The 144,179-nt window shown below is 36.2% G+C and overlaps 7 protein-coding genes and 1 pseudogene across 8 annotated transcripts; all 8 read right to left on the minus strand.

Moving 5' to 3' along the window:
* Positions 1-2,052: 2,052 nt before the first annotated feature.
* LOC130426463 (T-cell ecto-ADP-ribosyltransferase 2-like) lies at positions 2,053-6,448 on the minus strand. 2 transcript variants are annotated; one of them, XM_056753263.1, is made up of 5 exons: positions 6,266-6,448; positions 5,968-6,091; positions 3,768-3,806; positions 3,470-3,593; positions 2,053-3,395 (listed from the first exon to the last, which is right to left on the minus strand). In XM_056753263.1, the coding sequence occupies exons 4-5, from the start codon at positions 3,524-3,526 to the stop codon at positions 2,484-2,486; spliced, it is 969 nt and encodes a 322-aa protein (XP_056609241.1). In that variant the 5' UTR covers positions 3,527-3,593; positions 3,768-3,806; positions 5,968-6,091; positions 6,266-6,448; the 3' UTR covers positions 2,053-2,483. The 2 variants fall into 2 exon arrangements, 1 of the variants encoding a protein (XP_056609241.1); XR_008907185.1 differs by lacking the exons at positions 2,053-3,395; positions 3,470-3,593; positions 3,768-3,806 and adding an exon at positions 4,749-5,893 and having other exon boundaries at positions 6,266-6,441.
* A 4,592-nt stretch (positions 6,449-11,040) lies between these two features.
* Positions 11,041-13,320, minus strand: LOC130426661 (ecto-ADP-ribosyltransferase 4-like). The gene is made up of 3 exons (XM_056753551.1): positions 13,243-13,320; positions 12,571-12,665; positions 11,041-12,053 (listed from the first exon to the last, which is right to left on the minus strand). Exons 2-3 carry the CDS (start codon positions 12,628-12,630, stop codon positions 11,334-11,336), a joined length of 780 nt encoding a protein of 259 aa, XP_056609529.1. The 5' UTR covers positions 12,631-12,665; positions 13,243-13,320; the 3' UTR covers positions 11,041-11,333.
* A 1,595-nt stretch (positions 13,321-14,915) lies between these two features.
* On the minus strand, positions 14,916-48,636 carry LOC130425787 (uncharacterized). The gene is made up of 43 exons (XM_056752167.1): positions 48,338-48,636; positions 47,921-47,956; positions 45,208-45,450; positions 44,089-44,355; positions 43,351-43,422; positions 43,147-43,266; positions 42,784-43,059; positions 42,233-42,508; positions 42,012-42,149; positions 41,775-41,933; positions 41,409-41,687; positions 41,072-41,323; positions 40,878-40,979; positions 40,520-40,636; positions 40,350-40,403; positions 40,194-40,262; positions 40,032-40,118; positions 39,842-39,886; positions 38,018-38,099; positions 37,552-37,818; positions 30,101-30,498; positions 29,145-29,411; positions 28,675-28,947; positions 27,444-27,704; positions 27,026-27,301; positions 26,670-26,918; positions 24,389-24,655; positions 23,996-24,244; positions 21,903-22,169; positions 20,980-21,270; positions 18,888-19,163; positions 18,331-18,612; positions 18,110-18,247; positions 17,873-18,031; positions 17,507-17,785; positions 17,170-17,421; positions 16,976-17,077; positions 16,620-16,736; positions 16,450-16,506; positions 16,288-16,362; positions 16,126-16,212; positions 15,969-16,028; positions 14,916-15,886 (listed from the first exon to the last, which is right to left on the minus strand). Exons 1-43 carry the CDS (start codon positions 48,366-48,368, stop codon positions 15,792-15,794), a joined length of 7,749 nt encoding a protein of 2,582 aa, XP_056608145.1. The 5' UTR covers positions 48,369-48,636; the 3' UTR covers positions 14,916-15,791.
* A 5,685-nt stretch (positions 48,637-54,321) lies between these two features.
* On the minus strand, positions 54,322-77,618 carry LOC130426851 (immunoglobulin superfamily member 1-like). The gene is made up of 8 exons (XM_056753810.1): positions 77,543-77,618; positions 75,872-75,907; positions 75,160-75,429; positions 73,669-73,917; positions 72,381-72,665; positions 56,747-57,025; positions 56,410-56,661; positions 54,322-56,327 (listed from the first exon to the last, which is right to left on the minus strand). Exons 1-8 carry the CDS (start codon positions 77,571-77,573, stop codon positions 56,182-56,184), a joined length of 1,548 nt encoding a protein of 515 aa, XP_056609788.1. The 5' UTR covers positions 77,574-77,618; the 3' UTR covers positions 54,322-56,181.
* Positions 77,619-79,732: 2,114 nt separating this feature from the next.
* Positions 79,733-80,902, minus strand: LOC130426852 (NAD(P)(+)--arginine ADP-ribosyltransferase 1-like). Its single transcript, XM_056753812.1, has 3 exons — positions 80,836-80,902; positions 80,665-80,736; positions 79,733-80,588 (listed from the first exon to the last, which is right to left on the minus strand). Exons 2-3 carry the CDS (start codon positions 80,719-80,721, stop codon positions 79,788-79,790), a joined length of 858 nt encoding a protein of 285 aa, XP_056609790.1. The 5' UTR covers positions 80,722-80,736; positions 80,836-80,902; the 3' UTR covers positions 79,733-79,787.
* A 2,485-nt stretch (positions 80,903-83,387) lies between these two features.
* LOC130426853 (uncharacterized) lies at positions 83,388-90,104 on the minus strand. The gene is made up of 10 exons (XM_056753813.1): positions 90,085-90,104; positions 87,555-87,590; positions 85,686-85,973; positions 85,314-85,589; positions 84,861-84,968; positions 84,232-84,333; positions 84,084-84,140; positions 83,930-84,004; positions 83,767-83,853; positions 83,388-83,468 (listed from the first exon to the last, which is right to left on the minus strand). Exons 3-10 carry the CDS (start codon positions 85,687-85,689, stop codon positions 83,422-83,424), a joined length of 756 nt encoding a protein of 251 aa, XP_056609791.1. The 5' UTR covers positions 85,690-85,973; positions 87,555-87,590; positions 90,085-90,104; the 3' UTR covers positions 83,388-83,421.
* Positions 90,105-94,194: 4,090 nt separating this feature from the next.
* LOC130425790 (obscurin-like) lies at positions 94,195-114,122 on the minus strand. The gene is made up of 22 exons (XM_056752170.1): positions 114,092-114,122; positions 112,110-112,145; positions 111,738-112,019; positions 110,311-110,601; positions 109,892-110,176; positions 109,466-109,756; positions 109,094-109,369; positions 108,641-108,748; positions 108,134-108,235; positions 107,986-108,042; positions 107,833-107,907; positions 107,670-107,756; positions 107,317-107,361; positions 101,408-101,443; positions 100,718-101,002; positions 96,388-96,663; positions 95,831-96,112; positions 95,610-95,747; positions 95,373-95,531; positions 95,007-95,285; positions 94,662-94,921; positions 94,195-94,365 (listed from the first exon to the last, which is right to left on the minus strand). Exons 1-22 carry the CDS (start codon positions 114,120-114,122, stop codon positions 94,249-94,251), a joined length of 3,798 nt encoding a protein of 1,265 aa, XP_056608148.1. The 3' UTR covers positions 94,195-94,248.
* Positions 114,123-123,146: 9,024 nt separating this feature from the next.
* Positions 123,147-142,707, minus strand: LOC130425791 (obscurin-like; annotated as a pseudogene).
* Between the last annotated feature and the right edge of the window lie 1,472 nt (positions 142,708-144,179).

Here is a 144,179-nt window from a genome sequence, read left to right on the forward strand (position 1 = left end):
GATGTAAATGCAGACGTAAAATAGATGTAGACGTCAATCCACTTCTGTACTTTTTCCTTTTAATAAGCACAGCATATAGAATACATGCAGGTGTGTAAAGTACTTGAGTAATTGTATTTGATTACTATACTATCCAGTGCTCGAATTGAGTCAAGTTTTATGGGGGTCCCCCCATAAGACTTTTATTCATTTAAACATGTTAATCGGTCCTTGTGAATTGATGTTGAATTGACAAGAAATCCCTGCGTTCCATTCCAAAAATCTCATCCCTATGCCCTAAACCCTTCGAAGGCACGTGGTGATGATGAAGAAGGGCGATTCAAGAAACTGTTTTTTGGTCCCCTACACCATTAAAGCCTTTGAAGCTCTCACTCCGTAGGGTTTAGGCACCTTCGGAATGGAAAGCACGGAAAGAGTCTGCGAGTCATGAGGGCGCAAAGTGTAAAACCAGTTGTACCCTTTGAAATCCTTCATTTTGAAGGGCCCTTTGAAGTGGTCAGTTATGAGCTCCAAAGTGCCCTTCACTCAGTGTTCATTCACTTAATTTTTGGAGTTTACTGGAAATGCAAGAAATTGTTACTTTTACTATTTTTAATACTTCTGTACAATTGAACGTAGTATTTTTTTACTTTCACTTAAGTACAATTTTGTGTTAATAGTTTGAATTTAAATTGAGTAAAATTATCCCTCAGTATCTCAGTAGCTGTGACGGTCTGTATACCTGCCTTTGTGTTGTTTGTGCCTTGTTTTGTTATGTAGGTTTGTAACTGTGACACTTCAGTGTTTAGTTTGCTCGAGCCTAGCTATGTAAAATTTAAGCCCTTCCACCAGTTTCTGAGAATTCACACTTAATGCATGTTCGCTTCTCACCACAAGAATGTGAGACTTTAATATACCGCAGGACACAAACCAAAGAGGCCAAAGAGCAGAGACACAAGCTCATGAAACTTGTGTGCTACAGCATGCACCATGGGGCGGTTTCCCGGACAGGGATTAGATGAAACCAGGAGAAGGCTTTAGTTCAACTAGGACATGTTTGTAGTAAAAAAAAGACCAAATCCCACACATACTGTTTTCAGTTTAGACACCTCAAACATATATTGTTCTCTAGTATGGAAAACTACCCCCATGTGTTCAGTAAGGGTAACTGAACGGTTTCCAGTTAAAAAAACGTTTTGTTGTTGTGAGTAATATTAAAATGTGTGTTTGTGGCTCCTCACTGTTACTTTGTTGGAGAAAAGTACAGAAAAAAGACAAAGTCAAAGTAAAACCGAAAGCAAAACAAGCTCATCTTCATATAGTTCAACTATTTGACACACACGACGCCACACCACGTCTGCACTATAAGCAATCTTTTTGCACTTAACATAATGGAGCAATGTCGTTTTGACGCACCTCTTGCTCATGATACATACACCTCTGTGAGATGAGAAAAGGCAGCAGCAATAAAAAGTTTGAAAAGTTTGAAAACTGATCTCTATCTTTCTGTCATTCACAGGTATTCTTTGTTTATGCATATATTCATACTTATTCTTTTGTATCCCTTAGACAACAGTATTTTATTGAAAATCATATGTTAATTTTTTATATCTAATGTAACTAATTGTAACTAATTACAATTAAATGTAATTAAATTGCTATTTAGCATGAACAGGATGGTTCAGTCACAAGGATACTGATTGACAAGTTCTGACTCTCAAACAGCCCTTTAAAGGGGTCTAAGAAAGTGAGGACCTGCCAAAATATTCTCACTTTACTTCCTGTAAAAGAAAGACTTGTTGTTCTTGGGTGGACTACCTCTTCAATGCTGCGGTCCATAACTTTTGCTTGTCTTTGTCGCCATCTATGTTGAAAACAAAACATGGAACCTTATCTATAGTTGTGTCTGACTGAAACCAAAACAAAGTACAGCTGACATCTTCTGTGAAACTGAACCTGACAGTCTTCACTTTTAATCACGGTTATTATAATCACTGTTAGTTGTGAAGACAGTTTTGAACACAACTTTGTTTGCAAAATTGATTTATTATCTTTTTTTACAAACATTTTACAGGTTGCACAAAAATATTAAGATCAATTTTATTTTTGTTTTTGCACAATGAAAGCAACACTATACATTTATACTTAGGCATTTAGCAGAGCTATAGGAAAACACAAATTCAAAATAAAGAAATGAAAAATATTTTTTGAGCACACTTTGATGTTTTTAAAAAATAAAATAAAAAACCCATTTGACTCTTTACCCCACTAGATAGACATACAGATGAAACCACACATAAATTATGGAGCTCTGAAAAATCTAATATTCCAACTTTTGACAAAATAGAAATAATATCTATTCTGAGTCTAATTTACAAGTATCAGATCATCTCAAGGGCTAGACAACTTACGACATATCCATCATTTCGAGAAAATGTGTGTTAAACAAAGAAAGCAGGATGTGTTTTTCATGCATTAATGGTAATTCCTACTTTCTTTTGAAATCAGACATTCTTTTCGCCTTTCATCCGATACTGCTGAAATATTTTGCTGTCCTTTCTTTGTCGAACACGCAACATTTGGAGTCTACTCCCTTTTTTATCGGCATGTTTACTTTTCATTGAAAAACTGTTGTGCGGGTTGGATAAAAGTTTCTGTCGCCCTCCTCTGATATTATGGCGAGAGAGAGAATGACTTTTGTGATATCTCTGGGACTCGGTTGATGCCACAGCACAGTTTAAGTTACTTTGTATTCCAGAGCTGTTCAACATGTACACAGTCTTACACCAGACATCATTTTGATCTCTCTTCTTGATATCAGTGAGGAAAAACTTCTCATACGGGGGAATCAGGACCTCATTCTCATGAGGATACTGGGAGTATTTAGTCACATCAGCACCATGACAAGTATAGATTTCAAAACAAGAAACATTTCCAAAATTCTTCGTTACATTTTGATAAAGAGAGGAGGACGTAAATGAGCCAAAACGAATCTCTTTGTTTGAGGCATTAAACTCAGCGTTTGTACCACGATATGTTTTTTTACATCCCTGTTGTGTTTTCTTTAGAATCTGTAATGCTTCCGTCAACAAAAAGTGAAGCGAGTACCATCCGAATGTCAAGTTTTTGTATTCTTTTCTACCAGCCCTAATAGCACTATTGTATTTGTTATATACATGAATACCAGTGTACACATCTAAGGCAATTAAATGGTTTATTTTCAAGTTGTCTTTTCCTACTGGTTTTTTTTTTGTACCATTTTTCCAAGCTGTCCCAAAGCCAGATATGTTAGCAGAAATTTCTTTGTTTAGATATTGCGTCTCCACTTTACGTGCCATGCTTTTTGAACAACCATCATATCGATCATCGACTGAATCTGGTGCCATATCCAATGAATATTTTCTCACTTTGCAATCCTGTAACATTGAGAAATATTCACTTCACATTGTCAATTTTTTGTCAGTTAAAAAAGCTCATAATTTAAGCTCACCTGTCCTAGAACTTCACAGGTGACAATGAGAAGAAGAGCTGCAGTGGTCAACATCATGATTGTCTTAGTCCTCAGATGTACAACTGATGGAAATCCTGTAATTTAAGAATAGAGAGTGGAACACCTGGAAAGAAATACAACATTGTTTTATAAATTGTACAATCAAAATTGCACTTTAATTTTGAACTTAACAAAGTAAATTTACTAGGATTCTTTGGCTCCAAAACCCCTACTTTTTTCGGAGGGATAACATTCAACATTTTGTCAATTCAACTAAATTTACATTAACAGTACTGACCTTTTCAGATGTTTTCAGACCTTCAGGTGATTTTTGCTCCTGGATTTGAGAAAAGAGTAACAAGTTGCAACGTAGTCTCTTAAGGTTCAAGTTCAATTAGTACAGTAAAAGTAAATGTCATGTTATGATCACATGCATGAACAAAGAGTAGCAATGGGGAACAAACCTTGAGAGTTTTTATACTATTTGAAAGTAAGAGGTGGGTCATAGGCACCCACTTTTTAATACATCATCAGGTTTTAAGAAAGTACACCCTTTCATTCTTACAGTTTTTGACGACAAACCTTTTACAAAACTCCAAATGGGGTAGTTGATGGACTGATATGCAAATGTGTCCTATAGTGTGACGGCAAAAAAATCGAAAAAAACTAACAATATGGATAAATAAATCTCTCTTGTGCTATTTTATATGAAAAATATAAATATTACTAATACAATACAATGTTACATCAACAGTTTCTTTTCTAAATGTTGCAATGTCACAAATGACACAAATACAAGTCGCTATACTGTACATTTCATGCATGATTCAAAACAGCACTTGTGTTCATTTAGGAAAATACTTCAAATTCTACACTTATTGACAGACACCAAGAGTTTGAAGTTTGCTCATTTGTTTCCTTCATTAGATTGAGAACTATAGGAATCAGGACTGCTTTCTTGGACAAACATGGAGTCCAATTTATGTGAGACTTTTAGGAAGAGGAGCGAGAGAACAATGAAGAAGAATTTGGGAAGTGAGAGTAAGAAAAAGGAGAGATTGGGAGACAGGATGAACAATATTTGTTTCTTGGTATTGATTTTCATTTCATTTCATTACTCCCTGGAAAACATGACCTGCTTCTGCTAATTCTCTTGGGCCAAAAACATTAAAGGAAAAGTGAATATTCTGCCATCATTTACTCACCCTCGAGTTGTTCCATATATATATATATTTAGATATATACATGTGTTTGTTCTGCTGAACACAGAGAAAGATATTTGGAAGAATGCTTGTAACCAAACAGTTATTAGCCACCATTGGAGGAAAGATGCTTTATACATTTTATATTTCTGTACAACACAAAAGATGATATATTGAAGAATATATGAAAACAAACAGTTTTGAGGCACTTTTGACATCCTTTTTTCCCACGATTGTATAGTATGTAACACCCTTCTTACAAAAGTTTTCTTTGCATGTTATGCATGTTGCGTAAATGTTTTGTGGTTGCGTGTGAATACTATAGAGAAGTATTTTTCAAAGTTTTTTTGAGAAATCTATTACATTAGATTTTTGTCTGTTTCAGAATGTTTGCGCAACACAAATAGACCCCTTCAAGCTACATCCATTCATGTCCCGTCATTATACCACAGGTGTCAAAGAGAAAAGACACTATAAGTAACTGCCTCATTTCATTCCACATTGATACATTTAAAAAAAAAAAAAAACTTTATCACAAGCACATACATTAAGGTAACACTTGATAATACCCTCCAACTCATGTCTTACTTAGACTATGTGTGACCACCAGACAGAGCAAAGAGGAAGTGGCGCAAGTATAAACAAACCCACTGACCAAGTATCAGTCTCTGGTCTTTATCTGCGAACATCTCTGTAGCTAAAGTATCTTTTAAAACATGCTCAGCAAAAATTTGAAACATAAGCTGATGACTTTGCCTATTTTTAACTGACAAGTTGTCAGCCATCAACGGTCAGGTCATCTGCATCACACCCCGTCCGAGCTCATTGTAATAGAAGGTATTGGTTGCTTGACAAAGGCATTTTAGTTATTGTTCATAAGTAGAATGGTTATGTGTGTATGCATTTACATTTTTCAGAAATGACCACGAGAATACACCAGGTAATTAAATGCTGAGGTGTTTTAGCTAATTCTTAAAATGATCAAAACTACATAATGCAAATATTTCGGTTGAATAAATTTTGGCAACCCATATCCTCCTCCACCCCACCCAGAGGTCCATAAATTAATCCAAGCTGTCCCAAAGCCAGATATGTTAGCAGAAATTTCTTTGTTTAGATATTGCGTCTCCACTTTACGTGCCATGCTTTTTGAACAACCATCATATCGATCATCGACTGAATCTGGTGCCATATCCAATGAATATTTTCTCACTTTGCAATCCTGTAACATTGAGAAATATTCACTTCACATTGTCAATTTTTTGTCAGTTAAAAAAGCTCATAATTTAAGCTCACCTGTCCTAGAACTTCACAGGTGACAATGAGAAGAAGAGCTGCAGTGGTCAACATCATGATTGTCTTAGTCCTCAGATGTACAACTGATGGAAATCCTGTAATTTAAGAATAGAGAGTGGAACACCTGGAAAGAAATACAACATTGTTTTATAAATTGTACAATCAAAATTGCACTTTAATTTTGAACTTAACAAAGTAAATTTACTAGGATTCTTTGGCTCCAAAACCCCCACTTTTTTCGGAGGGATAACATTCAACATTTTGTCAATTCAACTAAATTTACATTAACAGTACTGACCTTTTCAGATGTTTTCAGACCTTCAGGTGATTTTTGCTCCTGGATTTGAGAAAAGAGTAACAAGTTGCAACGTAGTCTCTTAAGGTTCAAGTTCAATTAGTACAGTAAAAGTAAATGTCATGTTATGATCACATGCATGAACAAAGAGTAGCAATGGGGAACAAACCTTGAGAGTTTTTATACTATTTGAAAGTAAGAGGTGGGTCATAGGCACCCACTTTTTAATACATCATCAGGTTTTAAGAAAGTACACCCTTTCATTCTTACAGTTTTTGACGACAAACCTTTTACAAAACTCCAAATGGGGTAGTTGATGGACAATAAGGATAAATAAATCTCTCTTGTGCTATTTTATATGAAAAATATAAATATTACTAATACAATACAATGTTACATCAACAGTTTCTTTTCTAAATGTTGCAATGTCACAAATGACACAAAAAAAGTCGCTATACTGTACATTTCATGCATGATTCAAAACAGCACTTGTGTTCATTTAGGAAAATACTTCAAATTCTACACTTATTGACAGACACCAAGAGTTTGAAGTTCGCTCATTTGTTTCCTTCATTAGATTGAGAACTATAGGCATCAGGACGGCTTTCTTGGACAAACATGGAGTCCAATTTATGTGAGACTTTTAGGAAGAGGAGCGAGAGAACAATGAAGAAGAATTTGGGAAGTGAGAGTAAGAAAAAGGAGAGACTGGAGACAGGATGAACAATATTTGTTTCTTGGTATTGATTTTCATTTCATTTCATTACTCCCTGGAAAACATGACCTGCTTCTGCTAATTCTCTTGGGCCAAAAACATTAAAGGAAAAGTGAATATTCTGCCATCATTTACTCACCCTCGAGTTGTTCCATATATATATATTTAGATATATACATGTGTTTGTTCTGCTGAACACAGAGAAAGATATTTGGAAGAATGCTTGTAACCAAACAGTTATTAGCCACCATTGGAGGAAAGATGCTTTATACATTTTATATTTCTGTACAACACAAAAGATGATATATTGAAGAATATATGAAAACAAACAGTTTTGAGGCACTTCTGACATCCTTTTTTCCCACGATTGTATAGTATGTAACACCCTTCTTACAAAAGTTTTCTTTGCATGTTATGCATGTTGCGTAAATGTTTTGTGGTTGCGTGTGAATACTATAGAGAAGTATTTTTCAAAGTTTTTTCGAGAAATCTATTACATTAGATTTTTGTCTGTTTCAGAATGTTTGCGCAACACAAATAGACCCCTTCAAGCTACATCCATTCATGTCCCGTCATTATACCACAGGTGTCAAAGAGAAAAGACACTATAAGTAACTGCCTCATTTCATTCCACATTGATACATTTAAAAAAAAAAAAACTTTATCACAAGCACATACATTAAGTTAACACTTGATAATACCCTCCAACTCATGTCTTACTTAGACTATGTGTGACCACCAGACAGAGCAAAGAGGAAGTGGCGCAAGTATAAACAAACCCACTGACCAAGTATCAGTCTCTGGTCTTTATCTGCGAACATCTCTGTAGCTAAAGTATCTTTTAAAACATGCTCAGCAAAAATTTGAAACATAAGCTGATGACTTTGCCTATTTTTAACTGACAAGTTGTCAGCCATCAACGCTCAGGTCATCTGCATCACACCCCGTCCGAGCTGATTGTAATAGAAGGTATTGGTTGCTTGACAAAGGCATTTTAGTTATTGTTTATAAGTAGAATGGTTATGTGTGTATGCATTTACATTTTTCAGAAATGACCACGAGAATACACCAGGTAATTAAATGCTGAGGTGTTTTAGCTAATTCTTAAAATGATCAAAACTACAGAATGCAAATATTTCGGTTGAATAAATTTTGGCAACCCATATCCTCCTCCACCCCACCCAGAGGTCCATAAATTAATAACTGCTCATTGTCCATCATGAAATATATCAAATTAACAAACTGTTTCATCTTAACAACATAAACAAACATTACTTCGCACACTTCTGTGACCAAAACTGAACTTCGGTACACGTTCACAAAAAATAGGCCGTTTCTCAATTCCAAGAATGCAAAGGACGGACTTGTGTTCTCGTGGAGACCGGTCTTGGGAGACAGCCTCAGAGGAACCAACTTGGATTTCTGGGACTTCAAGCAGGTTCCGTACTCTCGCAAGGCTGCATTCGATGGATCCTTGACATCGAGAACACATCTGGGTACTTCCATGCCTTCTCTGTTATTTTGTTCTTGAGTATTGGAACAGGACTTGATGGTTATTGATGACGTAGAGCGAGAACACGAGGACCTCAAGACCGCTAAATAACGCATATTGAGAAATGGCCATATGAGTGCTGTAGATTATTTCTGACAACAATCATAAGAAACCGAGAAGACCCGTATTTGGCTAACTTGTCCCTCCAAAATTTTAAATTTAGACTCCGATACCAAGCTCAAGCGCTTGATGTCAATGTAACAACGTTTGTTTACATGCGACTGAACTGCAGGACCTATTAAACAAATTGTTTATTTAATAAAATGAACATACAACAAAATTCAACAAATCATTTATTTAATACAATTATTATACAGTTTAATCATAATATAAATTAATATAAACTTAAATAAAATAAAATATGAATAGTTGAACTATCAGACACAAGCCAAACACAAACTGGAAGTTAACGGGTCATAGAAGGGACCACGTTACAGCTAATGTTACCTCCACTGGGCATGCGCACTTCGATACCGCATCATTTTTGTCACGCTGACAACAGTTATTTTTATTTTTTATTTTTGTAAGGTTAGGTTTAGGGTTGGGTAGGTTTAGGCGTTAGCTAATCTGATTTATTGTAATTTTATGGCGAGACTTTGCATCACTTCCGGTCGTAGATGCAACACAATGAAACGGTCAAGGCTGAGAAAGAACAATGAAAAGATCAGAATGCTGTTTTTTTAATAAAACCAAAGCAAAGACGTCAAACACAGGACTATATAGGGTATACACAGAGGGATGACCAAAAATTAACATGGACAAAATGCGTAATTGTGATAACATAGACCACTTCACAAGACGTACACACTTGTCAAGAAGCACTTCCGGTTTCAGTTTTTATTTATTTTTAATTAGAATTTAATCTTACATAAAATCTTAAATATATGAATTAAACATTTCATTAAATAAACATGTTCCGGATTGTTTCCTCACTCGTTCATTGATGTTACATCTTTACACCTGTAGAGGGCGCTAAGTGAGTATCTTTCTGATCATCAGCACTGATCTCTGGAGGTAAAATACTGCTGTGGCAAAGAATGCTTTCATTTTCACTTGTCTACTTTTGTGGCCTTATTTATTCGTGCAGCAAATGCATATTTGGATAATAAGTTGAAGTTCTTGACAGTAAAAAAATTATACGGTATAAAATATGCAAGTAATTTGTTTATCTGCACTTAATTCTGAAGGGAATTAAATAACTTATGAAATCATTTTCAACCGTGTCTTTAACAAAATATCAGGATTTTTATTCAATCTTAGTATGATGAAAGCAACACTATTGTCTGTAAAGATGAGGATTGGTGTTTAGCCAGAGCTTGACCTCTGTGGTATATCTGGCCGGGGATTCGCCTGCTGCCACCGCACGGTTTCTGAGAATTCACCCTATCGTCTGTTTGCCATAAAATGGTTGCAAGCAACAGAACATGTGGCTTCAATGTACCGCAGGTCATAGACCAAATATGCGAACGAGCAGAGACACAAGCTCTTGAAACTTATACACATACACGCTTGTGAACAACTGCTGTTTCTCTGCTGGTTAATACCACAGAACTGATGAACCAAACGAAACCAGATGCATGTTGTGCCAAATATGACTCATTCAAAATATGATTTATGACTCTTTGCTCTGTGGAACACAACAGAAGATATATACAGAATATCTTTTTTAGAAATGTCTGTGGTTTGTGTTCACACAATGGAAGTCAGGCGGGGTCAAATGTTTTTTGGGTATCAACAATCCTTTGTGTTCTGCAGAAGAAAGTCATTAAGGTATGGAATGAGGGTGAGTACTGTCCAATAAAGGAAAGAATATTTGTTTTTGGGTGAACTAAATGTGATATATCTGGCCTGGGATTCGACTGCTGCCTCGGCCTGCCTGTGGCTTTAATGTACCACAGGTCATAAACCAAAGATGTGAAGGAGCAGAGACACAGGCTCATGAAACTTGTATGTTTTGTACAAGCTTGTGAACAACTGCTGTTTCTCACATGCTGGTTAATACCACAGAACTGAAATTAAAGTGAAACCGAACGAAACCAGATGCATATTAACTTTTCACTTTTAAATCTAACTTTTGCTGCTCTATCACCATTTTTGTGTGATACGAAAAATTGCAGGTTATGTTAATTTATCCATATCTGTGTCCTGAGAAAGTTTACTGGACAGCTCAACTTAATAAATCGTCATCGTAACCATTGTGACTTGTCTAAGATAAGGAGACAGTTGTAAAGGCAGATTTGTTTGCTCAATCAGTTTTTAATCATTTTTATTAAAAAAAGTAAGAGGTTGCACAAAAATATTAGATCAATATCAAAAGCTGGAACAATGAAAGCATCACATTTAAACATTTAGCAGATGCTTTTATGCAAGCAGCCTACAGTACGAGAGTGGAGTAAACAACACTTAAAAAAGAAACGATGGGCTGTAAAAAAAAAAAAAAAAAAAAAATCTAAAATTTGTAGACAGTTATCTTTATCTCTACCCTTGTGCATAATACTAGATTACTTTATCATCGCTATCTAGGATGAAAGCACAAATGTATTATGTCCATTCTGAGTATTTAATAATTTCTAATGCAATGGTACATAACTTTACATATCCATGACTTCAAGAAAATGTGTGTTGATCAGAGGAAAGTGGATTGTGGTCTTATGAAATAAGACATTCTACCTTTCCTCTGATACTGGTCAAATAGTTTGCAGTGTCTTTGTTGAACGCAACATTCAGAGTCATCTCATTTGTTTATCACCATGATTACTTTTAACTAAAAGACTGTTTTTTGCGGATCGGATAAAAGTGTAATATTACTGAGAATCGATTGATGCCACAGCGCAGTTTAAGTTACTTTGTATTCCAGAGCTTTTCAACGTGTACACAGTCTTACACCAGTCACCATTCTGACCTGTCCTGATAGCAGTAACGATAAACTTCTCATACGGGGGAATCAGAACCTCTTTCTCACGACGATGCTCAGAGTATTTAGTCACATCAGCACCATGACAAGTATAGATTTCAAAACAAGAAAGATTTCCAAATCTCTTTGCTTCATTTTTATTAAGAGAGGAGGACGCAAATGAGCCAAAACGAATCTCTTTTTTCAGAAAAGTCCTTTGTTCGAAACTATCCCTGGTACCACGATATGTTACTTTGCATTTCTTTTGTGTTTTCTTTAGACTCTGCATCGCTTCTGTCAAGAAAAAGTGAAGCGAGTACCATTTGAATGTCTGTTTTTTGTACGCTTGTTTACCAATCCTGACAGCATTAATGAATTCATTGTGTACTTTACTACCCGTGTACACAGAAATAGCAATACAATTGTTTCTTGTCAAGTCATCTCGTGGTCCAGGGTTTTTTTCTTCACCATCTCTCCAAGCTTTTCCAAAGCCTGATTTGTTGACAGAGATTTCTTCATGTAGGTATTTTGTCTTCACAAGGTCTGACATGTTTTTCGAACAACCATCATATTGGTCATCAACTGAATTCAGTGCCATATCCAATATCCCTTTGACAGGCACTTCGTGATCCTGTAACATTGACGCATCATTATTGATCGACCTAGTGGAATATACACAGTAAAAATATTGTTACGATCATCAGAAGGAGAGCTCTCGAGCTCCACCAGAGGGCACTACAGACATTATCCAGGCCTTCAGTTTTCACTATAATTCCCATAATCCATTGCCTGGACTCATCAGCCATAGTTGTTTTCACCTGAATCTTGTTGTCCTGTGTTAGTCTGTCTATTTATATCCAGTTCACTCACTCATTGCTCAAGTTTTGTTTGTTGTTACTACCGCATTTCTGAGGATTTAACACTTGTTGGATTACCGTGTTTTGACCCTGAATTGTTCTTTATTTTTTATGAATCTCTGCTGCCTGCCCTGACCATTTGCCTGCCATCTTGCCTGTGTATGCCATCTGCCAGCCCTGATTTCTTTTTGCCTGTTTTGTGGATTATGTTGAAGTTGTGTGTAGATCCTCAACCCCTTCGTGTCTCAGAGAAGTTTGTTACAAATACACAAATACATTATTTAATCTTACCCGTCCTAGAGCAGCGTCACAGGTGATGATGAGAATAAGAGCTGCAGTGATCAACATCATGATTGTCTGAGTCCTCAGATGCACCTGTCGAAATTCTGTATTATGAAAGTATGAGAATAGGACACTGAAAAAGTTAGGAACTGAAAGTATTTCTCCTGTAAACTGTAAAAAAGATATTCCGCCGTCTCTAACTAAAAAAATTTTTATTGACGTCTTGCATCTGAAGTATTATTTGTTCTACAACGTTATACATTTTTCCACCAACATGAGTAAAGAGCCAAACATTTTAATGCATTAAACAATATTTGCATAATGCATTAAAATGTTTGGCTCTTTTCTCATGTTGGTGGCAAAATTTATACAAATAATAACATATAAAATGGAAGCTACCGAACAACTGTTGTTACATCCGTCACTTGTTAACCGCACAGAGCAGAAAAAAAGTGCAGCCAAAACCAGAATGGTCTCCATCTGTCTTATTATAGCAGACTGCTATAATACTATCACACTTACTTTAGAAATTTATATTTAGTCAATAAACAAAAGCCTGCCTTCTATGCTGGTTAAAATTAAGGGAGTTCTCAATAAAAACAAATGAAGGCATTCATTTCATCACTTCAGGTAACCAAGACCTTACAAACTGAAATATTATTAATAAGTGTTAATATTTACCTGTGATGGTAAACCCTTATCGTCAACAGCCTTTATCTTGATCTTTCAATAAAACACCTGCTCCTCTGTAACTCTTCTAATGCAATGACCTGATGACAAGATAAAACCTAATGTGGTGAGGGAAGAGTATATAAACCCAGTGGGCGTGGCCTCAGAGCATATGGAGGTGTTTATTTAAAGAGAAAGATCATTAAAACATACATGTATCGATTGACATTAAAAGAGCACAGTTCCATAAATTATTTCCGGGTTGAGGTGGGAAATACTCTCAATTCAAGGTGTCTTGAACGCAGCATTAAAGGGTGACATTTTTATCTACTTTTACAAAATAAAATAATATAAATCTTAGGCGGCCACAGAATGTGTCTGGGAAGTTTCAGCTCAAAATACACCACAGAGCATTCGTTTAAAATGCATTCTTCCTCTTTCCAGTTTAAAGGGATAGTTCAGCCATAAAGAAAAGGAGATTAACTGTTCAGAATGGTTACATCATTACACCTGTAGGTGGTGCATATTGAGTGTCTTTCAGATGATCAGCGCTGATCTCCTGAGGTATAATGCCCATGTGGTATACTGTATGTCATTAAAAGATACATATTCAATGTGTCCAAAAAAAAAACATGTCATGAAGATTTGTTGCATGTGTGTTATTAGTTTTAAAAAGTTGTTTTCTGGATAACGGACCTGCAAATGTTGCAACTGGCCAATCAGAATCAAGCATTCCAGTGAGCCACGTAATAAATCTCCACTCACTTGATTCAACTAAATTATGCAGACTGAAGTGTTTTTCACAGTTCAGTGAGAATTATAACATCAGTTCTTATTTATGTCAGAATGTTTGCATGACACAGACAGACTAGTTTAAGCTACATGAATACATTTCCTTTCAATGTGCCCCATGTGTCAAAGAGCAAACTCTATGTTACTGCCTATTTCACAAACTCACGCATTCATTCAACACTTGATTATATATCCTCCAGCTCATGGCTTTCTTAGACTCTGCGTGACCAATGGACCAAGTAAAGAGGAAGTTGAACAAGTAAAAAAACACTGAACAAGTATCAGTCTCTCCTCTTTCCATCTTTTCGGCCAAAGTCACTTTTAAATACAAGATCAGCAACACTTCAAACACAGAATGACTTTTTTGCTGATGCCTGAAAAGTTGTCGGCCATCAGCAGTCAGTTCTCCATCAGCACTACACACTCTAATGGCCAATTCTTTGTAATCGGAGATATCGGTTGTTTGCCAAAGACTTTTTAGTAATTGCTTCTAAGTTAAATGCTTTTGTGTGCGCACATATACCTTGGGCATTAGGGTGCAAATATTTTTTCTGTTGAATAAAGTTTCAGACCTTCGGCTCTGCATTCAGGGTGAGTGAGTGGGAACGAATGTCCTCCTTCACCTCGACCGGTCAATGCATTTCCCTCGAGGAACATGGTTTGTATCTCATTTCCATGGATGCAAAGAACGGATATGTGTTCTTGTTCCTAAGAAGTACAAAATTGGATGGACATGCTGCAGTGCCTTCAGGGGCTTGAAGCCATTTTTTTATAATGGCCTTGAACGTGGCTTTTCCAGTCAGAATCAAGGACTGGAATTTAATGTTTTATAATCAAATATAGATTGATATCTACGCAGCTTTTTTTAAATGACTGAGAATGAAGAACGAGAGGATCTTAATACAATTATTTTTAATAAAACCCAAACAGCCAAACAAGGAAAAAAACAGAAGCACTGCAACAGCTTCAAAATTTTAAGACAAAGAACAACAAAGACTTCAAACACAGGTAATAGAAAAATAGCAACAGTGTCAAGGTTATATACATTATTCTCTGTGGGAGTTATTAAAGATGATTTTGAGGACATCGCTAAACACTTCTCAACTTATTAAACAAAATTAACGTTTTTCATCTGAATATATGCATGCATTTATGAATGATAAACAGCTGACACACAGGAACTGTTTCCTCTGCCCAAATGTGTGCCTGAAAAGCATTTGTGTCTTTAAGCTTATCATTATACTCTATATGAGATTAAAATATGAGACATCTTGTGATCATATACAAAAGCAGGACAGCTGTATTAAAACACTCCACACTTAAATATAAAACTGTATTAAAACATAAATGCAATGTACAATCAGCTCAAAAACAATGCACATGTTATAATGTCACACAGGCTTTTGCTTTTAGAGAATTAAAGATTCTCACATGAAGGGCTGCAAATGAAGAGTTTGTTTCCAAAATGAGATATCATGTTTTTATCACGTTATCATGCTTTTATTGTGTTTGATTGTGTTAGTGAGCTGTATGTTTTGAGTTGGGCTTAAATCAAAACTGAACAACTGCAGTTTGATTGATATTAACTGGAATGCAATGAGAAATAAATCTCATTTTGGAAATAAACTTTTCAAATATTAAGTGGTAAATGTATTGCCCTCTCAGGTTAAATGCTGTACTCACAAAAGTGATAAAACTCTTTTCTTTATCACTTAAAACTAAACTGTTAGATTGGGCGGATAATGAAATCTTAAACAAGGTTCTTATTATTATTTATTCCATGTTTGTATCTTTCTTGGTTTTTCTTTTCTGGTTTTATATTTAATCTGAGCATATGTCACATCATTAGATCCACAAACAACATCTGAAAGACAAATTAATGAAAAAACTCAAAATATTTTTCATACATTTGCTTTTCTGCCATTTATCATTTAAATGTTTCTCACCTCGATGTTCATTCATCTTCAGGTTTGAGTACAGCGTGTCTTCACTCTCTTTGTTATTCTCTAAAATTGAACCCAAGATTAGAAACATCCTGACATTCCCAGGTCTCATTGTAAGGGCATTTTAAATACCTCTAATGATCATGAAGTTTTTCTTTACCTTTCTTCTCTTTCTTTTTCTTCACTTCTTTCTTAGGCTTCAGTTCAATCTCAGCATAGGTGAGATCAGCTTCTGCACTTACATTGTCTACAACAAAAGAATAAAGACACGATTAAGATTTATTCTAGCAGTTTGTCATTTTACTCTTCTGGTTCTTTCTACCTTTGCTCTTGCGTTTCTTTTTCTTGATGTTGACCTGTGAATACAGTTCATCACTGGGGCCGCTCACAGTCACTGCTAAAGAAACATGATTTCACCATTAAAACCTTTAAAGCTGTTTCACTGTCATGAGATGAAACACATTAAATGACATCATTATGTTACCTGTGCTTGTGTTTTTATTATCTGCTGCACCAACTGAGTCATAAATATGAGAATCTCCTATTAAAAGAGTATGAAACAATTTGTCAAAGCTTTACATCTTATAAATGTAACTTTTTAAAGTAATAATGTTTATCAATGTTTCAATTGTTTAAAAGATTTGTGTCACTGACCATAAGTTGATGATGACTGACCAGACTGCAGTGGAGTGTCTTCACTTTGTTTCTGATCTGATGTCTGACTGATGTTCTGCTGTGCACTGACACTAGAGGGAGACTCAGACACTTTACCTACACAAACACATTAGAAGAAAAATGTCAAATGTAAAAACACTGTTTGTGTCAAACATATTCAAAATACACAGAACTTCCTCAAATCAAAAGTGAAGTATGTATGTGACTACAAAATGGTGAAGATAGTGCTATAAATATTACAACAGTCCTCATCTGACACTTGTCCTTGTTATATTTGAGCAATATGACACGTCACATACATCACATTGAAGTTTATGTGCGTAGAAGATTTGAACCTTTTTTGTTTCTGTAGCTCCACAGCAGAACCAAGACAATGATCAAAAACATGAAGCTCAATCCAACAGCCACTCCGACTAACAGACCACGAGGTGAGGAGACTGAGAATGGACAGAGATATTCTTATACAACCAGAACATTTGTAAGTTATGCAGAAATATTTTCTTTTTATACTTGTACAGGACAGTATCACCTGTGACTGAGATCCAGCTCTTTGGAGACTCTCCTCTCTCTGGGTGTTTACAGTAGTAGAAACCCTCATGTGACTTTGAGACTGTAGAGATGATCATCATGTCTCCTGTAGTCTGATTCTGCACCACTGATCCATCTTTATAGAATTCAGCTCTGAGGTTTGATGGGATTTTATCTCGATATAAACAGTGAAGAGTCAGAGAATCTCCTTCAGTCACAGGATGAACAGGACTGTCCAGAATCACATCACCATCTACACAACAGAGGAACAAATGTAATGTAGTGTAATATAAGTGATATTTTGTGTTAAGATAATAAATACAGAATTATAAACTCACTGTGTATTGAGATATTAACAGGATGAAGTTTGTGTCCAGATTCAGACTCACACCAGTACACTCCAGTGTCAGATGTGATGAGAGATCTGATTGTACATGTAGATTCTGTTCCTGTAGATGTGACTGATGATGATGAAGAATTTTCCAGTGTGTTTGTGTATCTTCTCACTGTCCATCCAGTAGAGTTCCTGTGATCCTCACAGCTCAGAGAGAGAGATTCAGATGAGAAGTGTTGAGTTCTGTTGGGTCTGATGATCAGAGACACTGAAGAAGAAACACCTGAGAAGAAAAACACAGCTCATAGATGAATGAAGAAATGAATGATATAAGAGCTTGTTGTTGTTTAGTTGTGTGTGTTGAAGTCACCAGTGATCCACAGTGGTTGTGTGCTGCTGTTGTGTGTGTGATAGACTGGATCTCCTCTCTCTGCTCCGCACATATAAACTCCTGTGTGCTTCAGAGCAGCAGAACTCACAGTGTAGTTTCCTTTAGATCCTCCACTGCTGTCTGACACCAGATCATAACCTGTCAAGGGAAATGTGCTATACATTAAGATTTAAAGATGGAATATTAAAAAGAGAAAATAAACTGAGAGTGTATTACCTGAGGAGAGATTGTGTTCAGTGAACCAGCTGAATGTCCAGCCTGTAGAGGATCTGTTAACCTCACACATCAGAGTCACTGAATCTCCTTCAGTCAGCCACTGCTGTGGAGAAACTCTTAAAAGTGTCTTGGGTTTATCTGAAAGTGAGAAATCTCTCATGAATAACATGTTACACTTCAGCTCTTCACACTAATAATGATGAACAAACATATAAACTCACATAATGATACAGTCGGTGTAACAGCTTCACTCTTCTCAGAGTTTTGTCCATTTACACTCGTTCCTCTACATGTGTAGTGACCGCTGTCACTGTGATAAACTCTGATTTTACACTCTTGTGTTTTGCATCGGTTGACTGTATACTGTTGGTTATATTTCTCTACAGTCCAGCTGTATGTCCACTCAGTGTCTTGTTTAGTCTGTATGTCACATCTCAGAGTGACAGTTTCTCCTGAGAACAGCTGTTTGTCAGGCTCAACGCTCAAAACTGCTTTAGGACTCTCTGTACAAACACAACACATAATATCATTTATTTATTTGTATAAATCAGATCAAATGTTCAGATATACAGCATGTGTCTGCATGTGTTTTGTTGAATATTCTAACATCTAACAGAATATTTCTCCTTTTGTGTTACATTGATGACAGAAAGTTTGAAACAGTGTAAGAGGACATCAAATAATGACAGAAAATGTATTCATGGAGTTAAGACAGTACAACCCACAGAACAGATGAAATATCTACCTGACTGAGGTCCATGACATCTCAAAATCTCACCTGTAACATTGATCCACAGAACATCACTGTAGTCTGTGTAATAGACTGGATTCCCTCTTCCAGCTCTACACCAGTACTGACCTCCATCTGAAACTCTAACATTGGACATTGTGTAGGTGTTTGTATCTGTTGTCGTCTTCTCAGTGTTCTGTGTGTGTTGATACCAGTTAAACTTCCATCCAGTGAACTGATTCATGCGACACGTCAGAGTAACTGTGTTTCCCGTCAGTACAGATCCTTCAGTATCTGATGTGAGTTCAGCTTTTGGTTTTGATCCTGCAGGAGAATAAAACACATTCAGATGCTGAAGAGTCTCAGAGTTCATCTGTTTCATTGCCATCCTAAATGCATGTCTTCCCATCTTAAGTTGACCACAAACAAAAATTATATGAAAATGAATAAAAAAAAATGCTCACCCTGAATTTAATTTTATTGGTACAAACACAAAACAATCTAAAAGAATCATAAAATATAAAGAAAATTGTAGGAAGGAATTTACTTGATTTATCTGATTCGGTCTAATTTAGAGAGCCTCTTACTGTATAAACAACACAATGAATAGAAGTTTGACGTAAAATAGAATTTATTAACAAAGCTATACAAGATTAACCTCTTGAGTGCTGTTTACTACAGGGGACTGAAAAATTACAGAAAAAACTTAAATACACTGGCTTAAAACTACAACATTGTAACATAAAATGGTTCATTTCTGTTTAGCTGAAGAAAATAAGTCATCTAGTATCGCATGCTGGTAAGTCAATTATTAAATAAAATTTCATAAATTATTGAGTAAACCACTTTTTTATTTTTATTCATTTTTTAATCAACAGTCTGTAATTCTGGAGGTGTCTGTCATTGTCTGGCACATCACTGATTTTGATCTTACGTTTTGCTTGTATAAAGGGTTTTATATACTGTGATCATCTTATTACTGCAAAAAAAACTACATTCATTCAACACAGATTTCTATTTGAATTAAAAAAGTTACAAACAGTTTTGAAAATATGAAAGATCCAACATTCTTCATCCCAAACACATTTGTCCTTTTCATTATTATTTTTTGTTAGTTGAATTTATTGTGAAGGGGCCGGTGCCGTGGCTTCACCTTACTTCAAATATAAATACTTTTATGTGGTTTTGTCAAATAAAAAACAATTATTTTTCAACATTATCTTTTTTTAAATGTATGATTTAAGCACGATAACATCAATCTTTTCTGATACAGAAAGTAGAGAATAATTCATGGTTTAAGTCTCTAATGAATGCTCAGGCTCTCTCTTCCTGATAGGTCAGTGTGACTGTGAAAAGGGACTTCTCATGTTTAAAAACTCCTTCTGTTAACACAAACTCTACCCTTGAGGAGTCTGTGTGTGTGTGTGTGTGTGATTGTATTGTTTAAGGAAACTGAGAAAGAGTGTAAAATCACGAAACAGACATAACGTCATGTTTTAATTCTTATGATAGTAAATGTCTGTCATCTTTGATAGTCTATAGGACTCTGTGTCCTGTCTCATGACTTCAGAATTTTTTGAAAGCTTTGTGTTCTTGTTTATCTATTGATAACCTTTCATGTGAGTTTGATTTATCACGTAATGACTTAGTTAGTTGACTCTTAAATCTATCTTAAATACTTCTGCACTTTGGATGTAAAGCAGGTCGGACTGTGGAACTACTTGAAAGTGTTGAAGCCAACTTCTGCTGACAAAACAATTTTTCTGCAAACTACAAATACATTTTATTCTATTAATTATATTCTTGACTCCGAGTCTTCTTTCATCATAACTGGTCTACAGGTCTTTTAATGTAAATCCCCTACAATTGTTTTTGACTTCATCTAACTCAAAAAATCTTTAAATCTTAAGAAGCGAATCTGGTCACCTGAATCTATTATATACAAACAAATGAATCTATAAATGCACAATAAATGTTGTTACAGTCACTGTAGCTCTGGGTAAATAAGGATGAAGAACTCTTTTATCATAAACAGCTAATAAATGAAACCATATATTTCTAATCCTCTTTAAACACTGATACAACATGATGACTGACATGATGTTTCTTTAACACACACATGAGATGATATTAAACTCACCGATCACAATGAGATGAACAGCAGAGCTTGTTTGTGAAGTTTGTGGTCGTCCATATATCTCTGTTACACACCTGAACTGACTCTGATCAGATTGAGTAACTGAACTGATAGTGAGAGTGTTTGTATTTACAGTGTAAGGATGAGTATTATAAACTTCAGTTCTGTCTTTATACCACAGATATCTCCAGTGTAATGATCTGTATTGTGCTTCTATCTCACACTTCAGAGTGACTGTCTCTCCAGTGAACACAGATGTGTGTGGTGTTACTGTCAATGTAGCTCTGGGTAAATCTGTAAAGATAATGTAATATTTACTCAAAGGGCTTTAATACACACACAACAATATTATTATGAAATGGAATGTTCCAGTCCCGGATGCTGATTGGTCAAAAGCAATAGTATATTAGTCAATATTTGTGTTTCTTATATTGTAATTATGAGGTAAGAGTTTCATTAAAGCTCCAGTGCTTTATTTGTCCCCCTGTCTGTGAAAAGCCTTTTTTCAATATATAATAATAGAAATGAAAACTAGAGTACTTTGACTTGATTTGCGGTTTTATATTATTTACTTCTATGTTCTTCTTCCCAGTGTGACAGTAATGATTTTAATATATGAATAGAGAACACTACTGTACATTTCATTTTTCTACACAGAATGACGCCTTTCTCTTTTCGATTAAAAAAAATACAAATAGCTGTTGAGATAAATATAAATCCAACACTGTTCATCACCACACGTGTGTTTTTCACAACTGTCTGTTATTTCGTGTTCGGTGAATGTGTTGTGTATGTTTGTTTACGTATTATTTTCTCTCTTAAAAAGATTATAATCTCAAGAAACTAACCTGATAAGCTAAAGTTTATAACGAATAAAATATTTCATAATGAGCAAAATATGACTGTATACAGATAAACACACTCACCTGATACTGTCAGTGTAACTGCATCACTGGTGTCTGAGGGTCCTCTGATCTCTGTTCCTCTACAGGTGTATTGACCTGCGTGAGACTCACTAACAGAACTGATTGTGTATTTCTGTTGATAACTGTGAGTGTAATAGTTTGAATCTTTATACCAGCTGTACTGCCATTTAGTGACTCCTCCTCCACTGATGTCACATGTGAGAGTGACAGTTTCTCCTCTGAATAATCGTCCATCAGGCCAAACAGACACTTGAGGTTTCGGTCTTTCTGTACAAAGACAAACAATTCAAACTGTAAATACTGTCAAATAATGTCCTGCTGTATCTACTGCACATCTGTGGATTTCAGTCTGGTGATGATGGGGGTATGTAACTACTTTTTATTTGAAAGGCTTCATTTAAACAGAGATATTTCAGACAGATACAGAATTATCATGTGTACTTTCAAGTCTAAAAACAACATAATTTAAATCTCAATGATCAATAAATGGTCCAATCAAAGTAAGTGTGAAATACATACAGTTCAAGTATATTGCAGTCACTGAGTGTGGACTTTATGTTCTACATACGTAGATAACTGGAATACATTCTCTGTCACAACCTTATACAATAATCCCAAATCACTGTATTTAATATAAAGGGCTTATTATTAAGAACGGTCAAACTTGATTTCTGGAATTCTGGAGAAGAAAAGTGGATCAATAAAAACTGAACTCTGCACGATATTATAATGATTTAACAAATCATGCTGTAAAAACATTACAAACTTTGTCGACTATGTACCTGTGTGTTAAAATTTGCAAACAAACTTTGCTTAGTTCATATACTGACACTTATTAATTAATAAAAAGTTTAATTAAAATTCGGTAATTTGAGAATTTTGTACAATGTTAAATTTGTGGCACAATTTTGATGTAAACATATTCCATATATTATTGTACAAAATGTGCTTTATAAAAACAGTGGTGTGAAAAAGCATTTGCCCCCTTCTGGATTCTTGTTTTTTTGCATATTTGTCATGCTTAAATGGTTCAGATCATCAGACAAATGTTTATATTACTCAAAGAAAACAAGAGTAAATACAAAATGCAGTTTTTAAATGATGGTTTTATTTATTAAGGGAAAAAACAATCCAAACATGGTGAATCATGAATTAACGGTTATGAATTGAATAACTGAGTTAAATTTCACTAGCCACACTCAAGCCTAATTACTACCAGACCTCATGAATCAATAAATGTATTTTATATTTTAAAAAATCTATATTTTTGGGTAAATATTCTGTGAACTTATGAGACAAAGGTTGAACTTTTTGGAAGGTGTGCTTCCCGTTACATCTGGCGTAAAACTAACACAGTTTTAATATAAAGAACATCATACATTGTGGAGGTGGTGTGATGGTCTGAGGGTGCTTTGCAAGGTTTTGGAGTGGCCTAGTCAAAGTCCAGACTTATATCCAATGGAAATGCTGTGACATGATCTTAAAAAGGCTGTTCATGCTGGAAGACCCTCCAATGTGGCTGAATTAAAACAATTCTGTAAAGAACAGCGGGCCAAAATTCCTCCACAGCGATGTGAAAGACTCATTGGGAGATATCACGAACGCTGGATTGCAGTTGTTGCCGCCAAGGGTGACACAACTAGTTATTAGGTTTAGGGGCAATTACTTTTTCACATATGCTCAGAAATGTTCGGATAGATTTTTCCCTTAATAGATAAAACCATCATTTAATAACTGCATTTTATAAAATTAACATTAACATTTCTTTGATGATCTGGATCATTTAACTTTGACAAATCTGCAAAAAAAAAATCAGGAAGGAGCAAATACTTTTTCACACCACTGTATAGTATGCTGTACAGTATATATTGTGAGTGTTGTGAGTCCAGAGAGAGGATGTTTAGTGTTTAGAGGTGAACGCCATTCATGAACACTTTATGAATGAAACACTATTTAATCTATATTAACAGATTGCTAAACACACATTCTGTATTAAATTACAGGTTTTGACCTCTATGACTGCAATTGTTATTTCAGTGTGAAATATTTCATGTGTTTTCTGAACAGTGTATTATGTGAGTAATAATACTTACTCTCTACTGTCACTGTTATTGGATCACTGTAATATGTGTTATAGTTTCCTCTTCTGGCACTGCACTTATACTCTCCTCCATCAGAGACTTTGATTGTTTTAGTTCCTGAAGCTTCATAGTCTCCATGCTGTGAGGGCGTGTAAAAGATAAACTTCCATCCAGTGGACTGATGCACCTCACAGGTCAGAGTAACTGAGTCTCCAGTGAACACAGACTGTGGCCGAACAGTCAGAGATGGTTTGGGTTTATCTGTCAATATAAAACCACTGAGAATCATTCCATAGTCTAGATGGAATGATTATAGTTATAGTTATAGTAGAAACACCTGATATCCCTGATATATGGAATTTTATTGGATAGTATTTTGCAGATAATAATGTTGAAGACACTCACCTGATACTGTCAGTGTAACTGCATCACTGGTGTCTGAGGGTCCTCTGATCTCTGTTCCTTTACAGGTGTATTGACCTGCGTGAGACTCACTAACAGAACTGATTGTGTATTTCTGTTGAGATCTGTAAGTGTAATAGTTTGAATCTTTATACCAGGTGTATAGCCAGTTAGTGACTCCTCCTTCACTGATGTCACATGTGAGAGTGACAGTTTCTCCTCTGAATAATCGTCTATCAGGCCAAACAGACACTTGAGGTTTCGGTCTTTCTGTACAATGACAAACAATTCAAACTGTAAATACTGTCAAATAATGTCCTGCTGTATCTACTGCACATCTGTGGATTTCATTCTGGTGATATGTAACTACTTTTTATTTGAAAGGCTTCATTTAAACTGAGATATTTCTGACAGATATAGAATTATTGTGTGTACTTTCAAGTCTAAAAACAACATAATACAAGTCTCAATGATCAATAAATGGTCCAATCAAAGTAAGTGTGAAGTACATACAGTTCAAGTATATTGCAGTCACTGAGTGTGGACTTTATGTTCTACATACGTAGATAACTGGAATACATTCTATGTCACAACCTTATACAATAATCCCAAATCACTGCATTTTAAATAAAGGGTTTATTATTAAGAACGGTCGTACTTGATTTCTGGAATTCTGGAGAAGAAAAGTGGATCATTAAAAACTGAACTCTGCACGATATTATGATTTAACAAATCATGCTGTAAAAACATTACTGCCTTTGTCGACTATGTACCTGTGTGTTAAAATTTGCAAACAAACTTTGCTTAGTTCATCTACTGACACTTATAATTAATAAAAAGTTTAATTAAAATTCGATGATTTGAGAATTTTGTACAATGTTAAATAAACAATTTTAATAGAAACATATTCCATATATTATTGTACAAAATGTGCCATATAAAAACAGTGGTGTGAAAAAGCATTTGTCCCCTTCTGGATTCTTGTTTTTTTTGCATATTTGTCATGCTTAAATGGTTCAGATCATCAGACAAATGTTTATATTACTCAAAGAAAACCAGAGTAAATACAAAATGCAGTTTTTAAATGATGGTTTTATTTATTAAGGGAAAAAACAATCCAAACATGGTGAATCATGAATTAATGGTGATGAATTGAATAACTGAGTTAAATTTCACTAGCCACACTCAAGCATAATTACTGCCAGACCTGTTGAATTAAGAAATGTATTTTATATTTTAAAAAATCTATATTTTTGGGCAAATATTCTGTGAACTTATGAGACAAAGGTTGAACTTTTTGGAAGGTGTGCGTCCCGTTACATCTGGCGTAAAACTAACACAGTTTTAATATTAAGAACATCATACATGGTGGAGGTGGTGTGATGGTCTGACGGTGCTTTGCAGCTTCAGGAACTGGACAACTCTCCGTAATTGATGGAACCATGAATTCTGCGCTCTACCAGAAAATTCTAAAAGAGAATGTCTGGCCATCGCTTTGTGACCTCAAGTTTAAATTCACTTGGGTTATGCAGCAGGACAATGATCCAAAACACACCAGCAATTTCTCTTCTGAATGGCTAAAAATATCAAAACAAAGGTTTTGGAGTGGCCTAGTCAAAGTCCAGACTTATATCCAATGGAAATGCTGTGACATGATCTTAAAAAGGCTGTTCATGCTGGAAGACCCTCCAATGTGGCTGAATTAAAACAATTCTGTAAAGAACAGCGGGCCAAAATTCCTCCACAGCGATGTGAAAGACTCATTGTGAGATATCACAAACGCTGGATTGCATTTGTTGCCGCCAAGGGTGACACAACTAGTTATTAGGTTTAGGGGCAATTACTTTTTCATATATGGTCAGAAATGTTCGGATAGATTTTTCCCTTAATAAATAAAACCATCATTTAAAAACTGCATTTTGTTATATTAATATGAAAAATTTCTTTGATGATCTGGATTATTTTAACCATGACAAATCTGCAAAAAAAACTAAAATCAGGAAGGGGGCAAATTCCCCCAAAATTTCACACCACTGTAAAGTATGCTGTACAGTATATATTGTGAGTGTTGTGAGTCCAGAGAGAGGATGTTTAGTGTTTAGAGGTGAACGCCATTCATGAACACTTTATGAATGAAACACTATTTAATCTATATTAACAGATTGTTAAACACACATATTGTATTACTTTACAGGTTTTGAGCTCTATGACTGCAATTGTTATTTCAGTGTGAAATATTTCATGTGTTTTCTGAACAGTGTATTATGTGAGTAATAATACTTACTCTCTACTGTCACTGTTATTGGATCACTGTAATATGTGTTATAGTTTCCTCTTCTGGCTCTGCACTTATACTCTCCTCCATCAGAGACTTTGATTGTTTTAGTTCCTGAAGCTTCATAGTCTCCATGCTGTGATGGTGTGTAAAAGATAAACTTCCATCCAGTGGACTGATGCACCTCACAGGTCAGAGTAACTGAGTCTCCAGTGAACACAGACTGTGGCCGAACAGTCAGAGATGGTTTGGGGATATCTGACAATATAAAACCAATGAGAATCATTTTAGAAACACCTGATATCCCTGATATATGGAATTTTATTGGATAGTATTTTGCAGATAATAATGTTGAACATGCTCACCTGATACTGTCAGTGTAACTGTATCACTGGTGTCTGATGATCGTAATCCTCTGATCTCTTTTCCTCTACAGGTGTATTGACTTGCGTCAGACTCACTAACAGAACTGATTGTGTATTTCTGTTGTTTATTCTGCTGGATGACTAAATCATCTTTATTCCAGATGTACTGCCAGATAGTGACTGATGTTTCCCCATTGATGTCACATGTGAGAGTGACAGTTTGTCCTCCAAATACATGTTCACCAGGCTGTACAGACACTTGAGCTTTTGGTCTTTCTGTACAATGACAAACAATTCACATTAAAATTAAAGTCAAATTATGTCTGGCATATTCTATATGAACACAGATTGACAGATAATAAAACTGAAACAAACAATTTACAATGTAAATACTGTTAAATAATGTAAAAACACTCACCCTCTACTGTCACTCTTTTAGGTTCACTATATGGTGTGAGATACGAGGGGTTTCCTCTTCTGGCTCTGCACTTATATTCTCCTCCATCAGAGACTCGCACAGAACTGATTGTTTTAGTTCCTGAAGCTTCATAGTATTCATGCTGTGAGGGTGTTGTGAAGATAAACTCCCATCCAGTGGACTGATGCACCTCACAGGTCAGAGTAACTGAGTCTCCAGTGAACACAGACTGCGCCCGAACGGTCAGAGATGGTTTTACATCTGTCAATATTAAATCAAAAGGTTATGCAAGTTTTTTTTCAAACTGGCCAAAGTTGAATTCACTCCATACAAAATGTTTCATGAATTAATTCAAAATAAATTCTATAAAGCTATAATAGTGAAATAAATGCTACATGAAACAGTTATTGGAATTTACTTTTCATAGGGGTTGAGCCACTGTGACAAAAGCCTTTATATTGAACTCTTACATTGACAATATTTGATCAAAATATACATACAGTATATATAGATGAACATTTAAATCAAATGTCCATGTGGACAAACACTTCAATGCTTGTGTTTCTTTATTCTTTCAGTAGACAGCTCCAGTAGCTCTTTGTTAGATTGCTGTCTGAGGAACAGAACTTGATGGGTTCAGTGTCTTTACTGCTTTAGTTCAGTCTGTGTCTCTTTCACATCAATCTCGCTCTATTCTGATGGACAATTCTCTTGCATATGACACTTATTTGAACTCTTCTGTTATGTTGTGAGAAATTGGTTTAGTTTTACTGTATGACGTTATATTAAGTTAAGTGTCATTAAGTTGATGAAAATACAAGATTGTAGGGCAGGATTTTACTTCTGTCACTCACAACCCCATTTCCTTGCAGGGATCATTTCCCTTCTTAAGCCTACAGGGATGCTGAAGATCAAATGATTTTATCTAAGGTGTTTCTCCAGTCCAGTGGTTGTTCTGATTGGTCAATTTGTCTCAGGTTGTCACCATTTCTTTTTATACCATCTAAACTTTCTTTAGTCATTTGAGTTTTCCTACAGACTGAACCACTGACACCACCCTTACAGCACAAATTACATTCTATACGAACTCTCAATCATTGATTCTGTATTATAAATATATGTCAATCCAACAAGTAACATTTTCTAAACGCTATTTTATTTCAATTTTATTATAATGTTATTGCCACAATTGTTTACTGCTGTGACTGTGAATGATGGTGAACACACTCACCTGATACTCTCAGTGTAACTGCATCACTGGTGTCTGATGATCGTGATCCATCGGCCTCTGTTCCTCTACAGGTGTATTTACCTCTGTCAGACTCACTAACAGAACTGATTGTGTATTTCTGTTGTTTATTCTGCTGGATGAGTAAATCATCTTTATACCAGCTGTACTGCCAGCTAGTGACTCCTCCTCCATTGATGAAACATGAGAGAGTGACAGTTTCTCCACTGAATACATGATCACCAGGCTCTACAGACACTTCAGCTTTGGGTCTTTCTGTTCAATGACAAACAATTCACTTAAATTAAAGTCAAATTACGTCTGGCATATTTTATATCAACACAAATTGACAGATCACAAAACTTTTTATCAGAACGATGCACTGAACCTATAACTACCATTGAGTGTCTTATGAAGAAATCTGTTTTGTGTTTACAGAAAAGTGTAAGAATTATGTGAGTAAAAATACTTGCCCTTTACAGTCACTGTTTTTGGTTCACTGTCTTGTGTGTAATACTTTGGGACATCTTGTTTTCTGGCTCTGCACATGTATTCTCCTCCATCAGAGACTTGCACAGAACTGATTGTTTTAGTTCCTGAAGCTTCAATGGATTCATGCTGTGATGGTGTAATAAAGATAAACTTCCATCCAGTGGACTGATGCACCTCACAGGTCAGAGTAACTGAGTCTCCAGTGAATACAGAACTCTGAGGCTTCACAGTCAGAGATGGTTTTATATCTGTTAATATAAGATTATTGAGAATCGTGAACATATTACAACAAGTTTGCGTTGGTCTAACTCTAAACGTCATTAATGTATTTGATTTTATATACAAAAATGTTTTAATGATTCTGAAAACTGAATATAAATGATTGCTGTAATCTGCTAAACTTGATTTGTTCGTAAGATTTTAAATAAATAAACTTACATTTTACATTCTTGCTCATATATTGCAATTTCTCCACACAGATATATATCACTATAGTAAAAAAGGGTTTTTACAAACTTTCAAATGGAATCAACAGTGCTTGTAAGTCTTTAATTCCTACTGTACTAAGGCCGTGCAGAGAACAAGCAACAAGCCGTAAGTGAACAAGCAGCTTTGTTTATATATTGCTGTGTGTAACGTTAGATGTAACATCAGCTGCAGCTTACGTCAGTTCAGGGCAGACTAAACACACAAAAGCTGTGCATGCTCTCATCTCTGTGTTCTTGTAAAATACTAATACTTAAATAATACAAATAATAAGTAAAAAAGCCCATCGCTCTGCTGAAAGCCACAGCCGAGAACGATTTGTATCCTGGAAAATGCGCTTAACTAGTGAAGGCGTCTGAACGTGAGGGTTCGTTCCAGATGAGGTAGTCAGGTCAAAGGTCATCACGTGGGTCATTTTATGTAGGGTTACATTTTTATTCATTAATTTTACCAGTAGGGGGGCACGGTGGCTTAGTGGTTAGCACGTTCGCCTCACACCTCCAGGGTTGGGGGTCCGATTCCCGCTTCCGACTTGTGTGTGTGGAGTTTGCATGTTCTCCCCGTGCCTCGGGGGTTTCCTCCGGGTACTCCGGTTTCCTCCCCTGGTCCAAAGACATGCATGGTAGGTTGATTGGCATCTCTGGAAAAATTGTCCGTAGGGTGTGAGTGCGCGAGTGAGTGAATGAGTGAGTGTGTGTGCCCTGCGATGGGTTGGCACTCCATCCAGGGTGTATCCTGCCTTGATGCCCGATGACTCCTGAGATAGGCACAGGCTCCCCGTGACCCGAGGTAGTTCGGATAAGCGGTAGAAAATGGAATGGAATTTTACCAGTAGTAAATTGGGCCGGCCTTCACAAAAGGGCCTCCAATTACAAAAAAGTTTTATTTTTCCTCAAATAACAGGCACTTTCGCCATTAAGACCAAAAAGGCAGGTGCTCAAACACCCTCCGCCCCCCTCTGCGCTTGCCTGTCAGAGTGACTTGTGCACTTTAGATGTGTGTCGCTCACACAAAACTTCTCTAACAGTGTGCATGTACTGAACTGAGATCTCTTTCACGTCACTTGCACTTGAATAATTAAATGTGCAAGGTTTAAATACACATGTAAATGATAAACTTTCATTTGCTGTCCTGTGATCTGTCCTGGGTTGCCAGGTCCAAGAAATATTTCCAGCCCAATCCAATGACCCTCAAAACCCTCGCAAAGGGAATGAAAACTAGCCCAATTTTTGTTTAGCACTGCTCAAACATTATATCCGGAGGGATCAACTGTTGTACACTCACGAGTGATTTCTTTCATTACGCAACATTACATTGGAGGACCAGAAGAGTCGTGTGTAAAGTAATAAAGTATTTCATTGTTTAATAACTAATTCCACAATAAAAATAGGCATTAATCCATTTGTTTATAACTTCATTTTCTTATTCAAATATAAATAGGCGAAATAATAAAGTCATTTATTATTTGATATTTATTGTTTTAATGGGCAATAAAAAGCGTGATTGTAAAAATAATTCATGAATTAAATATTAATCCATCAATAAATACTTTAAATTAAAAAGGGACTTTAAAAAACAACATAAAACACGAAATTAGTAAATAATTTTAAAGTGCATTAATGGAATTTCAAAATGTCTTTGAAAATGCGTTTCAAAAAAGAGGAATAAATAATTGGATTTACAAATTAATCTAGGAAAACCAGTTTAAAACAATCATTTAAAAGATCATTTCTTTTACCATTTGCATTTCCCCGCTGCCTTTCCTTTTCCAATTTGCTATTCGATGAGTTTAGTCATTTAGCTTTTCCTTTTAGCATCTCTATTTAGCATTTCCCTGACACTTTGGCACCTGTCATTGGTAAAACGAGTTAAACAATGCAAACTAGCTATGATGAGAGAGAGATGTTACAAGCTCTCTGATGGACTAGTTCCTTGTACGTCATGTTCAGAGGTATGTCAGATGAGCAATGAAGAAGAGAGGATAGTCTGTTGTTCACTGCACTTGTAACCAGAGTGTTATCAGCGCTGCTTTTTCTCTAACAGAAATCATAGGAAAGGAAACTTATTGTTAGAACCGGTTAGAACATTCACACTGCAAGTGGTCATTTTGGCGCCGAGTCTATTTATGATGCGCTGCTTAAAGTGACAAAAGTTATTGTGCTTAAGGCCCAAATGCTTATGGATTCACGCAGATTCCATTTTTATTGGATTCCACTATTTATAAAGGAATTCATTCATGGACTATGAAATTATGTTATCATTTATTGTTTTATGTTTTTTTAAGTCCCTTTTTAATTTGAAGTATTTATTGATAGATTAATTTTTCATTTATTAGTTATTTTTACAATCACGCATTTTATTGACCAATAAAACAATAAAAAATAAATGACTTTATCATTGCGCCTATTTATATTTGAATAAATAACTGAGGTTATAAACAAATGGATTAATGCCTATTTTTATTGCAGAATTAGTTATTATACAATAAAATGCTTTATTACTTTACACATGACTCTTCTGGTCCTCCATATGTGACATACACCTTATGAAACATTGGTAAAAGCATAATTCGGATGCATTGTCTAATGCCACCGCTATATTTTCCTCTTTGCTTGAGCTGAGCTCCCGCCCTCCTCCACACTTTTGAGGACGGGTCCGGTCCTGGAGTTGCCAAGTATTCATTCAGAGTATGAATACACTAAGAAACTCATGAATTAACATTTATCCTTAGAATATAAATAAATATTTTGGATGCAGCAGTACATTATGAAAGTGGCCGAAAAACCTGCAACCCACGGCTCCATAATTTTTCCTGCATCTGCATTTTCAAAATAGTCAAATTGTGCGGGAACACTGCAACATTGACAACACTGGCTGGAATACATTACACGACTTTTGACATCTGAACAGATTTAAAAAAAACTACAACACACACACTTGCAGACATTTTGAAAGTTTGCAAACAGGGCATCACACTAAATGATAAAATCTTCAGACTAGTGCAGACATTGTGCAACAAGTGCAGACTGAAAATCTGGTCAGAATCTTAGCAAAAGTCTTGTAGTGTATTCCAGTCTTAAATCAGAATAAAATTTACTTTGTTTTTTCTTATTTAAAAATATTGATAAATATGAATAATTGAAGGGAAACATTTCCACTTTCTTTGCAATTTGGCACTCAAAGTATAATTAAAACATTGAAAACTGAGCAGAATACATTTATTTTGTATATTTTTCATGATCGTTCGTCCCCCTTCAATTGAAAGCATTAATGTAGGCTTTATGAGAATGGATTTATGAATGATTTCTCTAATGATGGTCAATCTTGTGCTACATATTAGATCATTTTTATATTTCTCTGTTAAATATCCACTATCTCAGATTATAAATATTCTATGTGATGTGATAAATAAAACAAAGTGACTCACCTTCAGTTTCTTCAGAGTCGATAGCTGATATCAGCACTGTAAAGAAGAAAGAGAAAAACACTTGTGACAGTTAAAACATGGAGCTGATACATAATAAAAAAAGTGATTTTATTTTACACACAGAGCTGAAGATCCTTCCTAAAATCACCATGTTGAGAGACATGAGCAGATAAATAATAGATTGTTGCTACAATGACAAAAATAATCAACAAGTTCTGCTGTTGTGTGACACTGCAGCCGCACAGATAGATGTCAGTATAAAGTCAAACATCATCATCAGCCAGGAAAACAAAAACATAAAACACATCAAAACAACTCATTTTCTTTGCCAGATTGTTGTCTAATCATCTGAATCTGAATGACTGAAAACAGCCATTTAATGGTTTATGAAAAGATTTCAGATTCTTGTGACACAAAAGTGACAGACGAGGTTTGGACCCCAGTGGGCATCTTTCCTTCCGGTCATAATGTCAGAGAATTATGCCCATCAAATCTGGGCTTTTAATAAAAGAAGAATGTGTTATATCATCAACATTAAAGAAAATCTTCTTTAGGCCAAAACATCTCATCACACTGGTATGAAACATCATTATACTAATAAACATGAATATTGTATTGATTCAATACTGTCATCACGTCTCATATTCACGTTGCTTTTTCATAATGTTGTTGGAATAACATTATATATTTACCATTTCAGTCTGTACTTGTCAGTGTATTTATCACTGTGTGTGTCTGTTTGTGCAGATGTGAACAGGAAGTGAAGTATAGATGCCCACACTCACTACACACTCGCTACACACTCACTACACACTCACTTTATCCAACATGGCGACCATATGCAAGCAGTCAATTTTGAGAAAGCAGAAATAATCCATGAAATATGAAGGCAAATAGACTTGTAGAAAAATATAAAAATGTGTGATGATAAAGAGGATTTGGTCATCAAAGGTTTATCTGGTTGTTTGTCTTGTTCCCCATTTTTTCACTCCTGCACATCACTTGCTTGTACTTATACACCAGTTCTATTTGTAGTTTTGACTCCTGTATTTGTCTCTGAGGTCTGGCAGTATTTGTCTTGATTTGTGTCTTTTCACCACTGATCAGTCATAATGTCTATTTGTAGTTGATAGTGTATTTATTTGGTCATACTGTATGCAACAATGACTCCTCATATATATGCACTCTTTCATTACGATGTGTGCAACTACACTTAAACCCCTAAATCCGCCAAACTAGTTATGAGACGTGAATTCTAATTTTGCAAAAGAAAATTATGAAACGCTTGAAACTCTTTTCTTCCTCTTTAGTTGATGTGTGATTTTTCTCATCTCACTTCTTTGAATTGTGCAGCATCTGCTGTTTAAGGATGTTTTACCCATAAAGGACACTGACTGTTTTCTGTCATGTACACTTGTGGTTGTGGATCGCAGACATTCTAAACATTTATAAATCTGACAAATGTTTGATGGACAACATGAATGAAGAAAAATACAAACATCATCAAACTGAAGTAACACACCAGTCTCCCTCATTCACCTACAACACAACAGATACTTTTCTGACGCACACACCATCAGAACTAAGTGCCTGACCTTTACACTAAACTTAATTATAACAGAAACAATATAAAACAAGTTTTGAACCTCAAACAGCACTTTAAAGGGGTCTCAGAAAGTGAGGACCGGCCAAAATGTCCTTTTTTTACTCTCATAGTCCTCACACCACTGGTCTAAAACTTAAATCAGTCCTCATAAAGATAGATGGACACGCACACTCACACACAAAACAGTCTGAACACTTACTGATGTCTTTATCTCATATATTATAGATGCTTTATATAAATGTGACAGTAAGTCATGATCAGTGAAATACACAGAGAGAAGAAAATAATACTCACAGAGCACTAGAAGAAGAGACCTGAACTCCATACTGATCTACTGATGACACACTTCAACAAACACACTGTGTTAAACACTCAAACACTTCCTCTATAACACCATGAACCACATCAATGTGCTAGAAAAAATATAGGCGACAAATGAAACGTCAAACTGACATGAATTTCTACATCAATGTGAGATCGCAGTGACAAATGCAGTAAATCATTCATTTGTCATTAACTGCACATTATAATGGTGATAGAAATAATATTTGTAAAGATTTTGAACAACTGCTCTCTTTCACACACACAGGTTAATACAAAAAGAACCGAAATAAAACAAACCAAAACCTCAAAAACTCATCTCCATTCAGTCAGGTGAAATACACGGATGATGCTGAGTGTCAATGATATACATGAACCTGTGAAGATGAGCTATATCTGAAGATCAGAATAACAGTTTCTTCTAGAGTCAGTAAACAACACATGAGAACATCACAGCAACCAGCTAAACACTTCCAGAAGTTTCATTCATCACACATTCTGTGAATGAGTTCTGATGCTTTGATGCTTTGTGTGGAGATGATGTACTTCTGAAGATTTGTGTGAAATACTTAACAAAAAACAACATTTCAGAAGTCACTGTTATTAGACTTTTAGAAAAATACAAATTTAGGCTGCATTTATACTACAGTTAATACATAACTAAGAGGCAATGACACAGAAAGAGGAAGTAGAAAAAACACACAGATGAACATCTGTAGGAAAATCAAACTGTGAAGAGCTCACAACTAGAAGTTAACACATCTCATCTGCACATCATCCGTGCTTTATGCTAAACGTTTGCATTCTGACAAAAAAACTAAAAATATATCTGATCACTGGCTTAACACCATTTTCATGTTTTAATTTGCATAGCTCTTTACAAGCATTGTTTTCTATTAGCTTTACAGATAAAGAATTTATCTTACAATAAAACTTTCTTAAAAGGGCAAACATCAGTAAAACTATTTCTCATATGAAGAACTTTGAAACTCTATTCTCATGAAAGTAGATTTTGACCTGAAGCTTGTGAGATGATTGACAGCTGAAACCCTGCCGCCTATTGAGGAAAGATGAGCTATATTATCCCAGACAAGAAAAAAGACAAACTCATCTCAGAGAGCTATATTTAAAGAGGAACCAAAACCATATCTAGGACAAAAAAACACTAAAGATTTGACATGGGTTACCAGAAACCATCCACAAAACCATGTCACTGACTTCCCCACAAATGCTTGACAGCGCACAGTATCTGACCACTAGAATTAAAAATAAAGTCTGACAAATGAGCATCTAGTAGTGGAGACCTGTATGGTTGTAACACATTTTGCTTCAGCATCTGTATCTCAGAAAGTTTTCAAGCTGGAGGGCTCAAACTCTTACCTGTCAGTTGTGGCCTAGTGGTGTAACCAGAAGATCACTGGTTTGATTCTCAGGGCCAGTAGCGAATGATGTGCCATTGTATCAAATATACAGTATTTCTTCAAAAGGGTTTAGTGAATTATTCAGTGATACATCATTACACCTGTAGATGGCGCTCAGTGAGTATCTTTCAGAGTATCTTTGGTTAAGTCTGTGGTAAGGATTCCTTTAGTTTTTACCTCGTATACTGTTGTGGTCTTTTCTTGAGCTCAGCACCATGAGACATGAGGATTCACTGACCCCAGGGGCCACTGTCTTTTATGACACTTCAACTTCAATGTGCCCCAGACAACATTACCTCTAAGATTAGATAAATTATTGGTAAAATAATTATAGGAAGCATCTCTTCAGGAGAACATATAGCCTAAAATAACAAACAAAATGGGGTATATAAGGTTTAAGATGCAAAATTGACAAAATAAAATAAGAAACAACATGGACTGCCCTCACTCACTCGCTCTCTAAACAAAACAGGAGGAGACGACTCTTTCTCTCTACTGCTTCTCAAAGAGAATAAAGAAAAGTGAAATAACCATCAGGTTCACAATACCTTTTAATTTCCAAACATTTTAACCAAACAAAAGAAAATTGCACAAAGACTCTCTTTTCTCAAGGAATTGTAAGGAGTAAAGTTCTCTGAATCAGCAGCCACACAGTGAAGGACATCACAGATTAGTTAAAGCACCAGAATTTACAAACACTGTTTCTTGCTCTTAATAGAGAAACTACTCAGTTAGACACAGAACCACCATCACAAAACAAACAATATTTCAATCTGGATCAGAGGAGAAGTGTGTGCGCACAGCCAACTCCAAACTGCTTTAACTGTCACTCAGTCTCAGGCATTCTGTCACCAATGAGCTGCAGCTGTAGATGATAAACCTGTGAGCAGGTAGAGCGAGAGAAGTACAACAGAGAGAATGTGGGAGAAAAACAAGCCCAAAGGCAAACACATCACAATAATACATCATAAGACGTAAAACATGTTAAGTCTGAAGTTCATTCCTGTTTTATTCCATCTCAGGAACATTGATAAAATTAGATCTATGGTTTCAAAAAAGAAATGGAGATGCTTGTACACGCTCTTATTTCTTCATGATTGGACTAATAGTCCACTTCCTCCTCAAACTGAGAAGAGCCAGAGCCCCAGCTCCCATCATCTGCACCTTTTACAGAAGCACCACCGAGAGTCTTCTGACTGGCTGCATCACTGTGTGGTATGTCGACTGTAATGCGTTCTGCCGCAAGACCCTTCAACACATAGTGAGAGCAGCTGAAAAGATCATTGGTGTCTCTCCCCCCCTCCAGGACATTTATGGAACCCGTCTCACCCGCAAAGCCCTCCGTATTGCAGGTGATCCCACCCACCCGACACACAGCTTCTTCAGACTGCTTCCTTTAGGGAGGAGACCAGCAGACTGAAGGAGAGCTTCATCCACCAGGCAGTCAGGAAGCTAAACTCTCTCTCAAGCCTGCTCCCCCTCCTCTCTCTTGCCCTATGAACAACTGAACTCTGACCTCATCTGAAGGTCCTTCCTCTCCCCAACCTGGTTTGCACTGGTCTGCCATTACCTATATTCTCTTTTATTATATACCTGCCCAATTCAGGATCTGGTGCAGGCCCATACACCTGATTGGTTGATTTAAATGTTGTCCCACAGTCAACATGATTTTGCCCTTAAGATATCAATCATATGGCAAAAACAGGAGAGCCATGTAATGAACGGGAATGAACGGAAAAGTGATTTAAGCAGTAAGAATCAAGGATCAGAACTGAACGTTTTATATTCAAATATAGATTGATATCTACGCACCATTTTTAAATGACTGAGAAAGAAGAACGAGAGGATCTAAATGCTAATCTTTTTAATAAAACAAAAACACCCGAACAATGAAAACAGAATCACTGATACAGCTTAACAATATAAAGACAAAGAACAACAACAACAAAGACCTCAAACACAAGTAATACAAAAATAGCAACAGTGTCCAGTTATATACAACATTCTCTGTGGGAGTTACTAAAGATGATTTTTGAGGACGTTGCTAAACGCTTCTCTTACTTTGACCAACATTAAAACAATATTAACTTTATCAACTGAATATATGAGATATTTCTCAACATATGAGATATTCAGCTGATAGACAGTTGAGACACAGGAACTGATTCCTCTGCCCAAATGTGTGCATTGTAAGAATGTAAACTTCTTATGTCCCCTTGTCTAAACAATATTCTACGGTTGAAGAGTCTAGTCGACGGAACACACAGAGTTACTGGATCCAGGAGACAAAGTTTGAAACAGACACACAGGTGCTTGTTCAATCAGAATCCAATGTTTATTTTTTGAGGACTAATATTTATATGCTTGAAACAGGAGGTGTCATATAAAACCACCAGAGTGGAAAATCACCAGACTTTCTGTTTAGTCTTATTCCTCCTGAACAATCAGATATGATCACAAAGTACCTATTCAATATTACAATATCAAAACAATTGTCCCTAAACATCATTAGGAACCTTGAGATGGAGACAACAGATACTTATATCAACATATGACATAATAAGACATGATACAACTTTCAACGAGGTTAAACAACAAGAAAGTAAGGCACATCTTATGTGAATAGAAGCTAATACTAATAGGAATGAATATGAATGAATACATATGATATATGAACTTTGTATTAAACACAGATGCAATATTTGTAGAGGACAGGACAAAATCCAGATTCTCACATGCATGAAAATCATTTGTGTCTTTAAGCTCATCATTAAACTCTATATGAGAATAAAACATGAGACATCTTGTGATCATATACAAAAGCAGGACAGCTGTATTAAAACACTCCACACTTAAATATAAAACTGTATTAAAACATAAATGCAATGTACAATCAGCTCCAAATCAATGCACATGTTATAATGTCACACAGGCTTTTGCTTTTAGAGAATTAAAGATTCTCACATGAAGGGCTGCAAATGAAGAGTTTGTTTCCAAAATGAGATATCATGTTTATATCACGTTATCATGTTTTTATTGTGTTTTATTGTGTTAGTGAGCTGTATGTTTTGAGTTGTTAGGGCTTAAAACAAAACAGAACAACTGCAGTTTGATTGATATTAAATGAAATGCACAATAAAAAACATTAAAAACTGAGTTCAGATTTTGTTAATAAACTTTTCAAATATTAAGTGTTAAATGTATTGCCCTCTCAGGTTAAATGCTGAATTCACAAAAGTGATAAAACTCTTTTCTTTATCACTTAAAACTAAACTCATTCTGACACTTAACATCTAATTTTAAAGCAAAACATTGAAAGATTTGTTAGATTCGGCAGATAATGAAATCTAAAACAAGGGTCTTATTATTATTTATTCCATGTTTGTATCTTTCTTGGTTTTTCTCCTCTGGTGTTTTATTTAATCTGAGCATATGTCACATCATTAGATCCACAAACAACATCTGAAAGACAAATTAATGAAAAAACTCAAATTATGTTTCATACATTTACTGTTGGTAAACCCAAGATTAGAAACATCCTGACATTCCCAGGTCCCATTTTAAGTGCATTTTAAATACCTCTAATGATCATGAAGTTTTTCTTTACCTTTCTTCTCTTTCTTTTTCTTCACTTCTTTCTTAGGCTTCAGTTCAATCTCAGCATAGGTGAGATCAGCTTCTGCACTTACATTGTCTACAACAAAAGAATAAAGAAACTATTAAGATTTATTCTAGCAGTTTGTCATTTTACTCTTCTGGTTCTTTCTACCTTTGCTCTTGTGTTTCTTTCTCTCGACCTGTGAATACAGTTCATCACTGGGGCCGCTCACAGTCACTGCTAAAGAAACATGATTTCACCATTAAAACCTTTAAAGCTGTTTCATTGTCATGAGATGAAACACATTAAATGACATCATTATGTTACCTGTGCTTGTGTTTTTATTATCGGCTGCACCAACTGAGTCATAAATATGAGCATCTTATGTCCAAAGAGTAAGAGACCATTTGTCAAAGCTTTACATCTTATTAATGTAACTTTTTAAAGTAATAATGTTTACCAATGTTTCAATTGTTCAAAAGATTTGTGTCACTGACCATAAGTTGATGATGACTGAACAGACTGCAGTGGAGTGTCTTCACTTTGTTTCTGATCTGATGTCTGACTGATGTTCTGCTGTGCACTGACACTAGAGGGAGACTCAGACACTTTACCTACACAAACACATTAGAAGAAAAATTTCAAATGTAAAAACACTGTTTGTGTCAAACATGTATTCAAAATACACAGAACTTCATCAAATCAAAAGTGAAGTATGTATTTATCAACAAAATGGTGAAGATAGTGCTATAAATATTACAACAGTCCTCATCTGACACTTTTCCTTGGTATGTCTGTGCAATATGACACGTCACATACATCACATTGAAGTTTATGTGCGTAGAAGATTTGAACCTTTTTTGTTTCTGTAGCTCAACACCAGAACCAAGACAATGATCATAAACATGAAGCTCAATCCAACAGCCACTCCGACTAACAGACCACGAGGTGAAGAGACTGAGAATGGACAGAGATATTCTTATACAACCAGAACATTTGTAAGTTATGCAGAAATATTTTCTTTTTATACTTGTACAGGACAGTATCACCTGTGACTGAGATCCAGCTCTTTGGAGACTCTCCTCTCTCTGGGTGTTTACAGTAGTAGAAACCCTCATGTGACTTTGAGACTGTAGAGATGATCATCATGTCTCCTGTAGTCTGATTCTGCACCACTGATCCATCTTTATAGAATTCAGCTCTGAGGTTTGATGGGTTTTTATCTCCATATAAACAGTGAAGAGTCAGAGAATCTCCTTCAGTCACAGGATGAACAGGACTGTCCAGAATCACATCACCATCTACACAACAGAGGAACAAATGTAATGTAGTGTAATATAAGTGATATTTTGTGTTAAGATAATAAATACAGAATTATAAACTCACTGTGTATTGAGATATTAACAGGATGAAGTTTGTGTCCAGATTCAGACTCACACCAGTACACTCCAGTGTCAGATGTGATGAGAGATCTGATTGTACATGTAGATTCTGTTCCTGTAGATCTGACTGATGATGATGAACAAGTTTCCAGTGTGTTTGTGTATCTTCTCACTGTCCATCCAGTAGAGTTCCTGTGATCCTCACAGCTCAGAGAGAGAGATTCAGATGAGAAGTGTTGAGTTCTGTTGGGTCTGATGATCAGAGACACTGAAGAAGAAACACCTGAGAAGAAAAACACAGCTTATAGATGAATGAAGAAATAAATGATATAAGAGCTTGTTGTTGTTTAGTTGTGTGTGTTGAAGTCACCAGTGATCCACAGTGGTTGTGTGCTGCTGTTGTGTGTGTGATAGACTGGATCTCCTCTCTCTGCTCCGCACATATAAACTCCTGTGTGCTTCAGAGCAGCAGAACTCACAGTGTAGTTTCCTTTAGATCCTCCACTGCTGTCTGACACCAGATCATAACCTGTCAAGGGAAATGTGCTATACATTAAGATTTAAAGATGGAATATTAAAAAGAGAAAATAAACTGAGAGTGTATTACCTGAGGAGAGATTGTGTTCAGTGAACCAGCTGAATGTCCAGCCTGTAGAGGATCTGTTAACCTCACACATCAGAGTCACTGAATCTCCTTCAGTCAGCCACTGCTGTGGAGAAACTCTTAAAAGTGTCTTGGGTTTATCTGAAAGTGAGAAATCTCTCATGAATAACATGTTACACTTCAGCTCTTCACACTAATAATGATGAACAAACATATAAACTCACATGATGATACAGTCAGTGTAACAGCTTCACTCTTCTCAGAGTTTTGATCTTTTATCTTTCCCATGCAGCTGTATTCACCGCTGTGGTGATGATTAACTCTGATTTTACACTCTTGAGTCTCACAGTTGAACTTTCTTTTTGTGTTATAAGGCTTTACAGTCCAGCTGTATGTCCACTCAGTGTCTTGTTTAGTCTGTATGTCACATCTCAGAATGACAGTTTCTCCTGAGAACAGCTGTTTGTCAGGCTCAACGCTCAAAACTGCTTTAGGACTCTCTGTACAAACACAACATATAATATCATTTATTTATTTGTATAAATCAGATCATATGTTCAGATATACAGCATGTGTCTGCATGTGTTTTGTTGAATATTCTAACATCTAACAGAATATTTCTCCTTTTGTGTTACATTGATGACAGAAAGTTTGAAACAGTGTAAGAGGACATCAAATAATGACAGAAAATGTTTTCATGGAGTTAAGACAGTACAACCCACAGAACAGATGAAATATCTACCTGACTGAGGTCCATGACATCTCAAAATCTCACCTGTAACATTGATCCACAGAACATCACTGTAGTCTGTGTAATAGACTGGATTCCCTCTTCCAGCTCTACACCAGTACTGACCTCCATCTGAAACTCTAACATTGGACATTGTGTAGGTGTTTGTATCTGTTGTCGACTTCTCAGTGTTCTGTGTGTGTTGATACCAGTTAAACTTCCATCCAGTGAACTGATTCATGAGACACGTCAGAGTCACTGTGTTTCCTGTCAGTACAGATCCTTCAGTATCTGATGTGAGTTCAGCTTTTGGTTTTGATCCTGCAGGAGAATAAAACACATTCAGATGCTGAAGAGTCTCAGAGTTCATCTGCTTCTCTCTGAGTCTTTATTACAGTCATGACTGACCTTTAACAGAGAGAGTCACATGATCACTGTCCTGTGAGGATGAGGGGCGTCCAGCTCTCTCTCCTCTACACCAGAACTCATCCTGATCAGATGCTGAACTGATGGTGAAGATGTTTGAGTCTGAGGAAAACACTGGATTCACAGTTCTGTCTTTATACCACAGAAAACTCAAATCTAATGATCTGTATTGTTCTTCTATCTCACATTTCAGAGTGACTGTCTCTCCAGTGAACACAGATGTGTCTGGTGTTACTCTCACTGTAACTCTGGGTAAATCTGTAAAGATAATGTAATATTTACTCAAAGGGCTTTAATACACACAACAATATTATTATGAAATGAAACATTCCGGTCCTGGATGCTGATTGGTCAAAAGAAACAGTATTTTAATAAATATTTGTGTTTCTTATATTGTAATTATGAGGTAAGAGTTTTATAAAAGCTCCAGTGCTTTATTTGTCCCCCTGTCTGTTAAAAGTCTTTAAAAACATAAAAAATTGCCATGGCGTCAAGATTTTTTTAATTTCAATATATAATAATATAAATGAAAACTAGAGTACTTTGATTTGATTTGGGGTTTTATATTATTAACTTCTATGTTCTTCTTCCCAGTGTGACAGTAATGATTTTAATATATGAATAGAGAACACTACTGTACATTTCATTTTTCTACACAGAATGACGCCTTTCTCTTTTCAATTAAAAAAAATACAAATAGCTGTTGAGATAAATATAAATCCAACACTGTTCATCACCACACGTGTGTTTTTCACAACTGTCTGTTATTTCATGTTTGGTGAATGTATTGTGTATGTTTGTTTACGTATTATTTTCTTAAAAAGATTATAATCTCATGAAACTAACCTGATCAATTAAAGTTCATAATGAATAAAGTATTTCATAATGAGCAAAATATGACTGTATACAGATAAACACACTCACCTGATACTGTCAGTGTAACTGCATCACTGGTGTCTGAGGGTCCTCTGATCTCTGTTCCTTTACAGGTGTATTGACCTGCGTGAGACTCACTAACAGAACTGATTGTGTATTTCTGTTGAGATCTGTGAGTGTAATAGTTTGAATCTTTATACCAGGCGTATAGCCAGTTAGTGATTCCTCCTTCACTGATGTCACATGTGAGATTGACAGTTTCTCCTCTGAATAATCGTCCATCAGGCCAAACAGACACTTGAGGTTTCGGTCTTTCTGTACAAAGACAAACAATTCAAACTGTAAATACTGTCAAATAATGTCCTGCTGTATCTACTGCACATCTGTGGATTTCATTCTGGTGATATGTAACTACTTTTTATTTGAAAGGCTTCATTTAAACAGAGATCTTTCAGACAGATACAGAATTATCATGTGTACTTTCTAGTCTAAAAACAACATAATACAAGTCTCAATGATCAATAAATGGTCCAATCAAAGTAAGTGTGAAATACATACAGTTCAAGTATATTGCAGTCACTGAGTGTGGACTTTATGTTCTACATACGTAGATAACTGGAATACATTCTCTGTCACAACCTTATACAATAATCCCAAATCACTGCATTTTAAATAAAGGGTTTATTATTAAGAACGGTCGTACTTGATTTCTGGAATTTCTGGAGAAAAAAAGTTGATCAATAAAAACTGAACTCTGCACGATATTATAATGATTTAATAAATCATTCTGTAAAAACATTACTGCCTTTGTCGACTATGTACCTGTGTTTTAAAATATGCAAACAAACTTTGCTTAGTTCATCTACTGACACTTATTAATTAATAAAAAATTTAATTATAATAATAATAATAATAAAATTTCTTTGATGATCTGGATCATTTAATTATGGGAAATCTGCAGAAAAAAAATCAGAAAGGGGCAATGAGGTGAACCCCATTCATGAACACTTTATGAATAAAACATTATTCAATCTATATTAACAGATTGCTAAACACACATTCTGTACTAAATTACAGGTTTTGACCTCTATGACTGCAATTGTCATTTCAGTGTGAAATATTTCATGTGTTTTCTGAACAGTTTATTATGTGAGTAATAATACTTACTCTCTACTGTCACTGTTATTGGATCACTGTAATGTGAGTAATAGTTTCCTCTTCTGGCTCTGCACCAGTACTCTCCTCCATAATAGACTTTGATTGTTTTAGTTCCTGAAGCTTCATAGTTTTCATGTGATGGTGTGTAAAAGATAAACTTCCATCCAGTGGACTGATGCACCTCACAGGTCAGAGTAACTGAGTCTCCAGTGAACACAGACTGTGGCCGAACAGTCAGAGATGGTTTCACATCTGTCAATATTAAATCAAAAGGTTATGCACGTTTTTTTCAAACTGGCGAAAGTTGAATTCACTCCATACATTTATGTACAAAATGTTTCATGACACCACCCTTAAAGCACAAATTACATTCCATACAAACTCTCAATTCAGCACCGAATGCCATGATACAGTTTTAAAAAAGAAAAAAACATTTCAATATTTAAAAGTTCAAAAATATTTTATTTGCGAATATTAATACGTCTTGGATAAGAAACTGAAGTGAATGAAACCTTAAAGGGATAGTTCATCCAAAAAGTAAAAAATCACTTACTCACCCTCAGATTATTTCAAACCTGTATAAATGTTTTTGTTCTGTTCAACACATATTTGGAAGAATATCAGTAACCAAACAGATCTCATCCCCCATTTACTGCCATAGTAGGGAAAATAACTGCGGATGAGTAAGCAGCGCATCATAAATAGACTCGGCGCCAAAATGACCGCAGCACTGCTGCTTCCACGTTCAGTGTGAATGTTCTAACCGGTTCTAACAATAAGTTTCCTTTCCTATGATCTCTGTTAGATAAAAAGCAGGCGCTGATAACAAGCTGGTTACACGTGCAGAAGAGACTATCCTCTCTTCTCCATTGCTCATCTGACATACCTCTGAACATGACATACAAGGATCTAGTCAATCAGAGAGCTTGTAACATCTCTCTCTCTTCATAGCTAGTCTGCATTGTTTAACCTCGTTTTACCAATGACAGATGCCAAAGTGTCAGGGAAATGCTAAATAAAGAGGCATAAAGGAAAAGCTACATGACTGAGCTCATCGAATAATAAATCGGAAAAGGAAAGGCAGCAGAGAAATGGAAATGGTAAAAGAAATAGTTTTTAAATGACTGATTAAAACTGGTTTTGCAAGTTTAATTTGTAAATCCAATTATTTATTCCTCTTTTTAAATCACATTTTCAAATACATTTTGAAATTCCACTATTTATAGAGGAATTCATTAATGCACTATGAAATTATGTACTTATTTATTTTTTTATGTTATTTTTAAGTCCCTTTTTAATTTGAAGTATTTATTGATGGATTAATATTTCATTTATTCATTATTTTTACAATCACGCTTTTTATTGCCCTTTAAAACAATAAATAATAAGTGACTTTCTATTAATATTTGAATAAATAAATTAAGTTATAATCAAATGGATTAATGCCTATTTTTATTGCAGAATTAGTTATTATACAATAAAATGCTTTATTACTTTACACATGACTCTTCTGGTCCTCCATATGTGACATACACCTTATGAAACATTGGTAAAAGCATAATTCGGATGCATCGTCTAATACCACAGCTATATTTTCCTCTTTGGTTGAGCTGAGCACCTGCCCTCCTCCACACTTTTGAGGACGGGTCCGGTCCTGGAGTTGTCAAGTATTCATTCAGATTATAAATACACATTAAGAAACTCATCAATTTACATTTATCCTTAGAATATAAATAAATATTAAGGCGGCCGCATTTCTGACTGGCTGCATCACTGTGTGATGGTATGGCGCCTGTAACACGTAAACTCCCTTTTGAGCCTGCCCCCCCCCTCCTCTCTCTTGCCCTATGTACCACTGAACTCTGACCTCATCTGAAGGTCCTTCCTCTGCCCAAGTTGGTTTGCACTGGTCTGCCATTACCTATATTATCTTTTCTTATATCCCTGCTTGTAATAGTTGTATTTGACATATATGTATAATCTGTATTTTTTGTATATTTTTTTTTATTTTGTGTTAGTGTTATTTTTATGCATCATGAGTCTAATAGTAACACAATTTCAATCCTGTATATGTAAGTACTGTACATGTAGCAGAATTGACCGTTAAGCAGACTTTGACTTTGGACTACTGTTATGCTAATGTTATATCTTAATCAGACGAGGTGAACCGCACAAAAAACACACGCACGCACATACACACAACCTTAAACATCTTCCAGAGCCTCTGCATTGGTCTAAAATGTAAAACACAGTGTTGTGTTAAAGGTGTAATGTAGTTAAATTAGGATATTTAAGCGATTTCAAAACATACTTTAAAAAAAACATCTTGAGTAAAAATAAATGCACTGATATATTTTAATATATACTGTATATATCTATATATATATATTAAGAAGGGTTATCTGCTGTTATTCATGCTGGCCTCATGGATGGGCAGGGAGTTTTTGACCAGAATAGATCTATACCGTCAATCTAAACAGTATAATAATTGTCAATCATTTTTTTTAAATGACAGAAGTATATTTAAAACAGTAAAAAACTGAGCACAATACATTTCTATGTGTATAATTTTCATACACAGACATTCACTCAGTGGTACTCAATCTTGTGCTACATAATAATAATATATTGTTGTTTATTTTTACATTTCTCTACTGAATTTCATCCTTTTTCAGATGATAAATATTGTCCTCGATGTAATAAATGAAACAAAGTGACTCACCTGCAGGTTCTGTGGAGTGGATGGTTGAAAACAACACTGTAAAGAACAAATAGTAAGAAAAGTGTAACTGTTTATAAAATAAATCATAACCAAAAACTGGTTTTATTCTACATACAGCGCAAAATATATTTTTCTACAAGAATTTTGAGCAGTGAATACACGTTTATTGTGGTTTTGCTGAAAGAAGACGGTGATATGGGAACACTCGTCTCATACAGACTGGTATGAAACATCATTAAACTAATAAATATGACTATTGTATTGATTCAATAAATCGCGCCTCACATTCATGTTGCTTAATACTAATGTTGTTGGAATAACATTATATATTTATCCTATTACATGAACACCAAATCACTTGATGTGGTACATGTGCAGTGAAACACAAGACAATAGAAGATAATAGATAATACTCACAGAGCACTAGAAGAAGAGAACTGAACTCCATACTGATCTACTGATGACACACTTCAACAAACACACTGTATTAAACACTCAAACACTTCCTCTATTACATCATGAACCACATCAATGTGCTAGAAAAATAACCTACAAATTAAACGTCACACGGGCGTACACAATCTTATGAGTGTGACATTTTCATAAAGATTTTAATAAGGTAAAGCATTTATTTGTCAATAACTGCACATATAACATTGATGTAGTGACAAGATTTGTAAAGATTTGTACACAACAGCTGTTTGTCACACGCTTCACTAAAATAAAATAAAAAAAAACTCAATGAGTCTCATCGTCATTCAGTCAGGTGAAAAACACTGATGGTGCTGAATGTCAATGACATGTACATGTGAAGATCAGAATAACATATGAAGTCTTATACTGACAGGCTCTGTCATGATTCTGCCTCATCATGTCCCGTATTTCTTGGTCTTGAGGCAAAATGAACGAGCTTAATGACTTTTATGCACGCTTTGAGAGAGACAATAAGGAACCCGCCACCAGGCTCACACCTTCCACCGACCACCCAATCATCACAGTAAATTCCACAGATGTTTTCACTGCACTAAGCCGGATAAATGCGCGCAAGGCTGCTGGCCCTGACGGCATCCCTGGTCGCGTACTCCGGGCATGTGCGGACCAGATCGCTGGGGTCTTCACGGACATCTTCAACCTGTCCCTCGCCCAAGCAGTGGTTCCAGCATGTTTCAAATCCACCTCCATTGTGCCCATTCCAAAACATTCCAGCCCGACATGCCTGAACGACTACCGCCCTGTAGCACTCACACCCATTGTTATGAAGTGCTTTGAGCGGCTGGTCCTGTCACACCTAAAAGACTCTTTACCATCCACACTGGACCCATACCAATTTGCCTACCGTAGCAATAGGAGCACAGATGATGCAGTGTCCATGGCGCTGCACTCCGTGCTCACACACCTGGACAATAAGGACACTTATGCACGCATGCTGTTTGTAGACTTCAGCTCTGCATTCAATACCGTAATCCCTTCCAAGCTAATCATCAAACTTGGAAACCTAGGCATTAACAATACAACCTGCAACTGGATTATGGATTTCCTGACGAACAGGCCTCAGCTTGTTAGGCTAGGCAACATCTGCTCCACCACAACCACCCTCAACACTGGTGTACCACAGGGCTGCGTACTGAGCCCCTTTCTCTACTCCCTTTTCACACTCGACTGCAGGCCTGTGAATGGATCTAACTCCCTCATCAAGTTTGCAGACGATACAACAGTGATTGGTCTCATCAGCAACAACGATGAGACTGCTTACAGGGAGGAGGTACGGCACCTGGCCACATGGTGCTCAAACAACAACCTGCTCCTTAACACTTCAAAGACAAAGGAGATCATCGTGGACTTCAGGAAGGCGAAAGGAGGCACACACAACCACATCCACATTAACGGGACGGCTGTTGAACGTGTTTCCAGTTTTAAGTTCCTGGGGACCCACATTTCGGAGGACCTGTCCTGGACCACCAACACCTCATGCCTGGTCAAGAAGGCTCACCAGCGTCTCTTCTTTCTGAGGACACTGAAGAAGAACCAACTGTCTTCAACTATCCTGGTGAACTTCTATCGCTGCACGATAGAGAGCATCCTGACCAACTGTGTCACAGTCTGGTACGGGAACTGTTCTGTTGCTGAGCGCAAGGCACTGCAGCGGGTGGTGAAAACAGCCCAGTGCATCACAGGAACTACACTCCCTTCCATTGAGGACATCCAGAAGAAACGCTGTCTGCGTCGAGCTCGCAGCATTCTCAAGGACTCCTCTCACCCCGCTCATAGACTGTTTACTCTCCTGCCTTCCGGTAGGCGCTTCAGGTGCCTCCGGGCAAGAACCAGCAGACTAGGAAACAGCTTTTTTCCCAGAGCTGTTTCATTATTGAACTCTGCTCCCCACTGATTTCACTACCTCTCATAACTTTAACTTAATGCTGCTATTACAATGTTTACATTGCACTACAGGGCTGCCATGCATGACGGAACTGTACACACCAGTACTTCATGTATCTGCTCTACCGGACTGTTTACACGCATCATTTGCACTCTATACTGCTCACTTGCACACCAGGAACATTACACTGAATGCTCATTTGCACTAATGGACTACTCTCATAACTGCATTAACTCATCTACTGCACTGTAACTTTCATAACTGCATTAACTCATCTACTTCACTGTAACCTTAATAACTGCATTAACTCATCTACTGCACTGTAACTTTAATAACTGCACTAACTCACCTACTGCACTGTAACTCATCTATTGCATTATTGCATCTATCGCATAACTAACTGCATCTACTCATCTATTGCACTATAACTTCAATAACTGCATTAACTCATCTACTGCACTGTGACTGTATATCTGCATCTACTCATGTATTGCACCGTACCTTTAATAACCACATTAACTCATCTACTGCACTGTAACTTTAATAACTGCATTAACTCATCTACTGCACTGTAACTGTATATCTGCATCTACTCATGTATTGCACCGTACCTTTAATAACCACATTAACTCATCTACTGCACTATAACTTCAATAACTGCATTAACTCATCTACTGCACTGTAACTGTATATCTGCATCTACTCATGTATTGCACCGTACCTTTAATAACCACATTAACTCATCTACTGCACTGTAACTTTAATAGCTAATGTCTGTAACTAATGCACACTCAAGTCACTTGCACTATTGTATAGTCTATATTGTTATCTGTTCATGACCTCCTGTACATTAATGTTCACAGTATATAGCCTTCTGTATATATTGTTCATAGAACATACCGATTGTCATATTTTCATAGTACATGCCCAACGTAAATTATTTTCCTAATATTGTATTCTGTATTTATTCACACTGTATATCTGCACTTGCTAATTGCACTTCTGGTTAGACCTAAACTACATTTCGTTACACTGTACCTGTATATGTGTAATGACAATAAAGTTGAATCTAATCTAATCTGAATCTAATCTAAATCAGACAGGATCCCTTGTTTTATGTGGAGAGAGACATTTTGAACCTTTTGGCTTGCCTTATGCTCTCTCCAGGTCTCCATTGTTCCTGTTCTCCTGTTTCCTAGTTAGTGTTAATTCATTAGTTTATCCCCTGCACCTGTCCCCTCTTGATTTAGTTCCCTTTATATTAACCTTGTGTCTCTTGTGTTGTGCTGGTTCACTGTCTCTTGTTTCCTGTGTGTTGAGTTCTTGTGGCTTGTCTTGTTTAGTTATTTGTAGTTTATGTCAATTCTAGTCTTTAGTGAAGTTAGTTTTAGTCTTAGTCCTGTCATGTTATCCTACTCCCATGTTTTGTTAAGTCATCATCTGAGATCTCTGAATCCTCAAGTTTGGATCCTCAAACATTTTCTCTGTAGACTTTCTCTGCTCTTTATTGTTCCTGCCCTGATTCTTTCCAACAATGTTCTTTCTTACTTTTGAAAGATGTGTTACCCCACCCCTGTCAGTCATGGTTTAGCTAGCTGTATTAGCATAATGTTTTGAAATTAGCATGTGAATAATACATTACATTTTGCCTGCTACAATTGAATCTAATATAAGTTAAGCTACTTTGTCAGCAATAGTTTGAGCTTTAAACAAAATATAGTTTGTTTAAAAAAATACATTCTTACCTCAAAATATTGTTTTTTCTCTCTTAAATTGTAAAGTTTTGGTATTTCCAGCCTTGATAACTTTACACTTGGATCTGGGAGGACGCGGCGCGGGTACACACTGAAATCATCACATGACTCCTATCTTATCCCTGATTGGTGGAACTGGTGGTGTTGCAACTCTCCTCATGTTACAAACACATCAGGGGCCTGTACCATGAATGTTGCAGAACAAACTCAGGGTTACAGGATTAGTTTTGGGTTGCCAAAACCAACGTGATCAAGCTTTGCTTTGATTTGGTAAGATGAAGCAGCTCGAGGAGTTTCTTTGTCAACTCAAGCTTTGATCCTGAAGCTATGATTAGTTTGTGCGCGCGTGCACATGAATGAGTGACGTCGGGATCGCTAAACCAATCGCGTTCAACATGGATAGAGGGAGTTCCGTAGGTTTCTTAGGAAATAATTATGCGCAAATATTAGTAACACAAAAATGTATTTCAGCCACGGAGTAAAACTGTATCTGCTGTCTACACAAGATATATCACATATCCTGCTAACATTAGTTATCATTTAGTTTACCTTTATTAATGAAGATGAAGCATATGATGAAGTGAAACGATCTGTGGGTTGACAAAGTTAAAGAGATAAATGTACTGTACTATTCATTATGGCACAAGTGTGAATGTGAGGATTTATATTTTATGTTACTGGTGTCTCTGTTATTGTAGGACATTTCACAACCTTCCCCAGAAACTGAAGTGTTTACCTTCATAGGTTACAGAAGAAATGTGAACAAAATACACTAGAGAAGCTTACTCTTAATAAAGAAGGTTAAATAAAAAATACCAGTATGTGAACTTAGTAGTCAGTTGAAGTGTTCATTTAAAAATCCGATGGTCATCTCAATCCTGACTCTGGTTTGATTGAGGGCCATGTTGAAGTGGTTCTGCGGTCAGGAAAACCTCTGGCATACATAAACCTCTGGCATACATAAACCTCTGGCATACATAGGGAGCCCCGTCTCCCACCAACAGGCTATCAAACAGCCCTGTCATAGAACAAAGAAGAGAAGATTGTAGTGAAGTTTGTATTTAATTCATTTAAAAGGTTTTGTACTGTTCCCCATTTGCTTTACCTTCCTTAAAGCACTGACAAAAACACAGATGCGAATGTTGTAGGCATTATAAGTATAAAAAACGTCTTATACATTTAAAAATGTAGACCTACTGTATGATACATTGTTTAGGTTAATTGTAAATGTAACTTGATAACAAATAGATTAAAATAGTAGTGTTAAAAAATATGTGATGTCACCTGTCAATTTATGGTTTTGTCTATATCTTACTGTAGCTGTTTAATAGAAAGTTTCTTCAGTGGACAAAGAAGATAAATGTTTCACCCAACACAGTGAAACTGGAAGTGTTCCTAGATGTTCTGCACCACAGACAAGAATGTAAAAAATGCAATTCAAAGAAATACATATTGTATGTAGTACAATAAAAGAATGGAAGATTAATACATTTAATTTCATGTTTAAGGGAAAGCCAGCAAATGTCATCTCTAAAATCAGATTTGACCAACATAGTAACCATTAATTGATTTTATATTTGTAATATATATTAACATCTTTTTATGTTAGTATTTTTATTTTATTAAACATTATTAAAAATAACTAGCCATTGTAACAGCACTGTGAGTTTGTTGCCTCATTTACATGTAAATTTGCTCTCCGCTGATTGGTTTATTTTCGGTGCGAGATCTCTAATCTAGATCATAGCCTGCTCCGGAGCAGGTTAGCCGTGCAGCGTAAGTTACCATGGCGATGAACACCGATTAAAGCTGAGTTACTTTCATGGTACCTAAAACCCAGGGTTGGCGCAAAGTAATCCTAAACTTACCTGGCTAGCCACCTAAACCGGCTTCATGGTACAGGTCCCAGGTCTCCCTCTATGTGATTCAGGATGCACACATTGAGTTTAACTTACAGTGAGAGATCTTTAATGTGTTACAGGATACAGAACAATAAAGGCCTCAGTGAACTAATAAACAACACAGAGGATCACAGCGACACCTAGTGTGTAAAAGAATTACAACATCTTCACCACACATTCATTTACTTTCATACAGTCATTGCAATACAAGAAACACAATAAACGTTAATGTGTTGAGATGAAAGAATACAAAAACAGTGAACACAGCAAAGTTGCTCTGGTTACTGTGATGTCATACACTGATCGATCTGCGCAGGTTTCTGCACAGAGAACATTGTTATTAATAGAGACATTTTCACTATGAATGTTTCACCTTTACCATTTATTACAGATATTCAATAGGATTCTGATTTGACACTCATGTACAATTTGAGGTTTTGTGATATCTCTGCATTACTTTTCTGTGTGTAACTAATTTATCTTTGAGTGTTTTATTTATTTCTGAGATGTCCACAATCTTACACAATCAGGCCTGCTTTTCATTTAAAAATACTCTATTGACTATCGTAAATTGTTGTAAATGGCATCATACTGAAGTATTTTATATAAATTACTACACTGTGTTCATTTATTCTTCTACTGTACAGTATTTTATAGTAAATCCAATAACTAATTGTTTCTATTTATGACTGTTTACTACAGTAAATACAAGAGTAGCTTATACTTTTTCAAGTGGGTAAAAATAAAGATCAAAATACTCAAACATTTAACAACTAAATGTTTTTTGTTGATAAATCATTACACCTGTAAATGGCGCTCAGTGAGTATCTTTCAGATTATCTTTGGTACTTTGGTAAAGTCTGTGATAAGGATTCCTTTCACTTTTTGTTGTGGACTTTTCTTGAGCTCAGCACCATGAGACATGAGGATTCACTGACCCCAGGGGCCACTGTCTTTTATGACGCTTCAACTATTTTTACTTTCAAAGAAAAACTACATACCAAATAAAATGTGTGTATCTTATTCATGCAGTTATTGCTTCTGCATTATCTCTACAACTGAACATTTGAAGTTGATAGGTTAAAGGGAAACTACAAATATTGTTGATGTTCAATTTTACATTTATTCTCAGAAAGTTAAATGTGAGAATAAACTCAAGTAATGTGACTATAAGAAACGTTTGAGGCTAGAGCTACAAAAAACAAAACATAATCTTAAAATCTGTGACTTAAGAGTATAGATTTGTACATAAAATATTTGCACAACACAAACAACTTCTAACAGAGTATTTAAAACAACATTGTGTACTTTACAAAACAAAATAGTAAAATTGTGTAAATGATGCTTCTAAACCTATTTTTCTTAACAGAGTCACATAACTATTGCATATAGTCTGCAGTATAACAAAGTTCACTCATATTTAAATCAAATAATCTTCAGTAATAATTAACACCAATGAAATATTTTGTGAATGAAACTAAAAGTGTTAAGATTTTGTCAAATGCACCTTGGGTACAACCTGTTGTTAGATGAAAATAAACACATTTTGTATATCTCTTAGGAATCACACAGATCTTTGGGAATGGGACACAGTAAATTACATTAACACAATGATTTGATTATATATTACCTCTTAACCCAAACCTTTTAAAAGTCCACTGACATATCAGATCTGAAGCAAAACATCTCTCACTTTCTTTCTCTTTCAATGCCACATAAAAAGGTGAATTTAATGATAAGACTTTTTACAGCAGCACATCAATGATATAAAAGTATTTACACAAGACTCATAACACCAGAAAAACACTACATTTATGCTTGCAAATTTTACATTTGATTAAATGTTGCCTTCTGTCCCTGAGCTCATGAATAGTTGAAAACAAAGTATTAAAAGTTCAAACATAAATCACAACAATAAACTCAATAAAATCAATGCAATAGTAATAATGACCCAAAGTCTATTAATAAAAGAAAATGGAGATTAAAAACATTTACTGTCTGTGAGGCCATAAAGCTTTGAGTTGTTAATAGTAAGTATTAGTAAATGAACTGGTGTGTGTTTCTCCTCTGGTCTTTGATTTAATCTGAGATCACATCAGTACATTTATTTATATTTAATCATATGTCACATCATCACATCCAGAAGCAACATCTGAAACACTGAAAAGGTTTTTAAAATATAGAATCATTCATTGTTATTCTTATATATTAAGATGTCGTTTTTATGTGTTACTTTTTCATGTGATCTGATGAATCAGATGTTTCATCTCTCAATCTGTGGCATTTGAACACCAGCACGACTGTCACTATCAGATATGGACAAACTGCCAACAGAAAACTGAGAATCTTGAGACCAGACATCTCCTCCTGAAAACCTGAAAAAGTGTTAACATGTTATCATATAGAATATCTGAACTATAACAAACTCATCTCACATCACATGACAGACTCGCTCACCTGTGACTGAGATCCAGCTCTTTGGAGACTCTCCTCTCTCTGGGTGTTTACAGTAGTAGAAACCCTCATGTGACTTTGAGACTGTAGAGATGATCATCATGTCTCCTGTAGTCTGATTCTGCACCACTGATCCATCTTTATAGAATTCAGCTCTGAGGTTTGATGGGATTTTATCTTGATATAAACAGTGAAGAGTCAGAGAATCTCCTTCAGTCACAGGATGAACAGGACTGTCCAGAATCACATCACCATCTACACAACAGAGGAACAAATGTAATGTAGTGTAATATAAGTGATATTTTATGTTAAGATAATAAATACAGAATTATAAACTCACTGTGTATTGAGATATTAACAGGATGAAGTTTGTGTCCAGATTCAGACTCACACCAGTACACTCCAGTGTCAGATGTGATGAGAGATCTGATTGTACATGTAGATTCTGTTCCTGTAGATCTGACTGATGATGATGAACAAGTTTCCAGTGTGTTTGTGTATCTTCTCACTGTCCATCCAGTAGAGTTCCTGTGATCCTCACAGCTCAGAGAGAGAGATTCAGATGAGAAGTGTTGAGTTCTGTTGGGTCTGATGATCAGAGACACTGAAGAAGAAACACCTGAGAAGAAAAACACAGCTTATAGATGAATGAAGAAATGAATGATATAAGAGCTTGTTGTTGTTTAGTTGTGTGTGTTGAAGTCACCAGTGATCCACAATGGTTGTGTGCTGCTGTTGTGTGTGTGATAGACTGGATCTCCTCTCTCTGCTCCGCACATATAAACTCCTGTGTGCTTCAGAGCAGCAGAACTCACAGTGTAGTTTCCTTTAGATCCTCCACTCCACTTATTGGTGGAGTATTGGGCAGATTGCAGACACCTGTTGCACACCTGATTGCATCGCTGCCGGCGGCTAGTTTGTATCCTCTGACACTTGCTTCACATCACATTTGTTCCTGGTCTAAATATTAGTGTATTTTACTATAGTTACCTATCATTGTCGTTGCCGAATTATTTATAACTTTATTTTCTAAATCTATATTAATTGAAGCGTAACGCCGCTAGCATATTAGCTTGCCTTCTGTTTACAGTGTGGAATATCATCTCCCCCTATTTGTCTTGTGTGCTAACTGTTTCTCTTTTTAAGCGTATATACTAAGACTCATCAAGCAACCTTGGTAAGTTAGGATTGCAATTCATACCCGGTGAGTTATGGCTTCCATTCCTATTGTTGTTACTTGCACCTCATGTCATATGTTTAGTTTAGCCTTCTCCGTCAGCGGCGAGGGTTTTACATGTGATAAATGCAGGGAAGTAGTTAGGCTGACGGAGAAGATTTTAGGATTAGAGTCTGGCATCCAATCTTTATTTGAGGATAGTAAGAGTGTAAGAACCGTAGAAAACACTTCGGATGCGAGCAATGTTAGCGCACACAGCTCGATTCCCCTGCAGCTGGGAAACTTTGTGACTGTGAGACGTCATAGTCGCAGGACAAAACATCACTCAACCGTTCCGATTAAAGTCTCGAACAGGTTTCCCCCATTCAGTGACGCACCGACTGAGAAACCTGCTGAAAGTGCCCTAGTGATCGGTGATTCTATTGTCCGGTGTTATGCTGAAAAATGCACCCCTGCCAGATTATGCACCCCCTCATCCCCACAATGGTTAGGGTGAGGATTAGGTGTTAGGGGAGGGGTTAGGATGAGGTGTGGGGAGGGGAGTGGATATAATTAGCCAATCAGACAGCGTGTGTTTGAAGGGGGTGCTTAATCTGGCAGGGGTGCATTTTTCGGCACAACACGGGAACGTTAACATAGAGACACCAGCCACCATAGTCAAATGTTTACCGGGAGCCAGAGCGCCCTGACATCAAGTCAAATTTAAATGTGCTGGCTAAGGCTAATCGTAAATACAGTAAGATTGTTATTCATGTCGGCACAAATGATGTTAGACTCCGTCAATCGGAGATCACTAAAGATAATATTAAAGAGGTGTGTGAGCTCGCAAAAACGATGTCAGACACTGTAATATTCTCTGGCCCCCTTACTGCTTGCCGTGGTGATGAGATTTATAGCAGATTATCATCACTAAATGGCTGGTTGTCTGAGTGGTGCCTGCAGAATAATATAGATTTTATAAATAACTGGAAGAGTTTTGAGGGCAGACCTGACCTGTTGAAACGAGATGGTCTCCATCCCTCCTGGGATGGGGTTTCCCTCCTCTCTAGAAATTTGGCACACAGTCTTAATAATGCTAAAGTCTGACTACCTAGGGCCCAGGTCAGGAAGGAGACGGAATGGCTTAACCAACTGTCTGCTTGCCGTCTCGCGTTACAGAATACACAAAATATACAACATGTAATAATCCCTTCTTACAAACAACATAAAATAGAGACTGTGTCTGTCCCCCGGATTAGCAAACATAAGATATTGCGTAAACCTCTTGAAAGTAATTTAATAAACGTTAAACAAATCAAACATGAACAAAATACAGATAATCAGCTGTTACGACTCGGATTGCTTAATATTAGATCTCTCTCAAATAAAGCACTTTTTGTTAACGATTTGATAACCGATCATAAAATAGACATGCTTTGTTTGACAGAAACATGGCTAAAGCCAGATGATTTTATTACTCTAAATGAATCCGTTCCCCATGATTATTACTATAAACACGAGCCTCGTCTAAAAGGTAGAGGGGGAGGTGTCGCTGCACTTTACAAGAATTCTTTTATTACCTCTCAGAAGTCTAATTTTAAATACAATTCTTTTGAAGTCATGGTACTTCACGTATCGACACCTAATACTAAGGACAAAACATTTTTAAAATGTATTCTAGCTATTGTATATAGGCCTCCAGGGCACCACACAGATTTTATTAAAGAATTTGGTGGGTTCTTATCAGAACTAGTACTGGCCGCAGATAGAGTCCTTGTCGTCGGTGACTTTAATATCCATGTAGACAATGATACAGATGCCTTGGGACTGGCTTTCAAAGACACTCTTAACTCCATGGGCGTTAGTCAACATGTGTCGGGACCCACTCACCTTCGTAATCATACTTTAGATTTAATACTTTCTTATGGTATAAATGTGGACGATGTTAAAATCGTTCAGCAGAGTGAAGATATTTCGGATCATTATCTGATATTATGTTTGCTTCAATGGCCTACGGCTGCAAATCAAACTCCTTGTTACAAACACCGGCGGCGCCAGGGGGGGTCTTGGGGGGTTTGACCCCCACCCACATAACAATTTTGTGTTGGCCCAGCTCCGGCCCACACCAATACTTTTCCCTCGGCCCACATACAACATTGAATGACGGCCCTAGGGTGGCCCAGATCCAAATTACAGACCATGACCAGATATGGGCCGCAACTGGTCCGAGCCTCAGCCAATTAATAAGCTATAACTGGCCCTGAACTGGCCCAGAGTAGGTTTTAATACTGGGTGCCGTATCGTAGCCAGAAGTAAACCAGATCAATGCTGGCTTTTAAAAAGAGACCCCCAAATTTAGCCATAGAACAGCCTATGATTGCCAAAATCATGTGAAAAAATAACTTCCAATACCTGAATTGTTTTTCAATAAACATTTTTTATTTACAAATAAAAATAAAGTGAACACATTGTGTAGAACATATTTTTATGTAAAACGGAAACCTTTAGACTTTAAATGAACAGTACCTTAACACTTGAAAAAATGAAACCGAATACGGACTAAATGAAAACGTTATAAACCAAAGAAAGACAAAATTAAACTTTATAAACAACATAAGACATAACTGCGTGTGTGCACATGAAAAGGAAATGAATGTATTTCGTATGTGTTCGCACGCATAAGCTATTGAGGCTCTAAATGAGAGGCACAGCTATTTATCATCTCCTTTCTCTTCAGCCGTTCTCTTCTTCCTCCATCCCAATCCGGAGCAAGCTGAAGCCATCTCTGGATATGACCGTTTTTTTTGTTAGGGAATTTTTCTCACCGCAGCTGAAAGACATACATAATTATTAAATATAGTTTTGGTAATTTAAAAAAAAAAAATTCAGTTCATCGTTTAAAAAATGTTTAAGTGTGGAAACTATGGTGTAAATAAAATAACGGATAATGCACATTAAGTAAATGCAATAAAAGGTGTAACAATTTTTTATTCATATTATTTAAATACTTTAAACAATCCCTAATGTACTTTTTTAGATAAAAATTTAAATGAACATAACCTTGTTTTCCTACATTACTCAAAATATCTTCTTTTGTGTTCAACAGAACCAAAAAATGAAATGTTTTTCCTACTACGGTGCTTCAGAACTGTTAGTTGTTAACATTATTCCAAAATATCTCTCTTTGTGTTCAACCGAATAAAGACATTTATACATGTTTGAAACAACTAGAGGGTGAGTAAATCAGACAGAACTTTCATTTTAAATGTCCATTACAATTTGTGACCCTGTCTGTGAAATCTAATTCTGAGAGAATGAGTATCAAAGTGTTATTTCAGTCATTCATTTCAATATGATTTAGATCTTTGACAAGGCCATAGTCAGTCAATATTTAATGCATCAACATTATATTTTCACATAATGTTATGTACATTATGTTATGATTTTAGGTCCAAAACAACTTCAGCTGGGTTTTCAAAGGCAGGGTCACATGTTTTAGAAAAACAATTTAAAAGGATTAATGCAATTTATACACAATTAGTACAGAGCACAGTGCTCTTGATTATTGATGATATTAAGCAGAAGAGCTGCAAATAAGTTTTTTATTGAAAACTTATTAAAATCCATATAAAACCAAGCACACAATCTCATATTTATTAAAGATATTTTTTAGAGATATAAATATACACTTACAAGTGTCAAGAAAAAGTTGAGGATTTAGTGGTCCTTTTGGGTCATGGCCAATGTTCCTCCTCTGAAATGGGTCAGCAGCTTATCTGTAGCTGGACTGGAGGAGTTCGGTCTCGCTGATGGTGGATTGGAGGATTTCTGCCAAATTAATTCAAAAATTAGGTCAAATATTAAGTGAATAATCCCATGTCAAAGATGTATATCATAAAGATGGAAACCAATTTTAAAGCTCATATTATCTAAGAAGTAGATTTTCATTAACAGTTTAGCCATTCCAGAATATAATGTGTTTAAGGATCCCTAATTAGTGATGTCTAAAACAATAAAGGACATTAATGAGTGCCATTCACTTGTATATAACATGCAGACACTTGAGCAGTTACAAATTAAGAGATTTATACATTTATAATCAGATACATTTTGAAATTATTGTATGTGTTATTTCATGTGAATACATTTTTAAATGAATATGTATCATGATTATATTGTATAAATCCTGACAAACAAGTAATACATTTTTAAACTATATAGTAAAACAAAGGTTAAACGTTTTAAATCAATACATTTAGTTGTTCCAAATGCCCCTATGCAGGCTGATTATCTTAATATTTGTAAGCATAAATAATAGAAAAACATTGATCCTGTTGCATATTAAAATATCAGATGCAAAACCCTCTAAGAAATCCTCAGTCAACCTACGTTACTCAAATAATTTTGCTTCAAACCCCACTAAATAACACACTCTGGCTCTGAAAATACATGGAGGATTCAGATAAAATTACTCGTTTAAGAAAATTGTTCCAATTAACAACAACAGCACCGACCACACTTACCTAAAAACAGCCGTTGAAGAAGAGACGAGAAGAATCCTGGGCGGGAATATAGTTTTCGAATCCAAAGTATCCCGTGAACCTGACTCAAATCAACCAATCAGATGACGCGAGAAGCTGTCGTGATCATGTAAATCGCGCCAAAACAATTAACCAGCCAATGGATGAACTGATCCAGATGCAAACTGGTTGAAAACTTGGTGGGAGGAGTCGGAGTTCTGCGCACGCGCATAGACTGCACATTTGATTTAATTGCCAACCGCCACCGATTCGTCTGAGGTAAGCAATGTGTTTTGAGTTTACACAGTTCCTTATACTAAAATATAAAATAAGAACCAACTTGTTGTTCTTATACTGTTGTGGGTTTTGAAACGTTCTTGCATTATAATCTTGTAATTTATTGTCGTGATAGCACACGGTCTGTCTGATGTGGAAAATGTTGAAAGGCCACATGCAGCATCGATAAAGTGTAAAGCATAATTTAAGATAGGCGTTTGGCTATTTCAATGCTCGAGGTAGATGCGATGGTTTATTACAGCAAATAGCAAACAATTACTAAATCTTACTAAAACTTACAACAACACATGAGCTCATATATGTAAATAAAACGTTTATTTGTTAAAAAGCAGCAAAAAGTAAGTAATGAAATAAGAACAAAAAATAATTAGAACAGAGACAAATGATGTAAACAGTATGTTATATCTAGATCTGAAAGTTATTTAAGCGTTCATTAGTTGAACTTTATATTCACTGTAATTAAATGTACAGACTGCTATAAACGGAGGCAGTCACTGTTGTGCTTAACATATGTCTTTTGAGTGTTGTTGAATTCTTATAATTTCTGACTGTGATTGAATGTAAAAAACATTATTGTTCTTATCTAATCTTTAATGGTTTCAGGTTGTGTCTGAACATCCCCTTTATCAGAGTGTTCTGGTGCACTTGCTTTGCATGCCGTGCTTGTCCTGTACCACTGTAGGTGAGGAAGATATTAAAAATCCTTCAAATGCTAATGTTGTTTGGCCAACAACCCTCTGACACGGTTGTGTGTTTCAAAAGTTTTTTTTAGCACATGTGCTGTGTATAAATGTTCTAATCTGTTAACATGGCTGCTGAAAAACAATATGTGACTACAGGAACTATTGGAATTCAAATTATTAGAAGCTTATGTTAACAGATGTCCCAATGTGTGTACCGTGATGTCATAAACAACTAGTTGTTCAGTTTTGTTCCATACACACTGATTGGATATTTTATTCAGGTGGAATATTTTACAAAGAGAATTGTTGTGTTGTTGTACAATAAATTGAATATTATTGCCACATGAGTTTGTGAGTGAATGGATTTGTAATGGGTATGAATTGTTTGATTTTTCCCAGCTGAAGATATCAAGAGCTCAGATGTTGGCCTACAGTTCATTACACTGACTTCTTTGATGTTCCCTGAAAGACTGACTACTACCATTTCATTAAGCTAAACCGAGAACCTGTGACAGTTTGTGGAGTTTGAATTTAAAGTCACACATGTCTATCAATAAATTGAATGTTTTGTCATGAGCTGCTGTTTTCTATTTGTCTTTCACAACATCACTTTTACCTTTTCAAAGTCTTGCAGTTTGTGTTTACATTGTGTTAGCATATTTTTTTATTGGCTCAATGTTTGTTATACAAAGTAAAAAATTTTTTTTGCTATTAAACATATTTTTGTGGGCGTATTATTCATTGTTATGTGTATTTCACAAATATACTTATATATTTGCTATTTATATATTTGCTCCAAAATTAGATTTATTTTCAAGTGTTGGTTTATTTTGATTTAGGCCATAAAACTAAAAAGTACAATAAAATGTGAAAACATAATAAAAACTTTTCTCTTTATTTAAATCGTTAACTCATTTTGAAATTATTTTGATTATGATATTTCACTTCACTGATACCTTATTAACCTATTCTGTAACTGATACCTTAAATATAGCTCAGCACACTGCTATACTGCAAGCTTGTTCCCTGCTGAAAAACAATAGAACCTAAAAAATTCTTAAGGTTTCCATTAAAATACCATCATGAACCAATAGCCTTTTCTATTAAAACCACAATCTATGTAACCTACGAAAATAATTAGTTGTATGACAAAGCATTAAATAGACAAAAATATGTGCAAGTGTTTTTTAAGGCCAGGTTACTTTAAAAAAGAATCAGCCTGAAGTACTTTTAATAGACAGAGTGCTGCTTTACTTGATATTTCAACATTTTAGTAGAACAGGCTGAGCGGAGTTAACCAAATCTGCCTGTAACCTGTTGCCAAAATGTACAAGGTAAAACATGTTTAAATGTATCCGTGCAATAATTGTGAATTACACAATGTCAAATGTGGCCTACAATCGCTAGACTGATCTGGGCCACAGACCTAATATCAACAATTGGTCCAACACCTCCATCCACAATCGGCCCAATTATTGTTTGCCGTCATGGATCCAGTACCATCACTGCCGCACATGGCCCACACTCGGCTGACTTGTTGCATGCCAGTGCCAGCAGTGCGCCAGCAGTGCCATTCTGAGGCCACATTCGGGCCGAGTCTGTCTGCTATGTGGGCACCGCCTCCTTGATTAAAACATATTTAATATATATTAAAATATATATATCCGGGATAAAGATTTAACAATGGCCCTCTTCAAACTACGCAGAACAATAATAATTCATAATTTATTCGACATATAAAAAAATATAAACATAAGAATCACTGCGACGCCCCATGAACGTTGCTGCCGCTGCGCCTTACGTCATTGCGTTCATGGCGCTACCGCGAGCCCGCAAGTGCTGCAACGCACTTTATATCTTTAAGCTAAAAATGGATCGCTTCGTCATACCTAAAAACAAATTGACAGCAGACGAAAATAGGACTGTTAATATACCCGTTGCAGTGGAGGGCGAGCCCTGCTTGATCGTAGAATTAGAAATAGAGGACACCGAGGAATTAGAGCAGTGGTTCTCAACTCTGGCCCGCGAGATCCATTTTCCTGCCGAGTTTAGCCCGAACTCTGATATAAACACCTGAACAAGCTAATCAGCGTCTTTAGGAATAGACGCGTTCAACTTAATGCGGCGCTGCGTAAATCTATCAGCGTATGACATTTGAGTACCGCGAGAGCAATTCAAGTGCAGATTGTTCTGTACGGATTTGTATCGCTCTCGCGGAACTTTAATGCGATATGCCAAACAATCTGTGCAGCCCTACATTAAGTGGCTAAACTCTGCAGGAAAATGGATCTCGCGGGCCAGAGTTATGAACCACTGAATTAGAGGATGAGGAGGTGGGACCGGAGCAACTCGCATATGGAAGCAAAAAATTCTATTTGCAATGTAATATGCAAAATGGCAATGCAGTATGTAAATTGACAATTCAATTGTGTATCTAAATATACATTTCAAATAACGTATGTGCAACATTAAGTGCAAAATGAAAATAAAAATTCAATTATATCAATTAGATTTGGAAGTTCCTACAGGGGTTTTATGATTACAAATGTAATTGATATAATTGAATTTTTATTTTCATTTTGAATTTAATGTTGCACATACGTTATTTGAAATGGAAGGGATTTAACCGGGGATTTAAGCCATGGCCCAGCCGAGAAACCAAGACAGCCTAAATTAAAATCATAACCGTGTCGTTCTTTTGGATTTCAGGGGCAGCTAGCATCCAGGGGTTTTAGTTACTCGTGGTTCAAACAGTACCAGTGGCTTGAATATTCTGTCAAAAGACGCGGCTTTTTGTTTTGCCTGTCGTCATTTTTTTCACAGTGTGCATGGATCTGGTTTTATTTGTTTAGTAGGAGTAATATGCAGTTATTAGCCATGTCCACTGTATTTTTGGGGGGTTTTCATGAGACCCCCCTTGAAATGACCAGGACCCCCCATTGCCCCCCCAATCAAAAGTGTCTGGAGCCGCCACTGGTTACAAATATGGTAGAACGATTACTTCAACTATCAAAGATGCGTTTCTCGATAATCTGCCTGAATTGTCTAAAATATCTAGCATGAGTAATAACGTTGATGATTTTGACACTACTATTGATAATTTTAACTCTACTTTCTCGGAAATATTAGACACAGTTGCTCCTCTGCGTTTAAAGAAAATTAAAAATAGCAGCCCAACACCGTGGTATAATGAACACACTCAGACTCTAAAAAAAGCATCCCGTTAAATGGAGCGCAACTTTAAGAAAACGAATTTAGAGGTATTTCGTATAGCATGGAAGGATAGTACTCGAAATTACAGGAATGCAATAAAAACGTCTAGATCCGCCTACTTTTCAACACTAATAGAGGAAAACCATCACAACCCTAGGTTCTTATTTAACACCGTGGCTAAATTAACAAAAAATAAGTCGTCATCGACGTCAGATTCTGATTATCAGCATAACAGTGATGAATTTATGAACTACTTCACGAGTAAAATCCAAGATATAAGAGAAAAAATTATAACAATGCAACCTGTAGTGAAATCCGCTGAACAAACTAACTACAGCACCCCTAAGGAGAAATTGCAATTATTTTCTACAGTAGATCACGATGAACTGTCTAAAATCATTAGATCATCTAAATCATCAACATGCATGCTAGACCCTATACCTACAAAACTACTGAAAGAAATGCTCCCCGAAATTATAGATCCTCTTCTTAGTATTATTAACTCATCTCTGACATTAGGACATGTGCCTAAAGCATTTAAGGTGGCTGTTATAAGGCCTCTTTTAAAAAAACCCAAACTCGACCCTAAAGAACTAGGGAATTACAGGCCTATATCGAATTTACCTTTTATATCTAAAGTTCTGGGAAAAAGTAGTTTCAACTCAATTATGCTCCTTCCTCCAAAGGAATGACATTAATGATGAATTCCAGTCTGTATTTCGAGCATGTCACAGTACAGAGACTGCTTTGATCAGAGTTACAAATGATCTGCTTTTAGCGTCTGACCGTGGCTGTATTTCGTTATTGGTGCTGCTAGACCTCAGTGCTGCATTTGACACCATTGACCACAGCATACTTCTACATAGACTCGAAAATTACGTCGGCATTAACGGAATAGCATTGAAATGGTTTAAGTCTTATTTATCCGACCGTTTTCAATTTGTAGCAATAAACAATGAGGTGTCCCGCAAATCACAAGTCCAGTACGGTGTACCACAGGGCTCAGTCTTGGGACCCCTGCTCTTCGCATTATACATGCTACCTCTAGGAGATATAATAAAGCGACACGGAATTAGCTTTCACTGTTATGCTGATGATACTCAACTTTATATTTCCTCGATGCCTCATGAAACCCAGCAGTTTCATCGAATAAAGGATTGCATAGTTGACTTAAAAATGTGGATGAGTAACAATTTTTTACTACTAAACTCGGACAAAACAGAAGTGTTACTTACTGGACCGAAAACTGCTATGCGTAACAACCAAGAATACTGCTTAACGATTGACGGATGCTCCATAAAATCCTCGTCATCAGCTAAGAATCTTGGCGTTGTATTCGACAGTACTCTCTCATTTGAAAGCCATGTCGCAAACACCTGTAAAATTGCATTTTTCCATCTTAAGAATATATCTAAATTACGTCATATGCTGTCACTGTCAGATGCAGAGAAATTAATTCATGCATTCATGACATCAAGACTAGATTACTGTAATGCACTTCTAGGTGGTTGCCCTGCGGGCCTATTACAAAAACTGCAACTGGTTCAAAACGCGGCAGCTCGAGTTCTTACACGTACAAAAAAGTATGAGCATATAACCCCGGTTCTGTCAACCTTGCACTGGTTACCTATAAAGCATCGCATTAACTTTAAGATCTTGCTTATTACCTATAAAGCCCTACATGGTCTAGCGCCGCAGTATTTGAATGAACTTCTATTGTATTACAGAATTCCACGTACATTACGCTCTAAGGGGTCCTGTCAGTTGGTAATACCTAGAATTTCAAAATCAAGTGCAGGTGGTAGTTCCTTTTCTTATCTAGCGCCTAAACTTTGGAATATTCTTCCCTGCACGGTCCGGGAGGCAGACACACTCTGTCAGTTTAAATCTAGACTAAAGACGCATCTTTTTAATCTTGCATACACTATACCTCCATAATATTAATCCTCAGAGGATTTAGGCTGCATTATTTAGATCAACCGGAACCAGGAACACATCCAACAACAAATGATGTACTTGTTGCATCAAAGACTGCAGAACAGTACTCTACTCTCAGCCAGTCTTGTCTCTTTGTTCCAAGGTTACCGCAGGATGCAGTTCATGCCCAGACCTGATGGCAGAGCTGAGAATGGGAAGCGGTGACCTGACAAGTGCTAAGAGGATAGAGCTGGATAAAGGACGCGACAACTTTGTTTTTCCTACAACATTTCAAATGCTATTAGATTGTCAATGATAATCTTTAATCCTTAATTTTTATATTTTTATTAAGCCTTGTTGTGCAAGCACTGTTGAGCTTGTGCAGAGGCAGCAGCTTTTGCCAGAGGGGAACTGGAATCCCCTGGTTGGGCCTGGGTTCCCCTGAGGTTTTTTTTCTCGATGGGAGTTTTGGGTTCCTCACCACCGTTTGCATATTATCTGCCTGGCCGGGGGGGCTGCTTTAGAATTCATACTTGTATTAAATGTGTCTCATGTACAGCTGCTTTGTAACAATGAAAATTGTAAAAAGCGCTATATAAATAAAGTTGAGTTGAGTCACTGTGTTTCCCGTCAGTACAGATCCTTCAGTATCTGATGTGAGTTCAGCTTTTGGTTTTGATCCTGCAGGAGAATAAAACACATTCAGATGCTGAAGAGTCTCAGAGTTTATCTGCTTCTCTCTGAGTCTCAGAAGTGACACTCTGATATTCTGTTTACTTCCGGCCTGTTTTTCATCATTCATTTAAAAGGAATTTAACTGATTTAATTGAAATATTTTGTGAGATTTTGACCATTTTATTGATCCTCTTATAATCAACTCAATGACAAACAAAGTTGCCCTAAATTTGAATTATTAACAAATATTTACAAGAATAATGTTTTTTGTGTTGTTTACTACACAGGACTGAAAAATTACAGAAAGAAAAGACTAAAATACAGAGGCTAAGAATTACGGCATTGTCAACTGAGTTTTGATCTGATTTGATCCTGTTTAGCTGAAGAAAGAAGGTCATCTGAGATAGGGTGAGTAAATTATGAGAGAATTTTAAGTCATTTTTGGGTGAACTACTGTAGTTATTTACTCTTTTTTACAGATATCTTTTGTTTAATCTACAGCCAGAGTAACTATGAAGCTGTCTGACATTCTCTAGCACATCACTGACTTTGATCTCATTTATTCCAGGTGAAAACAGTTTTTATAAAACGGTCAGTTCTGGTCCTTGATTCTGATTGGTTGAGCCGTGTTCTTAGCCGTTATAAAATACCCTGATTTATACCTGCTGACCGCATCACAAAGCCTAAGTATCACTGTGTCACTCTTGCCGTGTTGCTTGGTCTTGATGTGCATTTGGAAAAACTGTTTTATAAGAGCAAGAAGCCCTGTGAAGCTGTGGGTTACAGTACATTATATAACATCTGAGGGGGCTTCACTTCAAATCGTGCCTAAGCAGTTATAAAATGAATCGTCACCCACTGCATCTTGGGGCTTTTTGCTTTAGTTTACTATGATCTTCTCACCAGCAAAGAAAGTCATCATTTCAATATAAAAGTACAGGACACCACATTTCATCCTTCAACAAAGGATCATGCATTTCTATTTGAATATAAAAAGTTACAAATAGCTTTAGAAAAATCCAACATCATTCGTCTCAATGTGTGTCAATTTTAAAATTGTCACTTGTTATGTGTTCTGAATTTGACAAGGTCTCTCTCAAGAAGAGATTTTAATCTCAAGAAACTAATCTCTCATCACAAACAGATGAATCTATACAGACACAATAAGTAGTTTTATAATAATTCTGGGAAAAGCTCTGGAAAGTAGAAAATAAGGGTATACAAAATCTTTTAGTGGAGAATGTTAACATTCATAAGACTAAATGAACTAAAACCATATATTTCTGATCCTCCTTAAACACATATACAGCATGATCACAGATGTTTCTCACAATTAATGCACATGTAAGATATTTCTAGTGGTGGGCATAGATATTTTTTTTTAATCTAGATTAATCTAGATTAAAATGGCTCATTTAAATTCTGCCGAAGGCATTCAGAATATGTGTGCTACCCAAATAATGACTAAAAGTAAGTCTTTGAGAACGGGTTTCTCAAGCCAGGTGGCGCATTAGACCAGGGGCTCATCTCCTGTTTCCAAAATGCATCACAAACTGCTTGAGAAAGCTGTTCTACTATGATTATTGGTGATGAAAATTAAATTATGTTCAATAAGATGAACTTGTGTTTACTTCCGCATTAGCTAAGGGATGATTTGCGTTTAGGTGGTACTTGAGACTGGAAGAGCTCCTACAGTACATTTACATTTAGTCATTAAGCAGACGCTTTTATCCAAAGCGACTTACAAAAAGTTAGGGAGCAATAAGCGATATGTCATACAGGAGCCATAATACATTAGATCTCAATACAAAGTTACTGGTTTCAACTAAAGCTAGACCACAACCTGTTGAGAGAAAGTGTTATTTTTTAAACCAACTGTATGTAAAGCAATTCCGTACAGTAAACCAATTCCACATTGCACAAGGTGCAAACAACCTCAGTCTTGTAGAGGTTTTTATTGGGAAGCTTCTTAAAAATACATTTTCCCTGAAGCAAACCCGGCGGCTTCATAGCTGCATCCATGTTAGCACGTCACGTTTGATGTGGTCATTTCACAGTAACGTTATGTTGTGTTCAGACCAAACACTAATGGCGCGTCAAGCGCGAGTGATTTACATGTTAAGTCAATGCAAAGACGCGATAGACCGAATGAAGCCCTGGTTATGAGATGATGAGGCGACTTCTGCTTCCGCGAATGACGTGAATCACGCGAGTTGAAAAATCTTGTTCTCGCCCCGTACAGTGCAGTTAAGCTGGTATACATCCGCGCTAAAATATCAAGGTGAAAGTCATCATAGCTTGCGTAGTATAGACCCAGCTGCCAACCCAACTTTGAGAATGGATTAACGGCGACATTTTTTTTATCGCGCGATAAGAGTCTCACTGCGTTAACGGCGTTAACGGCCCACCACCAGATATTTACTTTACTTTACTTAATTTTCTTTACTTCTTTTCTCATTTTAAACACATTGATATTGAACTTTATCACAGTGAGATGAACACCAGAGCTTAATATTGAGGTTTTCTCTCTCCTCTACACCAGTACTGACCCTGATCAGACGGAGTAACTGTACTGATAGTGTTTAAGTTTACAGTGTGAGGTGTAGAGTTCTGTCTTTATACCACTGATATCTCCAGTTCTTGTGATGTGTTTCTATCTCACACTTCAGAGTGACTGTCTCTCCAGTGAACACAGATGTGTCTGGTGTTACTCTCATCTAGTCTGAGTTAAACTGTAACATTCTGTTCAAATATAATCCTAATATCTTTACCTTCTTTATTCAACAACAGCAACAACAACCCTTTGTCTTTCCTCAGCTGGGTTTCTTACGCTACTGTGTCAACGTCACTTCCTATTTAACACAACTCTTAAGTGACTGATGTTCATTCTGTTTATAACATAACAACCAAATAACTTTACTCAAACATCTGATTATTAGTCATGCAACTGACAGGTTTTCTCACATCAATCTTTAGCTGTGACTTTACTCACATCACAGCATTTAGCACAACTTTAAAGACACAATAAAGAACAGGGTTGTTACATCACATGTTTTATGTGTTAAATGCTTTGGTCATGAACATTTAATTCAGACTGTCAGACTGAGCGACTGGAGACAGATATTTTCTCAAGTATCAAAGTCAGACTCTATCTGATATGAGGCTGTCTGACATTTTTTTATTTAATGTAAAAACTGATTTTATTTTATTTACAATGTTTCTTTTCCACGGCGTGAGTTAAGTATTTATTTAATTGAAGGAAACTTTTTCTACATTTTTCCACACTTACACTAAAAAGTCACAATTATCTGTGTAAATATTATAAATCTAACACCGCTCATCACAATGCATTTGTCTGCTTTTCATGTTTGGTGAATGTGTTGTGTATTTTTTTACGTATTATTTTCTTTTTTAATCTCAGAAAACTACTCTAGGAAACTAAATTGTTTTATAAATTGTTCAAAATGTTTCATGATGATCAAAATATGTCTGTATATTGAAGAACACACTCACCTGATACTGTCAGTGTAACTGCATCACTGGTGTCTGATGATCGTGATCCTCTGATCTCTGTTCCTCTACAGGTGTATTGACCTGCGTCAGACTCACTAACAGAACTGATTGTGTAATACTGTAGATTACTGTTATCGTATTGTGTGAGCTGACTATGTCTTGTCTTATTCCAGCTGTACTGCCAGTTAGTGACTCCTCCTCCACTGATGTCACATGTGAGAGTGACAGTTTCTCCTCTGAATAAATGTCCATCAGGCCAAACAGACACTTGAGGTTTCGGTCTTTCTGTACAATGACAAACAATTCAAACTGTAACCACTGAACTGTCAAATAAACTCTTGCTTTTTTCCACATCAGTGGTTTCCAAACTCTGTAAACAAGATGATTATAGGGATGCACAAACTTTCTATTATTAAAGATTCAGATAACACTTAATGGTGTAGTCAGTAAAATCCAGCCGCAACATTGCAAATTGCAACCAACCGCTCAATCCACCCCTCCCGTTCCAAACACTAAGACTCACAGAACATGATGAGTTAGGGGGGACCCGCAGTGTATAGAAAAAGATCATTCTAAGGTAATACAAACATAACGCTTCATTGTGAAGCTCTTTATATACCTCTATGCATATTTTATTGCATTTCTGTCAATAGATCCTCCAATAAAGGACACACTGGACCTTTAAATTGAGTTCATGTGATTTTTACAAGCACAAAATGATTGTGTGAAACATCTGGTGTACAAGCAGAATAATACTGTCAATGTAAAATAAATAGTCAATATTTGGCAGTCAATAGTGATGTTGCGTTTGCTTTATATTCTGTCTATATTCAGCATATATATTCTGGAGCAAGAGTCGATAATCTTCGATAATATTGACAGTTATCCAGATTCTAATGTCTTGACAAATTTATACAACTTTGTATTCACAAATACAACTAAATTTAGCAAAGTCAAACAGAACAAGCAGCTACAAAATATAATGATTTTCTTAACAAGATGTTAAAATTAAATGTGTTGCATGATTCTAACAGTAATATTCTATAAATATTGTACAATATTAGCTATAATAATGTAATATTTGTTGAGGTATTCTTTTGTGTCTATGTGTGTGAGATTAGAGAGAGGGTGTTTAGTGTTTGGAGGTGTAGGCCTACATCACTGTCACAAACACTTCATTTAATATCCTTACTTGATCACAAAGTGTACACACTGCCTCAGAAGTGTCTAATGAAATAATGTTCATTGTGTTCTCAGAACAGTGAATAATGTGAGTAAATATACTTACTCTCTACTGTCACTGTTATGGGGTCACTGTTATATGTGTAATAGTTTCTTCTCCTGGCAATGCACCAGTATTGTACTCCATCAGAGACTCTGATTGTTTTAGTTCCTGAAGCTTCATAGTTTCCGTGCTGTGAGGGTGTGTAAAAGAGAAACTCCCATCCAGTGGACTGATGCACCTCACAGGTCAGAGTAACTGAGTCTCCAGTGAACACAGACTGTGGCTGCACATTAAAAGTTGGTTTGGGAATATCTGTCAATATAAAATCATTAACACTTGTGAACGATTTTTCAACAAGATCGTGTTGCTGTGACCAGCAAATGCGTTGAATTAACAGCATACATAACATAAAAGTTATGGCTGTATTATACAGTAGGTCAAGTGTCTTTTAAAACATTTCAAAAGAGATTTTGTAGTTCCTGTTTGAAGAGATTAAACAAATTGCAGTGAAAACTGACAGCAGTCTGACAGCTTCCATCATTATACAACATATAAAAGGCAACTAACAACACAGAAGAGTAGACTGTGTAAAAAAGAAAAAAGTAGATGTTTACTAGATAAAACAATAGGAATGGGTGCACGTATCAAAGGCACACTAACCAGCAAGATACTGCAAAATATCAGCAATGGTCTGACGCAGGACAAGGGAGAGAGCAATGACAAAAAAAACAGGTGAGGAGAGTGAAACAATAATGAGATCATTATCAGGGTTACGAGAGGGCGGGATCACAACACAATGACATGAAAACACATGGCAGACTGTCAAACAGGCCATGTGCTCACAAATAAAGAAAACATCAAAGACACGCTAGACAGGAACTCTGACAGAAATCATCACAGATACAAGTCAAATCTTATAGGCACAACACTTCATTGCTTGTGTGTCTTTATCCTCTCAGTAGACAGATAAAGCTCACTGTCAGATTGCTGTGGGAGGAACAAAACTTGATCTGTGCAAAATCTTTGCTGCTTTAGATCAGTCTGTTTCTCTTTTACATCAATCTCACTCTATTCTGAGGTTAATTCTCTGTATGACACTGATTCAAACTCATCTGATATGTTGTGTGACACTGGTTTTGTTTTTTTAAAAACCTTGTTGAGCTCTTGTTTGTGAAGATTATGTATTAAACACAATTTCCTTATAGGGATCATAGCTTCTTAAGCCCACATAGATGCTGATAGTGATGAAAAGCTTTCAGCTGAGATGTTTGCTCAGTAGAGTCAAAGAGGGTTAAATGTGATGTTCTGATTGGTCAGTTTGTCTCAAGTTGTCGTCATTTCAACTATTTTTTATAATATCTAAACTTTCTATAGCCATTCTGACTTACTACTGTAGTGTAACCACCCTTAGAGAACAAATCCAATTTCATATTAGTTACAAAACATGAACTCATGGAAGTAACAAAACATGTGACATTTCTAAGCTGTATTATTTTAATGTTAATGACACGGTTGTTTACTGCTGTGACTGTAAATGATGAAGAACACACTCACCTGATACTGTCAGTGTAACTGCATCACTGGTGTCTGATGATCGTGATCCTCTGATCTCTTTTCCTCCACAGGTGTATAGACCTGCGTGAGACTCACTAACAGAACTGATTGTGTATTTCTCTTGATAACTGACAGTGTTATAGTTTGAATCTTTATACCAGCTGTACAGCCAGTTGACTCCTCCTCCATTGATGTCACATGTGAGAGTGACAGTTTCTTCTCTGAATAATCGTCCATCAGGCCAAACAGACACTCGAGCTTTCAGTCTTTCTGTAAAATGGCAAACAAAGCACAATAGAATATAAGTCAGTTTATGTCTGGCACATTTCATCACACAATTCAGAGTAACTGTGTCTCCAGTGAACACAGAATCATGATGCACAGTTGGTTTTATATCTGTCAATATAAACTCATTGAGAGATGTGAACATTTTCAAGTTTGTGTTGCACTAACTGGCAAATGATAATGTATTTAATATAACAGACAGTTACTAAAGGAATTCTGAAAACTCATTTGAATGATAAATGTGATCTGCAAGCTGGTATTTGATGTTTGTGTGTAAGTTTAAATATACAAACTTTTATTGTGCTTTCTTGCTCGAATATACATTAAGGAACTAAATGAGTACAAACTTTTTTTCTGTAAATCATAATCATAAAACCTCACATTATGATACTGTGTGTGATGTTATAAATGAAAGATATTGAATCACCTGCAGCTTGTTCAGAGTGGATCTGTAAAATCATCACTGTAAAGAACAAAGAGAAAAACTTTATCACACAGAGCTGATAAATCTTAAACCAATCATAATCATCTCGATGATTCTATGGTCCCTGCTCAGCGGTTAAACAATATATATATCTATACAATTCATTTATATATAATGAAATCGTTTTGGAAGAGAAACGGGGGGAGTGTAACAGACTGATATAAACATCATGACTTTTTGATTCAAAGGGATAGTTCAGCTAAAAATGAAAAATCTGTTATCGTTTACTCTCCCTCATGTAATGTCATACTTGCAGAAATTAATTGATAGAATGTTAGCAATTTTTTATTCCGTGACATCATTGACTACCAGGAGGAACAATTTAACGGTAGTCAGAAGTGAACCTGAACTGTTTGTTTTCCTAAATTATTCAAAATATTTTATTTTGATTTCAACAGAACAAAAAATATACAATGTTTTTTTATAGTAGTGGATGTCCCATGACTGAAAATTGCCAACGTTCAACCAAACATCATTCATTGTGTTCAACAGAACAAAGACATATTTACAGGTTTGAAACAACCTAAGGGTGAGTAAATGAAGACAGAATTGACATTTTTGGGTGAACTTTCCCTTTAATATTGTCATCGCGTCACACATTCACGTCACTTTATCCTGATGTTGTTGGAAAAACATTACATTCACCCTTTTTGTGTGTGGTTGTCAGTATTGTATATGTTATCACTTTGTGAGTCTGTGTGTGCAGAAGTGAACAGGAATTATAGATTCCCACACTCGCTTAATCCAATATGGCGAAATGATGCAAGAAATATGAAGGCAAATAGACTTCTTCAGTAAATATTCACTGTTGGGATCTTATGTACACAGTCAGTCACAGACAGACACATACACAGGGGGTGTCAGAGGGTCAAGCATCCTTTTGACTCTGAGGTCTGACTGTATCTCCATATGTGTCTTTTCACCACTGATCAGCCATAATGTTTATTTTTAGTTCATAGTGTATTTATTTGGCAAAACTGTATGCAATGACCCCTCTGTATCTGCACTTTTTGATCACGATGTGTGCAACTACCTTTCAATTAAAAGAGAGATTTCTCAGTTAATAAATGAAAATTATGTCAAAACATTAAATCAGATTAACCGCTTAAACCAGCAAATCCACCACAAGATGTGATTTATTATATTGCATAAGAAAAAATAACTCTTCTTCCTCTTTAGTCAATGTGGGATTTTTCTCATCTCACTTCTTTGAATTGTGCAGCATCTGCAGTTTAAGGATGTTTTACTTCCTTTAAAGGACACTGACTGTTTTCTGTCATGTACACTTGTGGTTGTGCATCACAGACTTTAATAATGTGTTATATCTTAAGTATATGTTGTCTACAGGAAAGATTTAATGGAAGAATACAAACTGAAGTAACACACTGATCTCCCTCATTCACCTACAACACAACAGATGCATTTCTGTTTCGCACACACAAAACTATCTGTACACTTACTGTACTGTCTCACACAAACATCATTCACTTATATTCTGCATCACGAGATAAAGAGATTCAAACTCAGCATGAAAAATACATGAACACCAAATCGCTTGATGTCATACATGTACAGTGAAACACAAGACAATAGAAGATAAAAGATAATACTCACAGAGCACTAGAAGAAGAGACCTGAACTCCATACTGATCTACTGATGACACACTTCAACAAACACACTGTGTTAAACACTCAAACACTTCCTGTATTACACCATGAACCACATCAATGTGCTAGAAATAATGTAGGCTAAAAATGAAACGTCAAACTGACATGAATTTCTACATCAATGTGAGATCGCAGTTTCAAATGGAGTAAATCATTCATTTGTCATTAACTGCACATAATAATGGTGATAGTAATAATATTTGTAAAGATTTTGTAAAACAACTGCTCTCTTTGACACACACAGGTTAATACAACAGAACTGAAATAAAACAAACCAAAACCTCAAAAACTCATCACCATTCAGTCAGGTGAAATACACGGATGATGCTGAGTGTCAATGATATACATGAACCTGTGAAGATGAGCTATATCTGAAGATCAGAATAACAGTTTCTTCTAGAGTCAGTAAACAACAGATGAGAACATCACAGCAACCAGCTAAACACTTCCAGAAGTTTCTTCATCACACATTCTGTGAATGAGTTCTGATGCTTTGATGCTTTGTGTGGAGATGATGTCCTTCTGCAGATTTGTGTGAAATACTTAACAAAAAACACATTAGATTTTAAGAAAAATACAAATCTAAGTTGCATTTACACTACAGTTAATACATAAGTGGCAATGATACAGAAAGAGGAAGTAGAAAAAACACACAGATGAACTTGTGTATAAATATCAAACTTCTGCTGCATGTTCAGTGTGAAGAGACACTCACACCTAGAAGTTAACACATCTCATCTGCACATCATCTGTGTTTTATGCTAAACTTTTGTGTTCTGTCGAGAAACCTAAAAATACATCAGATCACAGACTTAACACCAATTTCAAGGGTTGGTTTAACATTCCATTTAGCAAAGATCTTTACAAGCATTGTTTACCATCAGCTTTACAGAAAAATAATCACATATTTCTTTCAATTTAACTTATTTAAAAGGGCAAACATCAGTTAAACTATTTCTCATATGAAGAATTCTGAAACTCTAACCTCATGAATGTAGATTTTAGCCTGCAGCTTGTGAGATGATTGACAGCTGAAACCCTGCGGCCTGTTAAGGAGAGATGAACCCATCTCATAGAGCCATATATAAAAGAAAAGGCTACTAAAGACTTGACATGGGTAACCAGAAACCATCTTCAAAACCATATAACTGTCTTTTCCACAAATGCTTGATGTGCAAATTATCTGACAACCAGAATTTCAAAAAATGTCTAGTAGGGGTAGAGTGGGTATGGTTGTAACACTTTTTTCTTCAGCATCTGTGTCTCAAAGAGTTTTCAAGCTGGAGAGCTCAAAGGTTTTATGGGGACAGTTGTGGTCTAGTGGTTAAAGAGTCGTAACCAGAAGATCACCGGTTTGATTCTCAGGGTCGACAGGTAGTGACTGACGTGTCCTTGAGCAAGTCAACTAATCCTCCAGGTGTGTGTGTTCACGATACTCACAGAATGGGTTATATTTAGATGATGCATTTTGGTTATGGGTCACCATATCTGACAAAATCAGTCACTTTCACTTAATACAAATTGCTCTCCTACTTGTAAATCGCTTTGGATAAAAGCGTTTGCCAAATGAATAAATGTAATGTGATGTAAATGTAAAGAAATGCAAATGTCATGCCAGAAGTTTAAATTTTTCAGCTGCAGTACAAAAAATGACCCAAAAACACTTCAGTATTTGTCAAAAATTGTTTTGAGATTTTTTGAGTGATGTTCTTTGCACCTGTAGATGGCGTTCAGTGAGCATCTTTCAAATTATCTTTGGCACTTTGGTCTGTGGTAAAGATTCCTTTCATTTCTACTTAATCTAATTTCGTGGTCTTTTCTTGAGCACAGAACAGCTTGATGTGTTATCATCATAAAAAGATTGGAACAACACATGAGTATTCAGTGATCCCACAGACCACAGTCTCTGATTTTGTCTGTAAAATTGTGTTTTTGTATCACTCCGTCTTACTTTCACTTTTAAATAAGAACTACGAACAAGCAGAATTTCTTTGTAGTTATATTCATGCATTTATTGACAAGCTTCTGTTTTATTCTTACTGTTTTACATTTGTGCAACTGGTTCTAAAAACATTTTTACTTTACAAACAGGGGATCATCGTTATGCAGCTAATTTGAAATAATTAACTTTTCATGCATTTTCCACCAAAAAAACAGGATGTATCCAATGTTAGAACAATAATAGCAACCGTTAATATAAAGAAGAGAAATGAATGAAGATGTAAAGGCCCATGGGCCAGACAGACTGAGATCTGTGATGTATCTGAGACTCGACTGAAGCCACCGCACAGTTTAAATCACTTCTTATTCCTTTGCTCTTCAACACAAACACAGTGTCACACCAGACATCATTCTCATCTCTCTTCTTGATAGCAGTGACGATAAACGTCTCATATGGGGGTATCAGGACCTCTCTCTCATTAGGAAACTTGGAGTATTTTGCCACATCAGCACTTTGACAAGTGTTGATTTCAAAACAAGAAACTGTACCAAACTCCACGGCTTGTTCACGTTTCAGAGACGAGGACGCAAAAAAGCCAAAACGAACCTCTTTGTTCAGAACAGTCTCATCAAACTGAAGTTTGGTACCACGATAAGTAAATCTGCATTTTTTTTGTGTTTTCCTTAGAATCTGAATGGCTTCTGTCAACAGAAACTGAAGTGAATACCACGTGTATGTCCTGTTTTTGTAGCTGTCTTTCCCACTACGAACAATTTCATTGAATTTAGCATATAGGCCTACTGTGTCACTAGTGTACACATAAATGGCGACTGAATGGTTCCTGGTCAAGTTATCTTCTGGTACACGATGCTCACATTTACCTTCTTGCCAAGCTTTTCTAAAGTCAGATGATCCACTTATTTCTTTGTTTAGATATTCTATTCTCACCAGATTTGACATGTTTTTTTTACAGCCCTTATACTGGTCATCAACTGAATCCAATTCCATATCCATTTGAAGTATCTGTCCCTCAACAGCCCGTCTGTGATCCTGTAGCGATGAGAAATGTTAATTTCACATCATCAATAGTTAAATTTGTAACAGACACAACAGATCTCAAGTTTACCTGTCCTACAGCAACTTTACAGATGACAATGAGAATAAGAGCTGCTGTGCTCAACATGATTCAGTGCAGATGCTGCAAGACAACAATTACAATACAGTTTACTAAATCCAACATTTGTGCACACAACCAGAGGACATTATTTAACTGCTTTTGTGAAACAGAAATACTTACAGTAACTCGCTTCTGAGAAGTTATGATACCTTAAGGTGATTTTTGTCGAAGTAGTCTCTGGATTATGTTTTCTTGTGATATAACAAGTAATGGTTAATATTTAACCTTTAATAGTTAAATATTAACCACAGTTAACATTACATCTGAGAATTCCATCAAACATTTTTTATTTGATTCTATCAAGATGTTTGTAAGGCTCACATATCTTTATGTTCACTTTACACCGTGAGCCAAAAATATAAAAGATCACATGTACTGCTATCTTCTCATTTAATTTCACAGACACCAGATCTATTAATCATTGATTTGACTGGCACAAAATTACCAAAAAAGAATAGAAGGAGGCATTCATTGGGTGTGAACGAACTGACACGTTAATAAAATGCTTGAATAAACAGTAAACTCATCTGACCGGCTGTCCATACAGACTTTAATATGTCTTGAATGTTGCAGGGGTCGGGGGGGGCAGAGTGTGTAGATGAACACATACCTATCAAAAAGTTCCTTAAAGTTCAATAACTGTATTCTCTTCTCTCAATGGTCATCTTGCTTAACATCACTGGAGATCAACTCACCATACAGATCATAGTGAATCAGATCAACTGAAATATCCAAAGCTGTTAAACTGGTTAAAATAGTTTCAATAACATATTTAAGATCAGAAATGTTTTTGAATACTCAGTAACAATGTTTTAAATATTGAATTTGTCGTTATTACATATTTTGTGGATGTGTCACTGAAATTTCAGAACAATCTTTAAAAGTGTTGATAAGTTCTGAAAAATAAATGATGAAACTGTCACTTTAACACAACGTAGAGACACATAACATATACAGCTGGTGTTAATTTTTATTTATCCTCAGAAGTAGTTAGAAATCGTTGCAAAGTTAGAAACTTGGGCAATATATACACCAAATACACACATTACACAAAGGCCTACTGTACAGAATACAAACATATCTTATGTTTACATTTTTTTTACTTTTTAACAGTACAACAACATGAAAAACTGTTTAGTAAGTGTGAGTATCACAAAACAAAAATGTAACTATTGTAAAGTATGCCATATATAAAGGTTCACTCACAATGCAAAAAAATACCTCACAATGCTCCTTAAATCATTTATTGTACAAGCCGATGCATGAGTAGTTGAGTAGTATTCCATAAGAATGAGTTTATACTTTTGTCAAATGTCCCATTTGGGTACAACCTGTTGTTATATGACAATAAATAAATGCAGTTTTTTATCGCATATAAATCGCATATAAATCGCACACTATGTTAATTAACACATTGTTTGTTTTATGCTTTTTAACACGTGTTAATTTTAGTGAAATTGATTTAAAAGACGAGTTGTTCAAGAAATAAGATGAGAGATGTGTTGTCCTTGACTTAACACAAAATGTGTTATTTTAACACAACCGTTTTTAAAGAGCAGGAACTACAGTACAGAAACGATGATTATCAAATAAAATTATGATAACATCTAACCTTTAGAACTAAGCCTCACACAAACCCACAAAACTTTATTAAATTATTAAGCTTAACCCCACAAACATTGTTAAATCTGAAGAACATAATCTTTCACTTTCTATCTCTTTATCGGGTGTGTCATAAAAAGTGCGTTTACAGATATTTTACTGCAGCATAGCAGCGATAAGATTTTTTTTACAACACTCACTTTACAATCACAGGAAACAATGAAGCTGTCACTGTTCGCTTCTGTTTCTATCCCCGTGTTTTCCCCAAGGACTACACTACCCACGTCCCTCCTCACGCCCTCGCCTGTTTCTTGTCTACAATCCCCACTCCTGCCCCTCATCTCATCACCAGTGGACTATATAAACTCATTCTTTTTGCCCCATTGTTGTCTGGCATTGTTTGTTTAGTTAACGTGTGATTTGCTCCAGAGTTTTCTGTTCTTTGTGGAATTATTAAAACAACAACTTTTTGAAAATCGTCTCCTTGTCGTGCGCATTGTGATACCCACACATTACAGAAGCATATAAACTTAAAGATTTCAATGTGACTGTCTCCACCAGATTACATACTAAAAGTTAATTCACGAGTTCACCAGTACAGATAACAGTGATGTTGATAGGGATAATGATAAAGCTTGGTTATGAAAGTTATGCGTATTTGGCGTGCTGTCCGGGAAGCTGGCTCCGAGCTCGCCAGATCTATCCGAACACGAAACACTCTACCTTGGTACGGGTGAGTGCGCCAAGCTCGGAACGGGTCTGAGCCCAGAGCACACACCCCGGGGTGAAGGAGGGAGGCTTAATCTTAGGAGATAGAGCAAGTAAGATGGTTTCCCTATTTATTAGCGAGCTCGCTGATTGTGTATACCCTGTGATTGCTGATTATAGACCAGCCGGTTGATTATATGCTCCGGCTCCTCCAGAACATTGTTATTTAAACATCATTAAAAAGATTCTGAAAAGCTCACTGAACTGAATCAACAGTAAATCAATCACTAGTGATTCTGACAGAAAACATCAACATATTAATACAAAGACTATCAAGCATTTACTGTGATGTATATGAAGGTTTGAGTATAGCTGTCTTTTTCTCCTCTGGTTGTTTTATTTAATCTGAGCATAAATCACATCATTGGATCCTAAAGCAACATCTAAAATACAAAATGTAAAAAAATGATTAGATACTGAGATACTTTTCCCTAAAACTGGCAAAATGTTACGAAACCCCATAAAAAAAATCAGCTCTGAGGAGTGTTGTCTAAACTATCAGTTACTCAATATGAACTTCTTGTTTATCAGTGTTGTAGTATGAAAGCATCTGAAATAATCAATCAGAAATCTTATACCAAATATTAAAATTAAAACAACATAGAGCTACAATAAATGAAAAACAATTGTGAATAATGTACTTAAAAACATTTTGAATATCTCTGATGATTTTTTCTTTACCTTTCTTCTCTTTATTTTTCTTCACTTCTATCTTAGGTTTCAGTTCAATGTCAGCATAGGTGAGATCAGCTGCTCCACTCACATTATCTACAATAAAGAATACATAGATTATTAAGACTTTCATCCTCCCAGTGTTTCATTTTACACTTTTGGTTCTTTCTACCTTTGCTCTTCTGTTTCTTTTTCTTGATGTTGACCTGTGAATACAGTTCATCACTGGGGCCGCTCACAGTCACTGCTAAAGAAACATGATTTTACCATTAAGAACTGTTTCACTGTCATGAGATGAAACACATTAAATGAAATCATTATGTTACCTGTGCTTGAGTCTTTATTATCTGCTGCATTATCAGAGTCATAAATATGAGCATTTCCTGTAAGGAATAAAAATAGTTTTTAGAGACCATTTGTCAAATGTAAATCTCAGTCATTAGAAAAGCAGATTTGTGTTTGATGTTGACTGACCAGACTGCAGTGGAGTGTATCCGTCTTCATTGTGTTTCTGATCTGATGTCTGACTGATGTTCTGCTGTGGACTGACACCAGAGGGAGACTCAGACACTTTACCTACACAAACACAGAACAGCTTTAGAAAAGAGATTCAACTGAATGTTTAATGATAACTGTTTATTGTTTAATAGAACAATGTTAAAGCAGAACTGACTCATAATAAAGGTGACGTATGTCAATTTGTGTCTTAAGCACAAAACAGAATTGCAAAAAAATAGAGATTTTTTCAGAAAGTTTTTTTAACATGACTCATCTATCTGCCACAATGACAAGGAATAGTTCCATAAATATAGTCCCACCCCAAAGGTTCATCATTGGTTACACCAAAAGCTGAGTTCTACAGTAGTTCATAATCTGTAAAGAAAACCCTTCATTGGTGCTTCTTATTTCACGAAAGAGGATTTGAATATTGTTGAAAACATTTGCGGTAATGTAAATACAAATGTGCTTATGTTTTTTTTATATTTTAATACAAATCTTTGATATTTTGCTTTTAGTATCACAAATACCACAGACTTCACCTTTAAGATTTCTCTGTGCAAATGTGTCATTGTTCACGTTGAATTTTCTAAGAAGATTTTAACCTTTTCTGGTTTTGTAACACCACAGCAGAACCAAGAAAATGATCAAAAACATGAAGCTCAATCCGACAGCCACTCCAACCATCAGACCATGAGATGAAGAACTTGAGGCTGCAGAATAGATAGAGATATGTTCACATACAATAACATGTAACTGTGTTGTGTCTTTCAAGTACAAAATATAAGCAACTGCATTCGGTGACAGTTAAAATACTTAAATACAACTACAGCTATACCGTGTCTTTAATAATCCATAGATTACTTAGAATTTAACTGTTATTTGTTTCTTTTCTAAATTTGTTTGTCAATACTTTATCCGTTTAGTTGTAAGGAGTATTTGAGCATCTATAAAACACTCTTTTTGATGTGTGTGAAATTTCTACGAAGATTTGTTATAAATCTATGAATCATTCCAACAAAATATGAACAAGGTTTTGTGTTCATTCTGTCTCTCACCTGAAACATTAATCCACAGAACATCACTGTAGTCTGTGTAATAGACTGGATTCCCTCTTCCAGCTCTACACCAGTACTGACCTCCATCTGAAACTCTAACATTGGACATTGTGTAGGTGTTTGTATCTGTTGTCGTCTTCTCAGTGTTCTGTGTGTGTTGATACCAGTTAAACTTCCATCCAGTGAACTGATTCATGAGACACGTCAGAGTCACTGTGTTTCCCGTCAGTACAGATCCTTCAGTATCTGATGTGAGTTCAGCTTTTGGTTTTGATCCTGCAGGAGAATAAAACACATTTTTGATGATTAGAACACGGCATATACTCTTGTTTTAAGTCTCCCGTTACATACACACACTGATATTGAACTCACCCATCACAGTGAGATGAACAGCAGAGCTTGTTTGTGAAGTTTGTGGTCGTCCATGTATCGCTGTTACACACCTGAACTGACTCTGATCAGATTGAGTGACTCCTCTGATAGTGAGAGTGTTTGTGTTTACAGTGTAAGGATGAGAATTATAAACTTCAGTTCTGTCTTTATACCACAGATATCTCCAGTCTAATGATCTGTATTGTTCTATCTCACACTTCAGAGTGACTGTCTCTCCAGTGAACACAGATGTGTCTGGTGTTACTCTCACTGTAACTCTGGGTAAATCTGAATAAAATGAGATTAACACAAATTTTGATACCACTTGAGGATTAGCATACATTTCTTACAATTACAGTGTTCTTGTTTGCTAACACACAATTCAAAAACAATTAATTTTATCACTATCAACACAATCTTAAAACTATACACAGACATAAACATGAAACTTCCCAGTAAAAACATTTGAAATAAAATATTTTTGTTAGAATGAAACTAAAAGGACTCACAAAACCTAACAAATACAGAGATGTTCATTGATTATAAAACATCACTTCAAAACACTTTCTTAAACCTCGTATTGCTCAGGAATCAGTGGACGGGTGAAGGGACAGGAAAATACAACAAAAAGCTTTTAGAAAAATTGAATGTACACTTTCAAAAAGAAAAACCTCCAACTTCCAAAGTCTAAAGAATTTAATATGTAACAGAACTCAATATACTGTCAGTTATATTACACTTGAAAAACAAACAAACACTTTCTATTGATCAGCATCCTCAGCATTGTGTCCCATTGATCAGACCACATGACTTCATCTACATCACAGAACATGATTTCTCTGTCAAGGCAGTGAACCTGACTCACATCTAAATCTAACTGAGTAATAAACTTTAGACTACTGTAACATTTCTATGGCAAATTTCAGGAGGCTGTTTTCATTCTAAAACATTAGAATAATAGATGATTCAGGCTCACATTTGTCAGAATTGTTGACCAGCTTCTCATAGTCTTCCCACACAAGAACAGGATCAACTGATGCTTCTCATATTTGATCAGAAACAAATGTTCTTTGACCTTCTCTTCTGCATCATCTCTGCCTCTTACCTCCTTGAGCTCTTTTACTATTGTTAGGTTTCATTTTTAAAAACACATAATCACCTGCGGCCCTTTCTACTTTATTATCTTGAGATTCTTATTTGTGTCATCAATTTAGCTACTTATTGTTTATACATACTTTACACATATTTATGTGTACGTTTCATAAGCATTTTTGTGTAGACTTTTCAGAAACATTGAGAAAATTGCAACTTATGTAAAAACAGGCTTACTGCGTTTTGAGTTTAAGAAATATGTCTTTGATTCAAGTATTTGTTTGGAAAAATAGGCCAAGTGAATTAGTTATGTTGTGTTAGCAATCCAGAAAAATTATAACACACACATGAGATTCTAATTCTCTTACAGACATTGATTTTCAACTCACCCTTCACTGTGACATAAACAGCAGAGCTTGTTTGTTGTCCGTGTATACACCAGAACTGACTCTGATCAGATTGAGTAACTCCTCTGATAGTGAGAGTGTTTGTGTTTACAGTGTAAGGCTCAGAGTCAAAAACTGAAGTTCTGCTATTAGACCACTGAAAAGTCATATTTACTGATCTGTATTGTGTTTCTATCTCACACTTCAGAGTGACTGTCTCTCCAGTAAACACAGATGCGTGTGGTGTTACTCTTACTGTAACTCTGGTTAAAGCTTAGGAAAGTACAAAACAAATTTTATTAATCTCTCATTACAGACTTAAACCGGTGTATAAAACTCTCTCATCAAAGACTGTTTGCATTAAAGACACAAACCAATCAGCTTGAATTACCTTCAGTTTGTCTGGACTGGATGATTAAAATCAACACTGTGTAGAACAAACAGAAAAACATTTTAATTATATATTGAAATATATGAAAATCTCATGCATACTCACACATTACTTTATTAAAAGTTAAAAATCGTTAAGTTTCTTTGAATACTTGCACTTCTACAGTAGTAATACACACTTACGCAAACACACACAAAGTAAAGTCTCTTTAAAGCATCTCCATTTATTATCTGCTTGAAAGAGTTTCATCCGAAGTATGTGCACTTTCATACTTATATACTATAGTACAATTTCTAGATACTTTAGTATTTTTACCATCACAAGACATATATTTAGCCTGCCAAGGCCTAATGCAATACCAATACGGCCCACCGGGGGGGAAACGGCTCACAGTTCAACAAGAAATGTAGAAAAACCGAAGGCAAGATTTTTGAAAAAAAAAAAAAAAAACTTTTCCTTCCTGTTTGATGTGTACATTTTTCCACCTAACTCTTTCTGAATTGTGCTAAAGCGTATTTTTAAAGGGCACTTGACTACTTTAAAGTAACAATCCAATACTATAAATAACATTTATAATTGTAAAGTATGTACAGTAATAACTACAGTTATTCAATTTTAAAAGAAATTTGAGTGTCAACATGAGTGAAAATCACAGGAGTGTGCTGTCCTTCTTTAATACTAAATGAATCTCATATGGTTTGTTAAGTAGTTTTCACCACTAAGGGAACATAAGAAATGAGTTGTCTAGTGTGCACAAACCTCAGCGTGACAGTGTTTTGTTTTTAAAATTGAAGTTTGAACCCTAAATTGTGCACTTACTGCCTCCAACTATTAGAACAGATTATCAGCACTACAACACCTCACTAACTTGTTTTTTAACGCATATTCTCAACTGCTTTTGGAGCTGAAAACATAAAACTCTTTTTCAATGTTGAGGAGGATAAGTTATGAAACTTGAAGGATGTCTTAAAGATACCAAAGACCTCTTATCTATGTCAAAAACCTCATCACACCTTTTAAATAGATTTCAATTTCCTGTCCTGTCACGTACCACCAGATGATGTTAAAGAGAATGTGATCTGACATCACGCCCTTTGTTGCATGTTGCTGTGGCACTGCCATATTGGGAGGAAAATATTCCACAGCTATTAATACTTGTTTTGTTTGATATATGGAGAAATCGAAGTGAAAGAGTCATGGGCTTTCCTGAACGACTCCTGGGTAATGCTATTGCAGTTTTTAACACAGCAAGACAGACCCGTCATAGTTATATTTCATAATTAAACTCGAAATCAAAACACTGCATTGAACACTCTCATCCTCCCAAGATGGCGCAGCATTCAACACGGTGTGATGTCGATTAACAAGCTCTATACATTGCTGGTGTGTTTATTACATTGAACAGAGTTTGAGAATCACTAGATCTAAAATCTAAAAATGAAGAATCACACAGACCCAAACCCATGTTTATACAAAAGTTTAACGGTGACTTGGTTATTCAACAATGATTTGTCATTAACTGGACATAATTATGGTGGCAGTGACAGTATTTTTAAACTTATTAAATCTAATAAAGCTTGTGAACAACGGGTGTTTCTCACACACTGGTTAATACCACAGAACTAAAAAGAAGCAGAAACTAAAACCACAGTATAAACACATCCCCATCTCTCACCATTTCATCAAACCACTGACACTTATGAATGTGTCCCTGACATATATGTACTTGCTGTGAAGATAAAAGTTAAACTTTGTGCAAGACTACAACTAAAGGCATTATGTAAATTTTCAGAGTAATCAACTATAAAAACTATCAAATGTAAAATGACACACAAATATGAATCAACTGATTAATAAATAATACCATAAATACTTTAATATCAAGTCCAAAGGATAAGAGCCACATATGGAAGTTCAAAAAGCTCATTGTTTAATTCAGTAAACCATCTGCATCATTACATAATGAATATTTGTTTACTGTACGCTGAGTAATTGACAATCTCTAATCTCAATTAGTACAAACATTCATAATTCTGAATCAATCCATCAGCGATTATTGGTGACACATCTATTATTACTGTCTATTGTTCTTGGTAAGCATGACAGACCATTATGTTTTAATGTTTACGCTACAAAAAGGATGAAACACTAAACTTTTACGTATTTTTGGGACAATATTATTAGACAAAAAGGCAGCGTATCTGGTAACATAGTTTGTTGTACTAAACAAAAAAATCTAAATTAACAAAAATGTCATGTCAGATATAGCATTCACTAGTTTTATCAGTTATTATTTTATAATCTTCCAAACGATCCTTGTCTCAATCTTTGCTCATGTGTTGTGCAACTTTTGCTTTTCCAAAATTCTTCTCAGAGCTCCAAACATAACTCATAAATAGCGAACATGTAAGTTTAACATCACTTTTGGTCACTACTGTATATCATGAGATAAAGATTTTAACTTTGAGAGTAGCATGAAAAGACTTTAAAAAAATGCAGAAACACTGAGAAGATAACAGATAATACTCACAGAGCAGTGGAAGAAGAGAACTGAACTCCATACTGATCTACTGATGACACACTTCAACAAACACACTGTGTTAAACACTCAAACACTTCCTCAATAACACCAATGTACAACCCCTGCGTCCCAATCTGCATTATATTCACCCTAAAAAGGGTTTGAAATTACAATGAGTATATATGTGCCGAATCTTGTGTATTTTTCAAGTAGCCGATCTTACCCACAACTTATTTTAAAAGCGAGAAGTTTAGTGAAGCTGCATTAAAATATATTAGTGAACTGGGATGCAGCATACAAAAATGTTCTGAATTAATTTTACAAAGTAACACAGAGATTTATATGCATACAGTGCAAACCAATGATTGATTGTGACTTTAAAACAGTGCCATATCAAGTAAAATTTTGAATAGCAAAAGTATAATGCTGTATTTTTACAGCAAAATTGCTTGATTTTAATTCACTGTATTTAGAAGAAACACTGTAGTAGAGTAGGCGGGGCGAGACCGTGGTTCGAGTCCGGTGAGTAATTGGGAATTAGCGCCAGCTGTGCGCACACCGGGCTCGAATCACGTAGGAGATAGGGAGGATATAAAAGGAACGAGCGACCGGACTGTCGAAGAGAGAGGACCGGGCCCGAACTAATGTAACAAACTTCATTAAAAGGGAAGGAAGGAGTCGGGAACCGGCAAACATTTAAACATTTAATAAAGTAATATAACAGCCGGCGGCCCCTCACGGACGACCGCCGGCGAACAAAACATGAACATAAATATAAATACAAACATAACACAAGTTCGGGCCCGGTCCTCTCTCTTCGACGGTCCGGTCGCTCGTTCCTTTTATATGCTCCCATCTCCTACGTGATTCGAGCCTGGTGTGCGCACAGCTGGCGCTAATTCACAATTACTCACCGGACTCGAACCACGGTCTCGCCCCGCCTACTCTACTACATACCCCCATCACCCCTCACAGGCACTGTGCAAGCTCCCTCCCCCTCCTTCGGGGGGGGTGGGGTGGGGGGTATGCAGCGACGAGATGAGACAACGGAGACGGGAGCCCTCGGAGCGACCGGAAAGAGAGAGGGGAGAGAGGGAAAAAAAAATTAAGTCCGGTTCCCCGACATGCTGCCGCTCGTTCCTCAACCAGCCGGAGTACTCTGCTTCGCGGTGCCTTGCGGTGGCCCGGGGCTTCGGTGGACGGCTCGACCGTCCACCCCCCTTGAACTCCTCCACTTGAGGCAGGAACTCTCCACCCACCTGAAGTGGGCAAGCCACCCTCTTCCGACTGAGAACCATGGCCTCGAATTTGGAGGTGCTGATTCTCATCCCAGCCGCTTCACACTCAGCTGCAAACCGTCCCTGTGCATGCTGAAGGTCCTGGTCTGATGGGGCCAGCACGACAACATCATCCGCAAGGAGCAGAGATGAAACCGCAATGTTCAACATTAAAAAAACAACCGTCAACTTACTAATACAATGAACTGTAGCTCGTCACATACCGCCTTCACTCCTGGTGTGAACAAAAACTCTAAATAACATGAACAACTTCTGTCCTCGGGTGCTATAGCGACGGAGAATGTTTGAAATCTTACCGCGACGGCGCTGCTGAAACTCCACCTAAGACTCCTTCGGTCCCCACGGATGGAGGTTGAATCCGTGGTTACCATAATATGAAACGTGAATGTAGATACCTCTATATAACGTTACCAGTATGATAGTCACGAAATATGGAAAAAAAAAACGTAATAAGTCACTTACCACAGGTGTTAATCCCTCATTTTGCGCACTACCCCAATCTCGACTGTTGAAGATCATCCCACCTTTGTAGATTTTAAATTTACAGCAATATTCTGTACATATGAGTTAATCCGTCACGTGACCCCAGAATGCATTGCACTTTACAGCAATATTCTGTATTATTAAAAAAAGGCAGCTTCTGTAAAATAACGCTGTAGTTGTTACAGCAATTCGTTACACTGTAGCAATACGAAGGTTTCGGGAAACCCAGCCCTGAACACTACGTCTCTCTCACACACTGTTTAATACCAAAGAACTGAAATAGAAACACTTTCACAACCACAACAAGATCCTCTTCATCTCTATATTCCAGCAGACCACAAACACTGACTGCTGTCACAATAATAATATATATGTACAAGTGAAGATACAGTAAATCAAATATTAATTGTTTATACTTAGACTTATGAATTTAAACAACCCCATCAAAGTATTTAAACTTCAGAACTCATTCTTCATCATTAGTGCTACAGACACAAATGTTAGTGGAGATCAAGCTTGTTGTGGAGTGTGATGTTGTGTTTTTAAACAAAAAAACATATGATTTCTGTTTACTGGATAATGAAATAAATCCAAAGATTTACTGAACATTAAAGAGTTAAATCTGAAGACCTGACTAGGCCACCAAACCAACCTGATGCTGAAAGAGGAAGAAGTAAAAACCCATAAATGTGTGAGAATGAATATCTGCTGATGTTGCAGTTTCAGTCACAGTGTGAAGAGATGCTCACACCAGAGTTTAACACATCTCATCTCCACATCATATGTGTTTCATGCTAAAGGTTTTAATGCTCTGACATGAAACCTATTATATATAAAATCATTGACTTAATGCCATTTTCGAGTCAATCGAAGTGTAATAGATTTGTTGTTTTAGAGTTCCTTTTGTCTTTAGACCTCAAAAAGACAAAGTGACGGTAAAAAGGAAAAAAATGAAACCGCATTTGCTAGCAACTCACTAAAAAGAAATCTAGAAACCATAAACCAACTTTCCTCTGACAGTCACAACACGATGACAGATCGGCAAATAAACAAAAGCATCAGTCAAACCTGACCAGCAGAATATCAATAAAACAATCACAGAAAGTGTTCAAGCAACTTTAAAAAGACAAATCTTGAGCCAAACTGACCTGCAATGACAAAGTGATCAAACAGAAAATGTTGGAGGTAACATACAGCGATTTATGTTAATGCATAGATTAATAATATAGATCAATAACTTACTGAGGAAAAACAAACTTACCTTCACACAAGAAATAAATGTGTTGCATAGCATCATGTAAAATTTAAGAGAGCAAAACAGTTCACTAATGAAGCGATGTTTCATTTGATGGAATTATGATGTTTGAAGAAAAATGGCTACCAGTCATAGGTTTATAATTTCAACTTTCATAGTGTCATTTAGGAATAGAAATAGTAAAAACATATTAGAAAATAGATCAAATCTATCAGTCATTAAAGACCACTTCTTTGTAAGATGTTAACCCTGGTCCAGAAGCATTTTCGGTTTCAGTTTTTATTATTATTAGTTGTGTTTTTTAGTATCAGTGTTAAGATATTATTTAGCACTTTAAATCAGACAGACATATTCTGTTGGTTGTATTTTGTTCAAATACAGTGTTTGTGTAGCTGGAGCAGGAAGGTCTTCTGATCTATACAACTGTGACAGTGAGATATTATTGTAGTTAACATGTTAGTTATCAGATTTTAATGATAAACATAATGTAAAATGATTGTGAATGAAAAACAACTTATTTATTTCAACATCGGTGTGTGTTGATATCCATTTATTTCTTCTTAAAATTTAATAAACGTTATAACTCTTGTTTTTTGCTGTCATTTTTTTTGCACACTTAACTTGACCAGACAACCCACTTCAAAAGGCATGTGTGTTCACTGAAATATATTCATTGGAGTGGAAAAAATGGAGACACATATTCAGTTAATTTTTTTTGTAAAGCACTTTTAATGTCAATACATATAGTTTCCAGAGAAGCACCTTAGTAAGCAAGTAGAGGATGACAACAGCAAGCAAAGTGAATCTAAAAAAGCTAGAACCTAAATCTTGGAATACACAGGATTTGACCGGGAAAGTCATCCTCATCAGACCAGCACATATTTGAATGAATTTATGAAAAATGTACATCAGATAGACAGGACTGTCACTAATAGACTCAAAGCTGATCCTAATTCTACAGGTCCACCCCCAAACCGATTTACACCCCAATCCCCAGAATTCCTAGCAAAAGCCCCACAAACAGATATCAATCTTCATTTCTCCAGATATAATCCAGACACATCCAGTGTTAATGATCATATTGACTACTTTGTTGTTTAATTAAAAAAGAACCTTGTATATTAACAACCTAAAATATCAGACCAATGTTTCTTCTCTCAATCTGAAGCATTTGAACACCAGCACGACTGTCACTATCAGATATGGACAAACGGCCAGCAGAAAACTGGGAATCTTGAAGACAGAAATCTTCTCCTGAAATGATCCTGAAACAGTTTTAACACAAGTTATCATACAGATTATCTGAACTATAAAAAAATCAGTGTACAGTTGTGCTCCAAATTATTCATGTCATAGATAAATATGATCAAAAAAGGGCTTTGGCTCTTTTATTTAAAAGTGACAAAAATCAAACATTGTTGTTATTATTGTTATTTATGAGAGATCCAAATGCTTTATGATGCAGATTTATTTGTACAGCTTTCTTAGATCATATTTGCCTGTATAGGATTAGAATAATTATGAGCTCAACTGTAGGTCACATGACAGACTCGCTCACCTGTGACTGAGATCCAGCTCTTTGGAGACTCTCCTCTCTCTGGGTGTTTACAGTAGTAGAAACCCTCATGTGACTTTGAGACTGTAGAGATGATCATCATGTCTCCTGTAGTCTGATTCTGCACCACTGATCCATCTTTATAGAATTCAGCTCTGAGGTTTGATGGGTTTTTATCTCGATATAAACAATGAAGAGTCAGAGAATCTCCTTCAGTCACAGGATGAACAGGACTGTCCAGAATCACATCAGCATCTACACAACAGAGGAACAAATGTAATGTAGTGTAATATAAGTGATATTATGTGTTAAGATAATAAATACAGAATTATAAACTCACTGTGTATTGAGATATTAACAGGATGAAGTTTGTGTCCAGATTCAGACTCACACCAGTACACTCCAGTGTCAGATGTGATGAGAGATCTGATTGTACATGTAGATTCTGTTCCTGTAGATCTGACTGATGATGATGAACAAGTTTCCAGTGTGTTTGTGTATCTTCTCACTGTCCATCCAGTAGAGTTCCTGTGATCCTCACAGCTCAGAGAGAGAGATTCAGATGAGAAGTGTTGAGTTCTGTTGGGTCTGATGATCAGAGACACTGAAGAAGAAACACCTGAGAAGAAAAACACAGCTTATAGATGAATGAAGAAATGAATGATATAAGAGCTTGTTGTTGTTTAGTTGTGTGTGTTGAAGTCACCAGTGATCCACAGTGGTTGTGTGCTGCTGTTGTGTGTGTGATAGACTGGATCTCCTCTCTCTGCTCCGCACATATAAACTCCTGTGTGCTTCAGAGCAGCAGAACTCACAGTGTAGTTTCCTTTAGATCCTCCACTGCTGTCTGACACCAGATCATAACCTGTCAAGGGAAATGTGCTATACATTAAGATTTAAAGATGGAATATTAAAAAGAGAAAATAAACTGAGAGTGTATTACCTGAGGAGAGATTGTGTTCAGTGAACCAGCTGAATGTCCAGCCTGTAGAGGATCTGTTAACCTCACACATCAGAGTCACTGAATCTCCTTCAGTCAGCCACTGCTGTGGAGAAACTCTTAAAAGTGTCTTGGGTTTATCTGAAAGTGAGAAATCTCTCATGAATAACATGTTACACTTCAGCTCTTCACACTAATAATGATGAACAAACATATAAACTCACATGATGATACAGTCAGTGTAACAGCTTCACTCTTCTCAGTGTTTTGTCCATTTACACTCTTTCCTCTACACGTGTAGTGACCGCTGTCACTGTGATAAACTCTGATTTTACACTCTTGTGTTTTGCATCGGTTGACTGTATACTGTTGGTTATATTTCTCTACAGTCCAGCTGTATGTCCACTCAGTGTCTTGTTTAGTCTGTATGTCACATCTCAGAGTGACAGTTTCTCCTGAGAACAGCTGTTTGTCAGGCTCAACGCTCAAAACTGCTTTAGGACTCTCTGTACAAACACATCACATAATATCATTTATTTATTTGTATAAATCAGATCAAATGTTCAGATATACAGCATGTGTTTGCATGTGTTTTGTAGAATATTTTAACATCTAACAGAATATTTCTCCTTTTGTGTTACATTGATGACAGAAAGTTTGAAACAGCGTAAGAGGACATCAAATAATGACAGAAAATGTATTCATGGAGTTAAGACAGTACAACCCACAGAACAGATTAAATATCTACCTGACTGAGGTCCATGACATCTCAAAATCTCACCTGTAACATTGATCCACAGAACATCACTGTAGTCTGTGTAATAGACTGGATTCCCTCTTCCAGCTCTACACCAGTACTGACCTCCATCTGAAACTCTAACATTGGACATTGTGTAGGTGTTTGTATCTGTTGTCGTCTTCTCAGTGTTCTGTGTGTGTTGATACCAGTTAAACTTCCATCCAGTCGACTGATTCATGAGACACGTCAGAGTCACTGTGTTTCCCGTCAGTACAGATCCTTCAGTATCTGATGTGAGTTCAGCTTTTGGTTTTGATCCTGCAGGAGAATAAAACACATTCAGATGCTGAAGAGTCTCAGAGTTCATCTGCTTCTCTCTGAGTCTTTATTACAGTCATGACTGACCTTTAACAGAGAGAGTCACATGATCACTGTCCTGTGAGGATGAGGGGCGTTTAGTTCTCTCTCCTCTACACCAGAACTCATCCTGATCAGATGCTGAACTGATGGTGAAGATGTTTGAGTCTGAAGAAAACACTGGATTCACAGTTCTGTCTTTATACCACAGATATCTCCAGTCTAATGATCTGTATTGTTCTTCTATCTCACACTTCAGAGTGACTGTCTCTCAAGTGAACACAGATGTGTCTGGTGTTACTCTCACTGTAGCTCTGGGTAAATCTGTTAAAATAATCCATATTCAAACTCAGGGCTGTAGTACACACGCAATACTCAAGGGTGCAACTGCTTTTATAGTAAATGACAAAATAGACACAAACATTTATTTTGTTCCTAACAAATAAATAAACTCGATTTCATTTATCAAACAGAGCAGAACAGAACAGAAAGATAAGGTTGTGAAATCTGAAACACTGTTCAGTTTATCTTGTGTTTATCATCACAGACAGAAGTGACAGACTGATGCTCTGTGTTTCATTCCGGCATGTTTTTCATCATTCAAGATTTAATAATAGTTCATAAAAAATGAAAATGTCATCATAAATGTATGACTTCCAGTATTTAATTGAAAAAAAAAATGCAATAATACAACGCTGATCTGGAATTGATCAGTCCCCTGGATGGGAGGGAATAACATAAAATAATACAAATGAATCATACAATTAAAAATCTTTTGAAAAGGAATTTAACTGATTAAACTTAAATATTTAGTCAGATTTTGGCTATTTTATTGATCCTCTAATAATCAACACAATTACAAACAACGTAGCACTAAAATTGAATTTATTATCAAAGATAATAAAGAATAATGTTTTTTGTGTTGTTTACTACCGGTCACTGAAAAATTATAATTATAATACTGTATATGGGCTAAATATTATGGCCTTGTCGTGTAAAGTTGATTCTGCTCAGCTGAAGAAAGAAGGTAATTTACGATAGCATGAAGGTAAGATAATTTTATTATATATTTTAGACAGTTTTGGTTGAACTACTGTAGTTATTTACTCTTTTTTACAAATATCTTTTTTTAATCAACAGCCGGAGTAACTATGGAGCTGTCTGTCATTCTCTGGCACATCACTGATTTTGATTTCATTTATTCCAGGTGAAAACAGTTTTTATAAAACGGTCAGTTCTGGTCCTTGATTCTGATTGGTTGAGCCGTGTTCTTAGCCGTTATAAAATACCCTGATTTATACCTGCTGACCTCATCACAAAGCCTAAGTATCACTGTGTCACTCCTGCAGTGTTGCTTGGTCCTAATGTGCATTTGGAAAAACTGTTTTATAAGAGCAAGAAGCCCTGTGAAGCTGTGGGTTACAGTACATTATATAACATCTGAGGGGGCTTCACTTCACATCGTGCCTAAGCGGTTATAAAATGAACCGTCACCCATTGCTTCTTGGGCCTTTTCGCTTTCATTTACTATGATCTTCTCTCCAGCAAAGAAAGTCATAATTTCATTATAAAAATAATGTCATAGTTTTGTCCCACCTTGTCTTGTTTTTCATGACCTAGTGGCAGAATCATGACAGAACCTCTTGCTTTATGTGGAGAGAGGCAATATGGCCTTCCATACACTCTCTCCTTTCTAGTCTCTGTTTCTGCCCTCTCGTCTCCTCAATAATTATTTTATGCCCCACAGCTGTTCCCTCTTGATTTGATTCCTTTAAAATTGCCTCGTTTGGATGCAGCCTGTATTTTCGTAGGAAAGCTTGATTGAGTGTGTGGGGAAGTGGTTAGTGTTCCCGACTGGAGCGCTTTGGTCGTAGGGACGAGTCTTTGTAAAAGCATCGTCACATCATTCAAACTTGAGATTCTTTATTATATTTTTTATTTTGAGTTTTTAGCAGATGTTTTGGCTATACCTTATGCCCAGGGATGGATTATGATCTCAAAGGCCCCAGGGCCAGTTACCTTCAAGGGCACACCTCCGACAATTTTTCTGTACTTAGCTGCGCATACATGGTTATATAAAGTGAAATTTAAGATGATAATGAATATTAAAACCATTCCATTAAATGCCTGCGCTACGCTAAAAAATAATCTGAACAGGGTTTTTAGAAATCTAATATTAGCTACACAGCAAAAAATCAACCATGGACCATAAAGCGTATGAAACACACAACATATGGTTCTGTTTGTAAGGTAAAATTTGGCTAGATTTCACATTAAGTGATATTGATCCCGAGATGATCGCTGTCCATAGATCACTACAAGTACTGACGTAACCAAGCCTCGTTTGCAAAAAAATCACGTGACTTAGCCAGTTTGATACGCGCTTCGAAGCACTGATTCGATACTGGTTTCGAAGCTTCATGAACCTGGTTTGAATGTGCCCATCACTTATTTTTTCAGTCTGGTTCCTGTTTTTACTGTTAATCCTAGTTTATTCTATGCTATTGGTGTACTGCACTGCCTGTGCTTGGGTTCTTCCACCACAACCGTGACAACTACAGGACACTACATTTCATCCTTCAACAGATGATTATGCATTTCTATTTGAATATCAAAAGTGACAATTAAATAGCTTTAGAAAATCCAACATTGTTCGTTTCGATGCGTATCATTTATTAAATTGTTACTTATTTTGTGTTTATTGAATTAATTGTGTATGCATTGAATTTGACTGGGTTTCTCTCGAGAAGAGATTTTAATCTCAAGAAACTAGTCTGGTTAACTAAAGGTTGAAATAAATCTCACATCACAAACAATTGAATCTATACAGACAAAATAAATAATTTTATAGTCATTTTGGGTATAGCTTTTTAAAGTAGAAAACAAGGTTTTAGTGGAGAATGTTAACTTTAAGAAAAATAAATGAACTAAAAGCATATATTTCTGATCCTTCTTAAACAAATACAGCATGATCACTTTCGTTTCTCACAATTAATGCATATATTAGATGTTTCTGTCCTTCTTTTCTCATTTTAAACACATTGATATTGAACTCACCCATCACAGTGAGATGAACAGCAGAGCTTGTTTGTGAAGTTTGTGGACGTCCATATATCTCTGTTACACACCTGAACTGACTCTGATCAGATTGAGTAACTGAACTGATAGTGAGAGTGTTTGTGTTTACAGTGTAAGGATGAGTATTGGAAACTGCAGTACCACTTTTAAACCACAGATATCTCAGAGTCAGCCTATATCTCCAGATATGGTAATGATGATTTATCTCACACTTCAGAGTGACTGTCTCTCCAGTGAACACAGATGTGTCTGGTGTTATTCTCACTGTAACTCTGGGTAAATCTGAAATGTAAAGTCCAGTATGCTGATTGGTCATAATCCAATGGTATACTAATATCATTTTTTGTAATTTATTGTAAAATAATAAAAAATATATAATAATTAGGCCACGTTTAGGAAGCCAACGTCCGTATTACTTTTTGTGCAAAATAATAAAACCATGTCAAGAATATAATCATTATATTTTTTGTCATTTTATGACTATATACTTTGATGCTCCTAATCTAAATATAAAATCATGTGACTGGATTTCACATGAGACTGAGCGACTGGAGACAGATATTTTCTCAAGTATCAAAGTCAGACTCTATCTGATATGAGGCTGTCTGACTGTCATTCTCTGGCACATTATTTTATTTCATGTAAAAACTTGGTTTTATTTTATTTACAATGTTTCTTTCCCACGGCGTGACTTAAGTATTTATTTAATTGCAGGAAACATTTTCTTCATTTTTCCACACTAACACTAAAAAGTTACAATTATCTGTTTAAATATTATAAATCCAACACCGTTCATCACAATTCATGTTTGGTGAATGTTTTGCATATATTTTTTTAACGTATGATTTTCTCTTTACAAAAAACTACTGTAGTTGTGTTATTAATAAAATGTTTCATGATGAGCAAAATATGTCTGTATATTGAAGAACACACTCACCTGATACTGTCAGTGTAACTGCATCACTGGTGTCTGATGATCGTGATCCTCTGATCTCTGTTCCTCTACAGGTGTATTGACCTGCGTCAGACTCACTAACAGAACTGATTGTGTAATACTGTAGATTACTGATATTGTATTGTGAGAGCTGACTATGTCTTGTCTTATTCCAGCTGTATAGCCAGTTAGTGACTCCTCCTCCACTGATGACACATGTGAGAGTGACAGTTTCTCCTCTGAATAATCGTCCATCAGGCCAAACAGACACTTGAGGTTTTGGTCTTTCTGTAAAATGACAAACAAATCACACTTAAATTATAGTCAGTTTGTGTCTCCAGTGTACACAGAATGTGGCTGCTCAAATGGTGTAATGTCTGTCAATATAAACTCATTGAGAGATGTGAACATTTTCATGTTTGTGTTGCTCTAACTGGCAAATGATAATGTATTTAATTTCATAGACAGTTACAAAATGAATTCTGAAAACTCATTTGAATGATAAATGTGATCTGCAAAGCTGTTATGTAATGTTAAGTTTAAACACACAAACTTGTATTGTGCTTTCTTACTTACATATCACAATTTATAAAAATGTAAAAATTCAGTTCAAATTGTGTCTTTTTTATGTAAAACATAAAACCTCATTTTGAATGCTGTGTGTGAGGTTATAACTGAAAGATATTGAATCACCTGCAGCTTGTTCAGAGTGGATGTGTAAAATCATCACTGTAAAGAACAAAGAGAAAAACTTTATGACATGTAGCTGATAAATCATAAACCAATCATATTCATCTCAATGATTCTATGGTCCATGCTCAGCGGTTAAACAAGATATGTATATACACAATTCATTAATACATAATACTCTCGTTGCACAGACTGGTATCAGCATCATGACTATTACATTGATTTAAAGGGATAGTTAACCCAAACTCTAAAATTCTGTCATCGTTTACTCTCCCTCATGTAGAAATTACGTTGTTCTGATAAACACAGAGACAAACTTTTGGAAGAATGTCAGCAATTTTCAGAACATCATTAACTACCATAGGAGGAAAAATTTAATGATAGACAAAAGTGACCAAAAGTTTTTTTTCCAAATTATTAAAAATATCTTAGTTTGTGTTCAACAGAAAAATATATACAATATATTTTTCGAGGCAGTAGAACAAAGACATGTTTAAAGATTTGAAACAAACTGAGGGTGAGTAAATGAAGACAGAATTGACATTTTAGGGGGAACTTTTCCTTTAATACTCTCATCGCGTCTCACATTCACATTACTTTATACTAATGTTGTTGAAATAACATTTCATTCACCCTTGTCTGCGCTCGACACTTTGTGAGTCTATGTATGCAGAGTCGAATAGGAAGTATGGATGCCCACACTAGCTAAATCCAACATGGCAACCATGCAAGTTGCCAATTTTGAGAAAAAATAAATGATGCAAGAAATATGAAGGCAAATAGACTTCTTCAGTAAATATTCACTGGTGGGATCTTATGTACACAGTCAGACAGAGACAGACACAGACACAGGGGGGTGCCAGAGGGTCAAGCATCCTTTTGACTCAAAATGTAAATATTCTACCATTGCCACTAACAATAATACTTACTTTTTTTAACAAACTTGTAACGTATTATTAGAAAAATGCATAATGATGAGGATTTAGAAGCATGCAATGTTTATCTGGTTGTATGTTTTGTCCTCCAATTTTTCATCCCTGCACATCACTTGCGGTTGCACTTATGAACAGTTCTATTTGTGGTTTTGTCTCTGAGGTCTGACTGTATCTCTATATCTGTCCTTAACCAGTGATCAGCCATAATGTTTATTTCTTGTTCATAGTGTATTTATTTGGAAATACTGGATGCAGTGATCCCTCTGAATCCGCAATCTTTCATCACGACGTGTCCAAATGCCTCTCATTTAAAGGATAGATTTCTCAGTTAATAATTCTAATTTTGCAAAAGAATGAAAAACAGCTCTTTTCTTCCTCTTTAGATGATGTGTGATTTTTCTCATCTCACTTCTTTGAATTGTGCTGCAGTTGCCGTTTAAGGATGTTTTACACATAAATGACACTGACTGTTTTCTGTCATGTACACTTGTGGTTGTGCACCACAGACATTAACATATATGTATATCTTGAAAGGATAGTTTATCAAATTCTGTTTAATTCTGTTAAAGACAAAGTGAGATATTTTTAATAATTTTTTATAACAGTTCTAGGGCACCTTTGTCTACCATTTAAACCAACTATAGTATTCAATGATATCAGAGAATTGAACATTGCTAACAATCTTTTAAATATCTTTCTCTGTGTTCATCGGAACAAAGTAATTTATACAGGTATGAAATGACAAATGATGACATATCAGTTACTATCACTTTAATTATGTGTTATTCACAGTAAATCTTGAATCTGAAAAATGTTCGACAAGATAGAAAAATTACAGGACGGCAACAGACAAACACCATCAGATACACAAAACTGAATTAACACACTGATCTCCCTCATCCACCGATAACACAACAGATGCATTTCTGTTTCATACAAACACAACACTATCTGCACTTACTGTACTGTCTCACACAAGCATCATTCACTCGTATACTGTATAATGAGATAGAAAGATTTAAAAACTGCATGAAAAATAAAAAATACATGAACAACAAATCACTTGATGTCGTACATGTGCAGTGAAACACAAGACAATAGAAGATAATAGATAATACTCACAGAGCACTAGAAGAAGAGACCTGAACTCCATACTGATCTACTGATGACACACTTCAACAAACACACTGTATTAAACACTCAAACACTTCCTCTATTACACCATGAGCCACATCAATGTGCTAGAAAAAAAATCTACAAAGAAGGGTCATACTTGTATACAAATGTATGAGTGCAACATTTTCATAAAGCGTTAAATGAAGTAAAGCATTTATTTGTCAATAACTTCAAATACAATAGTGATGTAGACGAGATTTGTAAAGATTTGTGCACAACTGCTGTATTTCACTCGCTGAACTGTAAATGTAAATGTAAATGAACTAAAATAAAAAAACCAAAACCTCAATGAGTCTCATCGTCATTCAGTCAGGTGAAAAACACTGATGGTGCTGAATGTCAATGACATGTACATGTGAAGATCAGAATAACATATGAAGTCTTATACTGACAGACTCAGTAAACAACAGATGAGATGAGAACACCACAGAAACCAGCTAAACTCTCCAAGGAAGTTTCATTCATCACACATTCTGTGAATGAGTTCTGATGCTTTGTGTGGAGATTATGTCCTTCTGCAGATTTGTGTGAAATACTTAACAAAAACTAAATTCGGGAGTCACTGTTATTAGATTTTCAGAATAATAAAGATCTAGGCTGCATTGACACTGAAGTTTTAATATACAGAAAGAGAAAGTTCAATGAAAAACACACAGATGAACAGGTCTATGAATATCAACTGTTGCATTTTCAGTCACAGTGTGAAGAGACGCTCACAACTAGAAGTTAACACATCTCATCTGCACATCATGCATTTTTCATGCTAAACTTTTGTATTCTGACAAGAAACCAAAAAAGATACCAGATCACTGACTTAACAACAATTTCACATTTTAATGTGTGTAGCTCTTTAAAGAATCTTAAAGGGACAGTTCACCCAAAAATAAAAATTCTGTCATAATTTGCTCACCCGCTGTCAGAATTTGGTGCAGGGATAGAGGACCCAAACGCAGACAGCGGGTAAGAGGTAAACACTGACGTTAAAATTAAAATAAAACAAAGACAAAACAAAAACGAGGGGGTCAAACAAGAACAAGGGTATAACAGGACACAAGAACAGGAACAAAGACGAACTACACCTAACAAGACTAAAGATGTCATAATTACAAAAAGACTACACTAACATGACGTGAACTCACCACAAACAACAAGTGACAATGAACCAGTACAGGACAGAAAACACAAGGGCATTATAAAGGTAACTAAATCAGGAGGGGGCAGGTTTGGGGCATGAAATCATAACTAGCACTAAAAAGGAAACAAGAGGGCAAGAACAATGACAAGTCAGGAGAGAGTATGGCAACCCATAAGTGCCAAAATAGTCTCTCTCCACATAAAACAAGGGGTTCGGTCATGATTCTGCCACTAGGCCAAGAGAAACTTGACATGATTCTACAGAATCATGACACCCGCAGGTTGTTTCAAACCTGTGAAAAAGTCTTTGTTCTGTTAAACACAAAGAAAGATATTTCTAAGAATGTAAGTAATTTTCAGTTTTCTTGACATCACTACCATAGGAGGAAAAAATATAGTATCATTATTTGTTCTATTGTTTTCTGTTCTGAGATATTTTGAAGAATTTAAGAAAACAAACTAGGGCACTTCTGACTACCATTTATTTGTTCCTATATGGGAGTCAATGATGATGAAAATTGCTGACATTCTTACAAACATCTTTCTCTGTGTTCATCAGAGAAAGGAATATAAACAGGTATGAAATGACATGAGGCTGAATAACTGAATAGAAAATGTAACCTAATTTTTCAGATTGTCTTCGGTACTTTAGTAAAGTCTATGATGGTACTTTAGTAAAGTCTATGATGGTACTTTGGTAAAGTCTGTGATGGTACTTTGGTAAAGTCTGTGATGGTACTTTGGTAAAGTCTATGATGATACTTTAGTAAAGTCTGTGATGGTACTTTGGTAAAGTCTGTGATGGTACTTTGGTAAAGTCTGTGATGGTACTTTGGTAAAGTCTATGATGATACTTTAGTAAAGTCTGTGATGGTACTTTGGTAAAGTCTGTCATAAGGATTCCATTCGTTTTCACTTCCTCTACATTCGTGATCTTTTCATGAGCACAGCACACCTTAATATTTTTCATAAAGAGCATCGGGATGAGTATCAAGGGGCCCAATTTTTCCATTGTTTTTTATGGTCTTACTTTCACTTTTAAATAAGAACTACACACAAACAGAATGTCTGTGTAGTGTATTAATGCGTTTATTGACATGCTTTTGGATTATTCTTACTGTTTTACATTTGTCCAACGGGTTTTTAAAACATGTTTAACTTCACTTATAGGAGAGCATTGTTGTGTCAGGTATGCAGTTAATTTGATATAATGAACTTTTCATTCATGTCCTTGACAAAAAAAAAAAAAAAAAAGCATCAGGATGTATCAATAAAAGCAACAAAAGCAACAGTTAATATAAAGAAGAGAAATGAATGAAGATGTAAAGGCCCATGAGCCAGACAGACTGACATCTGTGATTTATCTGAGAGTCGACTGCAGCCACCGCACAGTTTAAATCACTTCTTATTCCAGAACTGTTTAACACAAACACAGCGTCACAGCAGAGATCATTCTCATCTCTCTTCTTGATGGCGGGAATGATAAACGTCTCATACAGGTGTCTCAGGACCTCCCTCTCACAAGGAAACTTGGAGTATTTTGCCACATAAGCACTTTCACAAGTGTTGATTGCAAAACAAGAAACTGAACCAAAATTCCTCGCTTCTTTAAGTTCCAGAGAACTTGAATATTGTAAGAATATAATTATTAACTTGAATGGGAATACACCACATATACAACCACTTCTTCTAACAGAATAGGCCTACATTTTTACATAATTAAAAACAACGTATAAAACTGTTAATTAAGTGTGATAATTGCAAAACAAAAACTTAACTATTGCAAAGTATGCAGTATATAAAAGTTCACTAACAATGCTATCAAAATCACTTATTGTGTAGTGGAGTCATAAGTAGACTCAAATGTTATATCATGAATGTTTAAGAATTAGTTTACACTTGTACCATATGGGTACAACCTGTTTTACGAAATAATAAATAAATGCCTTTTGTTAAAATAGAAATCACACACAAATACAATTCAAGACCTTCGTAAACTCTGAAATAAGAAATGTTAATTAACACATTGTTTGTGGGAAATAAATGGAAGGGAAAACAACAAAGATGTTCCCAGAAATAATAAAGAGATGTATTTTTAAAGAGTTATCGTTAACTTGACACAAAATGGGTTGTTTAAGCACAACCGTTCTTAGACAGATCTGAAGTACAGTAAAGTAACAACGGTTTTCTAATATCACATAAAAGTATGATATTTACTACATCTTATCTGTCAAAACCAACCCTCACACAAACCCACAGTACTGATATTATTAAACATGAAGAACATGAACACTTTCTCTCTCTTCCTCTGGTGTATCATAAAAAGATGCATTTACAGACATTCTACTGCAGCGAAGCGGTGATATAAAATCATTTTTGCAACACTCATCATCACAAGAAACAATGAAGCACAGGCTTGAAAATTTCAATTTGACTAAATGTTGCCTTCTATCTCCACCAGATTTCATACTAAAAGTTAATAAAAATATTCTGAAGGGATCACTGATACATGTCATACATGTGTCTCCAGCCAATGAACTGTATCAACAGTGCACTGGTGTTTATAACAGAACCACATGTGGCTATTAAAAGGAAAGACTATCAAGCATTTACTGTGATGTCCATGAAGGTTTGAGTACAGCTGTCTTTTTCTCCACTGGTTGTTTTATTTTATCTGAGCATAAGTCACATCATTTGATCCAGAAGTAATGTCTGAAACAACAAATTAATGTACAAAATTTTTAGATACTGAGATTCTGTTAATTCATTTTAGAGTATGTGTATATAGCAACATTTTGGGAAACCACATTAAAAGCAACCTGATATTTCAAGCTTCAGCACTTTCTTAACAGTAAATTTCAGCTCTGAGAAATGTTATCTAAACTATCGGCTTCTTCTTGTTTAAGCAGTACTGTAATATAAACGCATAAGAAACATGAAGATCTTCCAATCAAAAATCTTACACCAAATGCTATGAAAAAACAACTACATCAAAAGAATATCTCTGATTTTTTCTTTACCTTTCTTCTCTTTATTTTTCTTCACTTCTATCTTAGGTTTCAGTTCAATGTCAGCATAGGTGAGATCAGCTGCTCCACTCACATTATCTACAATAAAGAATACATAGATTATTAAGACTTTCATCCTCCCAGTGTTTCATTTTACTCTTTTGGTTCTTTCTACCTTTGCTCTTCTGTTTGTTATTCTTTGTGTCGACCTGTGAATACAGTTCATCACTGGGGCCGCTCACAGTCACTGCTAAAGAAACATGATTTCACCATTAAAAAAATTTCACTGTCATGAGATGAAACACATTAAATGAAATCATTATGTTACCTGTGCTTGTGTCTTTATTATCTGCTGCATTAACAGAGTCATAAATATGAGCATTTCCTGTAAGGAAAAAAAATAGTTTTTAGAGACCTTTTGTCAAATGTAAATCTCAGTCATTAGAAAAGCAGATTTGTGTTTGATGTTGACTGACCAGACTGCAGTGGAGTGTATCCGTCTTCATTGTGTTTCTGATCTGATGTCTGACTGATGTTCTGCTGTGGACTGACACCAGAGGGAGACTCAGACACTTTACCTACACAAACACAGAACAGCTTTAGAAAAGAGATTCAACTGAATGTTTAATGATAACTGTTTATTGTTTAATAGAACAATGTTAAAGCAGAACTGACTCATAATAAAGGTGATGTATGTCATTCTTGTGTATTAAGCACGAATCAGAATTGCAAAAATAGAGATTTTTTCAATATGAGTTTTTCAACATGACTCTTCTATCTGCCACAAAGATGATTAAAATATTGTTGAAAAAATCTGGGATAATGTAAGTACAGTTGTGCTTGTGGTTTTTGGAATTTTAATACACAAATCTTTGACTTTTTTCTTTTAGTAAGCCTATCACAAATACTACACACGTCACCTTTAAGATTTCTCTGTGAAAATGTGTCATTGTTCAAGTTGAATTTAGTATGAAGATTTTAACCTTTTCTGGTTTTGTAACACCACAGGAAAACCAAGAAAATGATCAAAAACATGAAGCTCAATCCAACAGCCACTCCAACCATCAGACCATGAGATGAAGAACTTGAAGCTGCAGAATAGATAGAGATATGTTCACATACCATAACATGTAACTGTGTTGTGTCTTTCAAGTACAAAATATAAGCAACTGCATTCGGTGACAGTTAAAATACTTAAATACAACTACAGCTATACCGTGTCTATAATAATCCATAGATTACTTAGAATTTAACTGTTATTTGTTTCTTTTCTAAATTTGTTTGTCAATACTTTATCCGTTTAGTTGTAAGGAGTATTTGAGCATCTATAAAACACTCTTTGTGATGTGTGGGAAATTTCTATGAAGATTTGTTATAAATCTATGAATCATTCCACCAAAATATGAACAAGGTTTCGTGTTCATTCTGTCTCTCACCTGAAACATTGATCCACAGAACATCACTGTAGTCTGTGTAATAGACTGGATTACCTCTTCCAGCTCTACACCAGAACTGACCTCCATCTGAAACTGTTATGTTGTGAATTGTGTAGTAGATTCCTTCTGTTGTGTTCTTCTCAGTGTTCTGTGTGTGTTGATACCAGTAAAACTTCCATCCAGTCGACTGATTCATGAGACACGTCAGAGTCACTGTGTTTCCCGTCAGTACAGATCCTTCAGTATCTGATGTGAGTTCAGCTTTTGGTTTTGATCCTGCAGGAGAATAAAACACATTTTTGATAATTAGAAAAGGCCATATGCTCACGTTTTAAGTCTCCTGTTACATACACACACTTATATTAAACTCACCCGTCACAGTGATATCAACAGCAGTTCTGCTTTGTGAAGTTTGTGGTCGTCCATATATCACTGTTACACACCTGAACTGACTCTGATCAGATTGAGAAACTGAACTGATAGTGAGAGTGTTTGTGTTTACAGTGTAAGGATGAGTATTATAAACTGCAGTTCTGTCTTTATACCACAGATATCTCCAGTATAATGATCTGTATTGTTCTTCTATCTCACACTTCAGAGTGACTGTCTCTCCAGTGAACACAGATGTGTCTGGTGTTACTGTCAATGTAGCTCTGGGTAAAGCTGAAGAAATATAAAAATACAGTTGATACAAATATTAATTAAACATGACCATTGTATAATGTTTTTGATAACCAACACATTCAAGATGTTTTTGTCTTTATTCTCCAATTTTACAGACAATGATCTTAAACTCACCCTTTACTGTGAGATAAACAGATGATCTTGATGAAGTTTGTTGTCGTCCATATATCACTGTTACACACCTGAACTGACTCTGATCAGATTGAGTAACTGAACTGATAGTGAGAGTGTTTGTGTTTACAGTGTAACGATGAGAATTATAAACTGCAGTACTGTCTTTATACCACAGATATCTCCAGTCTAATGATCTGTATTGTTCTATCTCACACTTCAGAGTGACTGTCTCTCCAGTGAACACAGATGTGTCTGGTGTTACTCTCACTGTAGCTCTGGGTAAATCTGAGGAAAGAAGACAATAGCTAAACGTTAAAACAAAACAACCACTGGCATAATATTTATGATATACTGTAGCATATTCTATATACTCTTGTTTTAAGTCTCCCGTTACATACACACACTGATATTGAACTCACCCATCACAGTGAGATGAACAGCAGAGCTTTGTTGTGAAGTTTGTGGTCGTCCATGTATCTCTGTTACACACCAGTACTGACTCTGATCAGATTGAGTAACTGAACTGATAGTGAGAGTGTTTGTGTTTACAGTGTAAGGATGAGTATTATAAACTTCAGTTCTGTCTTTATACCACAGATATCTCCAGTATAATGATCTGTATTGTTCTTCTATCTCACACTTCAGAGTGACTGTCTCTCCAGTGAACACAGATGTGTCTGGTGTTACTCTCACTGTAACTCTGGGTAAATCTGAGGAAAGTAGAAAATGAGGTTAACACAAATATTGATACAACATGAGTATTAAGTTTCTCACAATGACAGTTTGTCCTGTTTGCTAACACACACTTGATAAAACACAACATTTTCTCACTTTTACAATCTTATAACTATACACAGTCATAAACATCAAACTTCCCATTAAAAATATATGAAATAAATTAATTAATCAAAATATTTTTTGTCAGACTGAAACTTAACCTTAAGGGACAAACAAAACCTAATTGTTAAAGCCATCTTCACTGCCTATAGAACATCAATTCAAAACACTTTCTAAAACCTCAAACTTGTGATCAGGAATCAGTGGACGGGTGAAAAAGCTTTAAGAAAAATTGGATGTAAACTTTCCAAAAGAAAAACCTCCAACTGCCAAAGTCTAAAGAACTTAATATGCAACAGAACTTAATAAAGTTGCAATAACAGAACACTGTTAAGAAACAAAAAACAACAACAAGACAAACACTCAACACACTCAGCATTGTGTCTCATGGGCCCGATTCACATCTAAGCCTCATATAAAAAAAACTTTAGATTATTTTGCAATGTTCATTTCTATGGCAAATTTCAGGAGGCTGATTTCATTCTAAAACATTTGAATAATAGATGATTCAGGCTCACATTTGTCAGAATTGTTGACCAGCTTCTCATTGTCTTCCCAAACAAGAACAGGATCAACTTGTGTTTCTCATATTTGATCAGAAACAAATGTTCTTTGACCCTCTCTTCTTCATCATCTCTGCCTCTTACCTCCTTGAGCTCTTTTACTATTGTTAGGTTTCATTTTTAAAAACACATAATCACCTGCGGCCCTTTCTACTGTATTATCTTGAGATTCTTATTTGCGTCATACATTTTGTTTCTTATTGTTATGTGTTTGTGTTTTAACCTGCATGTGCAAAATAAGCATTTTTGTGTAGATTTTTCAGAAAACATTGAGAAAGTTTAAAACAAACTTAATGTGTTTTGAGTTTAAGAAATATGTCTTTGTTTCAAGTTTTTGTTTGTCAAATTAGGCCAAGTGAATTAGTTATATTGTGTTAAAAAATCCAGAAAAATTGTAACCGACACATGAGATGTAATTCTCTTACAGACATTAATATTGAACTCACCCTTCACTGTGACATAAACAGCAGTGCTCGAAGGTTTTTGTCCATGTATTTCTGTGCTACACCAGAACTCATCCTGATCATTTGGAGTAACTCCTCTGATAGTGAGAGTGTTTGTGTTTACACTGTAACGCTCAGAGTCAAAAACTGAAGTTCTGCTATTAGCCCACAGAAAACTCAAATTTACTGATCTGAATTGTTCTTCTATCTCACACGTCAGAGTGACTGTCTCTCCAGTGAACACAGGTGTGTCTGGTGTTACTTTCACTGTAACTCTGGGTAAATCTGAGGAAATTACAAAAAAAGTTATGAATATCTCATGACAGACGTGGGGTGTATAAAACTCTCTCATCAAAGACTGAATACTTGAATTACCTCCAGTTTCCCCGGAATGGATGCTAAAAGTCAACACTGGAAAGAACAAAAAGAAAAACGTTTTTTAGGATATTTTTTAAATTAGATGTTTAAATCTTTTTCATTTTGTCACTACACTATAGTTAATACTAAAGTGTTTTTTTCATATAGTGCACCAGGTATCTGCTTACTTTATTATGGTGAAGGTTATATGATAAAAAAATAAATCGTAATTGTAAATATTATATTACTAATCCATACTCGTGGTATTTATAATTATCAAACTGTGTAGTCAGTTCCCAAATCGTTTGCAGTAAAATGCCTTCCTTTAACTACATATTTTTAACATTATTTTTTTAAGCTTGCCACGCACCCCTGCAATACCACTACAGCCCACCAGGGAGCACCGGCCTACAGTCCAACAGATAATTAAAAGAACTAAAAGCAAGATGTTTTTGCACAAGAGCATTTCTAAAACTCCTTTACGGTCTCACTGAATTATGCTGAAGCTGCTTTTTAAAGTTCATATAACTGGTTTTAATGGGAATATACTTTTGTGGGAATGTGCTTTGCAGTACTCTGAATAACATGATTAAATCTACAGTATGTAATATTCACTGCTATTCAGTTTTATGTGGGAAGTTTGGACACAACAAACATAAATGAAACTCTCCTGTTTCAGTGTTCTGACTGTTCTTGTTCATTACTAAAAAAATCTAATATGGATTGTTAAGAAACACTTTATAACACAGAAGCACTACTATGACAAGTTTTCTCCACCTAAAGGGAACATAAATGAGTAATAAATTACCGCCAGAGTTGTCTAGTGTGTGCAAACTTCAAAGTGACAGTGCTGTGTTTTTTTAATTAAAGTTTGCATCCTAAATAGTGTACTTACTGCCTCCAACTATTAGAACAGATGATCAGCACTACTAGGAACGACTAACTTGTTTCTTAACACATATTCTCGTGTCTCAACTGCTTTTGGAGCAGGATTGCATAAAACATTTTTCAATGTTGAGAAGGATGTTTTAAGTTATGAAACTTACTGGATGTCCTAAAGAGACCTCTGTCTTTGTCAAAACCTCATCACACCTTTGAAATAGCCTAATTAGTTTATTTCGTGTCATGTAGCACTAGTGGGTGTTATTTTATACATAGCACTGTTGGTATGTTTATTATATATACCAGTTTGAGAATCACTGATCTAGATCTTAAATCTATTAATGAAGATTCACACAGACCCAGAGGCATTTTACACAAAAGGTTTAACTGTGACTTGTTCATTCAAAACTGATTTGTCATTAACCGGACATAATAATGGTGGCAGTGACAGTATTTGTAAACTAATCAAATCTAATAAAGCTTGTGAACAACGGCTGATTCTCACACACTGGTTAATACCACAGAACTGAAAAGAAAACCACAGTGATTTCATCCCCATCTTTCTCTATTTCATCAAATAACTGACACTGATGAATGTGTCAATGACGTATACTGTATATACCTGCTGTGAAGATAAACGTTAAATGTTGTTGTTAAAACTACGACTATCTAGTTATATTGATATGCTTTTTAGTATTACATTTATGACTAAACAAAATTTGTATATTTACTGGACAAAAGGCAAAAAGGCAGTATATCAGGAAATAGTTTGTTATACTATACATATATATATATATATATATATATATATATATCATGGCAACTGTACACACTATTGTCGTCTCAGAGATGTATTGATGTTAACTTTTCATAAATTCTTCTTCAAGCTCAGCTTTAGTTTACACTCATAGACAACTAATAAAGAACGAACAAACATGTAGATTTAATAGCTGGAATAAACTACACAACTTTAAATGTCTGAACAGAATTGTTTTAAAACTAGACATAAATTACTTTCCAGACTGAAAATCTGAGCAAAAGTCTTGTCGTGTATTTTAGCTTTAAGAGAGCAGCAAGAAAAGGTGAGAAACACTGAGAAGATAATAGTTAATACTCACAGAGCAGTGGAAGAAGAGACCTGAACTCCATACTGATCTACTGATGACACACTTCAACAAACACACTGTGTTAAACACTTAAACACTTCCTCTTACACCAATGTACAACCCCTGTTTCCTAATGTGCATACTATTCACCCAAAATAGTGTTTGAAATTACAATGAGTTTGTGCCAAATCTTAAATTGAAATGTGTATTATTCAAGTAGCCGATATTATCCACAACTTATTTTGAGAGCCAGAAGTTTAGTGACGCTGCATTAAAATATATTAGTAAACTGGGATGCAGCATACATTCATTTTCTAAATGAAATTCACAAAGAACCACAGACATTTACATTCATATGTACAGATAAAAATTTAACTGTCATTAAATGGACAGTATAATGGTGGTGACAAAACTCTCTGTACTGATAAACTGCTCTCTCACACACTGGTTAATACCACAGAACTGAAATAGAGATAGAAACACCACAACAAGATCCTCTTCATCTCTCTCTATTCCAGCAGACCACAAACAATGACGGTACTGTGACAATAATACACATATACCTGTGAAGATACAATAAATCACATATCAAATATCTTAATTTAGATATAGGAATAGACACATATACTTCTAGAGGAAGGTTATCTGAATGGGCCTTTATACCAAACCAACCTCATGCTAAAAAAAGTGGAAGAAGAATGAACACATGGATGTGCGTGAGAATAAATATCTGCTGCTGATGCATCTTCAGTCACAGTGTGAAAAGATGCTCACACCAGAGGTTAACACATCTGCACATCATCTCACAACTCTTTTCAATTCAAGTTTATTTATAAAGCCCTTTTCACAATGTGCATTGTTCTAAAGCAGCTTTACAGGAGCAAATAAGAAAAACCGAAAAACACAGAAAGGTAAAACACAGTACAGTGCATGGTGTTTAAAGAACAAGCAAGATCATTCTAGTAAATAATATCTAATAAATAAATGAAGTCTCCCGGTGAGCAAGCCTACACTGCCCTGCTGTGGCGAGGAACCCAAATTCCACTGATTGATTAATGGAGAAAATAAAACCTCTGGAGAAACCAGGCTCAGCCAAGACGGCAAGATCTCCTCTGACATGTCATAGCTGCACTCAGTGACCCCGACCAAGAGCCACCGAGCAAACATCAACGAAGAAGAGGGAGAGCCCACCAACCGCAACCCAGGAAGTCCCACTCTCCGAAAACATGCAGATCCAACCCGGTCCCACTCCTCCAATCAGGGCCACTGAATGCAGCTATAACTTCAAACTGCTGTCTTGTGATTTAAGTTTAGCATTAAATACCAAGTATTGTAACTTTAGCAATAATGTGTCAAGTAGTATGTCATTGCTCTTGGATTGAGGATGGAATTTCCTGAGCTGGGATAGTCAGATGTTCGCCTTTCTCTTGGGTAGTTATGGGATTGCCTGAGATGGAGCTGGGATGGTCTGTCAGTCCGCAGGCTCTCGCAGGAGGATGGCACGGGATTTTCAGATGTAGCTGGCGTAATCTCTAGTTAGGGATGGGCATATGATGTAATCTCTCCCTACCTCGTCAAGAAACCTTGGAAAACCAAAGATTTGTCCAGGAATATCATCCTTATCAAACCAGCATATTTGAACAATTTATTTGAAGTATAGACAGGACTGTCACTAATAGAATGAAAGCAGGTAGTGCTCCACATCATATTCAACCCCCAAACTGATACTCCAATTTTCAGAAAAAAAGCCCCTCAAACAGACATCGATGTTCATTTCTGCAGATACAGTAAAATCTTTTTGACATTAGCAAATACAGTTGAAAGAAAAAGTATGTGAACCCTTTGGGCTTCCTTGGATTTCTTCATAAATTGGTCATAAAATGTGTTCTGATCTTCATCTAAGTCACAACAATAGAGAAACACAGTCTGCTTAAACTAATACCGCACAAACATTATACGTTTTCATGTTTTTATTGAACACAACATGTAAACATTCATAGTGCAGGGTGGAAAAAGTATGTGAACCTTTGGGTTTAATAACTGGTTGACCCTCCTTTGGTAGCAATAACCTCAACCAAACGTTTCCTATAGTTGCAGATCAGACCTGCACAACGGTCAGGAGAAATTTTGGACCATTCCTCTTTACAAAAGTGTTTCAGTTCAGCAATATTCTTGGGATGTCTGGTGTGAATCGCTCTCTTGAGGTCATGCCACAGCATCTCAATCGGGTTGAGGTCAGGACTCTGACTGGGCCACTCCAGAAGGCGTATTTTCTTCTGTTGAAGCCATTCTGTTGTTGATTTACTTCTATGCTTTGGGTCGTTGTCCTGTTGCATCGTCCATCCTCTGTTAAGCTTCAGTTGGCGGACAGATGGTCTTAAGTTTTCCTGCAAAATGTCTTGATAAACTTTGGAATTCATTTTTCCATCGATGACAGTAATCCGTCCAGGGCCTGAGGCAGCAAAGCAGCCCCAAACCATGATGCCCCCTCCACCATATTTCACAGTTGGGATGAGGTTTTGATGTTGGTGTGCTGTGCCTTTTGTTCTCCACACATAGCGTTGTGTGTTCTTTCCAAACAACTCAATTTTGGTTTCATCTGTCCACAGAATGTTTTGCCAGTAGTGCTGTGGAACATCCAGGTGCTCTTTTGCAAACTTCAAACGTGCTGCAATGTTTTTTTTGGACAGCAGTGGCTTCCTCCATGGTGTCCTCCCATGAAGTCCATTCTTGTTTAATGTTTTCCTTATTGTAGATGTGTCAACGTCAACGTCAATGTTAGCATGTGCCAGAGATTTCTGTAAGTGTTTAGCTGACACTCTAGGATTCTTCTTCACCTCATTGAGCATTCTGCGCTGTGCTCTTGCAGTCATCTTTACAGGACGACCACGCCTAGGGAGTGTAGCAACAGTGCTGAACTTTCTCCATTTGTAGACAATCTGTCTTACTGTGGACACATGGACATCAAGGCTTTTAGATATACTTTTGTAGCCCTTTCCAGCTTTATGTAAGTCAACAATTCTTAATCGTAGGTCTTCTGAGAGCTCTTTTGTGCGAGGTATGGTTCACATCAGACAACGCTTCTTCAGAACAGCAAACTCAAAACTGGTGTGTGTTTTTTATTGGACAGGCCAGCTTTAATCAACACATCCAATCTCATCACATTGATTGGACCCCAAGTTGGCTGACTCCTGGCTCCAATTAGCCCTTGGAGAAGTCATTAGCATAGGGTTTAACATACTTTTTCCACCCTGCACTATGCATGTTTACATGTTGTGTTCAATAAAAACATGAAAATGTATAATGTTTGTGCGGTATTAGTTTAAGCAGACTGTGTTTCTCTATTGTTGTGACTCCCTATTGTTGTTTCTCTATTGTTGTGACCCTTAAGTACTTTATATTAGGCCTACTTTTAATTTTATTGTAATCATTAATAACTCATCAAACAACAATTAAACAAAAAACGTACAAAAAGCACAGTGACGTCAAGAGACTTCTATAGACAGCCGCTAGATGGCGAATCATTGTCTTTCATACAGCGTATGTTAGGAATAATTGATGACGGGTCATTGAATTATTTGAATGTTAATGCACACCCGGAGCAGAGCCATTGAGAGAGAGAGTTCTGCCAACGGATGTCCAAAACGCTGGAAAGTCACGTGACTCATGGAGCCTTCAGATAGATCCAGGAAGCTATGTTTTCTATTTAAATGCTTTATTTCTAACATTCTTTATTTATGAAATGGCTTTTGTCTTTTCGAAATTCTCCTGAAATTCTCCTGAAAAGTATAAACACGAGTTATCATACAGAAGGTCTGACCCGGTCCCACTCCACAACAGTGTTTAAGTCTGTATGAACAAAGACTGATTTGACTGCAAGCATACATGCCGTTTTAGTTTTCTCCTCTATAACTGTCTGTATCTGCCACTTATCTTGTACCGATCAACCATCAATCAGAATAGTTTTTTCCAGAATTATGGCACTGCCACAGAGAAAGCACAGTTTCTACAGAGACCTAAACTTTTTGGCCAAAGTTCTCCTAAAATTATGTTCATTGTGTTCTCAGAAATGTGTATAATGCAAGAAAATTTACTTGCCCTCTACTGCCACTGTTATATGTGTCATACAGGGGATTTTCTCCTATTTCTCCAGCACAGAACTGATTGTTTAAGTTTCTGAAGGTTCACTGTAGTCTTGGCGTGAGGGTGGACGAAAAATAAACACCCATCCAGTGGACTGATTCTCTGCATCAAAAACTGCATATTTTAGAGTGCCCTTTTATTGTGGCCGGCCTAAGGCACACCTGTGCCTTCAGAAATTAGTAACTCTCTCTGAATTTGAGACAATGGATCACAAAACCGTGGAGGGAACGGTACAGCTTCTTAAAGTGTTAACTTGCAGGCTTGACACACTTTCCACATCCTTTTTCAAAAGAGTGTTTGAAAACAGATCTCCTAAAAATAGTTCATATCTCACTTCTTTCAGGAATGTTCCCAGAGTCCCTGTTGACAGGATGATTCGGGGAATAGAGGTTAAAAGTGACACAGAAACCCGTTGATGTGAGGAAGAGATGTATTGTATTCTCTTCGCTAAATTTCCAGCTAAACACGGTGTAAACAGAAAATACCTAAATAACAAAGTAAAGTAAACTGTACAATATTTACATGCATATTCAGATAAATCCGACTCTCCAGTACACTAAACAAACTCCTACTCCAACAACTCACACTGAATGAGTGTTTGGGGCCATTTAATTTTCTAGGCCCCGCCCCTGGATCGTAACATGCTGGAGTTAAGTAGCTTTGTACATATAACATTTACAATTCAACGTACACAATTCAAAGTACAACTTACGAAACAGCCCATACGCATAAAACAACAAACAATCGATTTTTTGTGTGCGTGTGTTGTCGTCACAGTGTTTGTCTCAATGTTGCACTGTGATAGTCCCTAAAAATTGCGGATGTCAAACCTCTACTAAAAAAATAGAAATCTAGACAAAACCTTACCGTCTAACTACGGACCAATATCAAATCTTCCTATTATAGGCAAGATCATTGAAAAGGTTTTCTTCATTCAGGTGACCAAATTTTCTTATTCAGGCAAAATATTAGTTCTGTTATTGCTAGATCTCAGTGCTGCCTTTGACACTGTAGATCCCACATAGATCAAACTTGGGAGGGCTTTCTGGACCTACCACAGACCATTTGCCTACCACACTCATATCTACCAAGCCCTTTCTGTGCCAGTGTCAAAACTTCCTTCAGTGAAAAAAAACAAAAACTGAAGTTATTGTATTTAGTAACAAGGATGAAACTAACAAGTTAAACACATACCTTGACTTAAGAGGTCTAAAGACCCAAAAGTAAGGTTAAAAATCTTGCTGTTATTTAAGAGTCTGACATTAGTTTCAGCAGTCCTGTCAAAGCAATAAGCAAATCAGCGTACTACCATCTTAGAAACATAGTAGAATCAGATGTTTTGTCTCAAACCAAGATTTAGAGAAACTAGTTCATGCTTTCATCACCAGCAGGGTGGATCAGTGTGTATATATATACAAAAATTCCAATAGAAACAACTGCTCTCTGACACACAGGTTAATACCACAGAACTGAATTAGAGATAGAAACTAACACCTCAATGAGCTCATCTTCCTCTCTCTCTCTATTCCAGCAGACCACAAACACAGACAAAACATGTACATGTGAAGATAGTTATCACTGGTGCTTAGATACACAATAATGTCTTTACACACCAAAGTATTCAAACCTCAGATCAGAACTCATTCTTCATCATTTGTGCTACAGACATGAATGATTCCCGAGATCAAGCTTGTTGAGGACTGTGATGATGTGTCTACAAACAATCAGACTTTTGATTTCTGTTTATTGGATTTTGAGTTTAAAACCCAAAAGCTTACTGACATTGAAAGAGGAACATGTCTGAGGTCGAGAAAAACAGAGACCTCAAGATGAGTTTTTGATTGGGCCATCGCATCAAACTAAACTGATGCAAAAAGAGGAAGAAGAAGGAAAAAACACAATTGTGCGTGATAATGAAATATCTAACTGCTGCTGGTGCATTCAGTCAATGTGAAGAGACGTCACTCTACATGCACATTATCAGTGTTTCATGCACAAGTTTTGTGTTCTGACATGAAACCCATATAACATCACTACTTTAATGTACATTTCATGTCAATAAAACCAAAATGAATTTATTGAGTTCGTGCTGTCTTTAGGAGCGACTGTGGCAAGTAAAAATGTGCCACTGCCTGTGAAAAATTAACACTGGTAACATTTTCAAAACAGTGGTGCTTGATAAGAGTTACAAACATGATTGACACCTGAAATTCTGTTGGCTGTTCAGGAGACATGAGCTGACAATAAAACAGACAAACACATCTCATCTACAGACCAGAATGTCATATCCAGATCACCATAGCAACCCTCTAACGACAGCTAGAAACCACATACATGTAGCGACTTACTAAAGCCACAGCAACCATAAACCTACATTTGGGCAACAGACACAGCGGCAGAAAGTTTCCACACATAAGCTTCAGTCATAGCTGATAAGCAGAATGTCATAAATAAGTCATAAAACGTTTAAGCAACATTAAAAACACACAAATCGTCAGGTGAGTTAAACTGGTCGTTGCGAGGAGACACTGAAAACTGACAGCAGATGTAGGCAAGGCCTCCAACTTGAAAACGACGATCGATTGAGTCCTCACACATGTTGTGCGCTCATATACTAGACATTACGGTGAGAGAGGAGCATCTGAGCATTATGAGATACTTCTTACAGCGAACACCGTGTCTCGTTAAATCACCAGTTTGTGTATTTTAGGTTTTTGCTAAATTGTTTCTAAATTATATGAACTGTCATATCTGTATTTAAGGAATGTCACATGTATGTTATGCATAAATATGAACTATATTAATATATTAACTATGTGACTATTAACTACTGTCTGAACTAGGTCTACATTTGTAATATGATGATTATCTTTCCTGTATCTCACTGGTAAGAGCATCGCGATATCAACGTAAGGTCGTGGGTTTGATCCCAGAGGATTGCACACACTTAGAAACAAAAAAATATAGGATAACGCAATGTCGCTTTGTATAAAAGCATCAGCCAAATGTGTAAATCTATCATTTATGTGTGCTTTAATATGATCTAACGATGTGCAATCATTGGTGTTTCGAGTCAGATCCGTTGGCTTGGCTTGCTGGTTTTGATTAAGGGTACTTCCCCACATGCATCCTCGTTTCCTCACTTCTCCGTCCTCCATTCTATGACCCGGAAACTGATCGAGCACAGCCATCTTTAAAAACGTCTCAATTCTCTAATTGCACCGGGAGGAGGCGATGATCGAGGAGGCGTTCTGAGGAGTCATGAGTGAGGATACACATGTGTTTCCTTTTCCAAAATGCTTTAACCATAAAAACCTGACGCGCACATTATTCTCCTCCCCTGCACATCGTGACATCTTTCGATCATATTCAAACATGCATAAATGTAATAATTACGCTTTTTTTGTAAATGTATACCCATTTCAGATAGTATAGTTAATATTCATATAGCTAATATATTAATATAGTTAATTTTAATGTATAACATTATTTGACATACCTTATATGAATTTGTGACCACTTTTAAGCATGTTTCCTCGTTAGAGCGCCCGACTCCCATGCCGGACCGACCCGGTTCGAGGCCCGCTGTGCAGATCGTACTTTAAATTTAAGACAGAAATACATTTCTTGTCATTCTCATTTAATGGATTTATTGTGTTTGAAGAAAATGAGTAACCAAAACTGACAGGTCTATTTTCTAAAGTATTTCTACTTTCATAGATTCGTTTAGGAATAGAGATAGTAAGAGCATTTAACTCAGTCTAAATCTTTAAGATACAGAGTTGTTTAATCCCGGGATTGGAAGGTTTACTCGTGTACTGTTGTTTGCCACTTTGTTTCATCTCTATAAAGAACGAACAGATCATTTCTTATTTGCATCACTATAGAGTTTATTGCCTCCACACCAACGTGCATATTCCAATTAAATACAATGTACTTACAGACATGTGAAGCTCACAATGTCCATGAGTTACTTGCCTTGTTGCGAATACGTTAAAAAAACCTTTTTGCCCTTCCGGGTCAAACACCTGCCTAACAATAGTAGCCAAGTCTCTTAAATATAAAACGCACCACCGTGTTTACAGCGCCACTCAGTGGCTAACATGGAAATAAGACAGTTTGGCTCCTACAAACATATTTGAAAACATTTTATAATAGAAGATCAAATCTATCAGTCATTGAAGAACATTTCTTTGCAAGATGTAAACACTGGTCCAAAAGCATCTTACAGTCCATCCATCCATTTTCTTCCGCTTATCCGGGGCCGGTCGCGGGGGCAGCAGTCTAAGCAGGGATGCCCAGACTTCCCTCTCCCTAGACACTTCCCCGAGCCACAACTCCGGGCCTGGCTCCAGGGTGGGGCCCGGCTGCGCCATGCCGGGCAACATCACGGTCCTCCAATTCTTTGTCCTCATAAGGGATTTTGAACCGCTCTTAGTCTGACCCGTCGCCTAGGACCTGTTTGCCTTGGGAGACCCTACCAGGCATATAGCATATAGCATCTTCAGTTTCAGTTTAATTAATAATAGTTGTGTTTTTAGTAATAGTATTAAAATCATTTTTGTTGGTTGTATTTTGTTCAAATATTTGTGTAACTGGAGCAGAAAGGTCTTCAGAAATAAACCAGCGTTGTTTAAATCATCCCATGTTAGTTATAAGAGTTCAATTATAAATATAATATAAACCGAATCTGAATTAACAACAACTTATTTATTTCAGTATCATTGTGGGTTGATTTCCATTTTTTTATTTTTTATTCAATCAAGTCAAAAAAGTTGATTTTTTTATCTCATGTTTCTTTGCTGTCAGATTTTGCACACTCGTTAACTTGATCATAAGACCCACTTCAAAGGTCTGTTTAAAGAAATATATTTCCTGAGTGAAAGAAGGAGACATACAAAAAATTTCTGAATAGCACTTTTAATAATACACATAGTTTCCTGAGAAACACTTTAGAAAGCAAGTAGAGGATGACAACAGCAAGCAAACTGAATCTAAAAAAGATGTTAAAAAAAACAAAAGCTTGGAAAACCCAGGATATGACAGGGAAATTCATCCTCAACAGACCAGCACATGTTTGAACGAATTTATACAAAATATACATCAGATAGACAGGACTGTCACTAATAGACTCAAAGCTGATCCTAATTCTACAGCTCCACCCCAAACCGATTTACACCCCATTCCCAGTATTCCTACCAAAAGCCCCACATACAGATATCAATCTTCATTTCTCCAGATATAATCCAGACACATCCAGTGTTAATGATCATATTGACTACTTTGTTGTTTAATTAAAAAAGAACCTTGTATATTAACAACCTAAAATATCAGACCAATGTTTCTTCTCTCAATCTGTAGCATTTGAACACCAGCACGACTGTCACTATCAGATATGGACAAACTGCCAGCAGAAAACTGAGAATCTTGAGACCAGACATCTCCTCCTGAAAACCTGAAAAAGTGTTAACATGTTATCATATAGAATATCTGAACTATAACAAACTCATCTCACATCACATGACAGACTCGCTCACCTGTGACTGAGATCCAGCTCTTTGGAGACTCTCCTCTCTCTGGGTGTTTACAGTAGTAGAAACCCTCATGTGACTTTGAGACTGTAGAGATGATCATCATGTCTCCTGTAGTCTGATTCTGCACCACTGATCCATCTTTATAGAATTCAGCTCTGAGGTTTGATGGGTTTTTATCTCCATATAAACAGTGAAGAGTCAGAGAATCTCCTTCAGTCACAGGATGAACAGGACTGTCCAGAATCACATCACCATCTACACAACAGAGGAACAAATGTAATGTAGTGTAATATAAGTGATATTTTGTGATAAGATAATAAATACAGAATTATAAACTCACTGTGTATTGAGATATTAACAGGATGAAGTTTGTGTCCAGATTCAGACTCACACCAGTACACTCCAGTGTCAGATGTGATGAGAGATCTGATTGTACATGTAGATTCTGTTCCTGTAGATCTGACTGATGATGATGAACAAGTTTCCAGTGTGTTTGTGTATCTTCTCACTGTCCATCCAGTAGAGTTCCTGTGATCCTCACAGCTCAGAGAGAGAGATTCAGATGAGAAGTGTTGAGTTCTGTTGGGTCTGATGATCAGAGACACTGAAGAAGAAACACCTGAGAAGAAAAACAAAGCTTTAATCTTTATCCGATACCATCTGTAGTATATAATTTTATCACTCAAAACGTATCTTTGAGCATCAAAATAGTAAACGTTTTTCATTTGCTATTTGATTTGCCTTTTCTATCATATGATAGACTTTATTTGCTATGTCATTCAGTATACACAGATACATGGATGTTCATTTTGGCTATACTATAGGAATGTATCCCTTTAAAGCACAACCTATACAAATTCTCTGCTTCTCTCTGTGTCTTTATTACAGTCATGACTGACCTTTAACAGAGAGAGTCACATGATCACTGTCCTGTGAGGATGAGGGGCGTCCAGCTCTCTCTCCTCTACACCAGAACTCATCCTGATCAGATGCTGAACTGATGGTGAAGATGTTTGAGTCTGAGGAAAACACTGGATTCACAGTTCTGTCTTTATACCACAGATATCTCCAGTTCTTGTATTGTTCTTCTATCTCACACTTCAGAGTGACTGTCTCTCCAGTGAACACAGATGTGTCTGGTGTTACTCTCACTGTAGCTCTGGGTAAAGCTGAGGAAAGAAGAAAATCAGGTTGACACAAATATTAATACAACACAGCCAATGGCATAATGTTTTTTGATAATAAACACATTCAAGATTCTCATGTCTTAATTCTCCCATATAATAGACATTGATCTTAAACTCACCCTTTACTGTGAGATAAATATTTGAGCTTGAAGAAGTTTGTGGTCGTCCATGTATCTCTGTTACACACCTGAACTGACTCTGATCAGATTGAGAAACTGAACTGATAGTGAGAGTGTTTGTGTTTACAGTGTAAGGATGAGTATTATAAACTTCAGTTCTGTCTTTATACCACAGATATCTCAAGTATAATGATCTGTATTGTTCTTCTATCTCACACTTCAGAGTGACTGTCTCTCCAGTGAACACAGATGTGTCTGGTGTTACTGTCAATGTAGCTCTGGGTAAAGCTGAAGAAATATAAAAATACAGTTGATACAAATATTAATTAAACATGACCATTGTATAATGTTTTTGATAACCAACACATTCAAGATGTTTTTGTCTTTATTCTCCAATTTTACAGACAATGATCTTAAACTCACCCTTTACTGTGAGATAAACAGATGATATTGATGAAGTTTGTTGTCGTCCATATATCACTGTTACACACCTGAACTGACTCTGATCAGATTGAGTAACTGAACTGATAGTGAGAGTGTTTGTGTTTACAGTGTAACGATGAGAATTATAAACTGCAGTACTGTCTTTATACCACAGATATCTCCAGTCTAATGATCTGTATTGTTCTATCTCACACTTCAGAGTGACTGTCTCTCCAGTGAACACAGATGTGTCTGGTGTTACTCTCACTGTAGCTCTGGGTAAATCTGAGGAAAGAAGACAATAGCTAAACGTTAAAACAAAACAACCACTGGCATAATATTTATGATATACTGTAGCATATTCTATATACTCTTGTTTTAAGTCTCCCGTTACATACACACACTGATATTGAACTCACCCATCACAGTGAGATGAACAGCAGAGCTTTGTTGTGAAGTTTGTGGTCGTCCATGTATCTCTGTTACACACCAGTACTGACTCTGATCAGATTGAGTAACTGAACTGATAGTGAGAGTGTTTGTGTTTACAGTGTAAGGATGAGTATTATAAACTTCAGTTCTGTCTTTATACCACAGATATCTCCAGTATAATGATCTGTATTGTTCTTCTATCTCACACTTCAGAGTGACTGTCTCTCCAGTGAACACAGATGTGTCTGGTGTTACTTTCACTGTAACTCTGGGTAAATCTGAGGAAATTACAAAAAAAGTTATGAATATCTCATGACAGACGTGGGGTGTATAAAACTCTCTCATCAAAGACTGAATACTTGAATTACCTCCAGTTTCCCCGGAATGGATGCTAAAAGTCAACACTGGAAAGAACAAAAAGAAAAACGTTTTTTAGGATATTTTTTAAATTAGATGTTTAAATCTTTTTCATTTTGTCACTACACTATAGTTAATACTAAAGTGTTTTTTTCATATAGTGCACCAGGTATCTGCTTACTTTATTATGGTGAAGGTTATATGATAAAAAAATAAATCGTAATTGTAAATATTATATTACTAATCCATACTCGTGGTATTTATAATTATCAAACTGTGTAGTCAGTTCCCAAATCGTTTGCAGTAAAATGCCTTCCTTTAACTACATATTTTTAACATTATTTTTTTAAGCTTGCCACGCACCCCTGCAATACCACTACAGCCCACCAGGGAGCACCGGCCTACAGTCCAACAGATAATTAAAAGAACTAAAAGCAAGATGTTTTTGCACAAGAGCATTTCTAAAACTCCTTTACGGTCTCACTGAATTATGCTGAAGCTGCTTTTTAAAGTTCATATAACTGGTTTTAATGGGAATATACTTTTGTGGGAATGTGCTTTGCAGTACTCTGAATAACATGATTAAATCTACAGTATGTAATATTCACTGCTATTCAGTTTTATGTGGGAAGTTTGGACACAACAAACATAAATGAAACTCTCCTGTTTCAGTGTTCTGACTGTTCTTGTTCATTACTAAAAAAATCTAATATGGATTGTTAAGAAACACTTTATAACACAGAAGCACTACTATGACAAGTTTTCTCCACCTAAAGGGAACATAAATGAGTAATAAATTACCGCCAGAGTTGTCTAGTGTGTGCAAACTTCAAAGTGACAGTGCTGTGTTTTTTTAATTAAAGTTTGCATCCTAAATAGTGTACTTACTGCCTCCAACTATTAGAACAGATGATCAGCACTACTAGGAACGACTAACTTGTTTCTTAACACATATTCTCGTGTCTCAACTGCTTTTGGAGCAGGATTGCATAAAACATTTTTCAATGTTGAGAAGGATGTTTTAAGTTATGAAACTTACTGGATGTCCTAAAGAGACCTCTGTCTTTGTCAAAACCTCATCACACCTTTGAAATAGCCTAATTAGTTTATTTCGTGTCATGTAGCACTAGTGGGTGTTATTTTATACATAGCACTGTTGGTATGTTTATTATATATACCAGTTTGAGAATCACTGATCTAGATCTTAAATCTATTAATGAAGATTCACACAGACCCAGAGGCATTTTACACAAAAGGTTTAACTGTGACTTGTTCATTCAAAACTGATTTGTCATTAACCGGACATAATAATGGTGGCAGTGACAGTATTTGTAAACTAATCAAATCTAATAAAGCTTGTGAACAACGGCTGATTCTCACACACTGGTTAATACCACAGAACTGAAAAGAAAACCACAGTGATTTCATCCCCATCTTTCTCTATTTCATCAAATAACTGACACTGATGAATGTGTCAATGACGTATACTGTATATACCTGCTGTGAAGATAAACGTTAAATGTTGTTGTTAAAACTACGACTATCTAGTTATATTGATATGCTTTTTAGTATTACATTTATGACTAAACAAAATTTGTATATTTACTGGACAAAAGGCAAAAAGGCAGTATATCAGGAAATAGTTTGTTATACTATACATATATATATATATATATATATATATATATATATATCATGGCAACTGTACACACTATTGTCGTCTCAGAGATGTATTGATGTTAACTTTTCATAAATTCTTCTTCAAGCTCAGCTTTAGTTTACACTCATAGACAACTAATAAAGAACGAACAAACATGTAGATTTAATAGCTGGAATAAACTACACAACTTTAAATGTCTGAACAGAATTGTTTTAAAACTAGACATAAATTACTTTCCAGACTGAAAATCTGAGCAAAAGTCTTGTCGTGTATTTTAGCTTTAAGAGAGCAGCAAGAAAAGGTGAGAAACACTGAGAAGATAATAGTTAATACTCACAGAGCACTAGAAGAAGAGACCTGAACTCCATACTGATCTACTGATGACACACTTCAACAAACACACTGTGTTAAACACTAAAACACTTCCTCTTACAACAATGTACAACCCCTGTTTCCTAATGTGCATACTATTCACCCAAAATAGTGTTTGAAATTACAATGAGCATGTGCCAAATCTTAAATTAAAAATGTGGATTATTCAAGAAGCCGATATTATCCACAACTTATTTTGAGAGCCAGAAGTTTAGTGACGCTGCATTAAAATATATTAGTAAACTGGGATGCAGCATACATTCATTTTCTAAATGAAATTCACAAAGAACCACAGACATTTACATTCATATGTACAGATACAAATTTAACTGTCATGAAATGGACAGTATAATGGTGGTGACAAAACTCTCTGTACTGATAAACTGCTCTCTCACACACTGGTTAATACCACAGAACTGAAATAGAGATAGAAACACCACAACAAGATCCTCTTCATCTCTCTCTATTCCAGCAGACCACAAACAATGACGGTACTGTGACAATAATACACATATACCTGTGAAGATACAATAAATCACATATCAAATATCTTAATTTAGATATAGGAATAGACACATATACTTCTAGAGGAAGGTTTTCTGAATGGGCCTTTATACCAAACCAACCTGATGCTGAAAGTGGAAGAAGAATGAACACATAGATGTGCGTGAGAATAAATATCTGCTGCTGATGCATCTTCAGTCACAGTGTGAAGAGATGCTCACACCAGAGGTTAACACATCTGCACATCATCTCACAACTCTTTTCAATTCAAGTTTATTTATAAAGCCCTTTTCACAATGTGCATTGTTCTAAAGCAGCTTTACAGGAGCAAATAAGAAAAACAGAAAAACACAGAAAGGTAAAACTCAGTACAGTGCATGGTGTTTAAAGAACAACCGAGATCATTATGGTAAATAATATCTAATAAATAAATGCAGTCTCCCGGTGAGCAAGCCTACACTGCCCTGCTGTGGCGAGGAACCCAAACTCCACTGATTGATTAATGGAGAAAATAAAACCTCTGGAGAAACCAGGCTCAGCCAAGACGGCAAGATCTCCTCTGACATGTCATAGCTGCACTCAGTGACCCCGACCAAGAGCCACCGAGCAAACATCAACGAAGAAGAGGGAGAGCCCACCAACCGCAACCCAGGAAGTCCCACTCGCCGAAAACATGCAGATCCAACCCGGTCCCACTCCTCCAATCAGGGCCACTGAATGCAGCTATAACTTCAAACTGCTGTCTTGTGATTTAAGTTTAGCATTAAATACCAAGTATTGTAACTTTAGCAATAATGTGTCAAGTAGTATGTCATTGCTCTTGGATTGAGGATGGAATTTCCTGAGCTGGGATAGTCAGATGTTCGCCTTTCTCTTGGGTAGTTATGGGATTGCCTGAGATGGAGCTGGGATGGTCTGTCAGTCCGCAGGCTCTCGCAGGAGGATGGCACGGGATTTTCAGATGTAGCTGGCGTAATCTCTAGTTAGGGATGGGCATATGATGTAATCTCTCCCTACCTCGTCAAGAAACCTTGGAAAACCAAAGATTTGTCCAGGAATATCATCCTTATCAAACCAGCATATTTGAACACATTTATTTGAAGTATAGACAGGACTGTCACTAATAGAATGAAAGCTGGTAGTGCTCCACATCATATTCAACCCCCAAACTGATACTCCAATTTTCAGAATTACTAGCAAAAGCCCCTCAAACAGACATCGATGTTCAGTTCTGCAGATACAGTAAAATCTTTTTGACATTAGCAAATACAGTTGAAAGAAAAAGTATGTGAACCCTTTGGGCTTCCTTGGATTTCTTCATAAATTGGTCATAAAATGTGTTCTGATCTTCATCTAAGTCACAACAATAGAGAAACACAGTCTGCTTAAACTAATACCGCACAAACATTATACGTTTTCATGTTTTTATTGAACACAACATGTAAACATTCATAGTGCAGGGTGGAAAAAGTATGTGAACCTTTGGGTTTAATAACTGGTTGACCCTCCTTTGGTAGCAATAACCTCAACCAAACGTTTCCTATAGCTGCAGATCAGACCTGCACAACGGTCAGGAGAAATTTTGGACCATTCCTCTTTACAAAAGTGTTTCAGTTCAGCAATATTCTTGGGATGTCTGGTGTGAATCGCTCTCTTGAGGTCATGCCACAGCATCTCAATCGGGTTGAGGTCAGGACTCTGACTGGGTCACTCCAGAAGGCGTATTTTCTTCTGTTGAAGCCATTCTGTTGTTGATTTACTTCTATGCTTTGGGTCGTTGTCCTGTTGCATCGTCCATCCTCTGTTAAGCTTCAGTTGGCGGACAGATGGTCTTAAGTTTTCCTGCAAAATGTCTTGATAAACTTTGGAATTCATTTTTCCATCGATGACAGTAATCCGTCCAGGCCCTGAGGCAGCAAAGCAGCCCCAAACCATGATGCCCCCTCCACCATATTTCACAGTTGGGATGAGGTTTTGATGTTGGTGTGCTGTGCCTTTTGTTCTCCACACATAGCGTTGTGTGTTCTTTCCAAACAACTCAATTTTGGTTTCATCTGTCCACAGAATGTTTTGCCAGTAGTGCTGTGGAACATCCAGGTGCTCTTTTGCAAACTTCAAACGTGCTGCAATGTTTTTTTTGGACAGCAGTGGCTTCCTCCATGGTGTCCTCCCATGAAGTCCATTCTTGTTTAATGTTTTCCTTATTGTAGATGTGTCAACGTCAACGTCAATGTTAGCATGTGCCAGAGATTTCTGTAAGTGTTTAGCTGACACTCTAGGATTCTTCTTCACCTCATTGAGCATTCTGCGCTGTGCTCTTGCAGTCATCTTTACAGGACGACCACGCCTAGGGAGTGTAGCAACAGTGCTGAACTTTCTCCATTTGTAGACAATCTGTCTTACCGTGGACACATGGACATCAAGGCTTTTAGATATACTTTTGTAGCCCTTTCCAGCTTTATGTAAGTCAACAATTCTTGATCGTAGGTCTTCTGAGAGCTCTTTTGTGCGAGGCATGGTTCACATCAAACAACGCTTCTTCAGAACAGCAAACTCAAAACTGGTGTGTGTTTTTTATTGGACAGGCCAGCTTTAATCAACACATCCAATCTCATCACATTGATTGGACCCCAAGTTGGCTGACTCCTCGCTCCAATTAGCCCTTGGAGAAGTCATTAGCATAGGGTTTAACATACTTTTTCCACCCTGCACTATGCATGTTTACATGTTGTGTTCAATAAAAACATGAAAACGTATAATGTTTGTGCGGTATTAGTTTAAGCAGACTGTGTTTCTCTATTGTTGTGACTCCCTATTGTTGTTTCTCTATTGTTGTGACCCTTAAGTACTTTATATTAGGCCTACTTTTAATTTTATTGTAATCATTAATAACTCATCAAACAACAATTAAACAAAAAACGTACAAAAAGCACAGTGACGTCAAGAGACTTCTATAGACAGCCGCTAGATGGCGAATCATTGTCTTTCATACAGCGTATGTTAGGAATAATTGATGACGGGTCATTGAATTATTTGAATGTTAATGCACACCCGGAGCAGAGCCATTGAGAAAGAGAGTTCTGCCAACGGATGTCCAAAACGCTGGAAAGTCACGTGACTCATGGAGCCTTCAGATAGATCCAGGAAGCTATGTTTTCTATTTAAATGCTTTATTTCTAACATTCTTTATTTATGAAATGGCTTTTGTCTTTTCGAAATTCTCCTGAAATTCTCCTGAAAAGTATAAACACGAGTTATCATACAGAAGGTCTGACCCGGTCCCACTCCACAACAGTGTTTAAGTCTGTATGAACAAAGACTGATTTGACTGCAAGCATACATGCGGTTTTAGTTTTCTCCTCTATAACTGTCTGTATCTGCCACTTATCTTGTACCGATCAACCATCAATCAGAATAGTTTTTTCCAGAATTATGGCACTGCCACAGAGAAAGCACAGTTTCTACAGAGACCTAAACTTTTTGGCCAAAGTTCTCCTAAAATTATGTTCATTGTGTTCTCAGAAATGTGTATTATGCAAGAAAATTTACTTGCCCTCTACTGCCACTGTTATATGTGTCATACAGGGGATTTTCTCCTATTTTGACTCTGTACACTCCTCCATTAGCGTGTTGCACAGAACTGATTGTTTAAGTTTCTGAAGGTTCACTGTAGTCTTGGCGTGAGGGTGGACGAAAAATAAACACCCATCCAGTGGACTGATTCTCCTCACAGATCAGAGTAACTGTCTCCAGTGAACACAGAACTCTGAGGCTGAACAGTCAGAGATGGTTTGGGTTTATCTGTCAATTAAAAAAATCTAGAATCATATTAGGAGCATTAAACAAATATTAACTCTTACATTTTTTTCCAGATATTACAGTACAAATGAGAACTCAGCTGATACTGTCAGTGTAACTGCATCAAAAACTGCATATTTTAGAGTGCCCTTTTATTGTGGCCGGCCTAAGGCACACCTGTGCCTTCAGAAATTAGTAACTCTCTCTGAATTTGAGACAATGGATCACAAAACCGTGGAGGAAACGGTACAGCTTCTGTTGTATGAGTGTTTGGGGCCATTTAATTTTCTAGGCCCCGCCCCTGGATCGTAACATGTTGGAGTTAAGTAGCTTTGTACATATAACATTTAAACAAAATGAAACAAAATGCAAACTAATAAAGATAAATAACATGTACACAATTCAAAGTACAACTTACGAAACAGCACATACGCATAAAAACAACAAACAATTGATTTTTTGTGTGCGTGTGTTGTCTTCACAGTGTTTGTCTCAATGTTGCACTGTGATAGTCCCTAAAAATTGCGGATGTCAAACCTCTACTAAAAAATAGAAATCTAGACAAAACCTTACCGTCTAACTACGGACCAATATCAAATCTTCCTATTATAGGCAAGATCATTGAAAAGGTTTTCTTCATTCAGGTGACCAAATTTTCTGATTCAGGCAAAATATTAGTTCTGTTATTGCTAGATCTCAGTGCTGCCTTTGACACTGTAGATCCCACATAGATCAAACTGGGTAGGGCTTTCTGGGTTGGTACTTAAATGGTTTGGGTCATAACTTAAGGGAGAGGTTACTATGTGAATATAGGCAACCATAAATCTGACTGGACACCCATGACTTGTGGTGTTCCACAGGGCTCGATTCTTGCTCAGCTCTAATTCAATTTTGTATATGCTTCCACTTGGCCAAATAATGAAAAAGTACCAAATTGCCTACCACAGCTATGCAGATGAAACTCAGATCTACCAAGCCCTTTCACCCAATGACTACAGGCCTATTGACTGTCTGTGCTAGTGTGCATTGATAAAATGAACAGCTGGATGTGTCAAAACTTCCTTCAGTGTAAAAAAACAAAAACTGAAGTCATTGTATTTAGTAACAAGGATGAAACTAACAAGTTAAACACATACCTTGACTTAAGAGGTCTAAAGACCCAAAAGTAAGGTTAAAAATCTTGCTGTTATTTAAGAGTCTGACATTAGTTTCAGCAGTCCTGTCAAAGCAATAAGCAAATCAGCGTACTACCATCTTAGAAACATAGTAGAATCAGATGTTTTGTCTCAAACCAAGATTTAGAGAAACTAGTTCATGCTTTCATCACCAGCAGGGTGGATCAGTGTGTATATATATACAAAAATTCCAATAGAAACAACTGCTCTCTGACACACAGGTTAATACCACAGAACTGAATTAGAGATAGAAACTAACACCTCAATGAGCTCATCTTCCTCTCTCTCTCTATTCCAGCAAACCACAAACACAGACAAAACATGTACATGTGAAGATAGTTATCACTGGTGCTTAGATACACAATAATGTCTTTACACACCAAAGTATTCAAACCTCAGATCAGAACTCATTCTTCATCATTTGTGCTACAGACATGAATGATTCCCGAGATCAAGCTTGTTGAGGACTGTGATGATGTGTCTACAAACAATCAGACTTTTGATTTCTGTTTATTGGATTTTGAGTTTAAAACCCAAAAGCTTACTGACATTGAAAGAGGAACATGTCTGAGGTCAAGAAAAACAGAGACCTCAAGATGAGTTTTTGATTGGGCCATCGCATCAAACTAAACTGATGCAAAAAGAGGAAGAAGAAGGAAAAAACACAATTGTGCGTGATAATGAAATATCTAACTGCTGCTGGTGCATTCAGTCAATGTGAAGAGACGTCACTCTACATGCACATTATCAGTGTTTCATGCACAAGTTTTGTGTTCTGACATGAAACCCATATAACATCACTACTTTAATGTACATTTCATGTCAATAAAACCAAAATGAATTTATTGAGTTCGTGCTGTCTTTAGGAGCGACTGTGGCAAGTAAAAATGTACCACTGCCTGTGAAAAATTAACACTGGTAACATTTTCAAAACAGTGGTGCTTGATAAGAGTTACAAACATGATTGACACCTGAAATTCTGTTGGCTGTTCAGGAGACATGAGCTGACAATAAAACAGACAAACACATCTCATCTACAGACCAGAATGTCATATCCAGATCACCATAGCAACCCTCTAACGACAGCTAGAAACCACATACATGTAGCAACTTACTAAAGCCACAGCAACCATAAACCTACATTTGGGCAACAGACACAGCGGCAGAAAGTTTCCACACATATGCTTCAGTCATAGCTGATAAGCAGAATGTCATAAATAAGTCATAAAACGTTTAAGCAACATTAAAAACACACAAATCGTCAGGTGAGTTAAACTGGTCGTTGCGAGGAGACACTGAAAACTGACAGCAGATGTAGGCAAGGCCTCCAACTTGAAAACGACGATTGATTGAGTCCTCACACATGTTGTGCGCTCATATACTAGACATTACGGTGAGAGAGGAGCATCTGAGCATTATGAGATAGTTCTTACAGCGAACACCGTGTCTCGTTAAATCACCAGTTTGTGTATTTTAGGTTTTTGCTAAATTGTTTCTAAATTATATGAACTGTCATATCTGTATTTAAGGAATGTCACATGTATGTTATGCATAAATATGAACTATATTAATATATTAACTATGTGACTATTAACTACTGTCTGAACTAGGTCTACATTTGTAATATGATGATTATCTTTCCTGTATCTCACTGGTAAGAGCATCGCGATATCAACGTAAGGTCGTGGGTTTGATCCCAGAGGATTGCACACACTTAGAAACAAAAATATATAGGATAACGCAATATCGCTTTGTATAAAAGCATCTGCCAAATGCGTAGATCTATCATTTATGCGTGCTTTAATATGATCTAACGATGTGCACGCATGTCAGGTTTGGCTCTCACTAAATCCTTGGTGTTTCGAGTCAGATCCGTTGGCTTGGCTTGCTGGTTTTGATTAAGGGTACTTCCCCACATGCATCCTCGTTTCCTCACTCCTCCGTCCTCCATTCTATGACCCGGAAACTGATCGAGCACAGCCATCTTTAAAAACGTCTCAATTCTCTAATTGCACCGGGAGGAGGCGATGATCGAGGAGGCGTTCTGAGGAGTCATGAGTGAGGATACACATGTGTTTCCTTTGTGAAAGTGTTTTATCCACAAAACCTGACGTGTGTATTATTCTCCTGATCTTTAGATCATATTCAAACATGCATAAATGTGATTATTACGCTTTTTTGTAAATGTATACCCATTACAGACAGTATAGTTAATATTCATATAGTTAATATATTAATATAGTTGATATTTATGTATAACATTATTTGACATACCTTATATCAATTTCTGACCACTTTTAAGCATGTTTCCTCACAGTAGAAACTGAACTCGAGCTTGACTTCTGTCAATGGCAACTCTTTCATTTGATTGGACAGTAGTGCTCGCCTTTCTTCATTTGATTGGACAGTAGTGCTCGCCTTTCTTCATTTGATTGGTCGCCTCAATCAGATTGACACCTAAGAGCGCAGTTAAGTACTTTAAATTTAAGACAGCAATACATTTAACTAATGAAGCGATGTCTCATTTAATGGATTTATTGTGTTTAATGAAAAATGACTACGACAACTGACAGGTCTATTTTCTAAAGTATTTCTACTTTCATAGATTCATTTAGGAATAGAGATAGTAAGAACATTGTAGGAGCCTATAGTCTAAATCTTTAAGATACAGAGTTGTTTAATCCCGGGATTAGTAGGTTTACTCGTGTACTGTTGTTTGCCTCTTTGTTTCATCTCTATAAAGAACGAACAGACCATTTCTTATTTGCATCACTATAGAGTTTATTGGCTCCACACCAACGTGCATATTCCAATTAAATACAATGTACTTACAGACATGTGAAGCTCACAATGTCCATGAGTTACTTGCCTTGTTGCGAATACGTTAAAAAAACCTTTTTGCCCTTCCGGGTCAAACACCTGCCTAACAATAGTAGCCAAGTCTCTTAAATATAAAACGCACCACCGTGTTTACAGCGCCACTCAGTGGCTAACATGGAAATAAGACAGTTTGGCTCCTACAAACATATTTGAAAACATTTTATAATAGAAGATCAAATCTATCAGTCATTGAAGAACATTTCTTTGCAAGATGTAAACACTGGTCCAAAAGCATCTTACAGTCCATCCATCCATTATCTTCTGCTTATCCGGGGCCGGTCGCGGGGGCAGCAGTCTAAGCAGGGATGCCCAGACTTCCCTCTCCCTAGACACTTCCCCGAGCCCCAACCCCGGGCCTGGCTCCAGGGTGGCTGCGCCATGCCGGGCGACATCACGGTCCTCCAATTCTTTGTCATCATAAGGGATTTTGAACCGCTCTTAGTCTGACCCGTCGCCTAGGACCTGTTTGCCTTGGGAGACCCTACCAGGCATGTAGCATATAGCATCTTCAGTTTCAGTTTTTATTAATAATAGTTGTGTTTTTAGTAATAGTATTAAAATCATTTTTGTTGGTTGTATTTTGTTCAAATATTTGTGTAACTGGAGCAGAAAGGTCTTCAGAAATAAACCAGCGTTGTTTAAATCATCCCATGTTAGTTATAAGAGTTCAATTATAAATATAATATAAACCGAATCTGAATTAACAACAACTTATTTATTTCAGTATCAGTGTGGGTTGATTTCCATTTTTTTATTTTTTATTCAATCAAGTCAAAAAAGTTGATTTTTTTATCTCATGTTTTTTGCTGTCAGATTTTGCACACTCGTTATCTTGATCATAAGACCCACTTCAAAGATCATGTCTGTTTAAAGAAATATATTCCCGCTCGGTGAAAAAAAGGAGACAACAAAAATTCTGAATAGCACTTTTAATAATACACATAGTTTCCTAAGAAACACTTTAGAAAGCAAGTAGAGGATGACAACAGCAAGCAAAATTAATAAAAAAAAGATTTAAAAAAACTACAAGCTTGGAAAACACAGGATATGACAGGGAAAATCATCCTCAACAGACCAGCGCATGTTTGAACGAATTTATACAAAATATACATCAGATAGACAGGACTGTCACTAATAGACTCAAAGCTGATCCTAATTCTACAGGTCCATCCCCAAACCGATTTACACCCCAATCCCCACTGGCGTAATATTTTATATACTGTAGCATATTCAATATATACCCTTGTTTTAAGTCTCCCTTTACATTCACACACTGATATTGAACTCACCCATCACAGTGAGATGAACAGCAGAGCTTCTTTGTGAAGTTTGTGGTCGTCGATATATCTCTGTTACACACCAGAACTGACTCTGATCAGATTGAGTAACTGAACTGATAGTGAGAGTGTTTGTGTTTACAGTGTAAGGATGAGAATTATAAACTGCAGTTCTGTCTTTATACCACAGATATCTCCAGTCTAATGATCTGTATTGTTCTATCTCACACTTCAGAGTGACTGTCTCTCCAGTGAACACAGATGTGTCTGGTGTTACTCTCACTGTAACTCTGGGTAAATCTGAGAAAATGTAGAAAATGAGGTTAAATTCTTAAATTCTGAGACTTGCGTTTCTGCGTTTCTTATTACTAAACCACACAATTTATATTGTATTCTTCTATTGTAACAGTGATACTTAACTCACCCATCACATTAAGATATAAAACAGGGCTGGTTGAGGTTTGTGGTCTTTCATCTCTAGCACCTTTACACCAGAAATCATTCCTATCCAACGGAGTAACTATACTGATAGTGAGAGTGTTTGTGTTTACAGTGTAATGCTCAGATCTCAACACTTCAGTGTCTTTATACCACACATACCTCCAATCTAATGATCTGTATTGTTCTTCTATCTCACACTTCAGAGTGACTGTCTCTCCAGTGAACACAGGTGTGTCTGGTGTTACACTCACTCTAGCTCGGGGTGAAGCTGTAAAGATAATGCAATATTTAGTCATGGCTTTAGTATCTGGTGAACTAAAAGAAAAAAGAAATAAAATATGACAAGTTCAGGACGATTATATATTGTGAATGATGACGATATACACTCTCACCTGATACTGTCAGTGTAACTGCATCACTGGTGTGTGAGGATCGCAACCCACTGATCTCTCTTCCTCTACAGGTGTATTCACCTGCATCAGACTCAACAACACGATTGATTGTAAATATTTTTTGATATACGACAATGTAATCATTTGAATCTTTATAAAAGATGTACTGCCATTCATTGACTGATGTTTCCCCATTGATGACACATGTCAGAGTGACAGTTTCTTCACTGTATGAATGATCACCAGGCTGTACCGACAATAGAGCATTTGGTCTTTCTGTACAATGACAAACAATTTACACTTTAAATACTGTTAAATAATGAATGACTTGGGGTCGGTTGCACAAATAAGGATTAAGAAAAGAAGAGTTAAGAGCTAGGGTTTGTTGAACACAGTTTTATTTTCAATTTGTGTGAACTTAACTGAACGACTTCATGGAACAAATCATGCTTTCAAACTTTTACCTGTGTTAAAACCATCATCTGCAATTCATTTTTTGCAATAATGGATTCCCGGTGTTACCACACACCAACAATGTTGACGTTGTTGAAAAAGAACATGAATGGCTTGTGCAGGAAAAGGAAATATAACTTTTATATTTTCCAGAATACGCTGTAAAGGGCTGATCAACCATACACATTTTTTCACAAGCCAAAAATGATAATCTGATGAAAATCAACAAGAACCAGATCATTTGTAGAACATTGGTAACCGAACGGCTGTACCCAGATGACAGGTTTTATCCTCTATGCCAATATTCAGAAATAATGTTTGCTGGGATCTCAAATTAGTGTATTATTTGAGTAAAGATACTCACCCTCTACTGTCACTGTTCTTGGGTCACTGTATTGTGTGTAATTCTGGAGTTTTTCTCCTCTTCTGGCTCTGCACTTGTACTCTCCTGCATCAGAGACGTGCACAGAACTGATTGTTTTAGTTCCTGAAGGTTGAAAGTGTTCATGGTTTGTAGAGTTGATGAATGTAAACTCCCATCGGGTGGACTGATCCACGACACAGTTCAGAATAACTCTGTCTCCAGTGAACACTGAACTCTGTGGCTGAACAGTCAGAGTTGGTTTGATATCTGTTAAAACAAAAACATTTAAAAACTGGCAAGGATATAATTGCATCCAATAGGCAGTAAAAATGAGTCATAACTCAAGATTTATGTGTATAACTGTTTAAACCAATTACAACGATTTAAACCAATGCATGCAATTACGAAAGAAAGGTTTCATAAATGATTTACAAAAAATGTATTCAGCTAAAATACTGCGATAAAAGTTCTGCGTTTTTATCATAAGCAATAGATCATTCCTCGTTAAAAATACAAGGGGTTTGTAAAACAATGTAAGAATGACAGACAACAATGACAACAGTCTAAAAGCTCTCATCATTTCAGAATAACATAGAAAGCATAAAGGTCCAATGTGTGACTTTTTGGAGGAGCTATTGACAAAAATGCAAAATATTATACATAACTATGTCTTTAGGGGTATATAAAGACCTGACATAATGAAGCATTAAGTTTTTATTACTTTAGAATTATCTACACACATGCGGGTCCCCTTGTGTAACGTCTGTTAGCTGCAGTGCCCTCGTGCTCCACAAGAGGGCACTCATCTCACCCAGATTACAAACTACAATTCCCGTAATTCATTGCTGGGTTTATTATGTTAATCCCTCCCACCTGTGTTTAATTTAAATTGTGTCTCTCTGCCTATTTAAACCCTGGTTTTAGGCCTACTTTCAGTCATAGCGAAGTCTTGTTCGTGTCCCACTGCATTTCTGAGAGTTCGGCTATTGTAATACTTTTGTTTTGGCTTTTTATCATTTTGGAACCTCTGCTGCCTTTCTCTCTATCTTTCTATCTTTCTATCTTTCTATCTTTCTATCTTTCTATCTATCTATCTATCTATCTATCTATCTATCTATCTATCTTTCTTTCTTTATATATTGAGCACTTTCACACAACGTTGCTCCAAAGTATTGTACAATACAGCTAAATATAAACACAAGGGTGCCTGCCCCGACCTTTGCATGTTATATCATTTATAGTGTGGTGGAGTGAGCTATAGGTTACAATTTGCAACCTCACTGATAAATTCCTTAAAATTTCATGCACTTGACCTTTAATTTGTCTCAGTCTACAAGTGATCTAAATGAACTATTTATTTATTTTATTAGATGGTTTGTATCAATAACCTGATCTAATAAATGAATTAAAATGACTCGCCTTTAGTTTCTTTAAAGTGGGTGTTTGAAATCAGCGCTGTAAAGAACAAAGAGAAAAACTTTCAACATGGGGCTGATAAACCATCTGTAAATAAATACATATTTTATGAGCATTATCAGTGTTGAGCAGCACCCTTGCTTAACTTAAAGTTTACCTGTGCATTAATACAACAAGTGTTAGAAAAACATTTGAAGTGGATCAACAGTGAACTGAGCTCTTGAGCCGTTCATGTCTGTCACGACTGACAGACAGACCCAAGCAAAGACAGCAGGCCTTAGAAAATTCGAGAGTCCATATTATGACAGTAAGGCTAAATTCAATGCCACGCTGAGACTCATAATCCAGACAACCGTAAGAATGACATGCATGTAAAGTAAAGGCATTTGTTCTCTGTAATTTTAGTTACTGATTTTACTAATTTCAGTATGAACACAAAATGAAATACTTTGAAGAATTTAGGAAAGCAAACAGTTCTGGGGCACCCAGAAGTAGGAGTGAAAGTCAATGATGTCCTAAAAAGTCTCAGATGCTAACGTTTCCCAAATATCTTTTTTTAGTGTTCAACAGAACAAAGACACTTGTACAGGTTTGGAAAACCTGTAATCCATGACAGAATTTTCATTTTTGTGTAGGGTAGGCCTATCCCTTTAAGATGCCCTAAGATCTTCATTTTAAAAAATATAACAATACTTGTAAATTAAAAGAAAAAAATTATTTATTTACTAAACAACTGCTGTTCCTTATAGACACTGGTTAATTCCACAGAACTGAAACCACAATGACCCAACCTTCCCCTCTCGCTATTTCAACACTGACAAATAATGACATACATGTTCCTGTGAAAAGTGTTACCAGAGGTGCCCAAGATAGATTTAAGTTTAGATATTTGCAGAACACAGTTTAATACTTTCACAAAACTTCTCACAGTAAAGTAGAGGTTGGTAAAACCAAATTTGTTTTAAAAGCACAATGGTCTCTTACAAGTTTCTAACAAAAGGACATGCTATCACCATAACATCACTTTGCAACAGTGTAAGCACCATACAAATAAACTTGAATTGAATCAAATCGACTTCAGACAAAATAAATCATCAACGTTAACTAGACTGAAACCTCTGTTCATTCTCATTAATGTATAAAAAGAAATGAAGACAAACTAGTTTGTAATAATGATAACTTCAGGTTTTCAGAGTTGTTTAATCCTCCTCTGGTGAGGTTTTGAGAGATTTAAGGGTGTACTGTAATGTGCAGCTGATTCCATTCAAGGCTGTGTGACCGTAAACCACATGATTTGGCAAACTGGTATGTATTTCCCTTATCTGAACCCATGTACTAAATACCTACTTCTGTTTGGACCTTCTGTAAAGATTTAAACTCTGAGCTGCATGAAAAGATACAAAAAATACAGGAACAACAAATGGCCTAATGTCGTACACAATGTGACTTCAAGAGATGTGCAGTAAAATACAGAGAGAAGAAGATAATACTCAAAGAGTACTAGAAGAAGAGAACTGAACTCCATACTGATCTGATGACACACACTTCAACAAACACACTGGGCCGGCTCCTGGCATGGGCAGGCCCTAAACGTCTGTCTTGCCCACCCAATGAAAATAAAAATTGCAGTATTTTTCTATTGGATGGAAGCAACGCTACTCTTCACTCACGTATCGTCTTTAGTTTGTGACAGAGAATCATGCTACATACTATGGTGGAAGCAAAATTCTGTGCAAAGGAGTTTATTATAAACAGCATGTAGATTCATTTATTATAACGGGAGTTTTTGCAGTCTTATTTTGTGCTGTTAACAAACAGCTATCATTTGCTTGTTGCAATAGGCTAGATTTTTACCTGTTGACCGTCAGAATGACTGAATGCTCCATATTCCAAAGCCCAATCACCCCAATTCATGTTGCAGGTGGTAGCGAAACACTGTGCCATATAGTTTAGTTTAGGCGCGCTGCACGCTCACGAACCTTATTGCAGTGTAAAAGATTCATTAATTAAAACAGGATTTTTTGCCAAATTAGACAGAAGTCAGTGATCGTTCAGTGATGGGGATTGTTCTTAACCAACTTTTTAGGCTTATATTTATGTCCAGTTTACATAACAGATTTATTAATGCGTAAAACATCTATAAAATCAAACCCTTTATAAAAGACAACTATACTTTAGTACTACAACTAGTACATTATATAAAAGGCAATAGTTATTTTGTTTAAATCTCTCAGTCTTCTGTAATGAAAGCGTGTTTTTTTTGTAACATCATAAATCATTTAAATCCCATATGTAATGAAGTCATATATTGCAATGTATGTTAAATTCCAACAAAAGCAAACCTTAAGGGACAGTCTGCAATAAAAAATAAAAAATAAGGGTTATTTCATAAAACATTTGTTTTTCTTTTTCGTTTTTGCTGCTATTGTGTGGTAAATGCCCACCCAGGATATATCCTAGCTTTTACACCTGGCAGGAACAAGGCCTGCTAGGCCCTATCGTACACCCGGCTCAACGCGGCGCAAGTGTTTTTGCTAGTTTCAGCCCAACGCAGTTCTCTTTTTCCCGTCCTGGAAAATAGCAAATGCATTTGCACTCATTTTTGTGCCCATGGGCGTGTTGGTCTAAAAAATGCTGTTTCAGATCCTAGTATTTGTAAGTAATTTAGTAATAAATAATGAATGAGGAAATATTTTAATGTGTAACTGTTAAGCACTTTCTTTTCATGTTTGTGTGTCACAATGTGTATATTGCTTTGCAACACACCATAAAAGGTTCTTCATAACAAAAACATACTGTTAGGGCATATTCTATAAGAAAAATGGGAGATAAGTTAAGCATGTGCACCATAAAAATGTGTAAAAAAACACAATTAAAGCTCTAATATTATAATTCATCATGGCAACAACAACCAAAGAGGTCCTTAAAAATAGATCAAATTAAGAAACACACGACCCTGAATTAGTGTCAACTACTGCTAAATAACCTGAAAATATGTCATATTACGTGGCAAACTCACTTGTTCGCTGTCAAAAACGCTAGCTCACACTGCTGTTTAATAATCGCTGAAAACCTGCGGTTTGTTGAGAAGACATGAGCTGTTACTTTTCTAAGTAGTCTGACTTACAATTCTGAAAATTAAATAGACAGACACGTCACTTGGGTTATATAAA

This window comes from Triplophysa dalaica, chromosome 7, assembly GCF_015846415.1.
Source record: "Triplophysa dalaica isolate WHDGS20190420 chromosome 7, ASM1584641v1, whole genome shotgun sequence".
Classification (NCBI taxonomy): domain Eukaryota; kingdom Metazoa; phylum Chordata; class Actinopteri; order Cypriniformes; family Nemacheilidae; genus Triplophysa; species Triplophysa dalaica.

Excerpts from the sequence above, each read along its gene's own strand:
- LOC130426661 (XM_056753551.1), bottom strand. The coding sequence starts at position 12,630 with ATGATGTTGATCACTGCAGCTCTTATTCTCATCATCACCTGTGACGCT. Across the intron at positions 12,054-12,570 it reads GTGACGCTGCTCTAGGACGG|GATCACGAAGTGCCTGTCAA; the intron begins GTAAGATTAAAT and ends TCAATGTTACAG.
- LOC130426853 (XM_056753813.1), bottom strand. Across the intron at positions 84,969-85,313 it reads TCTGTGGATTAATGTTTCAG|CCTCAAGTTCTTCATCTCAT; the intron begins GTGAGAGACAGA and ends TCTATTCTGCAG. Across the intron at positions 83,854-83,929 it reads AAAGAAACAGAAGAGCAAAG|ATAATGTGAGTGGAGCAGCT; the intron begins GTAGAAAGAACC and ends TCTTTATTGTAG.
- LOC130426463 (XM_056753263.1), bottom strand. The coding sequence starts at position 3,526 with ATGATGTTGACCACTGCAGCTCTTCTTCTCATTGTCACCTGTGAAGTT. Across the intron at positions 3,396-3,469 it reads CCTGTGAAGTTCTAGGACAG|GATTGCAAAGTGAGAAAATA; the intron begins GTGAGCTTAAAT and ends TCAATGTTACAG.
- LOC130426852 (XM_056753812.1), bottom strand. The coding sequence starts at position 80,721 with ATGTTGAGCACAGCAGCTCTTATTCTCATTGTCATCTGTAAAGTTGCT. Across the intron at positions 80,589-80,664 it reads GTAAAGTTGCTGTAGGACAG|GATCACAGACGGGCTGTTGA; the intron begins GTAAACTTGAGA and ends TCATCGCTACAG.
- LOC130425787 (XM_056752167.1), bottom strand. The coding sequence starts at position 48,368 with ATGGAGTTCAGTTCTCTTCTTCTAGTGCTCT. Across the intron at positions 43,423-44,088 it reads AGTTACACTGACAGTATCAG|ATTTACCCAGAGTTACAGTG; the intron begins GTGAGTGTGTTT and ends TTATCTTTACAG. Across the intron at positions 38,100-39,841 it reads GACATATGCTCAGATTAAAT|GGCAAAATCATGTTGACTGT; the intron begins AAAACACCAGAG and ends TGATATCTTAAG.
- LOC130425790 (XM_056752170.1), bottom strand. The coding sequence starts at position 114,122 with ATGGAGTTCAGGTCTCTTCTTCCACTGCTCT. Across the intron at positions 110,177-110,310 it reads TGTTCATCTCACTGTGATGG|ATTTACCCAGAGCTACAGTG; the intron begins GTGAGTTCAATA and ends TTCTTTCCTCAG. Across the intron at positions 101,444-107,316 it reads GACTTATGCTCAGATAAAAT|TGATGATTTTACACATCCAC; the intron begins AAAACAACCAGT and ends TGTTCTTTACAG.
- LOC130426851 (XM_056753810.1), bottom strand. The coding sequence starts at position 77,573 with ATGGAGTTCAGGTCTCTTCTTCTAGTGCTCT. Across the intron at positions 57,026-72,380 it reads AGTTACACTGACAGTATCAG|GTGTTTCTTCTTCAGTGTCT; the intron begins GTGAGTGTGTTC and ends TTTTCTTCTCAG. Across the intron at positions 56,662-56,746 it reads TGTTAATATCTCAATACACA|ATGGTGATGTGATTCTGGAC; the intron begins GTGAGTTTATAA and ends TCTGTTGTGTAG.